Below are 144,179 nucleotides of genomic sequence, written 5' to 3'. Positions count from 1 at the left end.
AGAAGAACTTTCAGCATTATTCATAAAAGCTAAAAACTAGAAACAAATCCAATTTCCGTGAAATAAATAGTAAATTGTGATACCTCTGTCCAGTGTAACAAAAAACAGCAATGACAAAGAATAGAATGCTGCTACACATAACAACATGGATGAATCTTAGAGGCATATTGCAGTAAGACATAAGCCAGACACAAAAAATACACATTTTCTGACCCCATTTTTAAAATTTTAAATCAAACCAAATCATAGTGGAGGAGGAAAAGGATAGAAATGAGGAGTGGGGTGCCTGGGTGGCTCGGTTAGTTAAGGGTCCAACTTCAGCTCGGGTCATGATCTCATGGTCCGTGGGCTCAAGCCGCAGGTCAGGCTCTGTGCTGACAGCTCAGAGCCTGGAGCTTGCTTTGGATTCTGTGTCTCCCTCTCTCTCTGCCCCTCCCCCACTCACACTCTGTCTCTCTCCATGTCTCAAAAATGAATAAATATTTTAAAAATGAAAAAGAAAACGAGTATATGAGGGAAGTAGCGATTCTGTAGTGCGGGTAATTTTCTATTTCTTGATATGGAAAAGGGATAATGATTGATCTCTACAACCATATTTTGTACACTTTTCGATAGATGGATTATATCTTAAATTAAAGATTAAAAACCATGGTAGATAATATTTTTTTTTTGTGGAGAAGTTTGACAACCATAAAAACCATAGGGACAGTTTTGAGTCAAGTTCAAACATATGAAATATTTAGGTAAAATTCTGAGGAGAAATAGATTCCTCATTTATCGAGAAAAAAAAAACTGTGTCTAACTAATCTAAGCTATTTAAATTTCCAAAAACCACTGAAATTTTTCCACATCAAAAACTGGAAAAAATTTCTATCAAGATGACTAGGGGTTGGAGGAACATTTGTCCTGGATAGGAAATTAACTCAGAACAAGAGGAAAAAATAAAGGGGAGGAAAAAATAAAGGGGAGGAAAAATTGTACTCTTCAGATGAGTTAATATAAGAACCTGTGCAATTTGGAATTTTCATAAATAATCTTAATAGGGTAAACAATACATTCTTTATATTTGCTTTGGCTAAACTTTGTTTATTAACATTTGCCTTCATCTTCCCTAATTTTTCCCCAGAAATATTTCCATATTTCCCTTTTTATATATTTATTTATTTGATAATCTTTTTCATAACATTTACTAGGGATTATATAGGATCAGTGTGTACAGATAGTGTGTTGGGCACTAAAGTTTCATTGTAAACAAGCCAAAAGATGCCCTCTCTGATTTTGTATTCTACTAAAGGATACAGACAATAATCAAGCAAAGAAATAAGTGAGCAAGATAATTGCAGATTGTGAAAACTGCTGCGAAGGAAATTAAAATGGTATGGGGTACCATTATAATGAAAAGGGATAAAGTGTAATTTAATCTTGGTGGGGGGAGCAACCTCAGAAACAGTATTTAGGAAAGGCCCATTTGAGGAGGGGAAATTGCAGCTGAGACCTTAGGGATGAATGTAATCATGTATTTAATTCAGCAATGCATATCAAACACCTAATGTGTAACAGGCATCATTCTAGGTGCTGGAAAATCAACAATGAATGAGAAAAACAAAAAATGCAACTTCATGGCATTGACATTGAAGCCAACAAAAAGAAGACTCTCATGTTGCTGCAACAATGACTACAAAAAATCTGAATGGAAAATAACTCAATGGGCTCATTGAACTTTTAAAAGGAAAGAGTATCAATAACATGATGAACTATTGCAAGAATGGCCTGCAATGGATTTAAAGAAGTAGGCAGGGACCAGGGCATGTGTGATTCTGTACATCATGAAAAGAAGTCTGCTTGATATTCTTAGTTAAATTAGAAGGCATTGGTGGGTTTTAAGCAGAGGAATGGCATGATAAGATTTAATTTAAAATCATACTTGCTGGGGCACCTGGATGGTTCAGTCGGTTAAGTGTCCAACTCTTGATTTCATTGGTTATGATCTCAGGGTCCTGAGATCCAGCCCCATGTTGGGCTCTGCGCTGGGTGTGGGGTCTGCTTAAGATTCTCTCTCCCTCTCCCTCTTCCCATTCCCTGCTCACGTGCTCTCTCTCTCTCTCTCTTTCTCTCTCTCCCTCTCTGTCTCATAAAAACAAATAAATAAAAATAATAAAAAATAAAAATAAAAAATATTTAAATCATACTTGTTGTTTTGTGAGGAATGATATGAAGGGAGTAATAACAGACATAAAGAAACATATTAGTAAGCTATTTTCCAGGCAAGAAGGGATAGTAAACTGAACTAAGATAAAAAACAAACAAACAAACAAACAAACAAAAAAAACAGAGATGGAGATTAGATAGATTTGGAGAATAATGTGAGGATGAAATCAACAGAATTTACTGATAGATTGCGTACAGTGAGGAAAAGAAAGAAAGAAGTTACTCTTTTGCTTCCAGAAGAAACAACTAGATGGATTTTGAAGCCATTTGCTAAGGTGGCAAAGAAAGAGAGGAGTTTAAGGAAGATATTTAGGCTGGAAAATCATGAGTTTATGCTTTTTTAATACACATATGTGAGAAGTATATGAAGGATCTAACTGTGGTGTCAGATAAGTAGCTTGAAACAGAAGTCAAGAGCTCAGGGATAAATATAAATATTTGAGAGGTATCAGAATAAGTATTAAATTTATATCTATGAAAACTGAGGAGATAACCTAGGAAAAGTATGTTTTCCTAGAGGTAAAGAAGATCTGAGACTTAGAAGTAAGGAATGCTGAAAGTTAAAAATCTAATAGAGGAGGAGTAGGCAACAGAGGAAACAAAGATTTTGGCATTAAGTTTAAGAAAATCAGTAGGGTTAGGGCACCTGGGTGGCTTAGTCAGTTGAGTATCTGACTTTGGTTTCGACCCAGATCATGATCTCACGGTTCGTGGGTTCGAGCTCTGAACTGTGCTCTGTGCTGACAGTATGGAGCTTGCTTGGGATTCTCTCTCTCTCTCTCTCTCTCTCTCTCTCTCTCTGTTTCTCTCCCTCTCCCTCTCTCTGCCCCCCCACCTCAAACTAAATAAATAAACTTAAAAAAAAAAAAGAAAAAAGAAAATCAGTAGGTTCATGAAGCAGAAACCAAAGGAGAAAAATGACTAGGAAAAAAGAAAAAAAAAAAAAAGATGTATCTACTCTCTTGCATAATGCTAAGAAATTGAACAAGACATAGATAATGTTAATGTTGACCAGCTAAGATTTTCAGTGGAATGCTGGGCACAGTGGACACAGAAGTCTGATCACAGTGGGTTGAAGTGAATATGGGAGGGGAAGAAATGAAAGAGCACAATTATTGATTGGGAGTGAAAGGGAAGGAAAAGTTACAGGTGGTTTGAAGAGAGAAGAGACGGTATGGAAGTTTCATATTAAAAGTGGAAATATGATCCCATTAGAAGAAAACATCAGTATCAATGAGGAGTATTGAATGGAAGTTTGAGATTTTAGATCACAGAGTCATGTCATCTTTCTCTAGCAAAGTTTCCCAGCGAAAGTTCATTTATAAAGGCAAATGACAGCATTTTGCAAGGTAATTAAAGTGGGAAGGCAAGGGGAGAGAGAGTGAAGGATATCACAACAAAGTAATCATAATGATGAACACAGGAAGTAGGCTGAACACAAGAGAAAAAGGAACCATGGAGTGGAATGCTAAAGATATGTATGTAGAGGCCAGAGTCTTAATGTATTTGAAGAATTGTGGCAATAGAGATACTTGAATAAATGCACCAGAAAAAGAGATGGTGGTTATGGGAAAATGAGATATTTAAAACGAGGATTTCAGAAGTGGTATATTTTCTGGGGCTGAAAACACACACACACACACAGTAAAAATGACTGGCCAAGACAGATAAAAAGAAATTTGAAGATAGGAAGTCTAAAGAACCAAAAAGCCAAGATTTTGGAAGATTTATTTATGTGGAAATTGAAGTCACAGGAATCTATATTCTTGAATAAAAGAGCTTTAATAAGCAGGCAAATAGACAACAATAGCAAAAAATGGACAAGGTATATAATTCATGAGCCTCAGGAGCAGTAGAAGGAGAATAAAGAGCTAGTAGTGGAAACAGAAATAAAAGAGGACACCAGCCTAATCTCTTACACCTCATTTAGTATAAGAAAGAACAAACAACTTTATTTTGAGAGGGCTACATTAAAACTAACAGTATAAAGGGACATATAGTTTTTTTGATAAGGCAAGAATAAAAAGAAGGTTTCTAGAAGAAATGAAACGTACAGGGTAGTTTTCTGATAAAGAAACAAGGGCTCTAAAGGAAGATAGGATGGGAGTAGGAGGACCAAGTTAAGGGCTGGACAGAACATCATGGGGTTTTGAGTTTTTGTGAAAATGAATGCTCTTCTAATCAAATTTCTAGTTATGACTGAGCTAAACAGGGATATGACTATGATAGCATTGATCTATGTCTTGGAGAAAGAAGGGCAATCAGAACTACTCATCTGGAACAGAAACACTACCCTCGGTGGTATGGAAGCTTGTTAGGTAGAGGTCCCCCAAGGCATGAACAAATATGACCATGTACATTTGTGACCATGCACGGCTCCATGGCTCCAAGGCTGGGGTCAGTGTGATAGCATTCACAGGTTAGTAGCAACTTCCCAGGACTTTGAACCATGTAATGTCCCAGCAGCTTCCAAACATTGTTCACAACTTCTCTCAGGCCTCCCTTCAGCAAAATTTTTCTCACCCTTCCAGACCATAGTGTTTGAACTCCTATGACACTTATTGTCTGTTCTCTTTATTTAACCACATATCAACTAGCCCTAGGAATTGTCACATATATAGGCAACTTATTGTTTCAAGTATTTAATATGTTTGTAAAATGCAGATATCACATTTTATCCTTAGGATGTACATCTCTCGAACTGCAAATTAAGGTCTACAAGTAGCAACTATATTTTTCTGTAATTGCACTCAGTCTTTGTCCATTCCTCTTAAGGGAAGAAATTAAATATGATCAATTCCAAGTGTATTCAGACATTTATGGATTTCCTAAGACACATAAATAGTATTTATACTATTTATAAGGTATGTTAACTAATTCTAGAATATTGAGGTAAGGAATTATGTTTTAAAACTTGAAGGGATAAATTTAAAACAAATTAAACATCAACTCATACGCTTCATCTCAGAAGGATATTCAGGCCAGTCATCCATTCAAAAGATATTCAGTATCTGCTATTGATTCTGAACCCTGTGATAGATACATGTAGGAGACAAAGTTTGATAAGACACAGTTGCTTATATCAGAAATCTTTCAATATACTAATACAAAGTATTTCCTATATATGGATGTTTTTGTGTACATATATATATAACAATGATGGATCTATAAAATGATATTAGTATATAATTTCTAGAGGAAAAAGAGGGAGGAAGGAGAAGAGGGAGAAAGGAAGAAATTTGAAGTAAGTTTTCCACTTTTGAGGATGGAATCCAGAAAGAAAAACCACACGCTTCCAGATGACCATCACAAAACCACTGTCATTAGCTAATGGTCAGGCTCAGAATAAACTGATCAAATTAGGTAGATCTGGTACTGTTAGGTTCTAAAGGGAGATATTTTCAGTAGCAGTGAAGTTTATCTGTTTTCACATGGAATGTGGGTACAAGTGTGACTCAACTACTGAGAGGTTATCAGAACTTTTTCCTGAACAAACTACTACTTTCATGATGTTACAAATGAGCTATTAATTGAAAAAAGAATCCACCAACCAAAACATGTATGAAAGTGGTAGGTCCCATATATGATCCTTTAAAAATGATAAACTAAAAATTTAGGATTTGTCTAAATTATGATAGTTACATTTCAAATGATTATTGTTCATTTATTCATCCAACAAACACGACCACAATTCTATGCATTAAGCATCTAGAAGGTCTTAAAATATTTGTTTATACTGATATATATTTCCAAGTAGTTTATTCCAACTCAAAACCAAAAATATTTAAATGTTTCTTCTGCTCTTTAACGTGCAAAAATTATTCTCCTACCCAGGTATATAAGCAATAGTAGTTGATTTTAGAATAACAAATATGCAGGGGTAGAGAAAAAAATGAATTTAAGGGCTTTTCAAAATTTATTTTAAAAATACACGGCAAAGACATCACAAAATTACCACAATTTTAGTAGTATTAGAATATTCTATGAAAGACTCTGTTCCTTGGTTTAAATGATGTAATTTTTAGATTAAACATGTGTTTTAACAAACATAAAAAAAGAAAACTAATAGTCCATGGAAAAAAAAACCTAGAAGAGTTTTTTTTTGAAGAAACTAACAGCAACCATAACAAGTGAGTTACAAAGTATGCCTTATTCAATTAAAGTTCAGATAATCAAGTGTACACATACTGCAAATTTAAGATGTCCCTAGGCATTAGTAACTTGTGTAACTAAACCTTACATAGTTGATTTTTTAAGGAACTCTAGCATTACCACAGTTTGTAGTCAATGTGCCTTTGAATGGGTCTTCTCAATCCTTGCCCTTTTCTCTTTTAGGTCAGTGAGCCAAAATATTAGTCAAGTAACAGCCCCAAAAGTAAAGGGTAATGTTACTTGGTCTTTAAAGAAAATGATCAACACTGAAAGCAACATGTAGTTTGGTACTTACAACTTAAGATATGAATTCTCATTAATTAATTTTCTAAGAATTAATCATTACCTAATCTGTATCTACGTCCTATGTTAAAATGGATGTATATGTATATATACATATATAAATATATGTATATATACATTTATACGAATATATGTATATGTAATGACATATACACATACAGAAATCTTAACCAACAGAAACTTTAATGGCATTCTTAGAGCATCATGCTGTTACCCATTTATTTAGTGGTTCCCCCAATTTTTGATTAAATTTTCATTTTGGGGGCGCCTGGGTGGCTTGGTCGGTTAAGCGTCCGACTTCGGCCCAGGTCATGATCTCACGGTCTGTGAGTTCGAGCCCCGCATCGGGCTCTGTGCTGACAGCTCAGAGCCTGGAGCCTGTTTCAGATTCTGTGTCTCCCTCTCTCTCCGCTCCTCCCCTGTTCATGCTCTGTCTCTGTTTCAAAAATAAATAAACGTTAAAAAAAAAATTTAAAAAAAATAAATAAATTTTCATTTTGAACTGGAATTCAGACTTCTGATTGTCAAGAAATGAAGAATAAATATATTCATATTCACTAGTACAGAGAAATTTATATTAAAATGTGAAGTAAAGCTGACTATACCCATACTTAAACAGGGGGCAAAGGGTAGTAAAGCTTCCAAGTTGGGACAATATAAAGGATGTCTTGCAAGAATACAGTAAACAAATATGTCCTGTGGATAGGATGCTCATTTTCATTCACTCCATGCTCAAAACATCCCAATATTTGAAAGAAAAGAAAAATGTGAACTACCCTTGTGTATTTACATTTCCAAAGCAAAAATACAATTTTAATAAAATATGCAGATTTAATTTGATCAATAACATTACTATGTAACACAACAAACTGTGAAAGACCCTGTCAGTTACTGTCAGAGATGGTTTCTCTTTGTTCTTGCAATAATAATACTCATAAAACAGGGGTGCCTGGGTGGCTCAGTTAAGTGTCCAACTCTTGGTTTCTGCTCAGGTCCTGATCTCGCGGTTCATGAGTTTGAGTTCCACGTCAGGTTCTGTGCTGACAGCTCAGAGCCTGGAGTCTGCTTTGGATTCTGTCTCTTTCTTTCTCTGCCCCTCCCCCACCTGCGCGCGCGCGGGCGCGTGCGCGCTCGCTCTCTCTCTCTCTCTCTCTCACAAAATAAATAAACATAAAAAAAAATAATAATACCCATAAAATAAATTGTCTAAGCTGCAGCTGGTCTTCTCAGAAGTTAAATGCAAAGATGAAAGTATGCTCTCTTCTTCATTCTCATCTATTCTCCCAATTAATTCAGCAACTTTCCCAAGAAATAGTAATAATTATAAAAACTGTGTTAAGCTCTTAATCTGTGTTAGTTATGGTATTAGCTTTCTAGGGCTGCCATAATGAAATACCACAGACTAGGTGTTTTAAATCATAGACATGTATCTTCTCACCCTTCTGGAGACTGGAAGGAAGTCCAAGATAAAGGCATTGGCATGTTTGATTTTTTCTGAGGCCTCCCTGTTTGGTTTGAAGATGGTTATCTTCTCTCAGTGTCCTTATGCGGTCTTTCCTCTGTGTTGGAGCATGCTTGGTGTCTTGTCTATTGAGTCCAACTTTCCTCTTTTTATAAGGACTCCAATTAGATAGAATTAGGTCCCACCCTAATGGTCTCATTTTAAGTTAATCACCTCTCTAAAGGCTCTATTTCCAGATACAGTCGTTGAGAGGCAGTGGGGATTAGGGCTTCAAAATACAAATTTTGAGAGGAATACAATTCAGCCCATAACTGTTATTACCAGTGTTATTATCATGATTATGATACTAGTCTAAAAACACTATTTTACTTAGTCTCCATAGTACACTGAAGGGTTAAGTATTTTCATCTACATTTAACTAAAGGTTCTAAGACCTGAATTAAGGTTTCTTAAGGAAGAAGTGGAGAAACTAGAATGCCTTTCCTGATATTAAGTTTCTCATAGAAAGTAAGTACCAAGAAAAGTTTCAATGTGGACTTACCTTCCCTATCACCATTCTTTCCAGACTACTGCTAGAAAATTCCAACATGCAGCTGGAGAAAATCCTCCCTTTAGCCAGGCAGAGCACCCACACATAAATAAACAACCATAAATAGTCGGTCTAGCAAAATTCTTCAATCCTTAGTTTCAAATTCTTTCCCCTCTGCTCAGAAGAATTCAACATCAGTTCTGGGTAGTTGATGAACATTTGTTTTCCATCACAGGACTTCTTGCATCAGCATTTGGCTTTAATGTTTAGGAAAGAAAAGCCACCATGTTGGAAATGGTCAAAAGATTTCACTAAGTACATGAGACTGAAACAGTCATACTTGCTTGGAAGTGAAGTGGTAGTTTCCATGGCAGCAGCTTTGGGGAAGGAGAGCAGTAGCTACAGATTTTTTAAACTATGCTTAAAAAAAAACCCCAAAAAACAAAAAACAAAACCCATGAACCAGATATTCAAATATATAATAAGCGATTCCATCGAGCTCAACACATGTACTTTGGGACCCTACTCTGTGGTCACCGTATCGGGGAATGTCTTTATTTTACTTAGACTAAGCTCTCTTCAGGAGTTTCTGTACTTTCTCAAGTCCTTCGGGATCTCTCTACAGGCCTCTATATCACATTTTTCTATCAGACCACCCTTGCTTATCTTTGCATTTTTAAAATTTCATTCCTTTCCTTCTCCTCTAGGAATAAAAAAATAAATTTTCTTGCACATACTCAAGCAAAAATCTAATGGGTTATATTGTTTCTATTTAGAAGCATTTAGATATAACCCAAACCTACCAAACAAATATTTAAAAAGCTATGATTAAAATGGTATATTTCATCCTTTATAATAGTCATTTGTTTGTATTCCTTTGTCAGGGATAAAGACGTGTTGTAAAAATCTCTGATGAATTAAGCTGGCTAGAACTGTTTGCTTGTTTTGTCATATTATGTTTTTGCCAATTCAAAAACTGCTGAATGATTTTATTGTTCTCTTGTTCCTAAATACCATGTAATAGAATAAGATTTTGAATTAATCTCTCTTACTGGTGTATATAAATGATATCTATAGCATATTTCCTATATTTTTTTCAAAAGGGTGACGTTTGAGCAGGTAACACAATTTCCCTTTATTTTGAAAAAAAAATTTTAAAGTTTATTTATTTGAGAGAGACCGACCCAGCATGAGCAGTGGAGGGGTAGATAGGGAGAGAGAGAAAGAGAATCCCAAGCAGGCTCCACACTGTCAGCACAGAGCCTGATGCTCAAATCCACAAAACTGTGAGATCATGACCTGAGCTGAAACCGAGAGGCAGACATTTAACCAACTGAGCTACCCAGGAACCCCACGCAATTTTCCATTAAAACAACATAACAACAACCACAAACTACAGAAAAAAAAATCACTTTAAAATGAAAATCAATTCTACTATACAATAATAATTTAGGACATTTATGCCCTTTTTGCCCATTCCATTCTTCCACTACTTTATAAACTGTATCTTTTCATTTGGCTCTAAGGAAGGAGCAGGCTGTAGTCCTAGGTGATTTTCCAAATCTGCTTGGAATCATTAAATGAGTGGTCTCTGTGCCTTTTCATAATAGATATCCTGTGAACTAGTTTGTTTTCACACCTCCACCCAAGTTACAGCCCTAAGGTAATTCTCAGGCTCAGATGTGGCACAGTGCCTGACAATTGATTTATACAGCCTATTTGCCATTTGAAAAGGAAAAGTAGATGAGATTAGATCTGGCATAAAAATTATATGTAACTATATATAGGGGGTATGTTTTACAATGTTCACAAAATAAATTTTTTTCATACTAGAAAATACTTATAAATGAACCAGTTAATTTGTAACAGAACTTTATTAACAAGTCTGTGAAATGACAGATGTTCTTTTCCTATTTACATATTGAGTTCAATGCTAGCATTAAACTCAATAATATAGGCAAAGATGTAAACTTTGAGGTTATTTTTACTAAAAAAACCCATATGCTGACCTTTTTATTTTTTTCTGTTGGTCAGAACATAGAAAATCAGCAGTAAATTCTTAAAATATTACACAATCAATTGGTAACATGTCTTCATGATTTCTGCCAGTTGGCAGCAACATAAGAACTTTACTTACGATATTAACAGAAGTTTAGTAAACTTATTTTTTTAAAAAGGAGGTGGTTATATTTGAAGGAACAATTAACCTAAAAACTTTTACTAAGTAGAAGTCATTGGACTGATCCTTAGGATAAAATGTGGTCTAAAAAGGAAAATGTGCCTTCAAGAAGTTTACAAGATACTTTAGGGGAGAAGCCACATGAATGCAAAATGTACCAAAAACTAATCACTGAATCCTATTTTTTTGAGAAATGGGATATTTGATCAATGAACATTCTCTCATACTCTTTTATAATAAATCTTAAGACACTGTTTTTCTGAGAGGTTATCCTGCATGTGTAAAATCATCTTCACTCTTACATCATAGAGTAACATTATAGAGAAACATTAATTGTTTCTCCATAAGTCTTTAAAAGCACAGCATCATGGGCTTGCTAAGTTTTCAAGATCCTTAAAAAAGATTATTGGCTCAAAAAGATTAAAATAAAATTATAAACTGAAATTATTAACTGATAATAAAATGTATAAAAAATAGTACATTATATCAAACTATTGAACTTCATTGAAAATCAATTTATGTAATATAAATAATGTATAATGTAGGATGTAAAAGCATATTAATATATTTGATATAGAGTGATAGAGAGTCAGATCTCTCAGAGTTCCTAGCTGTAAGGCATTTAAGTGGTTATGCCCCAACCAAAATATCAAATGGCTTTGCTAAACATTTTGAGTACACAACAATCAAATAAGAAATTAATCTTTAATTGTGTACGGTATTTGCACAATTAAATAGCAGGGTTAAAATCATGTGAATAATGTCAGAAAAAAATAATGTCTCTATCAAAAAAATAATGGAAAGAATACAAAAACATTTTTAATATACAATTGTCCTATGATCTGGACCAGGCAGTAAAATTTCAATAGATGCAACACCTAAATTGTGTGTAGTATTTGCATAATTAAATAGCAGGGTTAAAATCATGTGAATAATGTCATAAAGCTGAAAAAAAGTCTCTATAAAAAATAATAGGAAGACTATAAAAACATTTTTTTTTTCAACGTTTTTTTTTTTATTTATTTTTGGGACAGAGAGAGACAGAGCATGAACGGGGGAGGGGCAGAGAGAGAGGGAGACACAGAATCGGAAACAGGCTCCAGGCTCCGAGCCATCAGCCCAGAGCCTGACGCGGGGCTCGAACTCACGGACCGCGAGATCGTGACCTGGCTGAAGTCGGACGCTTAACCGACTGCGCCACCCAGGCGCCCCTATAAAAACATTTTTAATATAGAATTGTCCTATGATCTGGACCAGGTAGTAAAATTTCAATAAATGCAACACCCAAATATTAGCAATAATATTCTAATTGTTCTATTTTCAGTTATTTCCTTCACTTCCAATCTCCCAGCAACTCTGTTGGTTGACCAGTTTTCTCTCTGAAATGACCCTGTCATTCCTACCTCCAAGTGTCAGTTCATACTTTCCTCACAAATCGAATCTTTGCCTTTCTCTCTCAGATCCAAAGCCACCCAGTTTCCAACCGTTGCAATGAGAGAAAACCTGCTCTGCTAATTAATGAAAAGTGGTATCTTGTTATTGTTATTTGAGACACATTGTGTTCTTTTCAAATACGAGAATTTCAACTGCCCTGTTCTTTTATTCAGTTTCTTCATATTCACAGAATGGGAAGCAAGTGGGGGAGAACTGTGACATCACCTCAGACATGATGGTCCAGTGAGCCTGTGCTCACTGATGATCCACAATTCTGAGTTCCCTACTGCCTGATCTCTCCTAAATCTTGAAAGGCTGCTCCAACGGTTACCTAAACTATGCGCTATACTCACGTGGGTTGCTGGTTCTGCTTCTTTGGTTTTGATCTCTGCTGCCCAGTCTCTCTGCATTAGCTCAGGGACTTTTTCCCTAGGTTGTCGATTGTTTCTCCAATCTGATCCTTCAACACTATTTGACAATCTGGTTCTTCTCGCCATAGCTCAGACCTTCACTCTTCATGCATGCCCGGTTTGGTGCCTCCCACATTACTCTAAATTGCTCATCTGCTTCCTTCTGCACCATTTTCCTTTGTTATTAAATTATTTCTTAACCCTCAGCTTCTGAACTCTGAAGGGAGTCCTATCTGACAAATCCTGTTCACCTGGCTAAAGTTCATCTGTATTATAAGGTCTATTATCATTTTTTAAAATAGTGGTTATCAGACATTTACAAGTTTACATTGGGAGAAAATAATAATAGGGTGATAGTATGCTCTTTTATAGTTATTAGCATAAAGGAGTATACATAACTGTATTGTTCCTATAAAGAGATCAAACTTTAAAGAAAGTGTTCTAAAATAAATCTTTCTACTAGAAAATAACCATAAACATTTTTCATGACTTAGGGATATACTTTATTGTATCACTATCTTCCAACTAAAAACAAGAGGAAAAAAAACATTCATTCATTCCTCTGAGACCTTCTAAGCGCTTTGTAGCTTGCAGTCAAGTATTAAATTTTTAAAAAGTAAATTGAGATACATAGGATAGTTGCTATTAATATTGCTACTTGTACTCCTTAATCAAATGTATCATTAAACACTCAAAAATTTTAATGGCATAGTGAGTGAATCTTTGGACTGATGGGTTAAAAAAAAAATAAGAACAAAGCGTTTGGATAGTTATTTTACTAAAAATGGTAGTGACCATAATTTTTTCCATATTTATGCAACAGATAGAAATAAGAAATAGAGGCTTCCAGTAATCCTCTGACTCAATTAAGGATTTACTGAAAGATACAGAGAAAACCCAAGATGTGATCACTAAACACAATAGTACCTCGTGATTGCTAACAATGCTTTCCCATTGTTATAGAATCCTCTTTAGCCAACATTTTCAATTGTGCTTGTCCTACAAGTCAATATAATAATTTAAAAACTGATGATTAAAATACAAAGTAAATCTGTTCAGCAATGGATACCATCAACAAAGTGAAAAGGCAACCTACTGGAATGGAAGAAAATATTTGCAAATCATGTGTCTGGTAAGGGGCAAATGTTCAAAATATAAAAAACTTACACAACTCAATAGCAAAAAAACCCCAAACAATCTGATTTAAAAATGGGCAGAAGATCTGAATAGACAGTTTTCTAAAGAAGGCATACAGATGGCCAATAGGTGCATGAAAAGATTCTCAATACCACTAACCACCAGGGAAATGCAAATCAAAACCACAATGAGATATTACCTCACATTATCAAAAAGACAAGAAATTACAAGTGTTGGTGAGGATGTGGAGAAAAGGGAACACTTGTGCACTATTTATGGAAATATAAGTTGGTGTAGCTACTATTATGGAAGTCCCTCAAAAAATTAAGACTAGAACTACCACATGATCCAGCAATTCCACCTCTGGGTATTTATCCAAAGAAAACAGAATTACTAACTCAAAAAAATAGATGCGCCTTCATTTTCACTGCAGCATTACTTAAAATAGTGAAGATATGAAACAACCTGTGTCCATTAGCAGATAAATGGATAAAGATAATGTGGTGTGTGCGTGTGTGTGTGCACACATGTGTGTGCATGTGCACACACGCGCACGTGATAGAATACTATTTAATCATTAAAAAGGATGAAATCTTGCCATTGCAACAACATGAATAGACCTCGAGGGCATTATGCTAAGTGAAGTAAGTCAGACAGTGAAAGACAAATACCATATGATCTCACTTATATGTGTTTTGTTTAAAATAAAAAAAAGTTTATAGATACAGAAAACAGATTAGTGGCTGCCAGAGGTAAAAAGTGAGGGAATGAAAAATGGGCGAAGGGAGTCAAAAGGTACAAACTTCCAGTTATAAAATAAATAAGTCATGGGAATGTAATGTACAGCATGGTGACTATAATTAATAACAATGAAAATTGCTAGGAGATTACATCTTAAAAATTCTCATCACAAGAATGAGAAAGAAACGTTTTGTAATGATGTAGGGTGACAGATGTTAACACTAAACTTACTGTGGTCATCATTGTGCAATGTATACAAACATCAAACCATTATGTTGTACACCTTAAATTCATATGCCAATTATACCTCATTTGAAGAAAAGGATAAAGTAAAGAAGACCAAATGAGGTATGTTGTTTTTGTTTGGTTATTTTATCTGTGGTAGTGCTATAAGCCAATGGATTCAGGCCTTGGTTGGTCAAGACTTCACATAAAAGGTCTGAGTTGAATATAGTTGATTTTGGAGTAAGTCCAAAGAAGGAAGAGGATCTATTCTGAGATGGCAGCCCAAGAGAACATTATGCCAGGAAAGAGTTTAAAAGCCAGGAAATGAATCAGGCTTATGAATGGAGGGAGTCAAACACATCACTAAGTCAGGAGGAGCAGGCAGATGGAAAACCAGAAAAATGTACCCAGCTTTGAAAAACACCCATTGCAGTGGAGATTGAGGTCAGACAGGCTGATATTTTACTAGTTTATTCATCTATCTCATTGTTCTTTTTATCCATAACATCCTGGGTCAGGGTAATTTCCATAAGGCAAGACATATCTACTTTCTTTATGTTGTGCTCCTTTAACAGAGAAACAATGTTTTCTACATACTGATCTGTTGTCTGGTATTAGCCTTTGTACTCCAAAAAAATGGGCTAAAAGGAAGAAAACATTTAATATAAACAGAGTCTTTTTTTCAAAGATGGGAATTTGGCATATATACTAGCGTTGATTTTCTGAAAATTATTCATTCACTTATTCAAATAATGTATTTTAACTCTAGATAGAGCAGGGTAGTGTTAAATGCTAGACAGTCTGCCTACTACTACCAAATGGCCACAAGTTTGACGTTTAGTAATGTGAATTTCAAAGAAAGCAGAAATTCTCTAGTTCTCCACTCATATTAATACTGTTCAAAGCAAGCTATTAGGTGTAAATCTGAGAAAACAAACAAAACAATCTATGCCTTGGAGAGCTAAGCAAAAGGAGTTTCTAATTTGTTTTGTTTTGTTAAACTCCATGGGCTTTATACCTTGTCAAAAGATTGCCCTCTTTGCATAACTTGATAGTTTTATAAATCTTATATTTATAATTGGACATTTGGGAAAGGCATCTCTAAGAGGTATTTGAGTATTCTTATCAATTATTTTAAAGATCACAAAATTAGTATCTAGTGATCTTTTAAGGTTTCTTTACAAATCAGTAGAGTCAAACCCTCACCTTAACTGAAACAATATTATTTTCCTATGCAATAAAAATTTTCCAGTTATAAAAAGTACATATACTATTTTATCTGTCATGTTTTACTTCAAACTATAAGCCTTAACACTTTATTGTGCTGAGAGAGTGCGGACAGAGGATGTCCAAGTTTTGTTCATAAAGTCTTAGAAAAGGGGGTCTGTAGGTAGAGAAACATTCATGAAACCCAAACCAAATTGCCCCCGATATTGGGAGGTTATTATGGCTTCTTTTTATTTAACATATAGTCACTGATAAAGTAAAATACCTGTAAAATGAACCTTAGAAAGTCAAAGATGTGCTTAATTCTCTTCTAACAAAATGGTGGGGAAATCTAGAAATTGAGTTTCTTTGTACATGCGTGAGGTGTGTTTAATTTCTACTTCTTTAGTTTTCCTTTAGAGTTTAAATTTGCTGCTTATTATAATGCTAAGTTATATAAAGTGCTTAGAATAAGTATACATATGTATTTTTTTTAAATCTTCACAATAACCCTATGAGCTAATTAATGATTACCCTTATTTTATGGATTAAGAAACAGAAACACCAAAAAATGCAAATAACTTGAGATGAAAGTTATTGCCTTGTGTTTTGATGTTGTCACTGATATTCAACTGTTCAAATATCACAAGTAAACTGTTTATTTCTTTTGTAAGTTTTATTTTATTTATTTGAGACAGAGACAGAGACAGTGTGAATGGGGGAGGGGCAGAGAGAGCCAGAAAGAGAATCCCAAGCAGGCTCTGCACCACCAGCTCAGAGCTGGACACAGAGCTCGAACTCACGAAATCATGACCTGAGCCAAAACCAAGAGTTGGATGCCTCACCCACTGAGCCACCCAGGTGCCCCACAAATAAACTATTTCTTGAAGGATAGTCATATAATATGAAATAACAGAAAGAGGAATATTTTTTCCTAATTATTGATTTTTGAAGTTAAAATATAATTGCCATTTTAATATACTGTACTTCCTTGAAGTTGAACAACCAGATACAACGTGCATATGAGTTTAGGATCAAACTAGGCATTTTCATTAGAAATGAACATATCCAAATATAAATCATTATTTGAAAATTTTTCAGCTAGCATAAATAGCGAAGATTTTTATATGAATAAAGTAGGTACAAGTGTCTTGCCTCTTTTCTCTTTAGAATTGATTTTTCTTTTTTCCAAATATAAATAATTTTTAAATATATTTGTTGACTTCACATCTGCATCTAATCCAAAAAAAAAGTATTGAATTGTTACCTGTAAGTATTAGTGTAATGGCAATTTCTTGTTGTTAAAGTGACCATCCTTAATAAGTATTATAAAATTACAGATGGTCTAGGCAAGTCTTTCATTTGTCAGTTTTGAAATAACACAGTCATACTCAGGATGCAGTAAGAACGCAAAACTCCAGCCAGGTGTAGGATATAAAGCATGATCATTTCCTGAGAGAGGGCTTAAAGCCCCTTCTTCCCAGGTGCTTCGGTATTTTTTTAACAGTCTTCTATTCACTTCTTCCACAGGGAACAGCAGAATTCCAAGCATCTCCCTTATAACTTTCAAAGTAGGTCTTCCCACTATTTGCAAAAAATACTGTGATTTTAAAAAGCTACTATCGGGGCGCCTGGGTGGCTCAGTTGATTAAGCGGCTGACTTTGGCTCAGGGCATGATCTCACAGTCCGTGAGTTCGAGCCCCGCGTCAGGCTCTGTGCTGACAGCTCAGAGCCTGGAGCCTGCTTCAGATTCTGTGTCTCCCTCTCTCTCTGACCCTCCCTCATTCATGCTCTGTCTCTCTCTGTCTCAAAAATAAATAAACATTAAAAAAAAATTTAAAAAAAAAGCTACTATCAAAAGTTTTAGACAGTTGACTCAGAAGCCATTGTGAATCACAGGGAATTATTTTGTGGCCAAATGCTGATTCTGATCATCTAACTAGGTTAATAGGCCATTGAAATTCTTTTCCCTTATTTTAAGCTAATCTTTATGCGGGGGGGGGGGGGGGGGGGGGGGGGGGGGGTGGAGGGCCGGTTAGGATACCAAATATCAACAGATCAGTTTTTCTGTGGCTTTTAAGAACTAGCTAATGAAAAGTAACAAGTCTGTGAACTACATTCTAGAGCTTGAAAAGGTGCCACAGCTTTGCTCATCTCTCTTCAGGCATGTTAGCAATAGTAGTGTGACACATGCCTTTTTTTCTGCCCCTGTGTCCTCCTAATTTATTTACACACTGGGCCAACTTATGACATAGATAAACAAGTAGCCTCTGCTTTTATTTTACCATGATAATGGTGAAAAATCCATAATTTTCCCTTGTTACCTCTATGTCCTTCTAAATTTCTTAGCAGAGACTTGCGTGTGCTTTTTCTATTTACGCAATTCCGTTATGAATAATCTGATCTTGTTTATTTCAATTATTCACCTCCCATTCTATAATCTCTCTATGAAGTTAAGATTCTCATGATCCTTTTGTTTTCAATGAAAAGATAAAACTATTGAACAAGAGAGGAAAAGGCAACAAAATGTAGTAGAAATCACACTGGACCTGAGAGTAAGGGCTTAAGTCTAAAACTCAACCCCATTCATTCAGACTTTATCCACAATAAGTGTTTTTAAATCTCCAGTTCTGTGCCAGATAATGAAATAATATGGTGCACAAAGTATTTATTATCCCCACTCTAATGACACAATCTGGTGAGGAAGGCAAGTTCTAATCAGATAATCACACAAATAAAAATGCAATTCGAAACTGTGATAAACGAATTAGGATGTAGGAGAACTTGACTGCACCAGAGAGGCTGAAGAATGCTACTTAGAAGATGCAATATATAATCTGAGATATGAAATAACAAGGTGGGGTCAGGGAACAGGGAAGACTGGTCCAGGCAGAGGAAAAGACATGGGAAAACCTTGAGAGCAGAGTAATTCAAATAAGGAATTCTAGGCCCCTAGATAAGAGGAAGAGAGGTTCCAGGTATCACAAAAAAGGCCAGATCTTGTAGGTCTAATGTTAATAATAACGTGAAGAAATTGAATTGATGTGATGAGATCTGCATTTTAAAAGAATTACTCTGCCCAAACTGTGGAGAATGGATTAGAAAGATAGAAGAGCATAATCAGGGAAGAAACCATTACAGGAATCCAGAATGTAGATCATGGCCATTTGGATCAGTAGGAGGAGAGAGAAATAAATGGATTCAGAATATACTTCACTTGAAAAGTAAAATCAATAGGATTGCATGATAGATTGGATGTAGTGGATGAGAGTGTCAGCAGGGCCTTGCAAAATTGAGGCTCACATATCACCATAGACGGAAATGGAACATGTTTTCAAGGAAGATCATGAACTTGGTCTTATAATTTTTTTTAATGTTTATTTACTTTTGAGAGAAAGAGAGTGACAGAGCATGAGCAGGTGGAGGGGTGGAGAGAGAGGGAGACACAGAACCCTAAGCAAGCTCCAGGCTCTGAGCTGTCAGCACAGAGCCCGATGTGGGACTTAGAACTCATGAACTGTGAGATCATAATCTGAGCAACATCGGGTGCTTAACTGAATGAGCTACCCAGGCGCCCCATGAACTTGGTTTTAGACTGCTATAGCTTTGAAACTGAGGTTTGTAACGGCTATCTATAAAATGAGAGACTGAGTATATCATCTTCAAGATTCACTTTCAGCTATGTATTTTGATTTTATTCTATCTCTTTTAAATCTTATCTATAGGAAAAACTGAGAAATTGAATGTCCTTTCTCCAGTAAGTTCCTTGATTATAATCAGAAAATTTTAGAACTGGGAAAGAAGCAACTTTACCCTAATGTTGACTAATTATATTTTCAAAGTATACTTTCAAGGAAATGATTTTGGGGGTTCAATCTGCCAACTATAGTTTATTATTTTGGAGTCTAAACTTAATACAGTATTAAATTCCCTATACAATTTTTTTTTTTTTGCCAGTTATTCTCATTTTTACAGGTCTCTTTTCCAAGGGGGACGGAGTGATAACAAATAACTGATAAAAACAGAATGCTGATGTAAAGTAGAAAAGTAGTACATGCACAAAAATGAAAGGTCAGCAAAATCAATTTTAAGGTCAAGTCTACAAATGTATTAAATAATGCTTACATTCCAGGAAGTATAAATCATGGTTAGTTCAAGGCAACATTACATTTGCAGTGATGATACACAATCCTTTCTGAAAACGGTAGTAATTCCAACCATCTACATGGACATGTTGGAAAAATTTGGCTGCTGTGGTAAGCAGGCTCTAAGATAGCCCTCAGTGATCCCCACTTCTTGGAATCCACACCTTTGAATGAAAGCTGATCTTTCTGGAATGTACTTGAGACGTAACTCCATATCCAACTAAAAGGCAAGAGCCCATCAGAAAAATCTTATTCACTTATACCATAGGTAGAGCAGATCATCCATTTTTTAGCTCTTCTGCATTTGAAAGATTCAACTGTCAGTAGGAAGAAATAGTGCAAACTCTAACTATGACCTAAAACTACCCCCAAATCATTATACATCTGAAATACACCTCCATGTTTTTGCATGAGAGTATCATTCATTCCCACATGAACTTTGAGAAATTTTGGAAGGATAAAATTAACACGTTAACATGACAATCACACTTTGAAGCTCTTGTTATATGCCAATTGTTTCATATAGTGTTCTTTATAAATTAGCCCACTCATGAAAAAAAACCTAGGGCACTTAGACAAGCACATTATTGAAGGTCATATCTAGCAATTGATAGATCAGAGCTTGTATACAAGTCTATCTATCAGATTCGGAACCATCTTTTTCCCCATGGTCCTATTCCCATCCCTCAAAGATCTGCTTGAAGAAGGCAGCACCCAACTTCCCAGGGAGTGTATATTCAGGCCCTTTCAGATGTCAGCTATCATAAATCCTTATTTCCTCACAGGGCCAGATTTCCTTGCATCTTTCATTATCGGCAATGAATTTTACTGTTTTAGAATTCTCCAAAAAGTGTTCATATTATCTTCTCAAAGGATGAGCCCCTTCAAAAGATGTCTTTCCAGTGGTACAGAATGGCTTTTCTTATATCTTCTGTCAATTTCTTCTCGCTCTCTTTGTCTGTCTCTCCTATTGCCAGATGTGTATTCCTTTCATATTATTGGAGAGCTCACATTCTGTTCTATTTTGGTTTCACACCCTCCATTAACTCTAGCAACTCTTCCATCTCTAACCCTGCAGAGTGTTGTGGAGAAGTGCTCCTTAAACCCTTTCCCTCTCTCAAGCATGCTGTATAATCTGTTTATGATGCTGGCATTCACCTTTGGCAGGAAGGAGGAATTCTCTCACCAGCCACCGAAACAGCCTTCCAGTTTCCATACCCCTAGTTAAGGTTAGCAATGGTAACATAAATCTTGCCTCTTAGGGCACAGCTCTTAACAACTTGCTTGGCTTGGCAATCGGAAACAGACACATACACTGTCTTCTATGTAAGCTGATTTGAGCAGGTTTTAAGTTTCCGTATGGGAATGAATGGGTAGGGATGGCAGAGTTAGTTTTCAATTTTGGCTCAAGTCTCCTCAGGAGGAAAGACTCTCTGGGGGGCCAGCTAAGCTGCACATTAATTCTTCAACCCACCCTTTCTGGAAGGGAAACAATCCTCTCAGGTGAGCAAGCCTACGAGTAAGGAAAGTGGCCTATGAGTCAGTGCACAACTCCATTCTGCTGCAATATTGCCAATTGAGAAAGAAGACTTAGCTAAAAGCTAAAACTCCATTACCCTCTATTCTAGTGTTTGCCATAATATGCTTCTGAAATATTTATCGAGTGGAGTTGTAAGAGTAAATTAACAAATATGAGTTAAATTATCTTAGTGTACCTGTGACAGATAACAGCAACTTTTTTTTTAAATTTTTTAGCCAGATATTTGATGGAATTTAGCAGCACCAGGAGCTTCCCAACCAATCTGTCATTTCCAAATGTGGGCATGGGGGTTTAATTGAGGCAATTTTAGAAGCTAAGAAGAAATATTGAATGTCCCAGATCTTTCATATTCACTGAAGATAATTAGACATAACAGAGGAAGGAACTTTGTTCCATGCAACATCAATTTCCATGCCCCCCTCTGCTCTTCAGCTAGTATTTATTAAGTACTTGGTATGGAACAGACACTGCGCTAAGCCCTGGGCTTAGAATAGTGAACAAAACCTGACCCAGTCCCTGTTGCAGTATGGGGGTTGGCATTAACCAGATACTCACAGTGTCTTTATAAACTGAAATAAATATTCTGGACAAAAGGAATATGGAGTAGATCGAGTGTAGGACTGGTGCATGATCCGATCTGTGATTTTTTTAAAACATAATTGCTGAATGTAGAAAATCAATTGGAAGAAAGCCAAGTAATTACTCATTAGTAAGATGCTCTGATGCTGTTCTGCAAGGGAACTGACTTTTCATATTAGTTAATAAAAATACACTTAGAAGAAATCTCATTTTATGTGCACTTGTCTAGAACTTTGAAAAAGAAATTTTACATCTATGTGGGAAACATGTAAGCTGGGCAACATTCAGGCTAAGCTACTCTATGTTCATGGTACTTTTAATGTTTTATTGTGTATTCCTTTCATGCATGTTTTAACTGGAGTAGGGTCTGAGTGGGTGGCAAGCAAGTACCCTTTGTTAAGACTTGCTCTACTCATTTTCTCTATAAAGCTTCAGAATATGGCTACCAGTGGGACCAGATTCAACTATTTGTTATTTCTGAATCCAAGTATTAGGTCAACATAGATCCTTAAAAGAAATCACAATGCAAAATATATTGTCATAATAGATTCCTCTACGTATTTCCAGAAAAGAACATTGACTTAGGAAATTCAGCTAACAAACATGATATGGAAATGTTAGATTAGAATAGTATAAGAAAACGGTAACTTTCTATTGAAAGTGACTTAAATAAATAGATTTCAAAATGTTTAATGAGACAATTCTCTCACCTTTATCTTTCCACCTTTATACAATATATATTTTTATATGTATTGTCTCTGAAAATTCTATTATTCTTCCATTATTCCTCTATAATCTTTTCCTATTTAACCTCAAATTATTTGAAATGCCATCTGTTTACCACTTCCTATACAGTCTAGACTTCAGAAAATCTCTAAGATCATACTTCCTTCCTTCCCTTGCATTTCAAACTCTTCTATTTCACAAGGTAGGAACTAGAAATACCCCCATTACAAATGTCATCAAAGTTTACCACAGAGGGAAAGTATGCTTAACTAAAATAAAAATTATTTTCTGCCTATCAATTTATGAATTTGAAAACCACTGATCACATTAGCCATACACATATAATTATTGGTTAATTTATGTTGAATTCAATACATGTAAGTTAGTTGGATAGCTCCACAAAGAGATGCTGTCTGATTAAATGTACATTTGCATGTAAATTTTTATAAAAATTAACATATCATCATAAAGTACAGATTCCTTAAAATCATACCAAATTTATGAATGTTACAAAACTTGTTTCGATGTGGTATTAAACTGAAAGAAACAGAATAAATACATTCAATTTTTTTCTGAAAGTTTTTAAGAAGCATATAGTTTATAAAACAGTTGGTGGGTCAGAATCCTCAATATGCTAATAGAAACATCTGCAGAAAATCTGGTTTTGTTTTACTTATCGTGGTAAGTAAACATAAGATAGCCACAAAGGGAAATGTATCTTATAAAATCTTATTTTTATGAGCCAGATCTTTGATATTAAAAGGAAATTATATCAATTACAGTAACACTTAAAGCACTGAAGTGCCTTTCTCATGGAATTATTTTAATATGGAAAGCTGGCAACACTTTTTAATAGAAAATGCTGTTTTAAAAGGCATTTAAAAAAATCTTATCAGCAAAATTAGTGCTCCCCATTTTGGACATGAAATATTGCAAGACATCTGCATTTGTTTTAATGTTGCCAAAAGATGGTGTTATGTCTTCACTTGTTATTTGACTTAAAATCAAATGCTTCCTAAGAGGTGGGGGTGGGAGGTTAAGCAGGAAAGAGAAGGAGAGGTTCTCCTCAAGACATCTATCATAATATAAGAGTATATTCTTTGTCAAATCTACTTATTTTCCAAAAATTAAATTCCTTCCAAATAACTCAGTATAAGAACTGACCTTACCAACAATATACTTATGGGGCTTATGGGATGCTATGTTTTAAATTTATTTAATTAAAATCTTCCGACCTTTAAGTATAAATAAGAAGGAAGGCACCTACTTTTAAAAATAATAGTGGCGCCTGGGTGGTTCAGTCAGTTAAACGTCCGACTTCAGCTCAGGTCATGATCTCACAGTTCGTGGGTTCAGGCACCATGTCGGGCTCTGTGCTGATAGCTCAGAGCCTGGAGCCTACTTCAGATCTATGTCTCCCTCTCTCTCTGCCCCTCCCCTACTCATGCTCTGTCTGTCTGTCTCTCTCTCAAAAATAAACATTAAAAAATTGTTTAATAATAATAATCAAGAGGGGCTTTTGGGTGCCTCAGTTGCTTAAGCGCTGGACTTGGGCTCAGATCATGATCTCACAGTTCGTGGGTTTGAGTGCGTGTGTGGGGCTCTGTGCTGACAGCTCGGAGCCTGGAGCCTGATTTGCATTCTGTGTCTCCCTCTCTCTTCCCCTCCCCTGCTCATGCTCTGTCTCTCTCTGTCTCTCAAAAATAAATAAATGTTTAAAAAAAATTTTTAAAGAAAATAATAAAAGTAATAATCAAGAGCATGATGTAATGAAAAAGGAAAGGCTGAAAGCAAAGGCAAGAACCATGTACTCTCCTTGACTCTTTAGTCACTGATTTGCTATGTGACCTTGAAAAGTCAAGGAACAACTTGAAGTGTCTCTTTACTTATCTGTGAAGTAAATACATTTAAATGGTTACCAGCTGTTTCCAGAATTGATAAGTTTGGGTGTGATCCTCCCATGTTACAGTAATACACCCCAGCTAGGCCTGCCTGAGCCTGTTATCAAAAAGAATAGGGTATATCAGGAAACATCAGGCCGGTGGCAGATACCACACAGGCTGCCCAGCTGGAGGGAGTCCAAGATGGCGACTAGAAAGATCCTGAACTCACCTCCTCCTGCAGCATACCAAATCTGTAACTACACATGGAACAAGTCCCTCAGAAAAAGACCTGAAAACTTGCTAAACATTTCCTTCTCAGCTACAAAAAAGAAAAGACGGGGAGAGGCTGAGATGTGATCTTGTCATAAATCCCAGCACCAGTACAGCAACACACAATCTGAAAGGAACTTACAAATCCAGAGCTTCTCTCTGAGGGGAGAAAGGTTGGCACCCCACATCAAGCACCCCAACTTTTATGATCTGCACCTGAGAGATGAGACCCCAAAATATCTGGCTTCAAAAACCAATAGGGCTGTCATCCACAGGACCCAAAGGGCTGTAGCAAACTGAGAAGCTGCCCTTAAAGAGCTCATGCACAAACTCACTTACCCTAGAGCCCCGAACAGAAGTAGCAGTTTGAAAAACACCCAGTCTAAATGTGAAGGATTCATTTGTTAATTTTAGTGTCCTCCAGACGGGCAGGGGCTTGTTAGGACACTCTCTGGGGAAAGCCACAGTCAGGTCTAATTTTCAAGCACTTTCTCTACCTTGTTAAAGTCAGCACCAGGCAACTTTTTTTTTTTATTCTCAGTGGGTTCTATCTTCACGCTCCCCCTCTGTGATGCTCCACAGTGCCAGTATCTCTGGGGCAGGGAGGGGGCTTTTATACACACAGCTGATGTGCTGGTTTTTACATGTGGTGTCCCAGTTTTTGCAGGTATAGCCCAGGGAGCACCCTTTGATCTCCTGGCTCTGGTGGCCAGGGGACTTGTACTCCTGGGTCCCATGGGACTCTAACAATCAGAAAGACAGTTCTTGGCAGACTACCACACTTAGGGCACTGCACAGATAGCAAACTAAAACACACCCCCAGTTTTTCTGATAAAGGGCCTATTTGGTTGTCTGGGAGCTTTGGCCTGAGGGACAGGCTTCTGGCTGAGCATGCTTATGGGAGACTACAGAGGTACGCAGGGAAGGAGGCCAGTGGATTCATTCTTTTTACTTTCTCTCTGCCTTTCTCCTTTTTACTGGTATCTTCCAGGAAGAAGCTTATACCCTTGTCTGATGCCCTGATTTTTTTTTTCCAATATATGAAATTTATTGTCAAATTGGTTTCCATACAACACCCAGTGCTCATCCCAAAATGTGCCCTCCTCAATACCCATCCCCCACCCTCCCCTCCCTCCCACCTCCCATCAACCCTCAGTTTGTTCTCAGTTTTTAACAGTCTCTTATGCTTTGGCTCTCTCCCACTCTAACCTCTTTTTTTTTTTTCCTTCCCCTCCCCCATGGGTTTCTGTTAAGTTTCTCAGGATCCACATAAGAGTGAAACCATATGGTATCTGTGATGCCCTGATTTTTGCAGTTCCTGCTGGGGGATACCTTTATATCACCTGGTTCTGGTAGCCAGAAGGGCTTCTGCTCATGGATCTCACAGGACTTTGTATATTTGCATACTTTAAAAGTTGTTGCCTGAGGGTCTGGTTTTTAATCAGCCTGATAAGGTGCTGAGATCTCCCCCTTTGGGACACTGATAGGTCTTATCACACCCTCACAACTGGGAACCATGAAAAATAAAATAGGCTGCTTAGACAATCACAAGGATTCAAAAGACTACAAAAGCTAGAGCAAGTCTGAATGATAAGGTTCATCTCTCCTACATGAGGCCATTCTTTCAAGATTGGAAGAGGTGGATGTTACATTTAATACATAGAAACACGGAGAGTCAAGCAAAATGAGAAAACAGAGGACAATGTTCCACATGAAAGAACAAAACAAAACCTCAAGAAAAAAATGAAACAGAGATAAGGAATTTACTTGATAAAAGTTCAGAGTGATAATCATAAAGATGCTCACCAAAACTGGGAGAAAAATGAACACAGTAAGAACTTCAACAAAGAGAGAGAAAACATAAAGTACCAAATACAAGTCACAAAGCTGAAGAATACAATAACTGAACTGAAAATGACACTAGAGTGGTTCCACAGCAGACTGAATGAAGGAGAGGAAAGGATTTTACCAGCAGGTGAGCATGCAGAGAATGAGGCTGGGTGCATTGGGAGATAGGCCCTTCTTCTAGTCACTGCAATTAGGAAGAGAGGGCAAAAGTGCAAGGGGGAGAAAATAAGACAAAAGAGGGACACAAAACAAGCACATTTTTGAGCACCTACTATAAAATGCAGACAGCCATAGTAGTTCAGGGTAAAATTATGAAAATTAAAGAATTTGACTCTTAGCAGAAAAACCATAGCAAAATTCCTGAAGTACCAAAGTGCTAAAAAAAAAATTGTTACTTTTATCGAGGTGGCTTCAGATCCAAACTGACTAGGTTCAGATTCCTATTCGAATATACTATTTGTGTAACTAATTAATGATTTTCCCTTTGTCTCAGTTTCCTTAATTATAAAATGAAGGTAAAGATACTACCACTCAGGACTGATGCAAGGACAAATATGTTAATACTTGCATAGCACAAAGAATAGTGCCTGGCCAATTAATGTTCTCTGGGGCAAAAAAAGGCTATATGGTAATTTGCATTCTCTCAGAGAAAGATATAACAAGGATGGTATTATGTTTATGATTCAAAGAAATCTAATAGAAAATAATTTTAAGGAAGATAGCACTGCACAGTATGCTGTTATTAATCTTGAAATGCCTTAATGAAAAATATCGATTGGTGTTTTATTTATTCCATAAATGTTTACTGTTTACTCACTATATGCAGATTTTGAAGAGATTTCTTTCAAAAAGCTCTTCTCATTATCTGACAAAGGTTAAGGTAAGAATAAACTTTCTACCAAGTACATTATATTCATTAATTTTATTCCCAGGAGATTTTTTTCCTCCAGTTTTGTATCTCCTTCCTAAAAAGACTTTCAACTTCCTGCTTTCTCCTCACTTTGGTCTCTGCAATCAGTCCTTGTTATTGTTTCCATTCTCATCTCAGGATGCTTCTCCTTTAGGAAAAGCCTCCATCAGTTCTGACCCTTTGTTGTCAGGCTTTGTATCATGGCCTGAGCACAGATAGAGCCAAATTAACCATGGCAGGGAGATTGCTGTTGTATAACAAACCATAACCAAAATGAGTAGCCTGATACAATAGCCACTTCATTTGTTCATTATTCTCTGAATAAGCTAGGAAATTCTGGTCTGGGCCAGCTTGATGGATCCCTATAGTCAGATGGTAACTCAGCTGAGGCTAATGGTTTAGGATGGCCTTATTCATAACTAACTGGGTCTAGCAGGCCTCATCTCTGGAAGAAGAGACAACCTATCTCTGCTTCATGTAATTTCTCCTCCTTCAGTAGGCTGTTCCTGGTTTCTACCCACAAATTCTGAAAAATGAAAAGAGAAAAAGCAAGTCCCCAGGTACAAGCACTTTTTAAGCCTCTGCTAAATCACATTTGCTTGTGTCCCATTGGCCAAAGCAAGTCACACAGTCAAGCACAGATTCAAGGAGAGAAAAAAAATAGATTCCTCCCCTTGATTAGAGGAGTTTTGCAAAAAGGCAGTATACAGCATGCAAAGATAGGAAGAATTTATGACTCGTTTTCAAAGGAAGCTTAAATAAATAAATAAATAAATAAATAAATAAATAAGGCAAGACATCACAAATATTGGGGAAAAATAAAAATTTTGATATTTGAAAATTCAAAAAAGCATTGAAGTGATTATAATGGAAAAATCAGTACTAGGGTATATTTCTTTACACTTATAATGATATAAGATCTTGATGTTTTAAATTACATATGGAGCAAATATGGACACCAATTTCTTTTCATTACTTAGTGTCTTAGTGCATTTGTGCTGCTAAAACAAAATACCATAGACTGGATGGTTGGGGTCTGATTGTTCCCACACCTGCATTTTAGACTCTCATAGATACACATCATTTTCATAGTATTCATCATAATTGTAACTAATCACCATTATCAATTCTCCCAGGAAACTGTAATCTCCATGAAGACATAGGCCACACCTGTCTTGTGTCCTGTTGTATGCATCTCCAATGACTGACCAATAATGGACCCTTGATAGGGGATAGTTGAATGAATGGCAAAGCAGGAGAGAGGAAAGAACAAAGAGGTAAGTACACAAACATATGTTTGAAATTGATGGAGAGGATGTGAGCTGAGTAAGGGAATAAATACTAGAGAGGCCTGCCTGCACAAGTTAACAAAGGAAATGATTATCCACTGAGAGAATGATAACAAGTAAAGATATATTCGGTAGGAATGACAATATAAGAAGGGTATGAGCAAAGATTTCCCATTTTGAGGGATTACAAGGCCCAAAGTGAAACTGAGACTAAGGGTGATGACAGTGGGGATAAATGGGACATTGGGCAAAGAGTTTGATAAATCAAAAATCCAGAAATAGTACAGTAGGCCTGGGCAAGAGGGGCACCTGCCCTGGGTTCCCACCCTGTGAAAGACTACTCTCTGGCCCTCATCCAGTCCTGCTCCTTCCGAAAAGGCAGGGAGCCCACCCAGAGTCCATATACCTCCTTTTAGATCCTATTTTGAATATCTGGGACCCAGAAATTCCATGTAAAGATTACTCTATATGTCTGTCCTCCTGAGGGTGGATCACACAGCTATAGTATACTCTCTGTATCAAGGGAAGAGCAAGACAGGACTGCTTTAATGGCAGTTTGCTCATGTGGTCTGGAGTATCTACTCACTTTTTATATATTTAAATACATTTAAATATATATTTATTTTTAAATATATTATATTTAAAAATTTAAAATATACTTAAATATGTTATATTATATTACATACCATTCTATTCTATATGATATTTAAATATCATATATTTAAATATATGGCATATAGACCTCCATTTTTAATCTTGACACCAGCTCTGCAATGTTAGGGGTAGGCCTAGCCAGGATGTTTACCTTCTATTATAAAGCTATGATTCTGAAATGATCTTTCACTTTAAGCTGGTTATGGACTTCTTAATATTCGTAGCTCTTATTTTTTTTTATTTAAAAAAAGTTTTTTTAATGTTTATTCATTTTTGAGACAGAGAGAGACAGAGCATGAATGGGGGAAGGTCAGAGAGAGAGGGAGACACAGAATCTGAAACAGGCTCCAGGCTCTGAGCTGTCAGCACAGAGCCCGACATGGGGCTCGAACTCACAGACTGGAGATCATGACCTGAGCCGAAGTCAGACACCCAACCGACTGAGCCACCCAGGCGCCCCTCATAGCTCTTATTTTTATGTGGAAAGTTAACCAGACTTTTCCACAACCATTGATTTAGGTTTAAAATTCCACATACTCTTTTCAATGGATGCTGAGTCATGCATTTGCTCTAGGGGTTTTCTGAAGTCAGAGAAATGAAGAAAATTAGGCAGAGATGAAGAACGTACAGATATATGGTAGTTGATGATTTCAAAACCCTTTCATGTATATTGTTTTAATTTGGTTCTTAGAACGACACTGTCAAAATAGATAGGGAAGATATTACTTTCTTTCTTGACAGTTGAGAACAGTTGGAACTCCAAGAGCTTGCATCATGATGAATAACAGAACTCAAATCTGAACCCAGTCTTCAAATATCATTTTATGTTTCAAGTAAGGAAGGAGGTAAGGTATTTACAAAATTTGAGTTTTTTTTTTTTCTTAGGAAAACAAGATATATAAGCCTACAGTGAATACTCACGATGAGAAGATGGTGTAACATTTTTTTGAAAAGAAATAAATTCCTCTAGTTGGCTTCTGTTTGAAATCTCTGACTTCAATTTGCCTGGTATCCAGCTGGCTTATGCCCTAGAAATCCTGCACTTTCTTTCATTAAGGGGAGAGAAAAGGAAAAAAAAGGGAAACAAAGGATATAATTTTAGGGATAGTTTTCATCTAACCCTTTATTTTTACTTGAGGTCATTGAGGCTCAGAAAAGTTAAGTGAGTTGCCTTAAATCTCAAAGAGATAAAAGGAAGAGCTGGACCATGAAGCCACATCTGATTCATATCTCTGAGGCTTCCCCTCACTCTGTGTCCTATGTAATAGACTTTACTCCATTCAATTAATTTTATTCTTTCTTCCTTAATTTCTTGTCACCTTCTATTCTTTTTAATATGTCTCTGCTCAGTTATTCAAACTTACTAGTTTGAAGCAATATATAAGAAATGCAAACAGGGGCACCTGGGTGGCTCATTTGGGCTCAGGCCATGATCTCACGGTTCGTGAGTTCCAGCCCCATGTCAGGCTCTGTGCTGACATCTCAGAGTCTGGAGCCTGCTTTGAATTCTGTGTGTACCTCTCTCTCTGCCCCTCCCCAGCTTGCAGACTCTCTCTCTCTCTCTCTCTCTCTCTCTCGTTCTTTCTCTCTCTCAAAAACAAATGAAAACATTAAAAACTTTTTCAAAAAAGAAATGCAAACATATATCTTATATTTTAACATATACATTTTGTATATATAGTTCTGGTGTACAAAATATTTTATGTTCTTATGTTCACTATGCATTACATTATATGCATATTTTAGTCCTATTATATTCATACTTATCATTTCTAGTGGTCATAGCATTGCAGCAAGTTGATGACTCATAATTTATTTAACCCACTTTCCTATTTTTAACATTGAGACTATTTCAGTATTTTCTATTTTTGTTAGTGCTCCTATGACCATTTTTATTAATACACCTTTTTTATTCTACTGAATTATTTTCTTAGGATAAGTGTCAAAAAATGGTATTACTGAGCTAATGTGTAGAGATATTTGTATAGTTTGTATGTGATACTGTGACATATATTGCTATATTGTTTTTTGGAAAAAGATATATTAAAACAATGCTCTCCACTGGATGTTGTATGGAAACCCATTTGTCAATAAATTTCATATACTGAAAAAAAAATAAAACAAAAATAAAACAATGATCTCAACAGAGCACGGTATCATTCCAATCTTACTAGTACTACATATTACATACCATTATTTTCACTAGTTCAATAGGTATAAAAATTATGATAATTTGCTTTAGTTTATATTCCTTTCCTTACAAATAAGATAAATATTTTATCTGATTAAGCTTGCAGGAGACTTCCAGAACAGGACCAAAGACGACTCAAGGCCTGCTTTCATTCATGCACTTGACTCTTAGGAGCTCCTGTCAGCACCTCCCTCCTCAGCCTCACGTAGGCAGGGTTAGAGTTCTCAGAGCATACCAATAATTTTATTAAAATGGCTCTTCACACATACTCTTCAGTCTCCACATACTCTGACCCTTTTAATACCTTTGTATGTGTAAGAATGTTAAGAGTTGTCAAACTGGTTTTCAATAATCTCCTTTGAAAATTGGCATCTTGTTCTGGCACACCTTTTTGGAAAATCACAGCTTTGAATCTTGGTGCCTCAGTTAAAACTTCTGATTTAATAGTCTGTAATAAGTATTTTATAATCATCTATCATTGAAATCGCTTTATCATTTAAAAACCAAAAATAGAATAGGTTCCCCACATGTATTTAATATAGTCATTTAAATTTTCTGTCAGGCTTTCTTTTTCTTTTTCTTTTTCTTTTTCTTTTTTTATTTAGCTCTCCAACTTCAACCAGTTATGCTTTTCTCTTGTTATGTGCTATAAAATACAGATTGATCTTCCTAGTGTGGTTATATAGTTATCCTATCACTCTGTCCATCATTCTAAATGCTTACTTACTTTATTTCAAAAAGTTTATTTTCACATATTGTTTTCCTATAGGATCGGATCAGTTTTTGGTTCCTCCTTTCTTTCACTAATCAGCATTAAGTTATTGCTATATAGTAATATGTTCTATCTATGGTTGGGTGGGACCTTTATGTCATTTGATAAGAGTTCATCATGCATATAAGAATAGTTCGCAAACTAGGAGCTTTCAAACCAACAGTGGAATGAGCCTCAGAGTTATATTGTTATAAGACAGTGTATTAAGTAACAGTGCAGAGGCTTTTTATTCTTTATAATGATTGTTATAGCATTAGACTTTTCCCAGTGATAGGGGATAGCTTAAAAGTGGTTACCTCATGTCAATTTTGGGGCGCAACTTGTTTCATCTATGTTACTCTTCTTTAAAATATTACTTTACGCTGAGTTTTGAATTATCATTGGACTGAGGTTTTGATGGGAATGACATTAAAATATAAATTAATTTAGGAATAATTATAATAGGAATAACAAATTAAAAAAGGCATTAATACTGCTTACAATGGGGCAGATGGGTGGCTCAGGTCATGATGTCACGTGTGTTTGAGCCCCATGTCGGGCTCTGTGCTGACAGCTCAGAGCCTGGAACCTGCTTTGGATTCTGTGTCTCCCTCTCTCTCTGCCTCTCCCCTGCTCATGCTTTCTATCTCTCTCAAAAATAAATAAACATTAAAAAATTTTTAAAAAATACTGCTTGCAATGGACCAAATGCTGTTCTATTATAAATTATAAAGCATATGTGCTTTCCAGTATTAACTCATTTAATTCTAACAACTACTGTGGTCAATTTAATTATTGGCCCCATTTCATCACCTAATCCTGCATCAACAACTTTTTGGTAGCCTCATCCTAGGAAGAATGCATTTCCCACCCTTTGACTCTGGGTGTAGTCATAAAATTTGCATTGGCCAGTGAATTATAAGCAGATAAATGGAGTGTTGATATGTGCTTGCTTGGTTGGGCTCTCTTGAGCTTCAGCTATGCCCTGAGAAGAACATATGTCCATCCCACTGATTCTAGGAAGAGATGAGAAACAGCTGGAGCAGAGCTGGCCCAGTGAATGCTCAAATCTGTAAGAGTACATTACTGTTGCTTTAAGCCATTGAGCGTTTGTTAAGTAGTGTTGTTTGGTGATAGAAAAGTAACATGCCACACTATGAAGTAGGTGTTATTATTATCCATATTTTACAGATGAGAAAAATGAGGCAAGGAGAGGCTCAGTAAGTTACTGGCTAGCAAGTGGACTAGCACTAATTATGCACCATAGTACATGCACCATAGTGCATGTTTTTGATCATCTTTATAATACTGAGTCCTTAGTTCAGAAAAAAAAAAAAGCTTATTCAAAATCATCTATTTAAATATTTTCAACTCCCAATATATAAATATATACTTTTCTTTATAAGGACTTTACACATCTCATCTAGTTTATTCTAACATTTATATGTTTTGATGATTGTCAGTTTCTTTGAACAGATTTTGAGCTAAAATCCTTTTTTCCTTACAAACCTACTCTGTTCATCAATACTTCAATACAATAGAGTTCTATCATTGTCACTGTTGGTAAATTCAGAGAAAGAAAAAAGCTTTAGTAAGTTATTTGCAGAGACCTTATTCCAATGCATTAGCACCTACTGTGTTCCTCAGTTCACTGTCCTTTTCACTCTTGAGTTTATTGGCCTTTCTTACTTCTTGGTGTGTTAGTTTTCTGGTCCTTGGCTATTTGATATTCTGTTCTCTTATGATATCTTTCTCTTGTTTTCCATCTCTTTGTACAACCATCTGATGTAACTTAAGCTTGTTTTATTCACATGTAAAATGGTAATAATAGCATCTATCTGCATAGGTTGTGAAGAGCGCTGGGATAGTATGTGAAAACCACATAGTTTAGTGCCGGAACCATCCCATTACGGAGTAATGTTCAATAAAAGTTGCCATTGTTGCAGTTTTATTCCTCTTGCTACATCTTGGTTACATTGTGGGCTCCATTTCATCTTCCCTATCCTTAAAACAGTTCTGTCCTAGTCCCCTTTCTCACCTCTTATCTCCTATCTTCCCTTGGGAAATTTTATCCACCCTATCTACCTGTGAATACAATTTTCTCTTCTGTGTTTTATACCCTGAGGTCCAGACCCATATATCTGCCTATCTACTGCACTCCTCTATTGGGATCTTTCACAGATCTCAAGTTCAATAACACCAGAGTAATTTTTTTTCCATCTATTCCTCAAACTTGCTAGTCCTTCCATGACTCCTACCATTATAAATGGTACTACCAGGGCATCTGGGTGGCTCAGTCGGTTAAACATCTGACTTTGGCTCAGGTCATGATCTCATGGTTCCTGAGTTCCAACCATTCTGGGCTCAAAGCACAGAGCTTTCTTCCAATCCTCTGTCTCCCTCTTTCTGCTCCTCCCCTACTCACATGAGCATGCTCGCACTCTCTCTGTCTCTCTCTCTCAAAAATAAATAAATGTTTTTAAAATTTTAAAATAAATAAAGAGGAGAGGGGAGAAGCCAAGATGGCGGAACAGCATGGAAGTCTTTTGTGTGTCTCGCGTCCATGAAATACGGCCAGACCAACACTAAACCATCCTACACCTAGAAAACTGATTGGAGGATTAACACAACAACCTGCACAACCTGAACCACAGAATTCAGCAGGTATGTGGCACGGAGAGGTGAACTTGGAGAGCTTCTTGCTTTTGCGAGCTGATAGGACAGAGACTGGGAGGGGGGGGCAGTGGGGAGACTACGGGAAAAGCACCCTTCCCCAAAAGCAGCTGGAGAGAAAGTGGAAAATTGGAAACAGCCAGAGGGACTAAACTAAAAAGGTAGAAAGGAGAAAGGAGAGAGTTTAAATCCCATTAAGACTGTAAACAAGGGGAGGCTTATGGAAACCAGTTTGACAATAAATTTCATATATTGAAAAAAACAAACAAAACAAACAAAACAAAACAAAACAAAACAAAAAAAAAGGGAGGCAAAGTCTGCTCTGCAGCTTGATACCTGGCAGTGCTGTGGTGGGAAGGGCCAATCTCCAGGACCAGAGTGGGGTCCAGGTTTTCGGGCCACATGGGGAAAAGCTGTTCCACTGCTGGCAGGATATTTGATAGAGACTGTTGAAGCCACCTGGTCCCAGCAGACCCCAGAAAACGGCCACATTTGCTGGTGCTGGAACAAGGTCGTTAAGGGTGAAGCCTGGTGCCAGATGTGTGTTGTGATTTTCCATAATCCCTGAAAAGCTGCTGGTATACTATCTCACGAACTTGTTCTGGGACGGGCTGGCACCTGGCCGCAGTCTTGGGGCACCAGCAGCAGCAGGGTCCAGCAAGTGTTTCTGGGTGCAGCCGACATTCAGCCATTGCTCATTTGGCCATTGCTTGGTGAGACCCTCCCACAGAGGGGTGGAATGGGTCAAGGCCACAGTCTTTCAGAAGTAAGGGGCTGGGGAAAACAGCCACATCTGAGACAAAACTCAGGAGAGAGGTACTGCCTGGGCCTGGTCACAGACAGTGAAAAAGTGGGGAGTGGACGAAAGCTGAAGACAGAGGACAGGTGTGCGATTGTTGATCCGGGAAAACAGAGTTCCGATACTAGAGACTGGGTAACTGGGTGGCGCCATTTTCACCATTCCCGCACATGCACATACGCATGGCACCTATGGGTGCCATAACACTCCACCCCAGTAGGCTAGCAGCGCCATCTAGTGTACAGCGGAGCCATTACACCAAGCCTGGCCCAACTGGGCCAACCTTGATCTTCAAGAACACAAGTCTCACTGCCCCGCTTAGTTTATGCACTATAAAGCACTACATAGTCTGACTTCTAGGGGAAAACAAAATAATTTCAGTACTACTTCAATCTGTCAGCAGGTCCATCTATTCAATTTTCTTTCTTTTCTTTTTTCTCTTTTACACTTTTCTTTTTCTTGAATACAGAAAGAGAAAAATTCATTTTTATTTTCAATTTTTATTAAAAACATTTTTCTTTAATTTTTATTACTATATTTTTTACTTTTGTGTAAATTTTTTTCAAATTCTATTTTACTTCCATCATTTTATTTTAGTCTACTACAGTGTATTTACTTTTTCAAATTTTGAAACAATTTCCTTTTTTAAATGTTTTCTTTTTTGTTTCTTTCCTTTTTCTTGAATACAGAAAAAGAAAATTTCATTTTTATTTTTAATTTTTATTACACATATTTTCCTTAATTTTTTCTACTGTATTCTTTACTTTTGTGTATATTTTTTTCAAATTCTATTTTACTCCCATCATCTCATTTTAATCTACTTCAGTGTATTCATTTTTTCAAATTCTCAAACGATTGCCTTCCCCCCCCCTTTTTTTTTCTCTAATCTGTCAAACCACTTTCAACACCAAGACCAAAACACACCTAGGATCTAGCATCATTTATTTGATTTTTGTGGGTGTGTTTTTAATTTTTTAATTTTAATACTTTTTTAATTTTAATTTTTCTACCTCATTAATTCCTTTTCTCCCTTTAAAATGACAAAACGACGGAATTCATCCCAAAAGAAAGAGCACGAAGAAACGATAGCCAGGTATTTAACCAACAGAGATACAAGCAAGATGTCTGAACCAGAATTTAGAATCACGATAATAAGAATACTAGCTGGAGTCGAAAATAGATTAGAATACCTTTCTGCAGAGATAAAAGAAGTAAAAAATAGCCAGAATGAAATTAAAAATGCTATAACTGAGCTGCAATCACGGATGGATGCAGCGGTGGCAAGGATGGATGAGGCAGAACAGAGAATCAGCGATATAGAGGACAAACTTATAGAGAATAACAAAGCAGAAAAAAAAGAGTGAGATTAAGGCAAAGGAGCATGATTTAAGAATTAGAGAAATCAGCAACTCTTTAAAAAGGAACAACATCAGAATCATAGGGATCCCAGAAGAGGAAGAGAGAGAAATAGGGGTAGAAGGGTTATGTGAGCAAATCATAGCAGAAAACTTTCCTAACCTGGGGAAAGACACAGACATCAAAATCCAGGAAGCACAGAGGACCCCCCCCCCATTAGAGTCAACAAAAACCAACCATCAACAAGGCATATCATAGTCAAATTCACAAAATACTCAGGCAAGGAGAGAGTCATGACTGCAGCAAGGGAAAAAAAGTCCCTAACCTACAAGGGAAGACAGATCAGATTTGCAGCAGACCTATCCACAGAAACTTGGCAGGCCAGAAAGGAGTGGCAGGATATATTCAGTGTGCTGAATCAGAAAAATATGCAGCCAAGAATTCTTTATCCAGCAAGGCTGTCATTCAAAATAGAAGGAGAGATAAAAAGTTTCCCAGACAAACAAAAATTAAAGGAGTTTGTGACCACTAAACCAGCCCTGCAAGAAATTTTAAGGGGGACTCTTTGAGGGGAGAAAAGATGAAAAAAATATATTTATGAATAAATAAATATCCAAATCAACAAAGATTAGAAAGGACCAGAGAACACTACCAGAAACTCTAACTCTATAAGCATCATAATGGCAATAAATTCATATCTTTCAGTACTCACTCTAAACATCAATGGACTCAATGCTCCAGTCGAAAGACATAGGGTAACAGAATGGATAAGAAACAAGATCCATTTATATGTTGTTTACAAGAGACCCACTTTAGACCTAGATACACCTTCAGATTGAAAATAAGGGGATGGAGAACCATCTATCATGCTAATGGTCAACAAAAGAAAGCTGGAGTAGCCATACATAGATCAGACAATCTAGACTTTAAAATAAAGACTGTATCAAGAGATGGATTAGGGCATTATATCATAATCAAGGGGTCTAGCCACCAGGAAGACCTAACAATTGTAAACATTTATGCACCAAATGCGAGAGCACCCAAATGTATAAATCAATTAATCACAAACGTAAAGAAAATCATCGATAGTAATACAATAATAGTAGGAGACTTCAACACCCCACTCACAGAAATGGACAGATCATCTAATCAAAAAATCAACAAGGAAACAATGGCTTTGAATGCACAGTGGACCAGATGGACTTAACAGATATATTCAAAATATTTCATACTAACGCAGAATACACATTCTTCTCCAGTGCACATGGAACGTTTTCTAGGATAGACCATATACTGGGACACAAATCAGCCCTAAGTAAGTACAAAAAGATCGAGATCACACCGTGCATATTTTCAGACCACAACTCTATGAAACTCGAAATCAACCACAAGAAAAAATTTGGAAAGGTAACAAATACTTGGAGACTGAAGAACATCCTACTAAAGAATGAATGGGCTACCCAAGAGGTTAACAAGGAAATTAAAAAGTTCATGGAAATCAATGAAAATGTTAACACCACAACCCCAAACCTCTGGGACACAGAAATGTGGTCATAAGAGGAAAATATATAGCAAACCAGGCCTTCCTAAAGAAGGAAGAAAGATCTCAGATACACAACCTAAACTTATGCCTTAGGGAGCTGGAAAAAGAACAGCAAAAAAACCCAAAACCAGCAGAAGACAGGAAATAATAAAGATTAGAGCAGAAATTAATGCTATCAAAACCAAAAAAACAGTAGAACAGATCAATGAAACTAGAAGCTGGTTTTTTAAAACAATTAACAAAATTGATCAACCACTAGCCAGTTTGATCAAAAAGAAAATGGAAAGGACCCAGATAAATAAAATCAAGAATGAAAGAGGAGAGATCACAACCAATATGGCAGAAATCAAAGCAATAAGAAGAGAATATTTTGAGTAATTATATGCCAATAAAATGGACAATCTGGAAGAAATGAAAAAATTCCTAAAAATATATATACTACCAAAACTGAAACAGGAAGAAATATAAAATTTGAACAGACCCATAACCAGTAAGCAAAATCGAATTAGTAATCAAAAATCTGCCAAAAAACAAGAGTCCAGGTCCAGATGGCTTTCCAGGGGAATTCTACCAAACATTTAAGGAAGAGTTAACACCTATTCTCTTGAAGCTGTTCCAAAAAATAGACATGGAAGGAAAACTTCCAAATTCTTTCTATGAAACCAGCATTACCTTGATTCCAAAACCAGACAGAGACCTCACTAAAAAGGAGAACTATAGATCAATTTCCCTGATGAACATGGATGCAAAAATCCTCAACAAGATATTAGCCAACCGGATCCAACAATACATTAAAAATCATTCACCACGACCGAGTGGGATTTATACCTGGGATGTAGGGCTGGTTCAATATCTGCAAAACAATTAACGTGATTCAGCACATCAATAAAAAAAAGGACATATGATCCTCTCAATAGATGCAGAGAAAGCATTTGACAAAATATAGCATCCTTTCTTGATAAAAACCCTCAATAAAGTAGGGATAGAAGGAGCATAGAGATCATAAAAGCCATATATGAACAACCCAACTCTAATGTCATCCTCAATGGGGAAAAACTGAGAGCTTTCCCCCTAAGGTCAAGAACAAGACAGGGATGTCCACTCTTGCCATTGTTATTCAACAGTATTGGAAGTCTTAGCCTCTGCAATAAGACAACACAAAGAAATAAAAGGCATCCAAATCGGCCAGGAGGAGGTCAAACTTTCACTCTTCGCAGATGACATGATATTCTATATGGAAAACCCAAAAGATTCCACCAAAAAAACTGCTAGAATTGATTCATGAAGTCAGCAAAGTTGCAGGATATAAAATCAACGCACAGGGATCAGTTGCATTCCTGTACACCAACAATGAAGCGACAGAAAGAAATCAAGGAATCAATCCCATTTACAGTTGCACAAAAAAACCATAAAATACCTAGGAATAAATCTAACCAAAGAGGTGAAATATCTATACACTGAAAACTATAGAAAGCTTATGAAAGAAATTGAAGAAGACACACAAAAAAGTGGAAAAAGATTCCACACTCCTGGATAGGAAGAACAAAGATTGTTAAAATGTTGATACTACCCAAAGAAATATACATATTCAATGTAATCCCTATCAAAATAACACCAGCATTCTTCACAGAGCTAGAACAAATAATCCTAAAATTTGTATGGAATCAGAAAAGACCCTGAATAGCCAAAGCAATCCTGAAAAAGAAAACCAAAGCAAGAGGCATCACAATCCCAGACTTCAAGCTACACTACAAAGCTGTAATCATCAAGACAGTATGGTACTGGCACAAGAACAGACACTCAGATCAATGGAACAGAATAGACGACCCAGAAATGGACCCACAAACGTATGGACAACTAATCTTTGACAAAGCAGGCAAGAATATCCAATGGAATAAAGACAGTCTCTTCAGCAAGTGATGCTGGGAAAACTGGACAGCGACATGCAGAAGAATGAACCTGGACCACTTTCTTACACCATACATAAAAATAAACTCAAAATGGATGAAAGATCTCAATGTAAGACAGGAAGCCATCAAAATTCTTGAGGAGAAAGCAGGCAAAAACCTCTTTGATCCTGCCTGCAGCAACTTCTTACTCAACACATCTCCAGAGACAAGGAAAACAAAAGCAAAAATGAACTCCTGGGACCTCATCAAAATAAAAACTTTTGCAGAGTGAAGGAAACAATCAGCAAAACTAAAACGCAACCGACAGAATGGGAGAAGATTTTTGCAAAAGACATATCAGATAAAGGGTTAGTATCCAAAATCTATACAGAACTTATCAAACTCAACACCAAAAAAACCAAATAATCCAGTGAAGAAATAGGCAAAAGACATGAATAGACCCTGATCCAAAGAAGACATCCACATGGCCAACCGACACATGAAAAAATGCTCAACATCACTCATCGTCAGGGAAATACAAATCAAAACCACCATGAGATACCACCTTACACCTGTCAGAATGGCTAACATTAACTCAGGCAACAACAGATGTTGGCAAGGATGTGGAGAAAGAGGCTCTCTTTTACATTGTTGGTGGGAATGCAAGCTGGTGCAGCCAGTCTGGAAAACATTATGGAGGTTCCTCAAAAAACTAAAAATAGAACTACCCTACAGCCCAGCAATTGCACAACGAGGCATTTATCCACAGCATATAGGTGTGCTGTTTCGAAGGGACACATGTATCCCCATGTTTATAGCAGCACTATCAACAATAGCCAAAGTATGGAAAGAGCCCAAATGTCCATCGATGGATGAATGGATAAAGAAGATGTGATATATATATATATATATATATATATACACACACACACACACACACACACACACACACACACACACACACAATGGAGTATTACTCAGCAATCAAAAAGAATGAAATCTTGCCATTTGCAACTAGGTGGATGGAACTGGAAGATATTATTCTAAGTGAAATTAGTCAGTCAGAGAAAGACAAAAATCATATGACTTCACCTATATGAGGACTTTAAGACACAAAACAAATAAACATAAGGGAAGGGAAACAAAAATAATATAAAAACAGGGAGGGGGACGAAACAGAAGAGACTCATAAATATGGAGAACAAACTGAGGGTTACTGGAGGGGTTGTGGGAGGGGGGATGGGCTAAATGGGTAAGGGGCACTAAGGAATCTACTCCTGAAATCATTGTTGCACTATATGCTAACTAATTTGGATGTAAATTTAAAAAAATAAAAAATTAAATTAAATAAATTAAATAAATACATAAATAGTACTATCATTTAATTATTTATAATAAGTTTATATACCATATAAATTTATATACCATTCATAAATTAAGTTTATATGCCATTTACATATTTGTATTACTTATAAATAAATAAGTAAATAAGTACTACCATTCAGGCAATTTCCTCAAACCAGAAATTGGGCATAATCATTTATTCCCCTTTTTATTCTCCAATCACTAACTTCTCTTGGTTTCACCACTGAATATCATATAAAGTGATATAATTTTTGTTCTTCTGATTTATGTGGTTCTTATAGTCTTTAATTCATATGACTTTTATAAATTCATACAATCCACAATTGGGAATGTGCTATTTTCTGGATGCCAGATCAGGCACTTACTTTTACTTAGTAACCTTGACTCTAGATTTCACAGCTATCTAGACTCCTTGAGACCAGACACCAGCACATTTCGATCTCAGGAGGTCAGCACCTTAGACCTTTGGCCCATGCAACTGGGAGAATACTACAAATCCTGATGAAAGATATCACTATGGAAGAGCTGGCTTTAGAACTTAGTTTTTCCTTCCAGTCTTTCCCTTCAGTACATGTGAACTCAGCAGTGCCTGCCCACGCTATTGCCCCTGTCATTCACCCACTTAAGCTTTAATGCCTTTCCCTTTTTTCTTGGTCCTGGTGGCTTGGCTATACCCCAACTTTAATTCTTCCTGCCCTCTTACAGAAACTGACTGTTCCCTCAGATGTTCAGACTCTACATTTATCCACCCATTTTTCAGCTGTGTTCCCCTTATTACATTTGATAGATGGCACCAAACTCACCCATTAAGCAACCCTATTAAAATTTTTTGATGCTGTAGCTTCTAAGTCAGTGTTTTTCAAAACTCTATCCACACCAGAATCAGCTGGAGAGCTTTTCTTAACATAAATATTCCCAAACTCTGGATATTTTGATTTGTATCTTGGGTGGAGCTGGGAATTTCCTTATTTAAAAAATCCCTAAAGGAGTCTAATAACCAGCCAGGTTTAGAAATTGATATTCTAAATAGAAAATTGCTACGTAAATAATACAGAATTTGACTTACAATTTAAGCAGTAAGAACAGATTTTAAAATTGTTGAAATTACCAGGTTTCTCACTGTAAAAATTTTGTTTAAATGTCTACTTTCACACGTTTGAAAAAAAAAAAGATCTCTTCTTTGGCAGTTCAGATCTTCTGAGTTTCTAAAGTCAAAAACCTTGTCACTCTTGGGTAGCAATGTTTATACATGGTTGAAACTTCAGTGTCACTCACATGACTCAAATTATTACAGCTTATTTCAACAGAGACTTTCCAAGAAAGGACAGTAAGTGATCCTTACTTAACAATTACTTAATCAGTAATTGTGCTCTCTCTCTAATCAGAGAGCTCTTGTTTCTTGTGACAATGACTCAAAGTAGCTTTAGTTCCGTAGTCTTTTTATTTCTTAAGTTTATTTCTTTTGACAGAGAGAGACAGAGAGAGAGAGAGAATGCAAAGGAGGGGCAGAGAGAGAGGACGTATCCCAATCAGGCTTCCCGACATTAGCACAGAGCTCAATGTGGCTCCATGTCACTAACCCTCTGAGTCAAGATTAAGAGAGGTGGGACACTTAACCAATGGAGCCACCCAGAAGCCCCAGTTCCATAGTCTAATGCAGATGAATAAGGAGTTTATTATATAGAATGCATATCAAAATGACTATATTAGAACAAATGTTTCCTTTAGAGGGTGCAAAAGTTTAAACTTCATGATTATTCCTTCATTTTTAAGTACTTAACGTATGTATAAACCCAATCAAGCAGGAACTGAGTTTTAAATCTTTTTAATAGTCTATAAATCCTTGGGGTGACTATATTCACAACTTTTTAAACCTACAATTAAAAATTTAGCTGTGGAGCACCTGGGTGGCTCAGTCAGTTGAGCTTCACCCTTGGGTTTGGCTCATGTCATGATTCCAGGGTTGTGGGATCAAGCCCTGCATCAGCTCTGTGCTGAGCATGGAGCCTGCTTAAGATTCTTTCTCTGTCTCCCTCTGCCCCTCTCCTCCACTCATGTTCTCTCTCTCACTCTCACAAAAGTAAGTAAGTAAATAAATAAATAAAATTAGCTGTATCTTATAAGCATCTATATACATGTTTACCTATCCAAGAAAGGGGAGTAGGGTAGCAGGCATGTTCTTTTGCTAAGCAAAAACAATAACAACAGCAATAACTTGACTAGGTGTATGCAGTAGAAAGTTAGGGCATTTCTCTCCATGCATATTGGGGGCTGTGAGAAATGTCTTTATGGTTTCAAAGAAATATTGTGCAATACCCATTTTAGTGCCTGTCTGTGATTTTCTTAGCTTCTCTATTTACTGATAGGCTCCTCATATCCACTCCTTCATTCTACCCTCCACCCATTGGCATCCACTACTCTTGGTCTGTCTCCTAAGGAGCCCCAGGCTACACTGTGGTGCCTTACTCTGATCTCTCGCTCTGTTGGTGACCTTCCTGCCAATGTGTTCTATTATTTCTTTTCTTTTTCCATTATTCAATCAAAGAAGGTCCTGTATTGGGTCCCTGATTCCTTTTTCCCTTGTTTTTCTCTTAGTTGATTAAATACTTCTTTCTAAATTTTTAATGAATGTCATTCTCCCATCAAATGATGTAGTCATAGCATAGTTGTTTAACCTAAGGAATATATTGCTGTGGAAATTTCACACTGTGGCAGTTGTGTGATTCTAGTCTTTGCTCCCTCAGATCTCTCTCTGAAAATATTCTGGGATATCTTTTCCTATATTTTCATCATGTCTTGTTCTAACCAAGAAAACTTTAATATACTCAGTGCTCTCACGGTAAAATTTAACTCTTCAAATTTTTATTGACTGAACCAATTTCTTTGTAGCCTTTATGTCTGTTAATCCATCCCAGAAAGGACTTTAATATGATCTACTAAAGTATTTTTTCATGTTATGTCCTGCTCAAAGGACCTCATCACTTTTAATGCCCCCAAATCAAGTTCTAACCCTTCATACTTTTTCAAAGCTTTCCAATATATGGGGTGATCTGAACTTCCTAATATTACTTCCCATACTCTCCCAGTCCAAACATATCTCAGCCAGTTGGTTTTCTCTTTCCTTTTACCTGAAATGCCTTTCCCTTAACTTCTTCTCTTCTCTTCCAAATTTTAATTTTGTTGGTCCTTTCAGGCATAGCTTTATTCCTACCTCCTGAGTAAGCCTCACCTGAATAATCAGTCCATGCTAATTTCATCTCTAAGCACTTCTATTTCTCTCTCTCTCTCTTTCTCTCTCCCTTTACTAAATCAAATGGTACCTTTAATTTTTATAATGCCATTCCATAACTATAGGACTGTGTAACGTGACTATATCTGGGCCGAAATAAATTTATGATGTGGTTCCATTAGTGAAGCTGATGCCTGAACACCAAAAATCCTGGCTCTAAAGTCAGAAAAAAACAGTTCAGTTATAGAGGGTCTTTAACCTGGGATTTCATGAGGACGCTAAAACTACTGCTTGGAGTGTATGAAACCCAATCCTATAATGAGAAATGTGAAGTTTCTGTGCTTATAATACCAGTATATGTACAATAATGTATAGTGCATTCAATAGCCTCTGATTTCATTCTGAAGGTATTCCTTATGGATGTGGGAATAACCATTACCCATTTCCCACTTTGGCTAGGGCACCCAACCAATGGATTTTCCCTCTGAGTCACATCTCATTTGGTCTGCTGTAGCATGACTATTCTTGTTTCTTGGCTCTTACTACTAATTGCAAATAGTTCTTAGTCTCCCCTAATATAGTACTGTTTATTCCAAAATGGCATTTTTAGGGCCAGAATTCTGCCCTTCTATCTTGAATGTGGAGAGCATGCATGCCTTGTGTAAAGATTAGAATTCTCCAACTCTGGCAGCTGTGTTCTCTCTGTGCTGTGTGGCTGGAAAAGACCTTAATGCCTACTTGTGGGAAGATTATCTTTTGAAAAACATGGATTTTGAAGTCAGACAGATCTGCAAGTCTAAATTTCCTGTAAAAGGGGGATAGACAGCTTTTCCTCAGCTGCTGCTAACGTGCTCCATTCTTCTAAGGAAGCTACGGCCAGAACAGGATGAGGCCCTCACTTCACCCTGTGACTAGCACAGCGCCTGGCAGCACCCACTCAGCACCCACCTGCACCATGGCCTCAGTCTGGGAGCTTGCCTGCTTCTACTCAGCCCTCATCCTGCACAATGATGAGGTGACGGGTCACGGAGGATAAGATCAACGCCCTCATTAAAGCAGCAGTTGTAAATGTTGAACCTTTCTGGCTGGGCTTGTTTGCAAAGGCTTTGGCCAATGTCAACATCAGGAGTCTCACCTGCAGTGTATGGGCTGGTGGACCTGGCCCAGCAGCTGGCGCTCCACCAGCAGGAGGCTCAGGCTGAGGAGAAGAAAGTGGAAGCAAAGAAAGAAGAATCCAAGGAATCTGATGATGACATGGGCTTTTTGACTAAACTTCTTCTGTAATCTGTTCAATAAAAAGCTGAACTCTTAAAACCAAAGCGGGTGTGGATAACAAAATAACAGCTCCCTCAGTTTACAGGTCACATCACTGTACCACCCCACCCACTAACACACCCAGTCTAAGTCAGATTTCTTTGTTTTAAAATTTCTTCTAATTTTGTTCCTTTTCTTCAGAATATTTCAGAATAAACTCCAAACCTTTGGAGTTTGGGGATGATCTGTTAATCTCTTTCCATCAATGTAAACTCCACAAGAACAGACACTGTGCCTGATTTAGCTGACCATTACTTTCCCAGCTTCTAGCATTGGCCCAGCTCTTCAGATATTTGTTCCGTGGAAGAATACCTCATAAAATTGGTGGATAAGGAGAAGAGATAAAGCATATAAAGCATTATATAAATACTATACAGCATATGTGTGTATATTTATGTATACACATATATATATATATAATCATTATATACAGCACGTGGTAGGTATTCCATGACTGTTAACATCATCATCATATTATTATTTACTCTTTCTTTTGCTTGAAACCTGAACTGAAAAGGACCCTCTTTTGGGGCATCTGGATGGCTCAGTTTGTTAAGTTTCCAACTTCGGCTCAGGTCATGATCTCACAGCTCATGAGTTTAATCCCCACATCGGGTTCTGTGCTGACAACTCAGAGCCTGGAGCCTGCTTCAGATTCTATGTCTCCCTCTCTCTCTGCCGCTCCCCTGCTCACATTCTCTCTCTCAAAAATAAGTAGACATTAAAAAAAAAAGGACCCTGTTTCTTGCATAGTAACATGGATACTTCTTGTTCTATGTCACTGACCCCTCCAACTAAAAGTGGCTAACCCATCTGAAATGTCTGCTGGCGTTCAAGCATCTCGTTAGACCCACGAAGCTGGAAGCCTTACCTTAGTGCTTTCCAATGTCCCAATATTCCGTTCACTCATTACATATTTGGAGATTTAACTTACCGAATTGCCGAGATCATATTTCTCACAGGTTTCTAACACTGCTCATCTCTCCACAGACTAATCAGAATGGTCTCAGGAAAGAAAATAGACTAGCAGAAGGCTACACGTTAGTAAAATTAACTATACGGAGCACACTGCAAGTTTCAAAGGTGCTAAGTTTCCATTTACAAATGTTTTGCCTAGAAACTAAATAGGAACTTTAGCAATAGGAAAGAATTAAAAATAAATTGGCTAAGTGAAACCTAGATTTATGCTCAGGCATTTGGGAGAATCTGACTTTTCATGTGTCAGCCCATAGTAGGTATTCAAGAAAGAACCGTTGAATAAATTTGGAGAAAGAAAAACATGTCTCAGTGGCTCTTGGCATCTGTTGCCTTCTCTCTGAATACATACCCTAAATCCTTTTCCTGACTGAGCAGAGCTTTAAAACCCCATAATTCTAGTACAAGCATGCATATCTTCCCCGTCAGCACAAGCTTTTACAATACTTTCACTCCACATAGTTTTTAAAAAGTGATGAAGTTCCCTGAATTATTAGATGGGAAACTGTGGTCTCTTTACTGCAGGAGTACAGACTGGGCTCTCCGTTCTTGAGGGTGAAATGTGTAACTCCTCTTCCGCCCCACATTCTTGGCTGGAGACGCCCTGTGGGTAAGTTTGGGAAGAGGTAAGAATAAGGGGGCAATTTCAATATCTTCACCTGGGGAGAAGCTAATGAGGAAGTCAGGCTGGAAAGGCCAGCAACAGGGAAAGGAAATTCAATTTAAAAACTTGTAGTAGAGGCTGCTGGAAAAAAAAAAAAAAAAAAAAGAGGCGGGGATAAAAGGAGTAGGAAAAATGGGGAGGAGGGGGGCCAGAAGGGAGTAGTAAAGGAAAACTAGAAGAGTAGAAGAAAGGGTATGCTACGCAGTTTGTTGTTTCTCCTGCTCTCCCTCTCTCACTCCCTCCTGAAGCTAGAAAAAGTTTGCAAGCGCAGCCTTCGGGATGGGGGAGAGAGCTCTTCATTTACAGACCAACAACAAGAAGCGCCCGCTTCCCCCCTCCGGATCCGCGCCGCCGCGGATTTTCCCCTCTCCGGATGATGGAGGGCAGCCGGCGAAACCCAGAGAAGCGTTAGCCCTGGCGGATCCCGGATCCTGGATCCCGCAGGGATCGAGGAGGAGCGCGCAGCTTTCTCTCTCTCCCGCAAAGCCTCCCCTCCCTCCTCCTCCCGGAAAGGAAAAAGGAGAGCCCGAACCTCTAAACCAACCTTACCCCACCCCCTCTTCCTGGAGGAGCTAAAGCAGAAAGTACCGTTCTGTGATTCACTGGACAAAAAAGAGGGAGGAGGCAGCCACGAAATCCCAGTGCCAAAACTAAGTAAGTTAGCTGACACAACGCACCCATCTTGCAGCGCCTCGGCCGGGTGCACCCACTCCGCGGAGACCAAGTGGGCTCGAAGTGGAGTGGCCACCGGGGCAGGAACCCCGCTTCGCTCCCTCCGCGCTCCAGAGGCCCGGAGGACTTGGTGCCCGAAGTTCCTGCAGAAAAAGGGTGGTGAGCCGTGGAAAGAGATCAGGAAACTGGACTTTTATTCCCCCTTACTTCGCCGCCTAGTGTCGGGGAGACTGGCAAACGCCTTGGAGAGGACCGGGAGAAAAAGAGAGCCCTGGAAAAGTGGAGAAAGTGGTCAGGAAGTCGGTCCACTTCAGGCAGCCGTTTATCTGTCAGGGTAAGAGCGCGGCGCGGCTGCTCAACCCTCCCCCTTCCCCCCCCCTCCCCCCAGTGCCTTCCAGGTGAGGGGACCGCAGGACCGCCGATCCCCCGACCTGCGTGCGCGCGCGGCTGCCAGAACCTCGCTCCTCAACGTCAAGGGCGCTCTGGCCACAAAAGGTCCCTACCCAAGGTGATTCCTTGCTAGACTTTTTGTCCCGAGAACTTTCGGGTGGAAGCCTTCACTTTTTTTGTGTGTGGAAGCTACTCAGGGGAGCGAGGAGGAGGAGAGAGTCAAATCCGACGGAAAAGAGCAACTCCTTGTTTGTCCGACGTCCCATCACTTGTGGAAGGTTGAAGTTGTTGGATGTGGTGACAGCCGAGAGGAGCGCAGGACTTGTTTCCAGGTGGGGACCGTCCACCGCCTGTGCGATCTACCCCTCTCCCGCGTGCATGTGTGCGTCGGCGGCCGCACCGGGTGCGTGGTTCTGCGAGTGGAGTCTCAGCCGGGACCCAAGTGAATGGCCCCCAGGGGGTGTGCGGGGCCCCCGCCTCCGCCAACTCCGCCGGCCTGGGTTTGGCCCGGAAAGATGCTAGCCATGGGGGCGCTGGCAGCCTTCTGGGTCCTCAGCCTCCTCACCTATGGTTACCTGTCCTGGGGCCAGGGCTTGGAGGAGGAGGAGGAAGGGGCCTTGAGAGCTCAGTCTGGAGAGAGGCCAGAGCCCAGCACATCTGCCACCTCCCAACCCCATCTCATTTTCATCCTAGCGGATGATCAGGGATTTAGAGATGTGGGTTACCACGGCTCGGAGATAAAGACTCCCACTCTTGACAAGCTTGCTGCCGAAGGAGTTAAACTGGAGAACTACTATGTCCAGCCTATTTGCACACCGTCCAGGAGTCAGTTTATTACTGGAAAGTAAGTGTTACTGCTTCATGTATTTATGCCTTGCAGAAATCTTAAGCATTTAACTAAGACCCCGCTCCTAATTTAAAGAGTAACAGAAAATATGGGGAACGAGAGAATGAATGAATGAAATGTGGTATTGATTTATGTTAGTATTAAAATGGATTCCCTGTTAGTGATCTTGAACAGCTTGTCACTAGTCTAGGCTCATTACTCTGCTTACTCTCAGAGCCTGCTGTGAAGTGCCCTCCAGGTTTTTAAACAAGATCAGGACATTTTGAAGTCTCACCTACCAACCAGATGTCTCCAGAAGGGGTCTCCTTTTCCAAATCCATTTTGACTTTTGAGCATGCTCAGATTTGTTTCACGTATCACAACAGAATTCCCAGTCACCATCACTGATAAGAAAGACAGACTAAAACGTTTCTGCAACTCTTGATTTGTTCTTAAATCTAGAATTGAATAATCAAAGCCACAGGTCCTCATGGCCAGAAAAGAGGTCAAGGAAATAGATGGAAGGCGATATAAAATCAGTGTACAAATGACTCTTTTTGGGTCTTTGGTAATTTTGTCTTACTGGATCACTAAAGACGGTCATGTGCAATTACCAAGGCCATTCTCAAAATGCAGGGAAATTCAATGATAAATGTTCAACAGGAGTCAAATTTCATCTGAAGTTTTCTGCTGCTCTCACAGGTCTGGGAATTTTCTGGCTAACTCTAAGAAAAATCAAGTTATTTGGATGCTTAAGTAAAGCGTTTTTAATATTGTCGCTTTGCTAAACAGGTAAACCTTCTACTTAAGGTGTTCACTCATTTCCATATTTTCATTCTATCCTACTAGAATATAGGTTATTGCTATTGATTTGGATGGCCAAAGTCAGTGTGTGGAACAGAGATAGACTAGGAGGTCTGGAGGTCAAGCTACCCCTGGACAAAGATAGTGGGGAATCCTTAGTGGTTCAGTATGTGTGTCCTGTGATTTTAGTCTCAGGGAACCCTGCTTCAGTGAAGTTGTTGTTGGAATTGAATCCTATAAAAGTAGCCAGTATCCGTTGGAAACATAAAGACTGTTTTGTAAGAATCTCTGTCTTGCAGAGACTTTTGCTTACAGCATGATTTCCACTGCTTAGCAAACTGTCAGAACTTAGCATCATTGCCAAAAAAAGAAAAGAAAAAATCCTATCCTTTCCTTTCTTGAGAGAGAGAGATTAAAAAAAAAAAAAAAAGAGTCTCACTGTACTTCAGAGTAATTTTAAAGGTTAATTGTAGCGTCAGAAAGTCAAGGGCATTTGATATTTATAAAGTAGCAGATTTTGGCTGGAAAATAAGTCCATCTGGCGGCCTGCAGGTCAAGTTCTTCATGTCTAATCCCAACCACTCTTATATTTGGTTTATGAATTAAATGTTTCTTAAAATCTCACTGAACTTCTTCAATTAATTTATAGAATTTAGATTTACTCAGATAGCCAATGGTAGTTGAAAATATGTAAATGAATTATATGAATTTATCTTTGACAATAGAGCATATGCTTTAAGGCTTTTCACCAAATAACAACATTTAGTTCCTAAACATTATCTTGTACTGATAAAATATCTAGGTTTTATCTTTTAATCTTTATGTTTACCCAATAACATGAAACAGAAATGAAACTGGAAATAATTCCTAGCTTTTTTTTCTCTTTTTTAAATTGAACATGTTACACAATGTTGCATTTGATTCAGGCGTACAACATAGTGATTCCATGACTCTATATTATGCTGCGCTCACTGCTGTGTGGCTAATTGTGTGGCTAATTTATCTCTTTTGTCAAAGGGTGACTCTCTTGTTCTTTCAATGCAATCAAACATCTTATGAAAAGATTTTGTCTCCTATTAAGATTTTCTATTCAGTGCAACAAATTGTGTAAGTGCTTTATAGACAAAAAGTTTAAATAGCTACTGTAACTCTATTTACATTTTTATTTGAATTAAACAGTTGAAGACATTTTCATTTACAGTTCTCTTTTTAGACTGGAACTTTCCTGTAAATGAATGAGATGTAAGAAAGAAAGTAGTTCTAGAAGCCCAGCTATGGGCCTAATGTGAATAGTGCAGTGCCCAGGGAATATGGTCATTTGTCCTCTTCAGGAGCACATGGCTATACTCTCTGGATCTTCTAAAGTACAACAAAACAAAACAAAACAAAAACAAAAAGCAATAAAAATCTAAATGGACTGAATTATTTTAAGAAGAAATGGGTTATGTAAAATATAAGAGGATTCAAATATCTTTGCATTTGTAAAGAAAGTTAAAATGACTGAAACTGAGACTACTTTTAATATTATTAACAAACCTACTCGCATCAAAATGTGAAAATCTATTCCCTTATACTACACAAATCTGTAACAAATTCCAGATTCCTTTAATCATTTATATTATACTCTTCTGGCAATGTTGAATATCATTCAGACTGTCAGTGAGCACTAGCTGTGTGCGGATCCCTGTATTGAAGATCTGTGGAACAAGTAGGAAGTGGACCTCAATCTTTGGATAGTGGTCTTCAAATTTAAATCAACAAAAATAATCACTCAAAATGCTAGATAAAATGGAGCTTTCCAGGCACAACCAGCAATTCTACTTCAGTATGTAGGGGGTTGAGCCCAGAAATCAATAGTGATTTAACAAAAACCTCAGGTTATTGTGATGTTAACACTATTAATACAAATTAAGTGTTCCAGGAGAATGGATTTTTATCTTGTTTAACCTTTATAACACTATGAGATAGTTGCTGTTATTATCTTCTTTTTATATAGTTATGGCAAAAGATTTCAAGAGAGATAGTAACGCAGGGGTTCTGTACATGGGGCTTTGAGAAACAGCCTTGTATGTGTTCAAAGTTGGCCTCATGATACAAAGGTTGGTTGAGAAAGTAGCTGCCTACATTTGATTTATTTCAAAGTAGTTTTCCCACCTTTTGTTTTGTTTTTCACAGTTTTACACATAGACATGGATAAATGACATCATTTCTTCTTAGAATATAGTGACGTCTTCAGAAAAGGAAAAGTTTTGCAAAATTTAGACATGCATTTTATGTAGACTTTAAAGTAGGAAAAATTGGCCATCTGAACCGAATTTATGTCTTTAGCAATAATTTTGTTTTTTTTATTATTTTGTTATTCATTTTTCTACTTGAAATACCAAGATGAGCATTTTTATAAATGCAAAGGTAACTCAAATATGTATTTGTAATAGGATATTGATAAATTTATTTCATTTTAAAACAAGCCCTCCCTCTTGCGGAGGGTAATCACTCTCCTGACTTCTAACACCTCAGGTTAACTGTTGCCTATGTTTAACTGTATCTTAATGGAATTATAGACAATGTACTCTTTCATGTCTGGCTTCTTTCTCTTTACATTATGACTGTAAAACCTTTCTGTGTTGTTGCCTGTAGACATAATTCATTCATCTTCATTACTGAACAGTGTTCTTTTGTATAAATATTCTACAATTTATTCATCCAGTTTACTGTTGACAGACATTAGGGTGGTTTCGTGTTGAGCCGTTATGAATAGTGTTTTCATAAACATATCTGTAGGTGTTTGCTGGTGAACATATGTATACATTTCTCTTGAATATCTATGCAGTTGTAGGATTGCTGGGTTATGGGAATGTGTGTATTCGTTTTCTATCAATACTGCCCAACAGTTTCCCAAAGTGATTCCACCAGTTTATACTCTTAGCAATACATACTCTCAACAATATATGGAGAGTTCTATTTGCTTCACATCTTTGTCAACATTTGATACTGTCTTTTTTTGTTTTAGTTATTCTGATTGTTATGCACTGGTATAACAGTATGGATTAAATTTGCATTTCTCTGTTGGCTAATGAAGTTGAGCATCTTTTTGTATTTTTATGGACTACTTGAATATTCCCTTTTAAGAAGTGTCTATTTAGTCTTTTCCTATTTTCTCATTAGGTGATTGCTTTTCTTTGTAGTAGTTATTAATATATTTGTTTCTTTGTCAGATATTTGGTTTTTGTTTTGTTTTGTTTTGTTTTCCAATGCAAACACATAAGGGTTTATTTGCAAGTTCGAGCTTGGGCCCAAGTATACCCGACACAACAGAGCAGGGACTTGGATGACTTTGTCAGATATTTGTACTGCAGATGTCTTCTTCCACTCTGTGGCTTGCTTTTTCACTCTTAATAGTGTCTTTTGACAAGCAGAAGGTTTTAATTTTATTGTAGTCTAATTAGTAATCTTTTTCTTTTTATGTCCTATTTAAGGTATCTTTGACTAAATCAAGATCATGACAATGCTCTTTTTTTCCTAAAAGTTTTATTGTCCTATTTTTATATTTAGATCTATAATTATTTGAAATTAAATTTCTGTTATGGTATACGTCAAGATTCAAGATTATTTTTTTCCATGTGTATCTCCATTTGGCCCACACTATTTGTTGAAAATCACTTTTATATAAATCAGATAAATGTAGACATTGGGTCTTATTTCTGGACTCTATTCTGTTCCATTAGTCTCTTTGTCTATCCTTTGCCAATACTACATTCTTAACTACTGTAACTTTATAATATTGATATCTGGAATTAAGTTCTCCTACTTGTTCTCCTTCAAAATTGCCTTAGTCCTTCTTTACCAGTTCATTCATTGTAATATGAAAGAAGGGAAAATATGGGTGTATAGATGCAAATAGCATGGAAGATTTGGTTTTGGAATATGAAGTAGTTCTTTTCTGAATTATTCTACTTTCTAAATGAAATAACAATTGAGGTCGTTAGCTAAGAATAAAGATCTGGAGGTTTAAAGACAGAAATAGAAAATATTCTTCCAGGAGAATGAGAAAGTGAATTAAGTAGAGAAATGCTGTACAAATATGGGGCACTCAGCTGAGCCCACTTGAGATTTGAGGTCATAACTTTAAACAGAAACTAGTTATCGTCTGTTTTTCTCGTGCCATGGCCAGGTGCTGGTGTGCAGAAGAATCGCCATTGAAGAGGTAGATTTAACTAGATTTGGAGCTTTGCTAAATGAATAGAGTGGGATCATGGACTCTAAACTTGGCAAGGAAAAGGCGAAGACTAGGAGGGAATTATGTTCTCTAGAAAAGTGCCAGGGTCGATGAATTGGCTATCTGGCTGGGGTCAAGTGAGACACTCTTATAAAGTTGAAAAGCAAGATAGATAATGGTAGTTGGAGAAGTGTATGCTTGGGATCAAAGTTGTGTGAGTAGCACAGTTTGGGGAAATGACAGGGGGATGGATACTAAGGTGAGATTGAAGAAAAAATGTTTGGAAATGAGGAAGGCAAGGTGTTAGAAGGGCAAGGTATTGGATGGATCACTTCAGTGGATATTGAAACCATTAACAACAATGAGAGAAGTAATATTCAACAGGACAGTGAACCAAGTGCTGGAATCATTTATGACTGAGAGGTAAGGGGCAGGGCCTGGAACTGGGTAAAGAAGTCAGACAGGGAAGATAGTGAGTCTATAATCTGTTGCCTTGGTTTTCAAAGGAGTTGAGCTTTTAAAAGGAGACAAGAGCCAAAATTGCCTGGAAGTGTCAGTGAGGAGCTAAGAGGACACCAGCCCCTGTTTCAGGCTCTGTGATAATTGGGGTATGGGTAAAAGAACAGCTCCAAGTTGAGAGGATGTCAGGGATACCCAGCAATCAACTAAAGCAAGAAGGTGGAGAGAATGTCCAGGAAAGAGGGGAGGTCATATTGAATTTTGCTAATGGCATACTTTCAGTAACAGAAGGCTTCTTGGCTAGGGTTAGAGAGGAGAGGAGAGGGATTGATTGAATCAGAGTAGAGGATGTACAGAGATACATGGAGATTCAAACCCAAGTGAAGAATGATACATTGAGAAGACTGGAGTTATAGTGAAAACACAGATGGTGCTGAAAAGCACGTTGGGTTTTTTTCCCCAGAAGATCTCCTAGGAAATTAGTGTTCAGTTTTAATTATAGCCTCATCCTGGAGAGTGACTGAGCGGGGGACTCCTGGCCCTTCATTGCCAACTACTGCAGCCATAATCAGGCACATAGTCAGGAGCCCTGGGGGCCTCATTTGGTCCAGGAAGATAGGATCCATGTAGACCTCCTCTGTAGACTGCAATGGGCAGTGGAAGCAGGGGAGCATGTCTGTTGGGAGTTTATAGCGTATTGTTTGTAGATATGAAATTATCAATTAATGGGGCTCCTGGGTGGCTCAGTCGGTTGAGTGTCCGACTTGATTTTGGCTCAGGTCATAATCTCTCATGGTGCGTGGGTTCAAGCCCTATGTCAGGCTTACAGTACAGAGCAGGCTTAGGATTCTCTCTCTTCCTCTCTCTCTGCCCCTCCCCTGCTCGCATGCATGCTCTCTCTCAAAATAAATAAATTAAAAAAAATTTTTTTAACGTTTATTTATTTTTGAGACAGAGAGAGACAGAGCATGAACGGGGGAGGGTCAGAGAGAGGGAGACACAGAATCTGAAACAGGCTCCAGGCTCTGAGCTGTCAGCACAGAGCCTGATGCGGGGCTGGAACTCACAGACCACGAGATCATGACCTGAGCCGAAATTGGCCGCTTAACCGACTGAGCCACCCAGGCGCCCCAAAATAAATAAATTTAAAAAAATCAATTATCAATTAACAATTGTTCTGGTGTTGAAAACCTTGAAAAAGTAATTGAACTCTTCCAGCCACTCTCATAGGAGAAATATTCAAGGAAGCTAAGGGGAGTAGGGTTCAATTATTCCATTTCATAGGCATGCGGGTACACATTTTCCCTCTACTTGTATTGTAAACATAACATCAAGAGTCATGCATGCTTTCTCTCCCATCTACTTCTTTTATCCAAAGCCTAGTTTTAAGTAGGGTTCTACACAGAGTACACAATAAATATCAGTTACTAAGAGTTCACTTATTACATGCATAAATATTTAGTTAATGCATAAACATTTAGAGAAATGTTTATGGTTAAAAGTTTAGAAGAAACAATTTTTTTCCAAGGCTCACTTGGGCTTTGGCAAATGAATGTAACAACAAATGGAGAGGGTGGCTTTAAAACCTCACATATCCATTTCAAAAAGAACAGCTCAATAGAGGAGACAATTCAACAAATAGCTCCCTCTTCCTATTTGATCATATGGGTTTTTCTGACAATAGAATCATGGTCTAGTAAGCTATTGGCACACTCTTGTAATCCAAGTCCCTAATTTTAAATGAGGCTTTTTAAAAAGAGTCCCTTTGAAATGAATCTCTATTCAGGTGATCCTGGTGAGTTTCCTGAATGGCTGCTCTGAAAGGTGGAAATTTATCCAGGTGTAGAGAATTGAGAACATTTTGTTTCATCCAAATGACCTCTTTGAGGGAGATCAAAAGTGGGAGAAGCAAAACACATAGAGCCCCTGCTTCTAACGTGAGCTCAGTATGAAAGCCTCTTTTATTTCAAAGCTTGATTTCATTCATATTTTTCCTATAGCAATATTCCAGAATTAATTTCACTCTGATCTTTTTCCGTATTTCACCTTGATATAATTATTGTGTGTTGCAGTGTCGTCCTATCATTGTAGATAGTAAATATTCCCAGTAGTGTTACTTTATTGAGACATGTTTTCCCGTGTGCTCCATTGCAAAAAAAGACTTTTTACCTCATTTACTTCCTCTCTCTTCTAATTCACCCAGCATATTTGCTTTACTCAAACATGACTCTCGTTACATCACCAGCCTCAGCAAACACGCTTCCTGCCTCACCACTGACTACCAAAGAATAAGAAGAGAAATTAAGTCTTACTGACAACCTTATCATGCTAGTCATTTTTCAAACATCCTGTCATTTGATCTTCAGGGCTACCCTGAAGGTAAAATATTTTTATTGAAAAATATTTATGAAATATTTAACAAATGTCTTCCTTTCATGGATGATATATGAAAGTTTTAGAGAAATTACCTAAATTGATCATGATCACACAGCCACTAAGTGGTAGGCCCTGTATGTGAACCTATACTTGTGTGGTTTCAACAAGACCCTTGCTGTTTTCATCACATCATTTTGCACTATATGAAAATTGTAAGCACCTTAGTCAAGTCTTTAAAAAAGTGTTTAGCCTTATTTTCCTCTCTCAACCTTCACACTCAACCCCAGCAAAGAGAATGATTCAGTTTCTTGAGCACGTTACATAGTTCACTTTCTTCTTTCTTTTGCACATACTGTTTTCACTTCTTGGAATTCATACCCTATCTCTCTTTGCCCAAATGTCAGCCACTCAGAGTCACCTAAAATACCACCTTTCCTGTGCAGTTTTCCATGATTCCTTAGCCAGAAATAATTTATTCCAGTGATTACCTTTCATAATTCTTTCTATTACTGTCTCATTATGCATGATTTCCCCCTTGTTCAGAGCTGTCACTGAACCTCGTACCTCCCTTGCCAGTCAGTCCCCAGAACAGATCCTGATTTATAATCTCTGTAAATCTCACAGTGCTTTGTACTAATAGACAATAAGCATATGTGTGAAAAATGAATGAATTAATACATGAATTAATGAATAAATGATTATTTCCTTCTGACAGGCAATGTGATAGAGAAGAAATAACATAGAATTTATAGTGAGGAAATATGAATTACAGTGCTGATTCAATGAACAAGTTCCTGACTGTGACCTTTAATAAGTAGTTTAATCTTTCTGAGACTCCATGGTTACATCTGTAATATAGGAATAATGATATTATTTATATTACTAATCTCAAAGGTTATTCCATTGATCAAATGAGGTAACATGTGAAAACATTTTGAAAACTTTTAAGTTTATATAGTTTTTAAGTAAAAAGTCTTTTAAATTTGGAGCTACCTCTCCATAATTTTTAATTATGTACAAACTTTAAAAGAACAATTTGGCCTTTTTAAAAGTTTTCTGCAGAAGAGTCATATCTCTTTTCCAATTTCTATCTAGCAGTGCAGAGTTAAAATTAAATACCATATGCTTTAAACTTTATACGTTTTATCCACCAACATTTTCACATAATATTATTAGTTATGAGATGTTCGGGAAGGTGACTAGGGGTATATTTTTTTTAAAGCTTCTGCACTTGGAGATTTTGTGTGTTGTTATCATCATGCTTGGCAGAATCTGATGGAATACTGCTAAGCTCATGACAACTGAAAGCAGATGCATATTTAAACAATAAGTTAAGACTACAACATTAAATGAGAAGTAATGGACATAGAGAAATGGAAAGATTACTTCAAATTCCTTCAGTCAACAATAACTTTTTTATTGAATATCATCAACATATCTCATTCAGTTTTGAATGCCAGTTCACCCTTGGGACTACCACTCAGTAGGTATGCAATGGTTTTGAATTAAGACATTGCTCTTGGCTTCGCGGGAATTGGAATTTTATATGCTCTATGGCCACTATTTCAGTCACCTCCGAAATGATTATATTGCCTGCAGCATCTGACTCTAACACTAGGACGTGAGTGAAATTTCAACACAGTTGAAATCATACCACTCCCCTGCTTACAGTCCTTTAGAAGCTGCCATTATCTGTAGACTAAAGCCCAATTCCTAAGAATTCTATATAAGGACTTTTAAAATATGGCATCTGATATAGTTCTGGTGCAATCTGCCAACACATTACCATTTATACCTTCTTTGGGTTATCACTGCCAAGGTACTTACACTTACCCACAAGGGCTATGCCCCAAATCCTCCTTTTTCCATCTAAGCATGGAATATTCTTCACTCTCCTCTGGGAAAATGCTACTGCATCTTTCCAGACCCTCTGCTACCTTCATCTCCTCTCCAATCCTTCTCCGATCATTTCTTTACCCCACACCAGGCAGAATCAAGTGCATTCTTCTGTTTCTGCAACCTTTCCTCTCTATTTTTATAATAAATTCCAATTATTTTATTTACCTGTTTCCTTCAAATTCCAAAATGTACAACAGCACACTAAACTGTACACTTCTTACCACATAGTCTATTTTTTAAAAATACATACCCTAGTGATTAAAAGCAAGGATCCTGTAAGACATCAGCCATGTAACTTAAGCTATATGTGCCTCAGTTTTCTCATGGGAAAATGGCCATCATAATTATAATACCTACTCAAAGGGTTTATTGTGAGGCTTAAGTGGGATTGTGTAGGTAGAACACATAGAATAGAGTCTGACACATAGAAACCCATGTATATGTGTTCTATATATTTATATATATAAACCTTGATTATCTCGGTTATCACCTTCATGCTGGACAACTTTAAGCTATCCAACAGATAATTAATGTTGATAATCAGACTTTCAATAAATATTTATTCAATAATTGTACTGAATCAAGTGAAAAGCTCTTAATGAGAAATATCAAAAAATATGGTAAGTGTCTATGAGTCACATACTTGAGTTTATTCTGAATTTTAGGAGCTTCCATATTTTTCATTGATTAGTACAATGACTTAAAATTTTAAAGGAATTTGTTTTGTTTTTAAAGTTTATTTCTTTATTTTGAGAGAGAGAGAGTGAGAGAGCAAGAGAGTGCACACACACGTATGAGCAGGGGAGGGGCAGAGAGAGAGGGAGAGAGAGAAAATCCCAAGCAGGCTCCATTCTGTCAGTGCAGAGCCCCATGCAGGGCTTGAACCCACAAACCATGAGATCATGACCTGAGACAAAGTTGGTCGCTTAACCTACTAAACCACCCAGGTGCCCTAAAGGAATATTTTGATTTAAAAATTGTCAACATCTGGAGGCGCCTGGGTGGCTCAGTCAGTTAAGCATCTGACTCTCGATTTCGGCCTAGGTCATGATCTCACGGTTCATGGGATCAAGCCCCATGTTGAGCTCTGTGCAGCCCAGAGTCTGCTCGGGAATCTTTCCCTCTGTCTCTGCTCCTCCCTCCCTCCCTCTCTCTCTCTCCTCTCTCTCTCTCAAAATAAAGAAATAAACATTTAAAAAAATTGTCAACATCCATATCACCATTGCTGATCAACTGAGATTTGATACTACATTTAATAGAATTAGGTAGACATAAATATTCAGATTGTTAACAACCTTTAACAATTGTTCAAGTATAACTTTAAACTTTATTATATTCAGAGAATGCAGCCATGTTAAGTGGAAGTTATTTGAGAAGCAGTTTGCTATGTGGAAAGAACAGTAGGCATAGGTTGAAGACCTGGGTCTAAATACTAGTTCCCACTTACAGTAAAACTTTAGATAGGTTACTGCATGCCTCCGAGTTTCCTCATCAAATGAGCATAATAAGAGCTAACAGACCATTAATTTCTGGTTTGGTTATCATATTAAATGAGACCTTGTTGGTGAAAGAGCATAAAGTATTGCCTGACATATAATAGATGCTTCATGCATTCTAGTTTTAGGTTTAGCTGAATTCTATAGGGCATTTATTTTGAACAGAAAAGGAAAAATCTTTCCAAATTCTCAACCACTCTTTTAAATTTTTTCCAAAGTGGGGATGTGTAGAGCCTTACCACAAATTATATGACAATACTCAGGAACCCTTTGGGTTTACCTTATGTAGGCTTTATAAACCTTTTCTTGGGTATGTGATACGGCAGCAACACAGTGATAGAATTCTTAGAATGCAGATGGATATCACACATAATGTTTTTTCAGCTCCTTCATTTTATGACAATGAATGAGACTCTTTTCTCCACTGACCAAATGGAATCAATAATAGTGCATCTCTATCATAACACCAACACCGATCTACCAACCACCTGGGCCTAGTAGGGAGACAAGCCAGAAAATAATCACTAGGTCATTGCCCCCTTGCTGAGGAGATATACTGATGCGCTTTCTCAATACTTGATTGGTGTCAGGCTTGATTGGAGAGGGTAAGGTAATCAGACCTGGGTAAGAAGGAGGCTGAGGAAACTGACTGGACGCTATGGGAGTACTGGATTGTTCCATGCACAGTGTTCAAAAAGGCTTTGTGAGCATGATTTGGCAGCAGTCAGTGTCCAGTAAGGTCCAGCGAACAGGTAGGCATAGCAGCAGGAACATGAGTGGCGACCAACACTTGATTAAATTTATCACCACAAATTGAAAATAGGCACTCAAAAATGCACAGCGATCTTCTTAACTCCCTCTAGTATGTGTTCCAGTCTTTAGGACTACCATTTCAAAATTTCCCATCTCCTCAAATTGCCAATATCCTCTCATCAGCTCATTACCTTACTTCAAAATTCCATTGAGACAACAGAAGCAATAATGAATACTCTAAACCATAATATTAATGTATACTATAAATTATCTATAATTTTAATTTATTACAAATTTATAAAAAGACTTGCCATAATCTTGGATCAGAAGACCTCAAGAATTTTTAAATTGTTTTATCATACTTTAAAAAATTATCTTTGGGGTTGAATGTTATAAGATTAAAGACTGTGTTATATTTTTTGAACATACCAGGTTCTTGCACAGAATAAGTATGTATCATAAAAGTATATGAGCTGAGTATATCAGGCTCATCAAATTAAAGTTTTTTTTTTTTGGTTTAGATAATTTTTAACACATTTTAAATATAAGCTCAGATACTTGAAATCAGTTTTGGTTTTTACTTTCTTTTTATTTGTTTGTTTTTTTGGCTTTCATTCTAGTTTGGTTGCATTTGCAATGCTCTGAAGTCTAATTTAATCATAAATTTTTCTAAGAGATTAGTTGAAGATAAAATCTTGGGAGTAGAGAAGTAACATTTACTTGGCATTTAACAAGTGTTAAGTGTATATGTGTGTGTGTGTGTGTGTGTGTGTGTGTGTGTGTTTATTTACTTTGAGAGAGAGAGAGAGAGAGAGCAGAGGAGGGGCAGAGGGAAAAGGAGAGAGAGAATCTCAAGCAGGTTCTACTCAGCACAAAGCCTGAAATAGGACTCAGTCCCATGAATTTGAAATCATGACCTGAGCCAAGATCCAGAGTCTAACACTTAACCAATGGAGCCACCCAGGAGCCCCAGGAAATATATATTATTCTCTAATATATATTCTCTAATCTGTCTATGTATGTATCTCTCTTTGTCCCAATATGTATATAGGCCTCATCACTCAGGGGTAAATATTATTAATCACATTTTATATATGAAGAAATCAAGCTCACAGAAATGAAATATCTTGGCCAAGACCCCATACATAGTAGGTGATGAGACTAGAATTCCAACCTTAACACTATGAGTGCTCCACCACATTGCTCAGATAGTTGACAGGGTAGGTTTAGTATAGCTGCACAGCTTATCTTTAGAGTAGAAATCAGTAAATATCTTATTGAAGTAAAGCCGTAACAGACTAAAATAGACATAGCAATTCTAAAAGGCAGAAATTCATTTTCAAATTGGCTTACTCACACAATTTCAGGAAAATTGAAGGAAGTTCTTATTATCCATTTGTGTCATATCTAAATTAAGGATGACACTATTAGTTTACCTTTCAAAATTTGTACTACTTAAATTATTAGTCAAACTACATTTTCTCATATTGAGGTGAAACGAAGAAGTTAAATGGCCCATGAGGTATTTAAAATATAATCCCAGCTCTATTTTTTTAAGCGTACTTATTTATTTTGAGGGGTGGATGTGAGGGGCAGAGAGAAGACAGAATCCCAAGCAAGCTCCACATTGTCAGCACAGAGCCCGACATGGGGCTCGAACCCACAAACGGTGAGATAATGACCTGAGCCGAAATCAAGAGTCTGATGCTTAACCATCTGATTCCAGCTCTATTTTTGTTACTGTGTTTTGAAGTAATAGTTGTTTAGTCCCTATAAAATGTTTTGTTTAATTTGACTTTGGAAAGTTTTAAGGATTTTTTTCATATGTATTGTTGACTCTAACCTCTTAAATATTAACAATTAGATACTTAGAACTGTAAGATGTATGTAATAGTGTGGTGCATAAGAATCACCGGGAGAACTTGTTAAAACATTCGTTTCTCTGGGCGTCACCCAGAAATTTTGTTTCAGAAGGTCCTGGGTCGGGCCTGAGATTCCTCATTTCCAATAAACTGCCTGGTGATGGTGAAGTTGCTAGTCTGGAGACCACAATGAGTGCTGAGTGACACTGCGATACAGTTTTGGTCTCCTAAGGCTCCATGACATTTTATTGCCATCTTTTTTTTTTTTAAATGTTTATTTATTTTTGAGAGACAGAGCACAAGCAGGGGAGGGGCAAAGAGAGAGGTAGACACAGGCTCCAGGCTTCGAGCTGTTAGCACAGAGGCTGAAGTGGGCCTGGAACCCACGAACCATGAGATCATGACCTGAGCCGAAGTTGGACACGTAACCGACTGGGCCACTCAGGCGCCCCTGTTTATCGCCATCTTTACTTCTTTCTTTTTTGCCACTATTTAGCACCCACTATATGCACAAGCCTGTTTAAATACCATCTGACTAGCAAGCACAGTTAATTCTTGAGGCTTTCTTTACATCCTCTACAGTTGAAGGCTTGTTTCAGGTCACACAGATCTGGCTCTTGGAAGAGACAGCTTCTCTATTAATGCACTTCTGCTCTCCCACAAAGTGAATGATAAAAAGATTCCAATTTTGGGCAAAGCAACTGGCACAAGAGCAAAAGCAATTGAATTTCTGAGAACTGAATCATGAAATTAAAAGTGCTAGGAAATAAAGATATTTTAGCACATTGTTCTCTTTTAGAACCTTTCTACCACAATGCCGACTTAGAGAAAATGGACATTTATTTTGAGGTCTTATTTAAATCAGTAAATTAAGAATTTTATCTAATTTGCCTCAGTTTCAGGATGAGTTCAGGTATATCCTAATTCTTAAAAGTGTTGTAGCTAGTCTGAATTAGCTGAAGAATTCACTGTCATCATTTACCTTTAAATGAAATCGGACCATTTGGTTCAATAGTCTCACATTTGCTAAAATAATTCAGTGATTTGGTTTTAACAATAGAACTTCTCAGATCTCTTTTCTGATGTGGCTCTGAATGATCACAGATGCCAAAATAACAAAACAAAATAAATAAATGATTTAAACTTAAGGTTTTTTCTTTTAAGACAAATGTTAAGCCTCACCACAAATCTATGAGGAAAGGGAATGTTAATATTTCTTAGTCTTACAAAGGAGTCTCCCAAGATTAAATGTAAACCCTTAGAAGTTCTGTAGAGGAGAAAACTATACTTTGACTACTTCATCACACTCACGTGTAAGCTTTCATGAAGTTTCCATTACCAGTTAATGGTTCCTGAGGTAATCACCCTTAACTTAATTGAGCTTCTTGTTTTTATTTCCCTGAGATTCATTCATCATTCATTCATTCATTCAACATTGGGCACCTACTCTTTGCCAGCTACTGTTCTAGGCACTGGGAAACATATCATTCAACACACCCTACAAAAATCCCTGTTCTTGTGACATATATATTTTAGTGCAAGGAGAAACAAGTAAGTAAAATATATAGTATACCAGAGGATGATATGCTCTGTGAAGGAAAATGTAGCAAGAAAGGGGATGGGAGTTAAGAGGACAATATTATGGAGGTCACAGAAGGCTTCATTAAGAAATGAAGTGAAGGAGAGAGTCTTGTATATTGATGCTCTGGGCAGACAGAACAGTAAATGCGTAAGCCCTGTGGTAGGAACACCTTTGTTCAGGTTCCATTAAGAACTCATCTACCTAGATCAATCAGAGGGAGAACAGGGAAGAGTAGGAAGAAGTGGGGTCAAGGTCATTAAAGGAGCCAGAGTCTGTAGTGCAGTGAAGATCAGGACAGGAAAAAGACTTCCACTCTGAGCAAAATGGGAGCTACTGAAAGGCTTAGAGAAGAGGGGTAACCTAACCTAGCTTAGTTTTAACTGAATTGCTTTGGTGCTTTTGTTGAGGATAGATTGTAGAGGTAAGTTTGCAGCAGGAATACCTGATAAAGAGATCATCTGTTAGCCTGTAGAGATTGTGGGCTGTGGAGATGGGTGATGGAAAGTAGTGGATTCTGAGTATGTTCACATAAAATTCTTTTATGGACTACAGATGGGTTAGGAAGAAAAAGAGGAGTCAAGGACAACTTCAAGGTCATTCATTCTGCTATCAGCAGGGAAAAAAAGTGTGTTCCCTCAAGAAGGTAGAGTTACTACCCATTACAAATTACAGGAATGCCTTTGGCAATTACATTTTACACTTCAAAGCCCACCAATAAATTAGAGCCTTTGTTTCTCCCTTCTTTTCTGCCTCTCTGAGTTTTTGTAGTTTGAGGGAGTGCTATGACATATATATTTTTTCATTGAGTAGTACAGTGGAGGGAAAAGAACATAGTAGGTGGGGTTAAAAGACCTGTATTTGACCAAACCAGACAGAGACCCAGCAAAAAAAGGGAACTATAGGCCAATATCCCTGATGAATATGGATGCAGAAATTCTCAACAAGATACTAGCAAATCAAATTCAACAGCGTATAAAAATAATTATTCACCATGATCAAGTGGGATTCATTCCTGGGATGCAGGGCTGGTTCAATATTCGCAAATCAATCAATGTGATACATCACATTAATAAAAGAAAAGTTAAGAACCATATGATCCTGTCAATCGATGCAGAAAAAGCATTTGACAAAATTCAGCATCCTTTCTTAATAAAAACCCTCGAGAAAGTCGGGATAGAAGGAACATACTTAAACACCATAAAAGCCATTTACGAAAAGTCCACAGCTAATACCATCCTCAATGGGGAAAAACTGAGAGCTTTCTCCCTGAGATCAGGAATACGACAGGGATGTCCACTCTCACCGCTGTTATTTAACATAGTGTTGGAAGTGCTAGCATCAGTAGTCAGACAACCAAAGGAACTTAAAGGCATCAAAATTGGCAAAGATCAAGTCACACTTTCACCTTTTGCAGATGACATGATATTATACATGGAAAACCCGATAGACTCCACCAAAAGTCTGCTAGAACTGATACATGAATTCAGCAAAGTCGCAGGATACAAAATCAATGTACAGAAATCAGTGGCATTCTTATACACTAACAATGAAGCAACAGAAAGACAAATAAAGAAACTGATCCCATTCACAATTGCACCAAGAAGCATAAAATACCTAGGAATAAACCTGACCAAAGATGTAAAAGATCTGTATGCTGAAAACTATAGAAAGCTTATGAAGGAAATTGAAGAAGATATAAAGAAATGGAAAAACCGTCCTTGCTCATGGATTGGAAGAATAAATATTGTCAAAATGTCAATACTACCCAAAGCAATCTACACATTCAATGCAACCCCAATCAAAATTGCACCAGCATTCTTCTCCAAGCTAGAACAAGCAATCCTAAAGTTTGTATGGAACCACAAAAGACCCCAAATAGCCAAAGTAATATTGAAGAAGAAGACCAAAGTGGGAGGCATCACAATCCCTGGCTTTAGCCTCTACTACAAAGCTGTAATCATCAAGACGACATGATATTGGCACAAAAACAGACACATAGACCAATGGAATAGAATAGAGACTCCAGAATTGGACCCACAAAAGTATGGCCAACTAATCTTTGACAAAGCAGAAAAGAATATCCAATGGAATAAAGACAGTCTCTTCAGCAAGTGGTGCTGGGAAAACTGGACAGCGACATGCAGAAGAATGAAATTAGACCACTTTCTCACACCATTCACAAAGATAAAGTCAAAATGGATGAAGGACCTGAATGTGAGACAGGAAACCATCAAAACCCTAGAGGAGAAAGCAGGAAAAAAATCTCTCTGACCTCAGCCGCAGCAATTTCTTACTTGATGCATGTCCAAAGACAAAGGAATTAGAAGCAAAAATGAACTATTGGGACCTCATGAAGATGAAAAGCTTCTGCACTGCAAAGGGAACAATCAACAAAACTAAAAGGCAACCAACGGAATGGGAAAAGATGTTTGCAAATGACATATCAGATAAAGGGCTAGTATCCAAAATCTATAAAGAGCTCAGCAAACTCCACACCCGAAAAACAAATAATCCAGTGAAGAAATGGGCAGAAAACATGAATAGACACTTCTCTAAAGAAGACATCCAGATGGCCAACAGGCACATGAAAAGATGCTCAACATCACTCATCATCAGGGAAATACAAATCAAAACCACACTGAGATATCACCTCATACCAGTCAGGGTGGCTAAAATGAACAAATCAGGAGACTGTAGATGCTGGAGGGGATGTGGAGAAATGGGAACCCTCTTGCACTGTTGGTGGGAATGAAAATTGGTGCAGCTGCTCTGGAAAAGTGTGGAGGTTCCTCAAAAAATTAAAAATAGACCTACCCTATGACCCAGCAATAGCACTGCTGGGAATTTACCTAAGGGATACAGGAGTGCTGATGCATAGGGGCATTTGTACCCCAATGTTTATAGCAGCACTCTCAACAATAGCCAAATTATGGAAGAGCCTAAATGTCTATCAACTGATGAATGGATAAAGAAGATGTGATTTATATATACAATGGAATACTACTTGGCAATGAGAAAGAATGAAATCTGGCCATTTGTAGTAACGTGGATGGAACTGGAAAGTGTTACGCTAAGTGAAATAAGTCAGGCAGAGAAAGACAGATACCATATGTTTTCACTCATATGTGGATTCTGAGAAACTCAACAGAAGACCGGGGGGGGGAGGGGGAGGGGGGAAAAAAGTTACAGAGAGGGAAGGAAGCGAACCATAAGAGACTCTTAAAAACTGAGATGGGGGGTGGGTGGGGGAGGGGAAAGTGGGTGATGGGCATTGAGGAGGGGACCTGTTGGGATGAGCACTAAGTGTTGTATGGAAACCAATTTGACAATAAATTTCATAAAAAAATAAAAAATAAAAAAGTCTGTATTTGAGTTCTGGCTCAGCCACTCACTAATATTTCAAAGGAAAGACAAAGAATGTGAATGTGAATGTGGAGAAGGCAGCTGTGTCAGAACAAGAACAGGGGCTTGTTTGGTCCCCAAGTCACCCAGAATAGCATTAACTAGGCGAATTCACCAATCCCATCACTTCACCTCCTCAGACATGTGGACACAAACACTACACATTATTAGAATTGCTCAGATGGTTGCTGAAAAAAGGAAACAGACAAGAACAACCAATGTATAAACTCAACATTCCTCTCGATTGCTATTACACTGAAAATGCTGCTACTTGAGACAGATTAAATACCAAGTGTACACACACACACACACACACACACACACACACGCATGCACACACGCACACCTCCCTTTCTCTTGGATTCATGTCAAGGCTAAAGAGTCTGAGTGGTAGTTGGTGGTTGGTTCTGCACCTGTATTTATAGAGTTATAATGTTTAAGGACCTACTTCTGTTAAGAACTTTTTTTTTTTAAATTCGAGCTGTGCCCATTTTGTTCCTTAGTTTAAAAATGGCTAAAAATAGAACATCTGCTTTTATTTTTAGAAAACGCTTATATAAACAAACTTTTCCACATTGGCAATCTCTTCTTTTTGTTCTCCGAATTAGTAAAATTGTTCTGTAGACAATTTATGAACCACCTTGGGTAAGTTGTGTCACTGATGCTGGTTTCTGTGTTGTTTTCTGGGATGTGTACACTGTGCCGATCCCGAAACAAGCTTTAATGAGATGAATATTTGTTTCAGGGCATTTATTCACCTCACCTACCCACCTCATATTGTGATCACAAGGTCCACCTTCCATCTCATATAACAGTGAGCCCAAACTTTCCCTTTCTTGGATTTTTAAGCACAAGAACTGTAAAAAAATTGTATGCCGATGCAAAAGAAATTTTCAAAATTATTTTTTGAAGAACACTGAATCTCAAGAATCTTTTACCATCTCAAATTTCTTCTCAAAATCCCTTAATTTTAAATCTTTGTGGGAAACTTTAGTGAAGCCATGTTGTCCTGTCCTCTAAGGGTTACCTCACTTCTCAAGTGCTGAGGTCTTTCTGGGCCCCTGGAGTGGGGCTAGGGTATCATGCCTCTGGCTGTCTATGCAGGAGCCATACAGTCCTTGCTTTGTCCCAGGGCTTCTGTTTGACCTCGAGGAGCTGGCCAGTCCACAGGTTTCTCTGCCACATGTAAATTGATTTATTTCCGTGTTGGGCCTGAAACTTATTCTGTGACTTACAAACCCTTTTTCTGTTGTGGAACTTTTTACTGAAGTCTTGATGGAAAATATATATGAAACAGATGAGAAAGTAGAGAGTCTGATGGAGGTTCCTAGCCTCAAACTCTTCCTTGTAAGGCAGGTTCAGGGCCTCTTTGCCCAATCTTCAGGGTTCCTGGGTCATGGTTTGAAACACTTAGGCATATTTTATTTACTCTGTGAGTGATTTTCTAACAGGTCAGGGAAGATACATTACAGATACATTACTGACTTAATGCTACAAATAAATAGTTTGTTGACAATGCAGTCAATCTCAAGAATAGAGAATATAGGGAGCACCTGGGTGGCTTAGTTGGTTAAGCATTCAGCTTTGGCTCAGGTCATGGTCTCACGGTTTACTAGTTTGAGCCCCACATCAGGCTCTGTGCTTGCAATGGGGAGCCTGCTTGGGGTTCTCTCTCTGCCCCTCCACCACTTGCTTTCTCTCTATCTCTCTCTCAAAATAAATAAACTTAAAAAAAAGGATAGAGAATATAGGCATCAAGTTACAAAATGTAAAAATAATGACATAGCAGCAGCAACAAAAAGCTGCCAATCTCTTAAATACATCTTTTATAAGTAAATGCTTTGATTACAACATATTTTCCTTTACAAATCATGATGTTTGTCATGATTCTTTTAAAGAATTGATCATAGTTTTTAAAGATGAGGCAGTTACTAATAATCTTAAGGTATTGTAATGCTACAATGCAGAGGCATGAAAGATGTTGATATTCAAATACAGGTACATGGATGCACGTGGAAAATAATGAAAAAACAATATCTGTACAGTGGAGAAGACATCCTAGGTAATATCAGACTTTCAGGTTTTTTTTTTCTTGTCATCAAATACCATTTCAATAGCCCAAGAGAGCAAAAGAGAGTACAAGGAGACTATTATTCTATAACTAAGTCATAGGTAAGCCTGTTGCACAACAGTTATTGAGAACTAACACTTAAAATGTGTCCTCCTTCTATGCATAGTCTATAAAATGCCGACTCTGACTCCACTACCTTGTTATCATCTCTCTTTCTGTAGCAGGGAAATCAGTAGGAAACTTTCTAGGTAAGAAATGAGAAGCTGGAAAGACATAATAATAACAATAAGATTGGAAAAAAATAACAAAATTTCAAGAGATAATCAGCAATAGAATGGACATTACTGAATTCCCAAATGAACATAGCTTGAAATGAAATGAGGAAAAACTGGAAGACTTTCAGGAAAGTTCTCTTTGGGTGGCAGGTAGATTACCTAACATTAACCAAAGTAGACATTAATCAAAATACAAGGTTGTGAATATTCTGACTTTAAACTGCGCTACTTGTCTTTGTATTTGCATTCTGTTTTTCAGAAACCAAATGACTTTTGATTATATGCAACCATATAAAGACATTCTGGTGACACAGTTAATCCCACATCATTGTCATCCCACTGTAGTTGCCAAATGGTCTAAAAAATGATGATTAAAATAAACACATGGTAAATAAATATAAACCGAAACATAGGAAGTGTTTGTAAATTTTTTTTAAAATTCCACACATGATCATTATAAACCCTGTAAAAATAAAAAATGATAGCAAACTGAGGTTCTTCTAGTAAATGTTGAAATTCAGAAAAGATAAGATGTGAAAATAATAAAGTGCTGTTTCTCTATTACCCTGGTCTCCCGTAAAAGCTAAAATTCTGTCCCTTTTGAGACTGTGAAGTTGTTCACAGGTTCACATATGTGCCTAATATTTTAATAGCTAGCTGTCTCAGAAAGCTTTATTACTCTGACTCATGTTTTGCCAGAATGATTCAATATTAGAGAATCAATTCACTAGATCAGGATTAGTCTGTGCATTTGAAACATGAAACAGAAGACTTTTTTTTAAAAGGAAATGTCATGCATATTTAGAAGTAGAGCTGTTAACAGAACACTGGACTGAGGGTGAACAGAAATTATTTCCCCTCTCAGTGTGCTGTTGACTTAAGAAGTTTATGTCCTGTGTGAGCCACTCACAAAGCTGTCTACAGCAATGTGAAGCTGATCACTTAGTTTAACATTTGCCTGAAAAGAAATGTTCTTTTTAGACAGTTTTAGTTATTATTAAAAAATTTTATAGTGCTTTTAAGTTGCTATTTTAAGAAGGAAGACATTTTATCACCCCCCCCCCCCCACCAAAAAACAAACAAACCAACAACAACTAAAACCACAAATGGCTTTGATTCTGACAGGGTTACCAAAAGGGCCAGTGGAGTAGAAGTAGAAATGGAGAGACTGGTGGAAACTGTGAGAGGAGTTTGACTTTGAAACAAAGGCAAGAGGGAAGTGTTCTGGTGATTTAAAAAGCAGCAGGGTCAAAGAGAGGGTATTTTCAAGACATGTGCTTGAAGATGTTGGTGAAGGTATAGCAGAAAATAAAGGGGAATTAGCAGAAAATAGCGGAAAATAAAGGGAAAGTAAATCTTTAAACAAATGCAAGCGGTAAATTTTTATCACAATTACCCTCTTCTCTTAGCCTCTTTGCAATCTTATTTGTCCTAGAAGATCCAGACCAATGTCTGTCTTTCTCCAAATCCTCCTTGCCTTAAGCTCTGTTATGCATACATTATATATAGAGAGAGAGCCTTAAGCTCTGTTATGCATACATTATATATAGAGAGAGAGCCTTAAGCTCTGTTATGTATACATACATACATATATATATATATGTGTGTGTGTGTGTGTATAATATATATATATATAATATATATATATATATATATATATAATATATATATATATTATAGCCAACAATAAAATATTCAGGTTAACATCCATAGAGAAAAAATATATGCAATCTATGAGGTAGGGTCTGATATCTGTCAAAGTGAACAGTTTATAGAGGTTCTATAATTATCACAGGTTTCTGGTTTGGGGAATATATGAAAAGAAAAATAATAAATGGATTTCTTAATTTCTCTACACACAGGGAAACCTTAGACTGCATACTATCTTTAGTCATAGCATTGATAACACTGTGCTACTGGTTATGTGCATAATTTTTTAACGCTAATTTTGCCTCTATAACTCTCTCCCTGGATTTTCATAGAGTAATGCTTTATGTACAGGGACATTCAATAAGGTAGCTGATTTTTCATCTCTTTTTTCACCAAACCACCTCACTCTTCACGTTGCCTCAGGAGAACTGTTGTTCAGTTTCTTTTCCATGGTATTTTGGAAGGAAAGAGTAAGAGGAAATAGAGGCTCCAGGCAGTGGCAACAGCTGGAAGGCATCTCTAATTAGATTCCAGGTGGACTTGGGCCCCATTTATAACTTTCCATATGCTGGCTTACCGTTCCTTTTAAAAAGGTTCCCAAAACAACATGCATATTTAAAAAGATTTGCTGCACTTGTGTATGTCACTCAATATGAAGTGTTTTCCTTGATCATCTTAGCATGGAACATAGAATGGTAATCACTGAATGCTAACTTAGAAGATACTATCCAGAAAGTATGTCTTAGGAAGTCTGTGTGTTGACTGATTTTGTTATTTATTCATGAAAGTTTTAAGACTTCCATTGCATCCTAAAATTAAAAGATACAAGCCTTATAGATGAAATTCTGACTTCTAAGTTTTTTTTTCACATGTGATTGGGAGTCCTTCTTGTAAGTTACTGTTATTTATTTATTTATTTATTTATGTAAGAAACACAAGAGATGGAAACCACTGTGTTTAATATACAAATAAATCAGTGGCCGTGAACTATGGAAACATATGTTGTGCATTTGTGTTTATAGTTGTGTGCTCAACAGTAGAGAGAAGGTTTGGAGTTGTTGGGTTTTGTTTTTTCAGTGTTCTATCCTGGAAAGATTAATTTAAAATTTTCCTTCTCAATGAAATTAATAGTCACATTTGTTGCAGAAGAACTTTAAAGACCCATTGCTATTCTCAAATAAATGACTAGTCCACTTAATTTTAGATTTTATTTTTCCAATAAAATGTATTGCTTATTTTATTTATACTTACTGGTACTATAGCACTCATTGCCGTATTCTCCATTGCACTCTGAGCTCGTCAGAGGCATAGGCTTTGTCTTATAAGTTGAAATTCAGCCTGTACCTAGCATTACATGGCCTATAGTAAACAGTCAATAAATATTAAGTGAATGTGTGTTCCTACTGATTTCTAACATATTTGTAATATTTCTTAGTATTTTCACTTTTAATATCTTACAGCCCCTTCTCTTTATTTTTTCTTTTAAATGACTGATAATTAACTCTTTGTATTCTAAGGGAACAATATATTAATCACATCCTGTAAGAAGGGGAGGCTCCTTTATTATTTTTTTTAAGTTTTTTTAAATGTTTATTTATTTTGAGAGAGAGAGAGTGAGTGAGCACAAGCAGGGGAGGGGCATTGAGAGAGAAGGAGAGAGGGAATCCCAAGCAGGCTCCGTGCACTGTTAGCACAGAGCTGAATGTGGGACTCAATCTCATGAACCATGAGGTCATGACCTAAGCCGAAATCCAGAGTCAGACACTTAATTGACTGAGCCACCCAGCCACCCCAGAGCCTCCTTTATTATTATGAATTATTTGAATATTAATTTTTTATTCTAAATCTATGTTTTCATAAAGAAGGCTTTGCCTTACTTTCTTTCAAAATCCGTACAAGCTCTATCCCCAGTATTATTCTCATATTTTTAGACAAAGAAATTAAATACTGTATTATTTTTTTTAGCTTGGGCATATAGCTGGATGAATATTCAACTTCCCCAGTGCTGGTTTGAAAAATTATATTTCAATACATGTCTATTTTATTAACTTGCCCCATCTACTATTCATCTAGTCTTGGTAAACATATGGAATTTAATGAATACTTGGTAATAGTTTATATCTTGGTTCTAGCTCCTTAAAGTACAGCTTATGTCAAGTCAGTTAGAAATATAAAGACAAAGAATAGAAAGGGAAAAAGAAATTATTATCAGAATGTAAACCAAACAACTACCATTTGAGTACAATCATCAAAGAAGCATAAATACATGCTGTATATTTTTTAGATATTTTATATTCAGTCAGGTTTGACTATTAATATATCCTGTTGAAAACAGTTGCCTTATACCTCTACCATAATTTTCAAATCAAATCTTTTACATTTATAAAATTGTTTTGTCCTTCCTGATTGAACCTATTAATTTTATATATTATAAACTATGTAAATAGAAATTAAATATCATAAATTATTTGCTATATTTCCTTAATATATTAATTTTCCAATTAAAATTAGGATATAATAAGCAGAGGTTGAATCATCTCCTTTGTCTTCTCATAAGTAATATGTATTATTATCCTAGAATAATTAGAAAATAAGTTTTATTTCCTTCTGTGGTACATTTGGATACAGTCCATTTGCTTATGTTAGTCTGGAGTTACATCATAGCTGAACAATCCCCAAAAGGGAAAATTTTTCATTCAAAAAAAAAAAAAATCTAGGGAAAAAAATTCCAAAACCTCCTTTGATTTAAAAAAGTCATGGTTACTTTCAACCACATGGGTAGGAAAGTTTTCCTTTATAACCGATTTTAAATTCCAGTTAGGCTTCTTCTGTTCTTCCCTATATTCAGTGGAATTGGAATACTTACAAGCTGTCATTTTCATAACTTATAAATGCCTTAATTCATTCCTTGGCCTTGATTTCCTTGAGCTTTTGTTTTTGTGGAGTGTTTTTCTGTTTCATCATGATTGGGTTACACATGGAATAAGAGCTTGATGTGAAGTAAATTTTAGCAAACTAGTTTTCATAAATTATATAATGTATAACGATAAATTTGTATTATAGTTTATGTATAATAACTGCATTTTTATGACACACACACACACACACAAAAGATTTGTGGCACTAGCTCATCTCCTGACTTAAACATTGTAGATTAAAATAGATAAAACAGAATAATCCAACCAGCATTGCATATAACTTACATGAAATATTTTCACATAGAGGAAAAATTTATCAGTGAAGATAAAAAGCTTACATGTATATCTACTACATTAAGTTCTTGATATTTGGGCTTTTTTAACCTATAAAATGGTAATCTTGTACCTAACGCTTACATTGATAAAGTGATGATACAATGCCAAGAAGTGGTAGATACTATGAAGAAAAATAAAGCAACTTCAGGAAAAAGAGAATGAGAGGAATTGCCCTATTTCTATAGGGCACTCTGGAAAGGTGTCTGTGAAGAGGACACATTTGCAACCTGAATGAAAGGAAGCAATTGGTGTAGGTGGAGGAAACAACAGTAGCAAAGGTCCTGGGATTGGAGCCGGCTTGGCATGTTTGAGAAGTGGGCAGTAAGCTGGTGTGGAGTCAATGAGCAGAGCATGGTGGGAAATGAGAACAGAGATGGAGTCTGTCTTGCAGCTCATGGTAGAGACTCTGAAACTTAACCTATGAGTGAGGAGATGCCGCTGAAAGGTTTTGAGCAGAAGTGTGACATGATCTAATTTAGGTTCCAAAATGATTTTTTGTAGCTCTCAGTACTTCAGTCAGGCTGTCTGAGGCAGAGGGCCACAGCCTCCCAGAGTAAAGGATAGTGTGTCTCCCAGGATAGAGTAGAATTTGCTTTCTCTACTTGCATTTTGGGCTAGGTCAAGGGGAGCTGGTCCACAGAAGTGAATTTTGCCCCTCAAACCCTACTGTAAAATGTAGACTCATACACCTGCACAAATGCAGTCTGACTCCCCATGTTTCCAAGGCAGTCTTCCCCACTGCTGCCTGGAGCCTAACCCAAGTATTTAAGGGCAGGGAACACCACCATGGGTCATTGCAGGCTCCAGGAGCCTCCATAGATTATGCATCTAACACTGGCCAGCTGGTGAGTATGGGGCCCTGCCCCTGATCCCGGTGCATTAGTGGAAGAATTTGGTAAAGTTAGGGCAACATCATAAAAAGGCAGCTCTTAGGTCATTTACAGACCTTTCATGAAGGCAGCTGTGCACTACCATCAGGGGGTTGATAAGGACTGAAGAGTACATTTATTTTGGCCTCTGGACAAGATCGAAATCTATAAAGAGACTTGTTAATTGCACTCTTTGTTTCTGTTAAAATTATTGAATTATTGGCGTACCTGGGTGGCTCAGTACATTAAGTGTGAGACTCTTGATTTCAGCTCAGGTCACGATCTCATGGTTTGTGAGTTCGAGCTCCATGTGGGTCTCTGCACCGACAGCATGGAGCCTCCTTGAGACTCTCTCTCTCTCTCTCTCTCTCTCTCTCTCTCTCTGCCCCTCCCCTGTTCTCTCTCCCTCTCACTCTCAAATAAACTTAAGAAAATATTTTTAAAAATTATTGAATTGTCATTTGCAAATGATTAAAAAATAGCATTCTTATTTTAGCTACTCAGTACTTTATAAACCTAGTCTCTATTTCAACCAAATATTTTCACATTTAGCCCCAAACTAGAGTGAATATACTTGCTTTAAAGTTTGAGACAACTGTCTTCAACTTTTCTTGAATATTTTACTACAGGAACATTTCAGGCTTTTTAAATTTTTTTTTTTTTTTAAGTGTGAGTTCAAACATGCTTAACATGAAAACATGTTAACTGCTATGGCAATTATATCATATAATTAAACACATGGCATCTATTTTTCCCTCATCTAAATGAATATATAACCTTTATCTTTAGTCTAGAAACACTGATAATTGGAACAGCACCTTAATTAATGGTGATCAAAGTTAGTGTGCCTTGAAACTTTACGTTAACACATTTTGTTTTAAGTCAGTGCTCTGTGTCCTGAGGCATTACATTTTTCATGATTTGTTGGCCCACTTGTGTAGAGCATGTGTCCGTACCCATGAGGATCCCTCAGTGAGGTTGTAGCCTTTTTCTATGGCTACTGTCTACCCAAACTGCAAAATTCAATACATAGAAAAAATATTTTGTCACCAGTGGAACCAAGTAGAACTGTTTAATAAATTTCAGTAATACTTAAAAAATTTCAGTTTAAAAACACTGATTCCAGGGCCTCCTGGGTGGCTCAGCTGGTTAAGCATCTGACTTCAGCTCAGGTCATGATCTCGCGGTGAGTGAGTTCCAGCCCCAAGTGGGGCTCTGTGCTGACAGCCCAGAGCCTGGAACCTGCTTCGGATTCTGAGTCTCCCTCTCTCTCTGCCCCTCCCCCAACTCCTGCTTGCTCAATCTCTCTCTCTCTCTCAAAAATAAATAAACATTAAAAAAATCTTAAAAACACTGTTTCCATAGTATGAATGGCTCAGAAATATTATCTTCATGAATTATTAGACCATAGCACCTATAGTTGGAACATACTAAAAGACAGCAATTTCTAAAAGTACCATTAGAAAGTATAATCACATTATTGTTTCCGCAATGGAGAATTTGTTAAAATGTTTCAAAGAGAGGCAGCATACCATAGTAGAGCTCACACTAGATTTGGAATTAAAAAACTCATTTTAGAATCAAAAATTATAGCTAAAAATACTGTCTTTTGCTATGGAATCGTAATGACTTCCTTAAGCCTTCCTCCTTAAGCCTCAGTTTCCTTATCTATAAATGAGGATGACAATGCTTATCAAGGTTAAACAAAGCAATGTGTAGACAAGAAAGCACTATACAGATGTTAGTCATTATTATTTTCATAGTATTTAATCAAGCTGTACCCATATGAATTTGGTGCTTGAAAATACCAAACAGACTGCATCCTTGTGCTTTCTGTTATAATAAAAACTAAGACACAACCCCTGCAGAATGGCATGGAACCTGGGCTTCCAAGTAATTTAATTTAGTAATTCTGTTGATAGTCTTTTCTGGAATTTCCTGTTTAATTATGTAATCATTTAGATTACCACGAGTCCATGTAGATTTAGGACCTAAAAGAAGTTGATGAATTGGTTGAGTTAATATGTTGATAGTAAGCAGTCTGAGTACTTATTTTGATAGGCTCTAATGAGAATGTGGGGAAGGGAGAGATAAGTATCCTGCATCTGCCACACTGCTCAGACTTTCTCAAGCAAGATGTATCCAGCGTCACTGGATCTGGCAAAACTTTGAGAAGCGGTTTACTATGTTTCCGACGAGTGTCTCTGGATTTTGGTTCTACCCTTCCATTATCTCCTTCCTGTGTTAAAAGTACCTTGATCTCCCTTTCCTCAGATTTCTCCAATAATTAAGTTCATCCATCTGGCATAGACTCAGAAACAGATGCTGTGTGCTCACATATGCTAAAGAAAACAGTCATGAAATTGAGAAGAGGAATAAAAAAGAACACAGCTCTGTTTGTCGGGGTAAAGAATGGGACCAAAATAACACAAGACAGATAAATGCACAGACAATAGCAAAGGGGAAGCATTACTGCATTACAACAAATTGGAAATCATTCCTAAGAGGTTCCAGACATCTGGCTCCTGGGTTTTGGGGGTTGAATACCCATAGACCTCTTGGAAACAGTGCAAATTTAAAAGGCATGGCTCTATTTTCAGCAAGTGGGCCTTTGGTGGCTCACTGCCCAGTGTGATCTGGCTTCATCTGTCTTGCTGCTATGAGATAAATTCCCACCTATTGGCAATACCCATACATCAAAAAATGCCTGTAATAACTGCAGAAATCTTTGTCCCAGGAACAGTTTGTGCAAAGAGCGTTAAAGGAGATAGATGTGGACTTCTAAAGTACAATCTATGTTTAACTCTAAATGAAATGAAGGGAGATATTTTAGTTTTGGAAGCAGTGCTTCCTAGGTATTTTGTTTGAGGCAGAATTTGAAATAAATGTTTCCTTTATTTTCTTTTACAAGTATTTAAAACATGTATCTTCGTAAACAATGAAAACATAAACAACATATGCCTAAAATTTTGTTCTATGTCATACTCCTTGCAGATTATATTTTTTTAAAGATCAGAGAAAGCTACTATGGAAACGTTATATGTTAATTTTAATGAAAATTCTGTGTTAATTGCCAAGAATATTTTATATATACACTGGGAAGGAGGGAGGCAAAGAGGAGGGGCACCGTAGCTAGTAGATTTCCCTAGAGTCACTATGTATTGGATATATTTGCATATCTAATGGGATGTCAGTGACTCCAGGAAACCAGAGGGCATCCCTTCAGAGGCCTAAAATAGATTTTGGTGGTAATATATTATTTTAATTACTTCTTGTCTGAGAAAGCTATCAGAAACCCAGAAGAATAAAGCTATAAAGAACCATACTCAGGCCTATACCACATTCTAGAATGCTTCTAATATATTTAGAAATGTTGCCTTTTTGAATCTCACATTTCTTGAAACAATTTTATTCAGACTTATGTCATACATCTTTGATATCAGTGACCTTATTTGCTTCTGCTAACTTTCTGATCCTTTTTTTTCCCCAGAGCACTTTATCTGACTGATTTAACATTCAGCACTTTTAAAATTCTTTTCTTGTGCTAGCACTGATCATTTTTTTTTATTTTACAGATACCAAAATTGAAAATCTTTTTTTTTCTTACTCTTTAGAATATTTTCTCCCTTAATTAATTAGTTAGCATTTTCACTAGGCTGATCTGGTGCCACATATGTATGGCCAGTATTGGGGGCAAAAAGGTGCAGTTCTTGTTTGAAATTCAAATTATTGCTAAGGATTTTCACTGCATGACATTGGTCTTAAATCCATCATAACTGAACAAAAAAAAGCCATATGTTATGTTTACAAAGTATATATTTGTCTCAAGACTTAAAGAAAAATTTTTTTAATGTTTAATTTTGAGAGAGAGAGAGAGAGAGCACGGTCAGGGGAGGGAGAGAGTTGTCTCAAGACTTTAACGAAAATAGAGGGGTTCTTAGGTGGCTCCGTAAGCATCCAACTCTTGATTTTGGCTCAAGTCATGATCTCAGAGTCACAAGATTGAGTCCCGCGTTGGTTCCGTGCTGAGCATGGAGCCTGCTTAAGATTCTCTCCCTGTCTCTCTGCCCCCACTACCATTCACGCTCGATTGTGTGTGTTCTTTCTCTTTCAAAAAAATAAAACAAATAAAATAAAAAAATTAAAGGAGATGGAATGTATTTCGTTTGCATCCTTTTTAAAAAGCAGAATGAACTTCAAACTGAAGGACTGATGAAATATGATTATTAGGAAATAGTAGCTTAAGAAGTAAATGAGATGTGTCTGCTCTCCACAAATTCTAAGAGAGATGGCCAAGACTTTAAAGCCAGTTGTCACAAGCTTTTTCCACACCATCTTCCCAGAGTTCTAATTTACTGAATCAGGATACCCTATAATCTTTGAGCATAGGAAGAACAACCCTGAACAGACCTCACTCTAGATACCAGGTCTGTCACTTCAGTTTCTTAATCCTTAGTTTCCTTTTTATAAAGCAGGGACGCTGTTATTTTCCAAAGGTTGTTCCAAGAATGAGAGATATATTGTTGGCTTATTGCTAGATATATAGTACTCAATAAATTGTAGCTATTATTGCTAAATCTGTGCTACTTCTTTTTCTTTTCTATTGTCTTTCTCTCTTTTTTTTTTTTTTTTTTTTTGAGAGAGAGAATGCACATGCGTGTGCAGGACTCAGGGAGGGACAAAGAGAGAGGGAGAGAATCCCAAGCAGGCTCTGCACTGTCAGCACAGAGCCCAACACAGCGGACTTGATCTCTGAACTGTGAGATCATGACCTGAGCCGAAATCAAGAGTTGGATGTTCAACCAACTGAGCCACCCAGGCACCCCTGAATCCATGCTATTTTGATCTTAGCTTTCAAGATAGACGTCTACAATGATACCAAGACTCCCAGTGTCAAAGCTATTTTCTGACACTGATATCAAACCTCCTAAAAATGTCATTGCTGTGACCTCCAGCTGATTGCTGACTGGCCGATCCCTCTTGATGGTGTCCCAGTTCTATCCCAGTTCTTATGTGAACCGTTATCTAAACTGGAATTTTTGGATAAGCCTAAGAGATTTGCCTCTCCTGCAGAGGGCTGGCCTTCTCTAGCCTATAGGTCTCTTGGTCCTTCTAACCAGCTGTCACTCACTTTAGTAACTATTTCTTAGCCCTTTATTGCCCTCTAGTGATTGCTTTCCACACTATCTCATTTGGTGGTTTATCCTTGTGCTGAAGCATTTGTTTCCCTGGGTTAAAAGACTGTAAGAACAGACAGCTGAATTGAGAAGCACAGTGGGTTAAATTACATTCCATATTTTAAACATTAACATGTGTGTGCAAAAACTGAAAAGCAGCCATAGAAGACTCCTGAAAAGAGAAGGTGTCACAATATTGAAGATGTGTAGGATCTCAGTGTCAACAACAACAACAACAAAAGACCAGTTAGTTGATTATAGTGCCCTGATAAAAAAAATTCTACTTGACTAGGAAATGATTGTTATTCAGTAAGTTAGTAAAGGAATCAGTGATCATTAGAATCTACCTTAGATTCATTGAGAAGAAATCATGCCCCCAAAATATCATTTACTTTTCTTTTAGCATGCCAATATCAGGGGAAGTTATGGATATACTCTCTCAGTTTCAGCAAAGCTCATAGAAAATGCAATCCTTTTTAATAAACAAAAAATTAGATTGAGTGGTAAGTAAAAAGTTGAATGAGCCATTCAAAGTGAACTGAGTACTAAATCAAAAGTTAGCCTGAGGGCAGGTCTCCAGTAACATTTTATAAGGCTTTGATCTGAGTTAGTGCTGTCCCCTCAAAATCTTTAACATGTGAGTCACATGAAGACATCTATTGCCAAAATTGACAGAGGAGGAATAGCTAACGTGTTGGATGACAAAATCAAGTATCTTCTGGGTCTCTAAATGGCAGGAAGAATGAGAGAAAACATCAAGAAATGGAAAATTCTCTGTGCCGATTCACAAATTAAACCGTTCTGCTACAAGATGCAGGAAACCTGGCTTAAGAAAAGTATAAGTGAAAGAAAAAAGAAAAGAACAACAAAAAACTGGTAACATAGGGCTTTAGCTGCCGGCAGGCTCACCCTGTGCCAACAGTGTGATGACTGCCAAATAAGCTAACGTGAGTCCTAATAAAGTGTAGAGTTCAGATCAAGGAAAGGAATAGTCCCATTGAATTTTGCACTCTTCATACCGCATCTGGCGTAGGATGTTCAGTTTAAAGTGCCAGATTTTAAGAGGGACACTGACAAACTGAAGCATGTGCCAAGGAGATCTGGCAACTGCGGGGCGTGAGGATTGGCTGAAATAGCTGAGATGACTCAGAAACATGGTAGCTGTCTTCACGTATTAGGAGAACTGTAATGTAGAGGAGATGCTGCGTTTATTAAGATTCCAGACAAGTAGAGGCTGGATCAATCCAAATAAGAACCTTCTATTAGCAAACTCTTCAGAAACAAAATGAGCTGTCTGGTGAGAAATTGAACTCCCTGCACTGGAAGTGTTCTAGAAAAAGCCGTAGGACTAAGAAACAAGTATGCCTCTTTATAGCTTTACTGTTTGGGGTGTCTAATGCCTTTCTTGTAAATCTTTAACTTTTATGATTCTGTTTCCTTTCTCTCTTTTTACATTTCTGTCTTCAAATACAGAAACCTTCATTTGTTTTCTTCTGCTCTCCCATCCCTCCTCCCAAACTTGTACAAAGTTGGACAAGGCAGCGTCATAAACAGAATTACAGGATATCATGGCCAAAGCAGTATGCCAGTGTTTCAACTGTATGCAGATTTCTTTAAGAGTAAGATGCTGGGGCGCCTGGGTGGCTCAGTCGGTTAAGCGTCCGACTTTGGCTCAGGTCATGATCTCACGGTCCGTGAGTTTGAGCCCCACGTCAGGCTCTGTGCTGACAGCTCAGAGCCTGAAGCCTGCTTCAGATTCTGTGTCTCCCTCTCTCTCTGACCCTCCCCCATTCATGCTCTGTCTCTCTCTGTCTCAAAAATAAAAATAGACATAGAAAAAAAAAAAAAAAAGAGTAGGATGCTGTCTCAGAACAGACTCCAGAGAAAATAACTCCCATTCCTATCCCCAGTTACGGTGTAATCAGAAAAGCATAGTCTCTTAATAGGTAAAGCTTTATATTTGGCGACTACGAAAATCACACACTTTATCATAAGCCTAAGGAGCTTATGTGCAATGTTTCGATATTCATATTACAGAACCAAGCAGAATTTATATAACTTCAGAATTTGCAGCCCTTTTGAAGCAAAATCAGTTCTCGCTCTCTTTCCTTCTCTCCGTTCCTCCCTCTTTTTCTCTCTTTCTTTCAGGATTTATCTCACAGTTGTCTCATGATGTGTCTCAGCAGAACGATCAAGTGTCCCATTCCTGTTTCTCTTGAGTTGTTTCCTTATTGCCAAACCACACTGCCGGGTCCAGGGTTCAACTGGCTGCTGTCTGTCTCCCACCTCTGCTGTACTAGGAATTGCTTCCCTTGCACCAGCTGGCAGTAAGGCAACCATGAGGGTACAGTGGGAAGCAGCTTTGGGGGAGCATAAAAAGAATGGGAGGGGGTGTAGAACAGAAATGTCCTTCTTCCTTTGTGATGGATTTCCTTCACGGCAGCTCTAGACAGCTGAAATCTCTTCCAAGGGAGGGAAATGGAGAAGCTGCTCCTTCAGAAGCAGGTTTCTCCATTCAGATGGCCCAATATTGCTACTCATATGTAATGACTTTTCAGTACATTTTACTAGAACTTATTTTTATGGCCTGAGAAACCATGTAGTTTGCATCGTATAGCATGTGTTACTCTGGGTCCTTAGAGTCTTGGCATTTACAGTGTCTGACTCCATTCCCAGATTAAAAGTTGGGAAAACCTAGGGAAAAAAAATCTCCACACCTCTTGTTTCTTTCCTCCAAAGAGTCTTTAACATCAAGTGGAAGAGAGGCTGTGAACCTTCATAACAAGAATCTACTTCTGCTGTGCAGGGTTGCCTGATGGTGTCAGGAGCTAATACGATATATATGGAGCAGAGTGTAGATTGCAAAAGTGTCTTATTAGTGATGAGACCATCAGCTTCATCTCTTCATGCCTCCATTTCTCCCTATTTAAAATGACACTGATATATGTATCCCATGGGGTAATTATGAGGAGAGAACAAGAAGAAGGAGGTAAAACCCCTTAGCACAAGGACTGGCATGGGGTAGATCCTCAATAACACTCAGATTTTTCCATTCCTGTCTATTTTTCAGTTGGACAGTGAATGGACCATCAGTAAATGCCTGTGCAGTAAAGGTGGGGGCTGTTGAATACCAGTATTGTTCAGTGTGTGCAGATCTTGAGTTTCGTTCAGAAATGGCAGATTCTAGGGGCACCTGGGTGGCTCAGTCGATTAAGCGTCTGACTTTGGCTCAGGTCATGGTCTTGCGGTTTGTGGGTTCAAGCCCTGCATTGGGCTCTCTGCCGACAGTGCAGAGCCTTGAGCCTGCTTCAGATTCTGTGTCTCCTCTCTCTCTCTCTCTCTGCTCCTCCCCAACTCACGTTCTGCCTCTCTCTCTCTCTCTCTCTCTCTCTCTCTCTCTCTCTCAAAAATAAATAAACATTAAATTTTTTTTTAAAAAAAGAAGAAAGAAATGACAGATTCTAGTGTGTGCTTCCTTAACTTCCATCCATGCACTTCCTTTTCTTCCTTTGATGAAAGTCAAGCAGAAAGGGAAATGATGGTCTCTGGTATCACTACGTCTTCAATTCTAGACAGAAAAAAACGTGCTATTGGTGAGGTAGCACATTTCTTAAAGATGGACTTTAAGAAACTCTTTGAGCATGTGTTGCAATGAAGAGATAGAGAAAATTCCAAGAGCAAGGGTGCCTGGCTTGCTCAGCCAGAAGAGCATGTAAAACTCTTGATCTTGGGTTGTGAGTTTGAGCCCTGTGTTGGGTACAGAGATTATTTAAAAATGAAAGTTTTAGGGGCGCCTGGGTGGCGCAGTCGGTTAAGCGTCCGACTTCAGCCAGGTCACGATCTCGCGGTCCGTGAGTTCGAGCCCCGCGTCAGGCTCTGGGCTGATGGCTCAGAGCCTGGAGCCTGTTTCGGATTCTGTGTCTCCCTCTCTCTCTGACCCTCCCCCGTTCATGCTCTGTCTCTCCATCTCAAAAAAAAAAAAAAAAAAAAAAAAAAAAAAAAAAAAAAGAAAGTTTTAAAAGAAAGAGAGAAAGAAAAAGAAAGAAAGAAAGAAAGAAAGAAAGAAAGAAAGAAAGAAAAGGAAATTCTAAGAGCAAAGCCAAATACCATCTAAGAAGCCTAGGAGAGGATGTGGAATGGCTAAATCCAGCTCATCTGTGACAAAGAATTGTAGTGTAGCTTCTGTGGTGATAGAACTGTTGTGTTTTCCGGTATGTGCTTTAATTTTTGTGTGTGCCTTAGAATGTGGTTCTAATATATGATTGCCTAGACATGCCTAGATGGAAAAAATCCGTAAAGCACAATGAAAAACAAGGCTCTAAGGAGAACATTAACAACATGCTTGGAAAAAATGCTAGAATGCAGCATGCTTGCAACTGTTATCAGAGAATACTAAAGTATAAGTGTTTGGTTTTAAAATAAATAAAACTGCCTACATGGTATAAAATATGACATTTCATATAGCTTTAGGGTTCGAGGGAATGCCCAAATCTTTGTTAACTATAAGGGGGTTTCTGAAGAAAAGAGTAATAATTTTTAAAGTCTTTCCTGGTTTAAATTTCTTGGTGATTGTAAACGATTTGTGTTTACCGATCTGTAGTTATGAAAGAATATAAATTTCGACAAGTAATTCCTTACCCGGGCTCATATAGATAAGACAGTAGAGTGAAGCCATAAATGACTCACAAGCTTATTATTTCTGTAGGAAAGGAAAAGTTCTCCTCCACCCTCTTTGGATCTATGACTCCACCTCAGAAGTAAGCTGACATAAGACAGATTAACAAGAGAAAAGCATTCAAATTCTATTGACGTTTTACACGTACATGGAAGCTTTCCTTCACAAGACCCAAGGAAGTAACCAGAGCAAAAAGCTTTTAATACTTTTTACACAAAGAAATAATAAATTTGTGAAGAATGGTGCACAAGTAACAAGGTTTCTTTACACAGCTTTCTTAGCCCTAAATTCCTTGTCTCTGGTGATTAGGATGCCATTCTTCCTCCTGGTACAGGGAGAGAAACTTTCACATGGAAGGTTTATCTCCTGTTTTTTAGGAAGGGGTGCTTCATGCTTCTGCTGTTTTCTCAAACTCCTTCAGCTTAAGATATTCAATATATTATATTTTAATATATTTTCATCAGATACAAAGTTTAAAGACTTACTTTCCAAGTACTTTACTTAAAGAAAATACTCTATATCCAGATATATTTGGTCATATGTTTTACCATATTACACTTCTCTAAAGAAAGTACAAAGTATCTCAAGCTAAATGATCGAATGCAAAAAGTAAAATTTATTAAGTAACTTGTAAAACACAGTTTGTATAATTTCTTTATTTAACTGGCAAGGCACTTTATTCTCTACTGGGTAAAGTAAAACCTATTTTTCACCTGTAAATCATAGTGAAAGTACCTAAACATCAAAATTTGAAAATTTTGGATATATGTCAAAATATCTTATTGACAAAAATAAAAATCAAATGCTTTCCACATAGTTTATGGAGAAGTGATAGTCATCAGTTTCTTTTAGTGTATAATCATCAAATGTTAGATACCACTCATTTTGCTGATGTTTCATCTCATATATGAAAATTTTATTATATTAACTTTTATTATTTTTAATGTTTATTTTTGAGAGAGAGAGAGAGAGATAGAGCACATGTGGGGAAGGGGCAGAGAGAGAGAGGGAGACACAGAATCCGAAGCAGGCTCCAGGCTCCAAGCTGTCAGCACAGAGCCCAATGTGGGGCTTGAACTCACAAACCGTGAGATCATGACCTGAGCTGAAATCAGATGCTTAACCAACTGAGCCACCTATATTATATTAAATTTTAAATTGCATAAGTAACTTTTAACTGTTATTACAATATTAATAAATTTTCTATAATTAAAAAAATCATAACTATGTTTTGGAAAAGAAAATAAGAACCTAGAAACCATTGTACAGGAAAACAAAACAGCTATAATTTAAATCATTAAAATAATTTTCATGCTACGTTTTTTCCTCATGGGCTACCCTCTGAGCTCAATTGTAATAATGTATATGAAAATAAATGATATAATTTACATAAAATATAAAATATTATAAATGCATTATTATTGCTATTATTAAGGTCAAGGCAAAATACAAATGTATGCACTTGAAGAATTTGGCATATTAAATATATAAATCATGTTTACTGGCCTGTGTATGTGCATGGGTGAGTGTCTATATTATGTGTACATATAATGCAGCCTTTCTGGATTTCCTTTTTACTCTAAAATGTTTGGTGGAGACCATGTGCAAAATTTGGGGTGTGGATCCACTGTGAAATATAACATATTTAAATTATCTCTAATATCTCAACATTCTTTTCTTTCAGGTACTTTTTTTATGCTCCTAAAAGTGCCACTTGATGTGCAAAGGAGTCTTCTCTGTGTGGAATTTCCATGTGTGTCTGCCTCATTGTATTTATGCGTAATGATTTGCAAGTCATTAAAAGATGGTGGATACATTTAAGATTTGTTTTCACTTTAATTTTGGAGTACAGTCCCCATTGTTCCTAGTTAAGAAAGTACTATAAAGAAGACAGATAAGAAATTGGTGAAAAGGACATCTAGAAAGGTGAAGGAGTAAATTCTGGCTCGCTTTTTATTTATTTCCTTTTATCCAACCTGGGGAACACAGAAGTGACCTACACTTCCTTTACTTTAAGTTATTCATCACAATAACCACCAGGCACATTATATTTAGACCAAGGGGGAAAAGTGATAATTGGGGGGGGGGGGGCGTGGAATTTAAAGAGTGGAAGGAAAGTACTTTGTGTGAAATTGTTTTCTCAGATCACTTTGCTTGCAACCCAGAAACAGATTGACATTTTTAAGTCCCCAGTATCCTCTCCCAACAATCAAGATTATTGGTTCAGGGGCACCTGGGTGGCTCAGTAGGTTAAAAGTCCAACTTCGGTTCAGGTCATGATCTTGTGGTTGGTGAGTTCAAGCCCTGTGTAGGGCTCTATGCTGACAGCTTCAAGCCTGGAACCTGTTTGAGATTCTGTGTCTCCCTCGCTCTCTGCCCCTTCCCCACTCGCACTGTCTCTCTCTCTCTCTCTCAAAAAATAAATAAACATATTTTTTTTTAATTATTGGTTCAAATCAGAAAAGGATATGTGTGGAAATTTCTAGGTAGAATTATTTTTATTTTCATTAGGAAGAGAGTAAGAAGAAATCAAAGAATGGGCAAAATACAGCTACTTCTTTTTTTTTTTTTTTTTTTTTAATTTTTTTTTCAACGTTTTTAATTTATTTTTGGGACAGAGAGAGACAGAGCATGAACGGGGGAGGGGCAGAGAGAGAGGGAGACACAGAATCGGAAACAGGCTCCAGGCTCCGAGCCATCAGCCCAGAGCCTGATGCGGGGCTCGAACTCACGGACCGCGAGATCGTGACCTGGCTGAAGTCGGACGCTTAACCGACCGCGCCACCCAGGCGCCCCAATACAGCTACTTCTAAACAATAGTTGTTTTACCTATTTATATAAATGTCATGCATAAAGGTAAACTGCATTAAGAATTTTAATATTGAAATGGACAAATGGGATTTATGATGCCAAAACTTGTTTTCTCATAGTTGTTCATGATGCCTGTTTTGAATGAATGAATGACAAAAAAATTCTCCTAGAATATGAATATCTTAGGAATAATTACATATATTTCAAACACAATTATGATATTACCCATATCTCTACGAGTCAATTATAATTCTAACTATTCAAAGTTTACCAATTTCTGTTATCTGCTCTTTAATTGTCAGAAATGGACATTTGAAGAGAGACCATCAAAGAACTAATCACAGCAAATCACTTTCTATTCGGATTTTAAAAATGCCCCTTTGATTTTTAATGCACTGTTGTTATTCTTGTTCACATGTAATTTCAAAATATAAAAATACTTCTGTCATTCAAATATAAAATAAACATGTCAAAGATTTATTAAATTCATTAAGGAGAGACCCATTAAGATGTCAATATTAATTTAAATGAGAATTTGAAGAATGATATATATGCAGTCATGAATGCTGAAGTGAATTTGTTAGTAAATGCAAGACTAGTTAATTTTCATGGTGTAATGAAATACAGTGTTAGGGGTCATCTTTTCTATAGGGCAGAGATCAGTTATTTCTCTACCAGACAAAATTCATTTGCATTGCTGCAAATGAGAATCATTTGTATTACCCTCAGTTTTCTAACACTTAACTTCTAACCCCTACAGAGTTGTAAAGTAGCCAAGTCAATAATAAGACTCACATTCCTATAGAATTGACAATTCCCAGGGGATCTGGTAGAAGACTTTACCCCCATCATGGGCCTGAAAAGGACGTTCAGAAATCTCCTTCACCCTTTTCCAGGTCTTGAGAAATATTTCGTTCACAATGTATATAATTTTATTGGACATACTGATCTTGATGACTTTTTTTTTTAGGTAATAGATCCCTTTTTGTAACTAGACAACTTTTAAACCATGAGGCCATTTTATGAGACCTCATCTAGCTGATGAGTCTCAAACTTTTATGACTCTCAAACTCAAGCTCAGACAGAGCTGTTGATTTCTTTCTGTCTTCTTCTACGTTTGCCCTTGTTCACACAATTATGAAATTCCAAATCCTAGAAATCATCTTGGCTTCTGCTTATCCATCTGTCCCTTCCCAAATACATAGAGCCACACAGATATATACATATACAAACACACACATATACACATCTCTTGTCTAGCCCCGTCAGATCTATGAGCAAATCATTTCCTATATATCACTTCTCTGAGTCTCCTGGTTCTAAGCCACAAACATCACTTGCCTGGACTAGGACAGCAGCATTTATATTGTTTTGTCTTTGGTCACCAAAATTACATTCTCTGTAAGTCAGCAGAAAGATTTTGAAAAACTTAAATTGGATCATATTACTTTTCTGCTTAAAGCTTTCCAATGGCTTTACCATTTCAGTTAGAGTAAACTAAACTTTTCGTGACATGGCCTACGAGACCCAACACAGTCTGACCTCTACCTCCATGGCCTCCTTACCTACCATCTTTGCTATTCCACTGTGCTCCAGCCACACTATCTTTCTCTCTGTTCATGGACACATCTCTCCGATTCCCAGCTCAGGGCCCTTACATTTACCATTCCTTCTGCTTGAATGACTTTTACCCATATCTTCACTGGGCTTCATCTTGTCATTCAGGTGTCTAAAACCTACAGCCTCAAAGAATACTTCCTTTGCCCCCCACCTAATGTACTTTTCCTTTTTTTTTAATGTTTATTTATTTTTTAGAGAGAAAGAGAGAGAGAGCAGGAGAGGAGCAGACACAGAATCCAAAGCAGGCTCCAGGCTCCTACCTATCAGCACAGAGCCCAACATAGGACTCCAACTCAAACTGCGAGATCATGACCTGAGCCAAAGTCAGACATTTAACTGATTAAACCACCCGGGCACCCCTCTAATGTACCTTTCTTTAGTCACTCCACCATTTGCTTCTTTTAATTTTTTCCATAGCAGATTACTACTTGAATTTTCTTATTTGCAGCTGGTTTGTTTATTATTCAACTCCCCTGTGGAGAGAGTAGAGCTAGGGTTCATGTATACTCTAGTGCCTGTCCCAAAGTGGTGTTCAATTAATATTTGTTAAAGCATAGGTAAACCCCAGTAAAATATGTTTGTGGTATTTATGGAGGAATTTCTGCTCTGTTTAGGAATCTAAACTGTTACATGCAATGTGAGAGAACATGATGGAATGGTGCTCAGGACAATAATAGATCTGATACAATAGAGCATAAGGGCAGAAGAGACTCCTGCATAGGGCTTTGGTAGGTACTTGGATGTGAGCTAAGGTATGAAGCACGGATTCAGGATCATGGGAGCCCCAGGATAGCAATAAGAGCAGGGAAAGTTGAAATTGGAGTCTATGCCAGATGCTGACTCCTCTCTGTCAAGTTTTAAAAAGTATCTGAGCAACTCTAGACCCATAGTGATAAATGTTGGTCAAAAGAAGTCAGTGGCCTCCCGATAAACCCTGTTGGGGTTTCAAGACATGTGTGAGGATCCACCAAAGATATTCAAAGCCTACATTTATGGATGAATATTTTGTGATTCTTAGTAGAAAGATGCCTTGTACTCCTAGTTATTGTTCTTTAGTATCTAGGTAAACTTCTGACTCATTAGGCAAGATATTTTCCTCACATGTATTTATTAGCTGCACCAGTTAATTATTCTAGGCTATGATTGAACATACGGCTTGGGTGCTATTTAAGTAAACATGTGGTACATTTTTTTCATATTCTTGTGACTTTTCCATTTTAAGAAAAAGTTCCAAAATTCTAGCAGATTGTGCATTGTGTATATGCCAAATTAAAATGAAGATCTGCAAATATCACTTATATCCACTGCTTGCCAAAATCTAAGAACATTCCCTAGTCATTGTTGATTGTGCTTACTTTGTGGCTCAGAGTCAAGAGGAAAGCCTTATGGCAGAGGCGGCATTTGAAATGGACCTTTAAATATGGAAGTGGTTCCAAAACAAAAATTTATATCAAGTAAAGTCTCAGGAGTAATATTGCTTGGGTATACTTGGAACAGTGAAGAAGTGGATACTAGTTACTTGGGTCTGTGAAAACTTACAGCCATAATTTCAAGGGCCTCATTCTGAGATATCTATACTTTATGTACTTTTCAGATAACTGATTTTTTAGCAGCAAGTTTATATCACTGGGATTTGTTTATAAAATATTGAATTGAAAGCTGTCTGATAAATTAATTTGAGCAGAAAGGCCTAGGAAGCAAAAAGAAAAGGTGGACATGTGAATTCATTGGCTATTACCATGGTTTGACTAGGTCTTCAAGTAATCCCATGATCTGATCTTTCTTTGCATTTCTTGCTTACTACTCATCGCTTCCATTCCAACAAAATTGGACAGTTCTTGTGCTCTTCAAATTCAACACATTTACCTACCTACTAAGGCTCCTTGTAACTGGTATCCATTTTTCCTCCTTCTGTTTAGTCATATTTCAGGGAGGTTATGTCCTTGACACTTTCTCCAATCTGCTGCCACCACCATCCCTGTAATTCCACTTTTGGGAACCATGATCTATCATCACACATTCCTTATCTCTCTAAACCTCTAACTTCTAATGTACAATAATAATAGCATCACTTCCGAATTGTGCTAAAGTAATTAATGAAAAGATTTTGAGCATTCTTGTTTTTGAATTGATGCAGTTTCAACTTGACAATATTAATTTAGCCTTTTGTCTTCCTATACAGCCATTTATATACATGAATTATTGCTGCATCTAGACTCTAATTTAATTGAAAGTGGAAATGGAATATTATTTTCGTTTTCACCACAGAGTTATGATGCTTTACACATTAGATATTTATGTTTTTAATTTGAATTAAGTTACATTTTATAATGGTTAGCAACATATCTATCTTGAATTATGATTATGTGAGGGCTTCTGGGAAACATACCAATATCAGATACTTTAGTTTGTTGCAAGTCATTTGAGGGCATATAGGCCATGCCTTCTCATCTTTGCACTGTCCTGTTACATTCCTAGTAGATTTTCTTCCTACCATATGGTTTCTTCCATATGGTAGGAACCAAGTAAACATTCACTGAATCAAAACATGAACACAAAGGAAGTGACTCCAATATTCTTTCAAATTTCTGAGATGCCAAAAAGCAAGCCACTTTGGCTTGCTTATTCATGTAACTGAGAAGTGTTTGTTTTATTTTACAACTTTAAGAGTCCCTAGAAACTCTTAACTAGTGTATCTTATTTTCAGAATAGGGGGTGTGTTCACATGTTGCTGTGTACATCACATTTACATCTAGAAAGAAGTCATTCATTCTTTATAGAAATATTTATGAGCTGCTAAAGTGTTCGTGGCTCTGTGACGAGCACAGGATTCAGATACGGAACTGAGTGGAAAGAGCTATATAGTTATTTTCTGTTGATAAACCCTCAGGGACTACTCACCTGGAAGGCTATTTTTGTCCCTGTAACCTGTAGGTTTACTTCAGGAAGGCATTGTAGAAGCTAGAAGAGAATAAGGAAGTCAGTTGTGTAAGGAATCCCTAAGAATCTTATTCTAAGAATAATCTGCTTTAAGTTATTTTTTCTTAATTTTTTTAAACGTTTATTAATTTTTGAGAGAGAGCGTGCAGGGGAGGGGCAGTGTGAGAGGGAGACACAGGATCCAAAGCAGGCTCCAGGCTCTGAGCTGTCAGCACAGAGCTCAAGGTGGGGCTCGAACTCATGAACTGCAAGATCATGACCTGAGCCAAAGATGGACGGTTAACTGACTGAGCCAACCCAGGCGCCCCAAGAGTAATCTGCTTTACACATGTATCCCAAGATTTAAGAAACATGCATGCCATCTGTCAAAATATTTACATTTAACATTAAAAAATTATCTTATTCAAGTTTATAATCCATTTTAAATTTATTCTTCAGTGCAACTCTTAGAGTAAATTTTAGGCCAAGTTTTAAAGTGGGTGAGCAGTGCCTGGGTGGCTCAGTCGGTTGGGTGTCTAACTCTTGATTTCAGCTCAGGTCATGATCTCATGGTTCATGAAACTGAGCCCCATGTCAGGCTCTGCACTGACAGCACAGATCCTTTTTGGGATTCTTTCTCTCCCTTTCTCTCTCTGCCCCTTCCCTACTTGTGTGCATGTGCTCTCTCTTTCTCTCTCTCTCTCTCTCAAAATAAATACACTTAAGAAAAAAATAAAGTAGGTGAAATCTATCTTTGGTAACTCCACCTCCTTTTTAAAAAAATGTTTTTTCATTTTTGAGGGAGAGAGAGAGAGAGAGTAGGGGAGAAGTGTTTTTTATTTTGCTTTATTATTATTATTATTATTATTATTATTATTATTATCATTATAGACAGGGCATGAGCAGGGGAAAAGGGCAGAGGGAAAGAGAAAGAGAATTTTAATCTGGCTAATGCTGAGTGTCCCACGACCCTAGGATCATGACCTGAGACAAAATCAAGAGGCAGATACTCAACCAATGGAGCTACCCAGGTGCCCCTATTTTGCTTCATTATTATTCTGCTATTATGAGCTACAAAATAAAAATGGTTTGGTATTTGAGCTAATAAAATATCCTCACCTCTATGCTTAATAACCATGCCTTTCTAATTTTATTTATTTATTTATTTAAATGTTTATTTATTTTTGAGAGAGAGAGAGAGAGAGAGAGAGAGCGAGCACCAGTGGGGGAGGGGCAGAGAGGGAGACAGAATCTGAAGCAGGTTCCAGGCTCTGAACTGTCATCATAGAGCCTGACGCAGGGCTCAAACTCAGACTGTGAGATCATGACCCTAGTCAAAGTCAGACAATTAACCTACTGAGCCACCCAGATGCCCTCTAATTATTGTTAGATTAATGAAAATTTACAGTGAGTTTGATTCTGATTCTAAAAGAATCCATGCTAGCTTAAAAAATTTTTTTTTAATACAAGTGTGATGACCACTGGGTGTTGTATGTAAGTGGTGAATCACTTACTCCTGAAACTAATGTTATGCTATTTGCTAACTGGAATTTAAATAAAAACTTAAAACTCAATAAATTAAATAAATAAATAAATTTTGAAGAATGACTTTTGTGGTTAGAAAGTTTCAATGTAGTATAAAAAGAAGAAACTAACATATTTTTAAAGTTTATTTATTTTGAGAGAGAGTGAGCGAGAGCAGGGGAGGGGCAGAGAGACAGGGAGAGATAGAATCCTAAGCAGGCTGCATGCTGTCAGCACAGAACCTGACGTAGGGCTCAAACTCACAAACCGTGAGATCATGACCTGAGCCGAAGTCAAGAGTTGGACTTTCAACTGACTGAGCCACCCAGGCATCCCAAAACCAAAATATTTTTTAAAAATTATACCACTGTTTCTAATTCTAGCTATTAAAAATTTGTCTTTATCTAGTAACATTCTCTAAGTAATTCTTTGTTTTTAATGCAAAAAGTGTTATTCTGTGTTTATGGATTATAGTGGGGATGATAATATTATTGTCTTTATTTTGTGAACAGGGGTTAAAAACAGTATACTTTTTTATATTCTTTGCCTAATATTTAGTATATAAATCCTATATAGCATCTGCCTAATAATAAACTGTCAATATTAAACAAGTATCAGTTGTTAGCGATGAGGCCATCGCACATTTTTTTGTCCCAACAAATGCCCTCCTCAATGCCCATCACCCATTTTCCCCTCTCCCCCGCCCCACCCCCATCAACCCTCAGTTTATACTCTGTATTTAAGAGTCTCTTATGGTTTGCCTCCCTCTCTGTTTGAAACTATTTTTTCTCCTTCCCTTCCCCCATGGTCTTCTGTTTAAGATTCTCAGTTTCCACATATGAGTGAAAACATATCATATCTGTCTTTCTCTCACTGACTTACTTCACTTAGCATAATACCTTCCAGTTTCATCCACATAGTTGCAAATGGCAGGATTTCATTCTTTCTCATTGCCAAGTAGTATTCCATTGTATATATAAACCACATCTTTATCCATTCATCAGTTGATAGACATTTAGGCTCTTTCCATAATTTAGCTATTGTTGAAAGTGCTGCTATAAACATTGGGGTACATGTGCCCCTATGAATCAGCACTCCTGTATCCTTTGGATAAATTCCTAGTAGTCCTATTGCTGGGTCCTGAGGAGTTCTATTTTTAATTTTTGAGAAACCTCCACACTGTTTTCCAGAGCAGCTGCACCAGTTAACTTTCCTCATTTGTAATGGTTAACTTTATTCCCTTCTCCACTCCCCCATGACTTTACATTAAAATACTCATAATATGTACTATTTCAGTGATAGTATGCATCAGGCACTGTGCAGTGCACCAACTGTAATAAAGAAGCCAGAAAAGGCCTTCCCCTGCTTGGAACTTTACATACTAGTTCTAGTAAACAGGGAGTAGAGGACAAGTAAGAAACCAGTGTTTAAGATAATGTCAGATTATTCTAAACAGGTTGATTTAGTAGAGATTTAACATGCAACCTTTACTCACACACATTCATACAATTTATTTATTTATTATGTTGGCATTATGTGCACAGGAAATTACAAATTAAGGTGTCTGTGTGTGGCACATGAAAAGATGTTCAACGTCGCTCCTTATCAGGGAAATACAAATCAAAACCACACTCAGATACCACCTCACGCCAGTCAGAGTGGCCAAAATGAAGAAATCAGGAGACTATAGATGCTGGAGAGGATGTGGAGAAACAGGAACCCTCTTGCATTGTTGGTGGGAATGCAAACTGGTGCAGCCGCTCTGGAAAGCAGTGTGGAGGTTCCTCAGAAAACTAAAAATAGACCTACCCTATGACCCAGCAATAGCACTGCTAGGAATTTATCCAAGGGATACAGGAGTACTGATGCATAGGGGCACTTGTACCCCAATGTTTATAGCAGCACTCTCAACAATAGCCAAATTATGGAAAGAGCCTAAATGTCCATCAATTGATGAATGGATAAAGAAATTGTGGTTTATATACACAATGGAATACTACGTGGCAATGAGAAAAAATGAAATATGGCCTTTTGTAGCAACGTGGATGGAACTGGAGAGTGTGATGCTAAGTGAAATAAGCCATACAGAGAAAGACAGATACCATATGGTTTCACTCTTATGTGGATCCTGAGAAACGTAACAGAAACCCATGGGGGAGGGGAAGGAAAAAAAAAAAAAAAAAAAGAGGTTAGAGTGGGAGAGAGCCAAAGCATAAGAGACTGTTAAAAACTGAGAACAAACTGAGGGTTGATGGGGGGTGGGAGGGAGGGCAGGGTGGGTGATGGGTATTGAGGAGGGCACCTTTTGGGATGAGCACTGGGTGTTGTATGGAAACCAATTTGACAGTAAATTTCATATATTAAAAAAAAAAAAAAAAAGGTGTCTGTGTGTGAAGTGTGTAAAGCAGCAACCTAATGGAACCTAATGGAAGTTGTAGGTGTGTTTTCAAATGTTCTTCAAATTTGTTTTACTGGCTAAACCAGAACCCCCTTTGGAATGCATCTGGTCTACTTCTGTCTACTTCTACCATATAAATATCCTCTTTTTAAAGGTAGCAGATACATTCGTTCTCTTTCTTTTGAATGTCAATCTGATTCATCAACGTAAAAGCACACAAAATTCATTCATGTATTAATTCCTTCATTAATTCAATACTTTTTAATTTTTTAATGTTTATTTTTGAGAGAGAGAGAGAGAGAGAGAGAGAGAGAGAGAGAGAGAGAAGGGGATGGGCAGAGAGAGAGGAAGACATAGAATCTGAAGCAGGCTCCAGGCTCTGAGCTGTCAGGGCCTGAACCCAGGAACCACGAGATCATGATCTGAGCTGAAGTCGGATGCCTAACCGACTAAGCCACCCAGGCACCCCTCATTTAATAATCTTTAAAGTGACACCTTTATTTCAATGTGCTGTACAAAATGGAAAACCAGGATGGTAAGACTCAGATTCTATGCTCCAATAAATCATAAGCTGTGACATATGAACCCTTCCCTCATCTTTCTTCCCACCCTTCCAGAATTAGTTTCCTCCTCTTCAGAACATCTAAAGAATTTCTGTCTTGTATATGTTGCTATAGATGTCTTATCCTCCTTACTTAGCTATTTCTTATATATCTTGGCATCCTTCAGGACATCAAAAGTTGTTCCCTACACTTAGAAGTTGCTCAGTATGTTTATTACACAAATGAGGGAAATGTCATATGAAGTCAGAGTGCTTGCTCATATGATCACAATATTTTTTACAGGTTAGAACATCATGTTTTGCACTTATTTTGCATTAAAATTTATGGTTGAGGATATAATGGACAACACCTTCTCTAAAGATTTGGTGTTATTTGACATTTAATCCCCTCAGTTAGTATCCTTAGTTAATTACTTAAGTTTTGAAAGAATGTTTAAAATGCATTTTAAGTTTTAAGAGAGACTTTCAAAAAGGCAAACACTATTAATTACTATATTAGGGGAAATTTGAGAATCATGGTATACACTTAGGATAAATGGGAAAGCAGAGGAATAGTTCAACAAGCTGTCAAAATAAGGACATAGGGAATTCCTAAATCAGCTTTCAAGAAAACTGGTTTTGTTTGCTGTTACTTTCTTAGACCAGATCATTTTCCAGTACAGCAAAATATAAACCCCAATTTTATAATCCACAATTTCATATTATTATTTTGAACCATATTAATACTTCTCTCAAGGAGGGAGAGAAATTTAACTTGGGCCTTATTAAGCATAAGGCACATTTTAGACATTAAAGTGGAGTTGTCAGGTAAACAATTAGATACAAGAAACTGAGTTTTGGAATAGAGATTATATCTGAAGATATACATGAAAGCCATGAGACTTATGGAATCCAAAGATAAACCCAAGCACTCTAGAGTTAAGAGGTCAGTGAATGAGGTAGAGTCAAAAGGATACTAAAAATAAGCAGCCAGTGAGTTAAGAGGAAAAGTAAGAGAGTGTGTTCTGGAAGCCAAGTGAAGGAAGTGTGTAAAGAAGAGGCAAATGATCAACTTTGTAAAAAGCTACTAATGGATTCAGTGAGAGGAAGACTGAACGTTGATCATTGGATTTAACAACATGGAGGTCAATGGTGATCTTGTAGTAGAATGGTAGATAGAAAAACCTATTAGAATATGTTCAAAAGAGGATGGGAGAAAACTGGTGGTGGACAACAAGTATTGACAAGTATTTCAATGAGTTTTGGTGTAAAAGTGAAGAGAAAAACAGGGAAGTACCTGAAAAGGGACATAGGGTCAAGAGAAGGTGTTTGTAAAATGGAATAAATAAGAGCAACAACATATGTAAGCTGATGAGAATGGTTCAGCAGAAAGGCAAAATTTGCTGATGTTGAATATAGAAAGATGCTCTTGAGTAGGCAAGAGAGGATGAGATCCAGTGTGCAAGAGGAGGGATTGGAATTAGCCATGAACATAGTAAGGAATACAGAGTGTTATGAACACAAAAGCAAGGAGGTTGTAGGTTGGATTGGGTAACTTGTGGAAATTAGAATAGAATCTGAGTGATTCTGTTTCCTTTGTGAGATCGGTAATTCCTTTACCAGAAAGAGGGAGCATGAGGGAAGAGCTGTTAGAGATCTGAGGAGAAGAGTGTGGTATGAAATATATATCTAGAAAACTGAGAGGCAATGAATGAGGAAAATAAAGTAGGACTAGGGGCCAGCATCAGGGCCCATTTGAGATTAGTAATCATGACTTCAAAGTAAGACCAGTACACATCATTTCAGGTTTTTCTCTGGAAATGGGTTAGGCAGCGAGTTGGATTTAAGCAGAATTAGAGTTTCACTGAAAGAGTATGATAAAGTTAGAAAGAAGGAAAGAGAGTGGTACACATGTGTAAGGAGGTAATTATAATTATGGTGTGTGGAATTTAAACTAGGCAATTAGGTATAGAGGTAGTGGGAAGTATAATAAGTAGATTCTTAGTCTCAAAGAGGACAAATATTTTATTAATTAGGATATTAGAAGGAATAAGCAGGAAAAAAGTTGGCATCAGTGATTAGAGAATGAAGTGCTTAAAATTGGGGTTTCCATAAATGGTAGTGAGAAGATCTTCTAGGGTATGATCACTGGAGTTGGTAGCTAGGAAAAAAAAAGATCATGGGAGGAGAGGAAGTCAAGTAACCAAGAGTCCAAGGCATTGGAAAAATCATTTGTGTGGATATTGAAACAGAACTGAAGAATGCTTTATGGTAAACTAAGAGCCAAATTCTTCAAGAACTGAAAGGGAAGAATATATGGAGAGGGGATGCTAGAAAAATGAGATGCAGTAGATTCTATAGTCTGATAACATGGGGTTCAGAGTTGGGGTTACAGGGAGGAGAAAGAGAATTGTTTAGAATTGGTAATGAAATGCAAGTGGGTTATTTGCCCCACTTCCAGGCCCAGGGTGTGAAAGGTGTCAAAGAGAGAAGAGCCACCACTTGAGAGGGTTATAGGAGATGGAGTGTGTTCACAAGAGAGCCTGGTTTGAGTGGAAAGAAACCAAAAGATAAAGGTCACATTCAAGAGGAGATTGAAGATCAAGGGGACTATGCTAATGACTGGCTGAGAGCTCCAGAGGGGTCAGTGTCCTGGGGAGGAGTCAGGGATGGGAACAGAAAGATGAATATATAGGGCCTGATGGAAATTAGAGACTGAGACATGAGAGACGCAGGTTTCACCTGGGGTTGTGACCAAATAGGATTAGGGCTGAGCAGGAGAGTGATGGGGACCTGTCAGTGTTGTGGTAGAGAGTCTTGCCTCTGGCCTGCAGAACTGAGAATATACTGTTGGGAAATAAGCATGTTTAACAAATGATGTTTGAGGTTCATGAGTAGAAAGGTAGAGTGTGAATAAGAATAGAGTCTAACTTGTTGCTAGAAAATTCTGCTTTAGATCATTTACAAATTGATGATATTCTGTAGAAATTTAGCCTAAGCTGATTCTTAGCTTATAAAGGAAAAGGCTCTTTAGGGAATGTCTTTTATGAGTTTTGTCAGATCTAGGCTGATACTGTGGTTCCAAGAATTCACATATGTTTTGACATTGACTTCTTGGGAAAATCTGGAGTTTCACATAATATGATTTATTTTCCCTGTATTCTCCTTCCGTTCCCCGGAGTCTAAGCTTCACCAATAATATTTAGCTTTATTGTGGTTATGACAGGGACTTAATTCTCTGGGCTAGCCAATTTTCTGGTCCACGCAGCAGATTTAATTATTTTAAAAATGTGTTTATACTATGGGGAACTTGGCTGGCTCAGTCAGTGGAACATGAGGCCCTTGATCTCGGTTGTAGATTCAAGTCCCACATTAGGTGTGGAGATTGCTTAAAAAAAACAAAAGCTTAAAACAATACTTTTACACTCTTAAATCCCTGCTTAAGAATAAAAATCAGATAATTGCCAACTAAGTAATTGCAAATTGCTTCCATCTCTGAACTATTTACCTTTTCTTTCATTTCTTGCATCTTTTTTTTCTGACTTTCACTTGATCTTAGCCAAAAGGCTGAGAAGCGATCCTTTTCTGACTTTCTAGCAAATTCTCTTCATTGCCATTTTTGAGGCTGTGACGTTCAGTTCCTGTCTTTGTTTCTTGGTTTCTTATTAATCTCATGACTCTTTCCTGATTAAGATTAATAATCTCATTGCCCCCATGTTTACATTTCAGTCTGTTTTGATTCAGATATTAAATTGCGTTTTAATTTCTCCTAGATAAAGATACTTCCTGCTTTTCAATTTGATTCTAATTTTTATTTATTTTTTTCTTCTAATTACTACTTTTTTACTTGAAAATCCTTTGAGCCTCTTGACATAAGTTCTTGGTTGCATGCAAAACTTCCTCAAAGGAAAAACATTCCCCATTCCAAAATAATCTAAATATTATTTTTAATCATGACTAAGTAAAAATACTTTCTTGGAGACATTTACTTTAAACAAAATTCAGTAGCATAATAAAATCAGGGATGGGGCAGGAGAGAACACATCTAATCTTTCTTGAGGGTAGTTTTCGTTTCTTCTAAGCAGGTGGGAACAATGGCTACTCCTTTCATAGCTCAACTGGCCTTCTCCTCTACCTTTTTGCTTTGGTTATCTCATTAATTCTTTTCTCCTCTTCTTTTTACTTAATCTTGGATCATGGTAGGTCCAAAAGGAGTGTAAAGTTGTTAATGAAGAGGAAAAATTCATACTTATCTTTTTTTCTTGCTCAAAATGTTGAATTTGGGCCAAAGCAGAGGAGGCTGAGCCATTAGTCTTATTTTTATGCATATTTATTTATACTTCTATTGGCTACAGTTAGCAGACTTAGAAACATGTGTGGACCATATTGAAAAATCAAATTAAAAAGCAGTGCTTAATTATTGATACTTAATTGGATGATATTTAACTTCTAAGTTTCCAGGATTCAGAGAGTGGTATTTAAGTTTTCAGCCACTGCACTGAAAATGAACCTTTTTCTTAGCATATTAGATCATTATTAGATTCTTAATAGCCAGGATCACAAGATAAATACATATACCGAGTTGAGCATTTATTCTCTTAAAATACAAATCGTCATGTGTTGTAGAATGGTCTTGTGTTGGCATGACTGCTGCATTCGTTCTCTGCTTGAATGGAAGCCAAATTATAAGCAAAAACTGGTTTGTGAACCTAGAACTGGTGGACATGCTTAGGATTCTAATGTTTTACGGTTTCTAAATTGTTTTTATAACAGTTGCCCCAATTTATGCACATTTATTTAATCATGTATTATATATACAAATATTTAATATGCCTTATAAGAAATAACACCCCCCTAACAGAAATTTTATAAGAATGATAAAATACTTGTAAATAGTGTTTTTAATCTGATTATCTTTCTTCCTTGCATCTTCCCTGAGGTGGATACATCCAATTTGGAAACCACTAACCAAGTACTTGTATCTTTGCTGTAAAGATAAACTTGTCTCAGGAACGGACAGATTGAAGAGTCCAATAAACAAGGCACTCAAATGACAGCAGTCTCAGAGACACAAAAATAAAGACTGCCCCTCTGACTTAATTTTTTTGGATAAATTGCAAATCATTGGCCCTCATTCTGAGTTAAACACATTCATTCCTTTTTATATAGGTGCTAAGACCATTGGTAAAATTAACAGTGGATGTCACCACCAAATGACTTACATATACCAAAATTCTTGCCTAACATGTTAATTTTGTTTAATTCTCACAGGGCTCATCTTATTTTTTTTCCCTTCTGAGTTTGTGAAGTTGCTGCTCTCACACACCCCTTCACAGAAACCCACACTTTGCAGTGAAGCTAGTCCTCATTCTGTGAAACTTCCTCTGATTGCCTCGACATCGTTAAAAAAAAAAAAAGATGTATATGACGGTGGCTTCTAGAGCTCCCATTTTCTATTTCAGTATGTCTCTCCCTCATATATGGGCTCCATTGCCTCATTTCGCAGCACCCTTTCTGGTGCAACTCATTGCCTCGTCCTGAATTTTTAAGGTCAGCCCCACGGCTTCATGTCTATCTCTTCCAGATTCCATTTTTCAGAACTTTGTGGTTCCACATTTCTTAGTAAATGTACTATCTCCTTGCTGTAACCTGAAAGCTAAAATATCTTGAAAACTATAGAGTTCTTCTGGAAAAGTCATAGCAACAGACATCCCAGTGAGCTAGTTTTACCTAAGCTTTTACCACACAAGACCCTTACCCACACTTTCAACCCTCGCTCTTGCCTACCATACTGAACTATGTAAGAGTCCACCACTGTGCTTGTTCACATCATTTAGCCTCTGTCTGAAAGATTCTTTACCACCCTTCTTCACCTTTCCTTTCTACATTCTGGTCTCTGCTTAAATATTTTCCAGGGAACATTTCCTTGAACTTTCTTGAACTGCAACATTCGAGTCCCCATATCACATTGTCATCACCCCTATGTGAGCACTTAACACACTGAATTGAAATCACCAGGACATTTATCTTTTATTTTTTGGCTATAAACTCCTTTAGATAAAGCACTGTGTCTTCTTTACTTTTGTTTGAGTAGCACATTGTTGGAGAAGGGAGGGAGGGAGAAATAAGGAGGGAAGGAAGAAGTTATAGAGCTAAAGAAGACTAAAGAGCCATGGGTCTTTTCTTCTACTTTTAGACATACAAAAGTAAATATTTGCTGGAAAGCCTTCGTAATGTGAAGGAAGAGACATAGATTTGAAGTTTTATACTTATGACATAAAATAAAACAAATTATCTTTTTTCCAAGCTATTCATCTCAATGTTCCTGCCTAATTTATTTCTTATGGTTCTTTTTTAGAATTTTGTACCACTTTGATATGCAAATTTTAGACATATGTATTGCTCTGGGAATATATTTCATATTTTATTGATTATAATATCCCATTAATAGTGGAGAACCCAATATATTATATAAAACCACATAAAATATGTAAGTCAGTTATAAAATGCTTCACAATTTGGGAATTGTTAAGTTATGAAAAATGTGCATTTTAGGATTTAGGATTATAGTAATAATACTAACAATAAAATCTAAAAATTATTGAATGCTTACAAGATGCCAAGTACTTTACATACATTATAATACTTAATTATCAAAATAACCCTAGAGGTAAATTCTACTTTTATTATCTTCTTACATATAAGGAAACAAAATGCACAGAGAGGGGTGTGTGGAGGGGTGTATTATGAGCGTGGAGAGAATGAGAGAGATTTATTCTAAAGGACTGCAGAGGCTGGCAAGTCCAAAATCTGCAAGATAAGTCATTAGGCTAGAAACCTAGGGAATAGTTGATGCTACAGTTCAAGTCCAAAGGCAGAATACTGGGAAAATTCTCTTTTCTTCAGAGAAGGTCAAATTTAAATGATAATCTCACCTAAAAAATATTTTCACAGAAGTATCTAGAATAATGTTTGGACAAATATCTGGGTACCATGGCCTACCCGAGTTGACATATAAAATTAATTATCCCATAGTTCACTGAGCACTTTTGTATGAAGTACAACAAACCACATTGTTCCATGGAGTACACTGGAAAGGAATTTGACTAGTACTAAAGCAGATTGCTTTTCTAAAATCAAACAAAATTGACATGTTCAATAAATCACCAGATAGAGCGCTCTAAGTTAATGTTATATTATTTCATGGTATTCTAAAACTCTTTGATGCTAATTATTCTAAATGCTACTTTTTGTTTCTATAATGTATGAATAAAAGTAAGAAGATTGCTTTAAATGTTACCATTTTCTCCATAGTGAAAATACAACAGTGATTGATAGGAGTTGAAGCCACCATAACTTCCATCAAATAATTAGAGAACATATCTAGTATATTTATATATTAGGGGAAAAAAGCTTAGCATTAGAGCTGATAGGATAATATTACACATACCTTAATTAAACATTGAACAATAACTAATCATAAAAGAGCTGGAATACTTGTTAATAATCCTGTTTACATTTCAAATATGAAAATTAAATGTTAAATTACATTTCTTCATTGCTTACAAACTCTTAGTAATTGAAACCATTTAAAACTCAATAACAATATTTGATTTGGTCTGGTTTTTAACTTCGCACCACGGATTTCAGCTCAGTACTTTCCTAACATAACATCTTTGACTAAGGCATGATGTTTTACTTAAGCAGAGAAGTAGGGACAGATATTCCTGCATTTTTTAAGTGATCTTTCCTGTCGTAGACATTACTTTCCTCACAAACTTTATGTTGATATTGTTCTCTTTCCCACTTAAATGGAAAAGATGAATCACGAGAAAAAAAAAATCTGCCCTGTTCATGTTGTACGAACATGATTGTTGTTACTTGGTTTATTCTTAGGACTATATGAGAATTCATTGATATTTGCCTATTTGTTCAGACTCATTGTCCACCTGAAGTTTCACCAAGGTACCCCATTCCTGGTGTTGTCCACAACTCTGTCTGCATGCGGCCGTCTGAAAGATGAAATTTTATGTTGCATCTGGGTTAGAGACTACTAAGTGCACCCTTCATTTTAGTAGTTTGCAAAATAGAAAGTGACTATAGTTTTCTGACTAAGAAGAGAAGCGATGCCATTTGGAAAGTTTAATTAACACAAGACTGGTGAGATCATTCCTAGAATTAGGGGTTAATAATCACTGAGATGGTGGCTTCATTTATATCCTGGATATAAACAAACCTATTTAACCAGCCTTATGGTTAACCCAGCTCTTGGTTAAAAGTTACATTCCTGGTAGATTAAACGTATTTTACAGTTTCAGGTGAATAATTCTGAGAGCCTCTTGCCCCTCCTCAACAAACAGTACACAGACAGAATTGTCATTCAAGATAAGAAGAAAAAGAGTATGTATAAACTAAAAGAATCTTACCTAAATCTGTTGCACACACCTCCCACCCTCCAGTCTCCTAACAGCCTGGCTCTTTCTGTTCTTCCTTATGTTGGTAGAATGAGTAATACTCTGCAGTTTATGGAAGTTGCTGAGCATGTGTGTCAACAAGATTCTTTTCTCTCAAGACTTGTCATCAAATACCATGGTTTCCTATAGTTTCTTTTCATTTTAACCAGAGCTGACTCAAAGTTTAAAGCTTATAATTTTTCTTTCTACACTCTAGTTTCCCACTGGTTTCACAGCTATGGTCATTTAAAATGTGTATCTGTATATCTATTTCAGAGAATTGTTAGCACCATTCTGCTCTTTCTTTGTTTGATGAATCTCATTCAACTCCATACAGTGCTGACACAGTCCAGCCATCTCATTTCATTCCCATTCACTCCAGTGTGTCATGATTGGTGCCATTGCTTTTAATCTAATACCTTCAAGACCTTGTCAGTAGCCCAGATTAAATTGTTGAAGAATATAAATGTGACATTTGTCATTATCTTGGACCTCCAGGTTATTTAAAAATTCTAAAACTTCATTTTCATTCTAAAATGTGGTAATGCACATTAAATACTTACCAGATTGACTTTCCCAGAGTAGACAGTCAAAACAGGTCAATTGTCATTAAGTCATGACCCTTCGTGGACTTTTATTTAAGTATGGGCCACTCTTCAGTCAGCCTCTGAAGAGACATATTGCCTCTGGATTCTTTACAATTTTTCTCTTTAAAAAAAGTTTCATTTTAGGAGAATTCAGTCAGTCTTTCAGCTTTCCTTTTTTTTTTTTAATGTTTATATATTTTTGAGAGACAGAATGTGAGTGGGTGAGGGACAGAGAGAGAGGGAGACACAGAATCTAAAGCAGGCTTCAGGCTCAGCTGTAAGCACAGAGCCCAACACAGGGCTCGAACTCATGAGCTGTGAGGTCATGACCTGAGCTGAAGTCAGACGCTTAACCAACTGAGCCACCCAGGCGCCCTCATCTTTCAGCTTTTAATTGCCAATAAAAGTTACTGATTCCTGGAATGCCAGAACTGAAAGGACTGGAGGCTCCCAAATTCCAGACTTTTTATTTTACATAAGAAGGTTTACAGTTCTTCCTGATACTGATTTGTGTGTTTCTTTGAGTGTATTACCCGTGGTGATTTGGACCTGTTTCTGCAAATATACGAATGGATCACAGTGTACAGATATGTTTTGAAGTGATCCTGGGTAATTTTTATGTTTGCTGCTCAGTGCTATGAATGTGTGCTTTAGGCCTGTTCATTTGTACCTAATAGCTACTGAACACTTTTCTAGAGAATATTTTATGATATTTGAACACTCACACAAACATAAATATTCCAAGGAAGCCTTTTGATCCACACTGAAACTAGCCTGCTACAAGAACTAGAGAATAATTACAACCTTTGGCCCAATGGTAGCATTAAATTTTCTAACTCTTAGAAACTAGCTGTTGGCTTTATACAAAGGAATATCAAGCTGCTTTCTCTTTTATTAAAACTCAAAGCAGGGTAGAGCACTGTGTTCAATACACAAAAGGAAGTGCTTCCTTTTTATAGAAATAGTGTGTTTCTTGTTCCTAGTAGAAATCACTAATAAATCTTGACCATACTCACTTTACAGAGCATGATTCCTGTTAGGTATGAAACTATTTCAATACCCAGATTATCTCTATGGGAGGGATCTACAGGACCATCTTGCTCCTGGTACTTAATAATGATAACTAACCTTTCATAATATTTCATTCTTTAAAGAGGAAGTTTAGGGGCACCTGGGTGAATCAGTCAGTTAAGGATCCAATATCAGCTCAGGTCATGATCTTGCAGTTCTTGGGTTTGAGCCCCACATTGGGCTCTGTGCTGACAGCTCAGACCCTGGAACCTGCTTTAGATTCTTCCCTCTCTCTCTATGCCCCCCCCCCAAATAAATAAGCATTAAAAAAATAAAAAATAAAGAGGAATTTATACACATTATCTAACTTTCACAACAACCAGAAGAGAAAAGCAAGTGTACGAGTCTGACCATTGTAGATTGGTAGAGATTTAGTTAACTACAATCCACAGCTCACTTCTGTAGTCAGGACTAAAGAAAGCCATTCCCATTCTTTCTTTGCATTTCTCAGCATCTGCCCATATTCCAGATTCCTCTTTTTGTCACTTTGAACCATGAATCTCTGCCTTTCTCCTGTCTCCACAAGATCCTCAATGCTTTTCTGAGGCATGACTAACTTTTCTGACAATTCAGGGACATGCTGCATAGCAAACGGTCTCTGCCATTTCTCTGGCTCTCCGTCTCACAAACCATCCCTTCCCAAAGTCCACATACCTCAAACATGCCCCCCACCTCATACAGATTAGGAAAGTTAGGTTCAGGAGGGGTAAGTGATAGATCCAAATCATGGAGAATGACCTGAAGAATGACAGATCCAGGGCTCCACTAGTTATTTTAACAATGTCAACAATAACCATTTGTTTGGTACATTATAATTTATATAGATATTTCATTTGCATTAACACATTTTAATCTGTTTAATAACCCTGTGTGGGAAGTATTATTCCATTTTGCAGAGCAGATGTAGATACATACAGAATTGATTTATCAAAGGCACTGCCAATTTGTTATCACTCGACTTTACACTTTCCTTTGCAATTTCACTTATATAAAATTGATTTCAACTCCTAACATACATCTTACTGAAGTCCAGTAGTGTTCCAAGGACTTCTGTTAATTACTAGTAGCTCAAAGTCTCATGGTCACCTCTTTCTACAGCCTTTGGTCTCAGCTGAATCTCATGTTCTAGACTAGATGATAGGTTTCTCAGCTTCAGTGCAACCTACATATAAAAAATAGTCCTTTTTATGTATTTATTTTTAACTTTTTCTAAAAACCAAAGCCAACTACTCTAGAAGCTGAAGGAAGCAACCTGGAAAATTTTCACCACTAATGTGCATTTTGCCGGAGTTGGCTTACTAAAAAATATTTATTTCATCTTGCTACAGAGTTAATAATGGATTCAGTATTGGAAATTTTATACTTAATCTCATGTTATTTTTTATTATAAAATACTGCTTCATAAAAATATTTGTTATTTAGCTTTGGTAATGATTTATGTGTCCTTTCAGAAAATTTCAACCATAGAATAAAGAATTTTATGACATCAGTGTTTTGTCAAATTTTTGTCCTCAGGACCTGCTTGCATTCTTAAAAATCATTAAGAATGTCGAAGAACTTTTATTTATAGGAGTTAAAAGTGTTGTTTTTTACCATAATAGAAATTAAAGCTGAGAATTAAAAAAATTTTTTCTTATTAATTCATTTAAAAATAATAACAAACCAATTACATGTTAACATAAATAAGATCTTTTTATGAGTACAGTAGTACCCCCTATCCACAGGGGATATGACCCAAGACCTCCCGGTGGATACCTGAAACTGCAGAAAGTCCCAAACCCTATATATGCTATGTTTTTCCCACATATACATGCCTATGATAAGCTTAAAACTTAGGCACTCTAAGGGGTGCCTGGGTGGCTCGGTTGATTAAACACCTGATTTCAGATCAGGATGTGATCTTGCAGTTCTTGAGTTCGAACCCCAGGCTCTGAGCTGAAGCTCAGAGCCTGGAACCTACTTCAGATTCTATGTCTCCCTCTCTCTCTCCGCCCTTCCCTCACTAGTTCTCTCTCTCTCTCTCTCTCTTTCAAAACTAAATAAACAATAAAAAGTTAGGCACTCTAAGAGATTAACAGCAACTAATCATAAAACAATTATAACAATATACTTTAAAAATGTTATGTGAATATGGTCTCTTTCCCTCAGAATATCTTATTGTACTACATTTACTCTTCTTGTGATAATGTGAGATGCTAAAATGCCTGTATGACAACATGAAGTGAGGCGAATGATGCAGGCATTCCAATGTAGTGTCAGGCTGCTATTGACCTGACAATACATCAAGAAGATCATCTGCTTGGACCATGGTTGATTAGGATTAAACGAAATACATGAAACCACAGAAAGCAAAAGTGCAGATAAGGAAGGACTACTGTAGAACTATATTCTCCTAAAAAATAATAATGAGAAGATTAGCACTATTTTTTACGTTCGCTAATCTGTTTAATGGCTAGCTTAATAGAAGATAACTAGGTTGTCATTGGTATACATTATTACTATTGAAGTACATGAAGAAAATTAGCTTCATGGAGGCATATAGTTGGAAAAAGGAGACGTATTTGAATAGTGTTTTCAGGTAAATGTGGGTATTCTTCTTTGATACTACACCAAAATTTGACAAATGGTAGTTTCTTAGGGAGTCTTACTTACCATTAGGTGAAGTCAGACAACCAATTAGTTGGAAAAATGTATTAAATCTGCCAAAATTCTAATAACGTCATTGCACTCTAATTTTTCCTATTGTGCTTCTGTTTGTTAGCCACTGTTCTAAGCACTTTAGATCCATTAACTCATTTAATTGTCTTGATAACTCATGAGGAAGGTGCTATTATTAACCTCATATTATGCAAATAATGAAACTGAGGCTTAGAGAACCTCTGAAATGAATATTCCATGTTACTGCTCAGCTCTATTGTTTCACAGGATAGTAAATTCAAAATGAAATAAGTCTAATGACAAGGATAAATAATAGAATTTAAAAGTTACTGGTAAGCATATGACATATTGAACACTAATAATACATTGGTTAATTACAAAGGGAGATAAGAGCCCCCCTTTAGTAGGCCAAAATCACTTATTAATCTCTTAGTATTAGTATGCCTCCAATTATATTGCCTATTGCAATAGAACGATCTATTTTTGGTAACTTGTTTCTAATACAGTATTTTTCTGAATATGATATCGAAGAACTACATTAACACAGCTTATGAATATAATTTTTACTAATCATTGCACTCTTGTGTGCACTTTCCCTTATATTGCTAATAAAAATACCTTAAATTAATTTTAGGAATCTGTGTTTGGGATCCTAGTAAAAGAAAGCTAGACATAGCTTTTCAGGATTTACATAACTCTCTAGGATTGCAAAATCTCAGGAACATAGGGATAACAGTTCGGGATGTTATAACACAAATTTCTAGAGGAGTTGTCAGGCAAAGCATAGCAGGAAGACATAATTCCTCTTGATGGCACAGGAAAGGAGTGGTGAACAAGAGCAGAAGCAGTACCATAAAGAACAATTTTTAGTGCAGCCAATCTTAAGGGTACTTTCTGGAAGCTTTCCAGAATAGAGTCAGCTGAGAAAACTATGCTTAATAATGGGTATGCTTTCTCAAGGTCATACATGCACCATTTGCATAGTATTTTAGAATGAGTTATGATATGAGTTATGGTATGAATAAAAAATAAGAAAAAAATTGAATAGTGTATCCAGCTGAGATTTATCTATCAAATCTTCCCTCTGATAGATAAAATAAACATTAATATTAAAGCACTCAAGAGAATTTAGGGGAATAAGTTTATCTCTACTCCTGAAATATATCAAGATGCATATATTAAAATAATACTGGAAGTTATGACTCAGACAACTAGTAGATCAGTTGGTTTTTGTTTATAAGACATTACAACTCAGCATACCATAAATATTCTTATAGACTCAACACCTGTTCTTTTCACAAACTGACTCCATTCAGAATATTCATTGCATAAAAATAAGGCTAAGTAATTAGCAATAACTTGGGTCTCCTTATAGAGCAATGTGAATTATTATTTTTTGCATTCCTCATAGACATTTAGAGGAATTGACGTATTTTGTAAATAAAAGGAGTCGGGGGTAAGCAACTCCATGGGCAAAACTTCAGTCTGACAATTGCATATTCCAATCTGACTGCCAGGAAGAAAGAGAATGGGCAAGATACTAGTTCATTAGTTCCAAGCAATGGAATCACATGTTTGTTTTGGTTTGGTTTTGGTTACATCACTTGTATACAGTAGGGCAGTGGAGGAAGAGGACATGGTGTTGAAGAGACGATACAAAGGAAGGGCACAAGAAGAGACAAGATGTCATAATAATTGGTATAAGTAGCATTTGTATAAAATTTCACAGTTTACAGTATGTTTTAAGTATTTCATTTAATCCTAACCAAAAAGGGGAGAGGGGAATCCTGTGGAGTTGATGCATTGCTATTATTAATACCTTTTTTACAAATGAAGACTGTGGTTGGCTCAAAGTTACACAGCCAGTAAGGAGGAGGATTTCAAATCCAGCCATTGTGATTCCTAAAACTGTAGGCTTTTCTCAGTACCACCACATAGGCTGGATTGTTTCCACAGTACATCCCAGAAAACATCCTAATATGTCAAGTCATTGGGCAGAATGTCCAAAGATAAACTATGCCATCTACTGATCCCTCCACCAACCTGATTTCTAACAAATATAAAGTACACATTCTCCCACTTACTACCCAGGAGATGGGTATGAGACCTTGGGCTGTAGACCCAACCCTGACTACCAGGGCAAAACTTTTGGAGAAAATAAAGAGGATTATTGCCAGATCACATGTGACTTAAATATTGGGAACTTTCCAGTTAGTGCCTTTTTTTAGTCTGTAAGCAGTGAGCTCTCTCCTGAGGAAAATAATGTGCCTGTATAATGATTACTTTTTACTTGTAATTTTTGGCTAACTTTCCTGGAAAAAAAAAAAAAAAGAGGGCTGACTAGCCTATGTAGCAAGAGAGATGATAGTTAACTCTGATAAAGGTGTTCTGATTATAAGCCAGAGTGGGGAGAATCTCCTTCCCTCGGATATATTTCAAGGCAATAGGTTTTAGCTATTAGAGATCTTCAGAGTATATTTATTTTTCCTTTTTTTTCTAGTTTCAAAAATTATTTTTATTATCACTGTGAAACATTTCAAACACACTAAAACTTCTTAAGAATAATATGACAAATATTCTGAGCATTTTTCTACATAAAGGAGAAAGTTGAATGAAAATAATTGCAATATTATATAAAATTAAGACAGTAACAGGGGTGACTGGGTGTCTCAGTTGGTTAAGCATCCAACTCTTGGACCTTTGGTGTTGCCTCAGGTCATGATCCCACGGTTCATGGAATTGAGCTCTGCATTGGGCTCTGTGCTGACAGCAAGGGGACAGTTTGGGATTCTTTCTCACCTTCTCCTTCCACCCCTCCCCTGCTCGCCTTTGCGAGCGTGTCTATGCACACTCTCCTTCTCTCAAAATAAATAAAACAAACTTTAAAATTAAGACAGCTATTATAACCATCCTGTTATACATGTGGTAGATGAAAGAGTATCTATAATAATTATCAGCGCAAGGGGTACATTTTAATTTGCTAATTTTCTTACTCTCATTTAAAGCTATGTATAAAGTTCAATCTTCTACAACATAAAATATCAATTCCACGTCCTTATCTGCACTAATTGCTTATTAATACTGCCATTTTAATAATAAATCCTAAGCTACTCAATATAGTTTAATATCTGTATTCAGGACAGAATCAATAGTAATCAGTGTTAGAATTTAGAGAGAAACCAATAAAAGGGCAAAGTCACAGACAGAAGTCCATGAATTCAGCTTTTAGAGAAAAAATTATCTAATACATGACAGTTGGTTCTCTGTTCTAAGTCTAATGGTGCCTTCATGAAAATGCATGGCTCCAACCTTGAGAATTTGGCCATATCAATTGATGGAGCTTTTATTCAATAATTGCGTTTTTCTTTAGTAAAACTGCTTTGTAGCATAGAATTATAAACATCCTTTAAAAACAATGGTAATCAACTGAAAGTGTTAGTAAACCTACTGGCTTTGAAGAATTATGTTCAGAGCCTTTGCTGTAGATTTCCTGGTGTAATCTGAGACCAGCCCCATCCACGGAAAACAGGGAAAGACCTAAGAAAAAATCATCCACTCCAAATTTGTAGGTGGCTTTTTTGTGTGTGTGTGGTGGCATTTTTAACAGTAGCAAAAGGAACTTACCTAAAGACTTATCTTGGATGGCAACAAGATGAATGGATCCCCACACCAGCTCTCCAAATCTTAAAAGCTTATAAAGAGGTCCTAACTGGGTTCGGTCACCTATATATACCCTATATACTGCACAGGTGTTTTCAACATCACAGGACCATTTCAAGGCTATGTCCTTGGAGCAGCGTCTGGGAGCAGGAAAGGCAAATGGAACCCACATTCCCGGGACAGAGGAGGGGGTGAGGAGCCCCCCAGTGCCCAGTCCAGCTCATGAGTCCATTGACGAATGTCTTTTTGATCACATTCCCCAACAATTATATTATATAACAATGATCTATTCCCTGCTAAGCCATCTTTACTTTCAGTTTATTTTCACCTGGCTTGCAACTAAGACACTGATGAGTTCCACATGAGTTTGACATGAAATACTTTCACCTATGTGGGGATAATTTCAGGTTCAAAGATAATCAGTTATTTGAAAGATAATTCCTAACCATGGCTAAAAGGAAGTAATTCTGTTTAAGAATGCAAGAAGGTACCACTTTTTTGTTGAGCTAATTCCTAGAAAAGCCACGTGGTGAACATAAATGTCAAGCTCTTCATAATTTTTCTCTCTTCAAAGTTAGAACTACAAAGAAAATGTTGGACTTAAATATGGCAGTCCTATTTCTAGAAGAATAATAATGATAGACTAATGCATACAGAGGAAAATGAGAGATCATATTTTCAAAATAATTGAAAGGATTAAATTTTTTTCTAAGGATTCGATATCTTTGAGAATTCTAATATCAAAGGATATTAGTTAAGGGTATTTTCCTTAACGCATCCTGTCTCTAGGGCAAAGTTGGTAACATGAAATGTGGTTCAACATTTAAGAAATCCCTGGTCCACACCTGTGCATGCATTTTCTGTTTGAAATAGAGATTAAAACTTGCACTTAAAAAAAAATGACTTAATAATACTCTGTGGTAGTAAAGAGAATAGCAAAAAGAAATAGAAAATTTTATTTTCACACTATAGTTACACTGTGCTTTGTGAAATATATGTGACCTTAAAATAGTCTCTACAAATTAAATAATTGTAGGGGCACCTGGGTAGCTCAATCCGTTAAGCATCTGACTTCAGCTCAGGTCATGATCTCACCGTCTGTGAGTTTGAGCCCCATGTCGGGCTCTGTGCTGACAGCTCGGAGCCTGGAGCTTTCTTATTCAGTGTCTCCCACTCTCTCTGCCCCTTCCCCACTCACACTCTGTCTCTCTCACTCTCAAAAATTAATAAATGTTAACTTTTTAAAAATTAAATAACTGTAAATAAACCTCTGGAGTTGCCTCTTAACTTTTATTCTGTAAATAATTTTACCGAAAAGGAACATACTAATTATATAAGTGAATATTCATTTAGACAGATGTTTGGTAATCTTTTACTTATGTATTAATTTTTTTAAGGGAGTAGAAAGTATGGTCTTCAAAAGGAATAATTCCAAAAAGAAAGACAACATGGAAAAAAAGAATCAGGGAGAAGACCCTCTAGTTGGGAACTAAATTGACCTTTTGGTGGAAACTACCAAGAATTCACACACACTATAGAAGAGTCTATAACTGAAGGAAACAAAAGTTTATTCACCTGATATGCAGCAAGCCAATAAAAACTAGTATCCACCTTTTGCAGTAAAGAAAGACAGGCAGTTCTTTGGTGTGGTGCCCCCAGGAGATTAGAGAGCTAATACTCTAAAGTCCCAAACTCCCTGATTGTTTGCAAGTGAGGGGTTTTAAAGACAAAATTTGGGGAAGGGGTTTCCTAAAAGGTGGACACCATTGATTGAAGGCCCGCTCTAGCAGGTGCTCTGGTGCCGCTTTTTCTGATTCCCTGGAGGTCTTCTCCATCCCAAGAGACTTGAAACCTGAAAAATATCTTTATTCTTTTAATTAGGTACAGTCGGTGATTCTATCTCTAGGGTAGTGCTGATTCATACCTATAAGCTAGTAGAGTCACATTCCTACAGGTTCGTTGGTCAGTCCAGTGGCACCTGGGGCGATATGACCTCAAGCGTTCATTCTTTCATCTGCGCTGACGAGATGGACACCAATTTCAAGATTACAAGGGAAATTTCCAGAAAGAAATCACTAAACATGTGTTTTGCAGCCATGTTTCTAATGAGACCAGGACAACTGTATTCAGCGTAGCAAAATCTTTGATGTTGTAAATGTTAACATATTGTGGATGAGCAAGGCAATTGCAGGAATGAACAACAGGCTCTCATGACAAGGAAAGACCATTCAGAACCAGGAATTTTAAGTTACCTGACAAGTTATTTATTGATTTATTTACTTTTGCCTAAAGGGAGCATTTTCTCTAGCTTTTAAGGGATACTTACATAATTTATTTAGTTCATTCCATCTGCTTTCTTCTGGTCTAAATGTGGTCTCCTGAGTAGATGTCCCTAATAGAAGAACCCTCTTTGATGAGATGAACATTTTCTTTGTTTGAATTTAGATTTCTTTTTTTTATTTTAAATTAAACATTAGTGCCATATGTAATTAGTCTGAGTAGAGTAAGCTAAGTTTTTGACACCCATTCACCTAAGTTTCATTTACAGTATTTTATATAATATATAGAAATTATAAATGGTATTTACATAATATATATAAATTCTATATAAATTTATATATCAGGAAATGCAAGCTTCCTCTTCTCTTACAATTATTATTATCTCCCTGGAAATAATGATGTCTAACTCTTTGGTGTACATCTTTACATTTTTTTCTTTCTCTTTCTCTTTCTATAAATACACACTCATTCTCATTCATTTATTCATTCAACGAATATTTATTGATGTCATATTATGAGCCAGGTATTGTTTTAGGAGATAACAGCAGTGAACAGTTCCTGCCTTTGGGGAATTTATACATGTTTTTGTTATAAAAATGTAATAATACAGTAGGTACTCTGGCAGTGCCAGATGTTCTTTTACTCAATAATACATCATAAGCATTTCTCCACATCAGCACTTGGAGCCTCACCCTATTCTTTTTTTTTTTCTTTTTCCATTCATGTATCATGAAATAGTTTATACTCAGCATCTACACATTTTGTCAACCTAAAAAAAAAAGCAGTTATTTTATCAACAAAATGGGTTTCTTCAGGAATGGTAGAGAATTATAATTCAGGACCTGCAAGCTACAGCAAAGCCATAGGCAAGTCCAACAGACTAAGGAGAAGAAGACTATTTTATGGAGAAGGAGGAAGTTGGGAGGGGGTTGTTTTTAACTAAGGTCCATTGGAGAAAAAACAAGAGTTCAAAGTGATGATGGTTTTTCATTGGCTGAGTTGCAGGGGTCCTCAATTTCTTAAAGCAGATGCAGTATACATCTTTTCCTGTTGGGACCTGTAAACTGATCATTCTTACCTGTTAAGATTCTTTTGATGGGGTCTATAATTGACAATTCTTCCTGTAATTGATGTTGAATGGTATAGCTCCCGCTTCTAGCCTTCCAGCTCTACCTTAGTGGAAAATTAATATTTTCACAGTGTTCACTTTCCATTCAGGACTCAACCAACTAAAATCTGGATTTCTACTAAAATATAGTTTAATAGGTTGTTAAAGAGAAAGAATTTCCTCTGCCCTTCAAGATCCTTCTATTCTAGACTTAAGAATCAAATTGACAGAAGACAGATTAACAGGAGAAAATCAAATTTAGTTTCATGCTTACCGGGATCCACACGGACAAGAACTTCCAAAGAGAGTCAGGCAATGTGAGGTTTATTTGAGCTAAGAAGAGGGGTAAGCCTTTGGGGATACAAAGGGAAGGATGTTTATTAGTAGGAAGGAGAAGGGAGATGTTTGGAAAACAAAGGTTGCCCTATTATGCCATTAAGTTTCTTAGGTAAAAAGGAACCTGTGTTAATAGCTCTCTTCCTGGTACATCCAGGGAGTTGTGGGGGAGGTGGCAGTCTGCCCTTGGCCCCTACAAGATCATACAGGCTTATTCCCAAGTTTCGTTGGTGCTTTTCAATTCTCACTTTTCTTGGCTTCTCTGCAGTATGTGATGCAGTCAACTCTAAAACTGCCCTTGACTACTCTAGTGCACACAGCAGCTGTTTCATCTCAAACTCTTTCCCTGTGCTGCTTGTTTTTCTTCGGAATAGTGGCATTTCCTGGGCTCTATCTTTGGCCCTCAGTCCCCATTTTGTCTTTATTTATTTCTTTTAGGTTTATTTATTTATTTTGTGAGAGAGAACACACATGGTTGTGAGTGAGGGAGGGACAGAGAGAGAGAGAGAGAGAGAGAGTCCCAAGCAGACTCCATGGCATGCTGTCAACTCAGAACCTGACATTGGTCTTGAATCCATAAACCGTGAAATCATGACCTGATACAAAACCAAGAGTAGAATGCTTAACTGACTGGGTCACCTTGGTGTCCTGTCCCATCTTGTATTAAAAAAAAAAATTAATATTTGTTTATTTTTGAAAGAGGAGAGAGAGAGAGAGAGCGCGCACACCTGAGCATGGAAGGGGCAGAGAGAGAGTGAGACATAGAATCTGAAGCAGACTGCAGACTCTGAGCTGTCAGCACAGAGCCTGATGCAGGGCTCAAACTCATGAACCGTGAGATCATGACCTGATCCAAAGTCAGATGCTTAACCGACTGAACCACCCAGGTGCCCCAATCTCATCTTGTCTTTAAATGGTGTCATGTGCTCCCATGAATTACCACCACCTATATGTTAATGAGTCTCAAATCTTGGAATAATTTCGTCCTATACACCTCCGACTGGATATCTTATAGGTGCTTCCAACTAAACACAGAACAGAACTCACCATCTTCCCATTCATTCCTGTTCTTAGATTTCTTAACTTCATGCAGGAAAACTCCTTTCACCCCACTGCCCAGCCCAGACACTTGGGACTCACTCTTACCATCCCCTCTCCCACATTCTCCATAGCCTGTAGCCTTCTCAGATGTGCCTCCTTAGAATCTTCTTTGCATCCCTACTGTCACCCGTCTCCATTTCAGTTGTCAGCATTTATCTCTTACACTAGGGCAAACCTACCTAACTTTGTCATGTTTCACTCCAATCTACCCTTCACACTACAACCAGAGTGAGTTTTCTAATGCAGACTTTTATTATATATTACTCTTTTCAAAAGTATTTCTTTGGTTTTCTGTGAGCCTCACATTAAGTACAAAAATCTTTGTACAGCTATGTGCTGTAACACAGCTCTCTGTAACTTGCACCTACTTACCTCTGTAGTCTCATCTTCCACCAAGGTGTGTCTGAATCTCTGTTCTCATATTCTAAACTGTTGATCCACAGAGGGCCAAATTCTCTCCCTTTGCGCATTTGAACATTCTGCTCCTCTTACTGAAAAACTCTTTGCCTCCATGTCAGCTCTTCACCTAGATGGCTGTTCTTCCCTCAAGAATCACCTCAGATTTGATTCATGTTCCCTTGTGACTCTGTGTTTTGTCCATATTGTTCCAAGTGTTTCAAATATCTGCCTTTCCCTCACATTCACCTAGATACACCATCAATGCCCTCAGATCAAACATGACCACCTCTGAGAGCATTTCCTGAGCCTAATATGAGTACTCAGAGAATGCTCTGGTTGTCTTTGTTGTAGTATTTATCCCTGTCACAATAGTCCTCTAATTGTTGTCTGTCTCAGACACTAGACTTGTTACCTAAAGATCTATCATAGCCTCTAACTCAGGAAACAAAGGGGAAGCCCTGGCAAGCTGCCACAGCCAACTGCTCCATCCTGAGGAATCCCAACAAATCAAAAGCAGAGCTCCTGGCTATGTTTGCCAACACTGTTGCCCAACAAACTCAGATAAACTCGTCACAAGAGAAGCCAGTAAATTCAAGGAAGGAGTTTTAGAAAAGAGAAGGAGGTAAATTTATTTTGGGTGAAGGCAGCTAGGGGAGGTGGCAGGTTCAAGCCTTAACAACCAACATGGGGCACCTGGGTGGCTCAGTCAGTTAAGTGTCCGACATCAGCTCAGGTCACGATCTTGTGGTTCATGGGTTCGAGCCCCACATTGGGCTCTGTGCTGACAGCTGACAGCCTGGAGCCTGCTTCGGATTCTGTGTCTCCCTCTCTCTCTCTGCCCCTCCCCTGCTCTGTCTCTCAAAAATGAATAAAAAAACCATTAAAATTTTTTTTTACAAAAACAACCAACCTCTCCACTGAACAACCAGCCTCTCTACTGGCAATATGGACACCTGAAGTTTTATGAGGAGAGGATGGGGGTGGGGGCACGTGCAAAAGAGCAGGCAGAGAGTCATCATGGATGGAACTGGATATGTGTTTCGTCCATGAACCTGGGTGGGGAAGGGGATGTGTGGTCTTTTAGGCATTCCATTGCTATCAGAGCTTTTCTGGCCTGACATTTGGAATTTTCCATTCATTGCAAAACACCTACATCAATGCCTCAAGAAAGTGTGATAAGAAATAAGCACAATGGGTTTTAGTTAGAGCATGAGTTAGCAGTCTTGTCTATTTCTGCTTTTAACTGTTGGGGTCTATAGTTGAGCAAGAAGGCTCACTGAGTTCTTTGAGGGCAGGAATCATTGCTCTCAATCATTGAATGTTGAATAAGTAATTCATTCTAAACTATGTCTAGTTGTTCATCTCATGAATGAATATCCAATGAAATTCATTCATTCATGAGATGAAAAACTTATTATGATACCTCTCTCCCACGTACAACCTTTGTCAGAAGACATAATTAACTAAAAGATGAAATTAAGTCCTATAAATAGAACAACAGTTTTGGAGGTAAAAGAGTCTTTTGGAAGGAAGTGGTAAAGGAATACCTTGCAGAATATGGAAAATTAGTTATATTTTTCTAACTTATAAATATCTAAGTGACATTTGATTCATAAACTATAGTCTCTTATACTTGGTTCCTTTCCTTCAAAATATCAATTTTTCCTACACTATCAGCTAACTTCATATTCTGTAACAATCCTACACTTCAGAGTCTGCGTGGAACTGTGATGATTCATATTTTACCCTTATGAGTGTTTTACATTTATAAGGGTACATTAACTACCTAATTGGATTAAAACAATAATATTACATTAGACTTCCCTAGACAAAAGAGAATTCAAAACCACTGCCACTACCAGAACCCAGTGATATAAATGAATATTTAAAAAGATTACAGAAGTCTTTACACGTTCTAACGCCAAGCTGAAAAGCCCACTTAGCTTTTGTCTTTTAAGCTGGCAGGAAAGTGAGAATGATGGCTATTGATTTCAACAGATTTGACATCAACTCTAGGTTTACTATTGTTCATATGGAATTTTCTTCACATGGTAGCCAGATGGTAATAAAAAAATAGACTGAATTTCAAAATTAGTTTTTCTTAGTTATGATCATTGCATTCAGAAAATGCTATGTGAAAAACCTATTTTTTAAGCTAACTTTATATTAATCAAAGAAAGATGTTATATATATATGATGCATTGTGGAAACTTCTTTATCAAATACTTGTATGTAACATTATAAACTTATTTTTGTGAATCTGCTCTGAGATTGCATGGGGTTCTTTGAGGAAACATTGACCTATCATCCTTGATCCATAAATTCTTAAAGTTAGAAGGAACCTTAAAGGTAACTAGTACTCCTTTTCCAATTCAGATAGATCTTTTACACAATCCCTGACAGACGATCATCTAGTCTATTTTGTTTTTCATTTCTTTTTTTTTCCTAGTTGGGTTTTTTGTTTGTTTGTTGTTGTTATTTTTGCCATCTGCCTTTTTGTAATGTTATTCATTAGTCCTAATTGTATACTTTGGAACAAAACAGAGATCAACTGGTCCATCCGCCATCTACCAAAATAGCAGCCACATATCTGAAAGTCCTTGTTTTTTTTTTTTTCCTTTTCCTTTCCCTCCCTTCACTGATATAGTTTTATCAGTTCTAAATTCAAATTATACATTGGATTTATCCACTTACTTCCATTTTTATTGCCACTAGGTGGTAGTCCAAGCCACCATCATCTTTGACCTAGACTATTGTAACAGCGTCCTAATTAATCCCTGTTTCAGTTCTCATCTTTTACCAATCTACCTTCTGTACCAGTGGTCTCCAAATTGGAATACGTACTTCTAGGGCAACACAGGGTGATTCATTAGGATACAAGAACAAATACCAGAAAGTCTATTTATTTTTATCTACTTCTTTTTTTAAAATTTCTATTGTGTGTGCTTTATAATGTTCATAAGTTGGTATAGCAGTGGATGTGTGTGATTTATAAATTAAAAAATGTACATATATTTGGGGACAACATGCTTAAATATTGAATACTCTATTCCAGATGTGTTCTGATTAACAGAGTAGGAATATTACTTCTTAGAATTTGCACACTGCCCTTATATAATGTAAGACCTTATTAGCATTTTAGCTCTTTACATATTTGCTTTTTTATCAAATTCATAGTCTGATATATACAACTTCCCAGATCTATAATGATCATGTAAATGATTGTTTTTTAACATGTAGTGCTTTCCACTTATCCCAATTAGATTTCCTTACAGTTTTTTTTTTTTTTAATTTTGAAACACTCTCATAGAAAAAGTCAAGTACTGCACATGTACAACAAAAAATAACATTTTCTCCTGAACCATTTCTTTGACTTACATTATATTGGCACTTTTCTAATATTTTCAGCTATTCTTTTGTAGAATATCCCTCAGTTTGGGTTTGCCTGTTGTTTACTCGGGACTAGATTCACCTTATGCATCTTAGGCTGGCACACCACAGAAACAATGCTGTTCTCCTCTCATTGCATCCTGTCTGCAGGCACAAGATGTTGATTTGTCCCAATTACTGAGATGTTAACTTTAATCGCTTGATTTATATGGTGTTTATCAGGTGCTTTCACTGTACAGTTACTCTTTGATTACGTGGTTTGTAATTATTATGTAGACTATGTCATCCCATTCCATAGCAACCTTTTATTATTTACTTATTTCTTTTTATTAGTATGGACTCAGGGTTTCCTATTTGATTCATTGGTATAATTCTTTACTATCACTATTTATTTTGATGCTCACATTATCCCAGATTTGGCCAACAAGAGCCCCTTCATTCAGGATTCTGCATCTTTTTGATATATTCCCCTCACTCTTTGAGCCCTTCCTTAACTTTTGATCTGTATATCATCGTTTTTGTTTCAACATTTCAGGTCATTTAGATTACTTTGAATCTTGATTATGCCACTTATAATATTGACTATTCCACCTAGATAATAAGCAATTCTTCTGTTTCTTATTCAAGTCATAGCAATAATGGATGATAATGGATATGGATATATCATGGATTATAATAATCAATGGATAATAATGACCAATGCATTGAAGCCAAGGAAAGAGCCTTGTTGTACTGCTCGAGACTACTTTCCAGATCAGCAGTCTTCGACCAATTAATCAGTTACATTAATTAATATACTATTTTGTAGTGTATTTTGAAGAATTATCTGACTGATAATCAAGCTAGTTGCTGCTGCCAACTTAAAGTCACTATTTTGCCAAAGATTCTTCCCTAGATTCCAACCATCTCCTTCCTGAAAGAAAATAATTTATTACCATTCAGTGGTGTTCTCCATGACTGAAAGCACTGTCTCAAGCCCCACCTGACCCCAAGGTTCAAGGAGCTCATGCCTTGAACTCACCCCCGTCACTGGTACGATCTTTACCTAGAGCTCACTTAGGGATGTCAAAGCTTTGGGGATGGGAAGGTAGTGGACAAAACAAAACAAAAGCTTAGTCCCTGGCACACATTTTACACTCAACATATTGCTTAACTGAACTAATAAATACTGAAGATTAATGCAAATGAATTAACCCAAACTTTAAATAGGTCTAGCTGTTCAATAATCTGTTTGTGTACCATGGAAAAGTCTCTAAAGCCAAAAAATCTGGATTCCAGAGTAGAACCTCAAGATTTACAGCTGTAAAGCCTGGCAAACCACTCAATTTTACTAAATTACTCTGAGTTTCAGTGTTTTTGTCTTCGTTGTTATTAGATGAAAGTAATAAATGGATTACCCCTGCCTAGTCCACAGAGTTGTAGAAGCCAGAGAAATAATATAAATGAAAATTTTCTGTATGCCTTGATTGGTGTGAATGTGTAACATTATTATTATTATTATTCTGGTGAATATACAATGTTACCATACAGTTTTTTTTTTCATTATTTTATAAGAAAAGAATCATGAGCAGATTTTTGAAATGCCCATCATTTTCCTAAGCTCTTTATCTAATACTGATCTTTTTTTAAAAAAGACAATGAAGCTAACTTAGCAAGACTTTTCTTTTTGGCTCCACCTAATTTGTTTTTGTTTTGTTTTGTTTTTGTTTTTTTTTTACATGCTCACGAGGCATCCCCTTAAAAAATTATTCTCAATTTTTTTCTGGGATCACGATAAGCCTCACTATTTGGTTTACAAAAATCCTCCCCATCTTTCATTAGAAAGTTAGAACTGATTTGCTTCTCAAGACTGATGCCATCTTTCCTCTGCTCCTTGATTTTTCAAGAAGTACTGATATTAACTCTGTAAGAGAATAGAAAGATCATCAGCTTAAGCTCTGTCATTCAGGAATTCATTTCACAGCTTGGAGGAGCAGGTTGGAGGAATTGGGCTCATCTCTACATCTCTATTCTCTTGTCTCTAAAATTAACATAAGGGGCACCTGGGTGGCTCAGTCTGTCAAGCATCTGGCTCTTCATTTCAGCTCCGGTTGTGGTCTCATAGTTCCTGGGATCAAGCCCCATGTCGAGCTCTGTGCTGACAGTGCGAAGCCTACTTGGGATTCTCTCTCTCTCTTTCTCTCTCTCTCTGTCTCTCTCTCTGTCTCTCTCTCTGTCTCTCTCTCTTTCTCTCTCTCTTTCTCCCTCTCTTTCTCCCTGTCTCTCTACCCCTCCTATTCTCTCTCTCTCTCTCACTCAAAATAAATAAACTTTTAAAAAATGTTTAAAGTTAACATAAAAGTCCTACTTCTTACTGTTGCAATGAGGACTAAATGCAATAATACATGTGAAAGAAAGCCTATACATTATAAAACTTTACACAAATGTGTAACATAGTAACTCAGAACTCTGATGTAATAATAGCAAAACCAATCATTTGCTGACATATTCTCCTTACCAGACTCTATGCTGTCTTCAATGCCACAGCAACACAATATGTATTATTATCTCTATTTTACAGAGGAGGTAACTGAGGATCAGAGTGGTTAAGTACTGCCCAAAGCTACACAGCTAATAAGCAGTGGAGCAAACTCAAACCCAACACTGTCTGACCCCCAAACTGTACCCCTAACCCATGCCCCAGATTCTACCTGAAACTCCACCAATTTGGCCTCAGTCTCAAGTTCATTTAATAAGAGTCTGTCCTGAAAATATCTCTTCTGTTATGAGCCGCTGCCTAATCTTTTTGTTGTTGGTTCTGGATTTTCCCATATGAAAACTGTTCTAGGCTGTGGGGAAGACAGAAACCACACAGTTAATAATTCTGACCTCTCTCACTTATCTGCTAACACTATACCCTCTCCTGAAAGAAGCACACCTCTTCTTTCCTACTATTTTTTGTGTAAACATTTTCTGTACTTCCTGCTTTTCAAAAGGCTCAATTACTTTTGCTTTTAGTACTAGCTGAGAAAATGCCCAGTTTGATTAGAAAGATTGAATTGGTTAGCCATTCAATGAATTGAATAGATGCTCTGGCCAAGTACATTTTCTGCATAGAATTATTTAGTTAATAATTCATCAAAATGCTTGCCCATACAGATTTTTCAGTTTTTAAATTTACTCAATGCTTATGATGATAGGTGTTACCAATTTGTCATGTCCTTGTCACAAAATCAATAGTTTCACAAGCAAATGTTTTGGATCTTGAACTAGATCATCAAAAATTATCAAGGAGGGGCACCTGGGTTGCTTAGTCCGTTAAGCGTCTGACTCTTGGTTTTGGCTCATGATCCATCTCACGGTTTGTTTCATGAATTCAAGCCCAACCCAGAACTGGGTTCTGAGCTGACAGTACAGAGCTTGCTTGGGATTCTCATTCTCTCCCTCTCTAAAAGGCCCTCCCCTGCTTGCACGCACTCACACACTCACTCTCTCTCTCAAAATATACAAACTTAAAATCACCAGAAAAATATACATAAAATAGTATTTTAAAAAGTTACCAAGGATAGTAACAATACCGTCTGACTTTGGTGCTAAATAATGCTTTTGAAATGCTTATTTCTTTGAGAATTGATTACATTTTAAATTCTTACAATTGTGATAATTGTGAAACTTTGACAGCTAAATGATCAGCAGAGCAGACAGGGCCCATGTGAATGTTGCCTTGCCTTAGTGACCAAATATCCCTATAGACCCTACAAAACCAAAAGCATGTGACTACAATTGATACTTCAAAACAACTCACAGTTACATTAACCTTTCATTTGTAGATTTAAATAAATTGAAGTACTCACCCAAGGTATGTATGACATGTTGGCCTTTCTGGTTAAATCCATTGTAAAAAACTTTTACTTTTGATCTCAATATTACTCTTTGTAACTTGATTCCAAGAATATTTTCACATTTACTTTAAAACCTTCTACAACCTTCATTTTCTCAGAATTTCTATATTTTCTATTTTAAAAGTCCTTTTGAACTTATATAATAATTATGGAATCAATCACTTTTAAATGTCATTAACTGATAGGCACATCTTGACCCGAGTGAAAATTCATACACTATGTGATAATAATCATTCTCTGAAAAAAAAAAAAAAAAATCCTTGGCAAAATATCTTTGGGAAAAAGAACAATGCCAGAAACTAATGTTCATTTAATTTTAATGTATAGAAAGGGTTACCTTGTTTTCCTAGACTACATTGTAAGTGAATGTAACTTTTTTAAAAAGGGAGACACTGTGGAAAATACATGAAAGAACTCATTTCCTGCTGTTTGGGGGAAAATGTAATCCTTCCTTAGCATTAGCTAAAATACTTACCCTAAGATGGTTTTTCAGCAATAATGTATTGTGAGCCAGAAAAAATTCTTTCTCTTTACAGAGATCTAGCAGGCTGGGGACTAATTATAAAATATTTTTGTGACAATCAAACAGGAGACTTTTGTATAACTTTTGCATGTATTTTTAGTACTTCAGAATTAGCTTGAATTAGAGATCTCAGGAAATGATTTGGGAGCTAATGTGAGTTCTCTAGACTAATAATAATAATAATACTCTATGTACATTCATATCCTTTCCCTTATCACATTAGTTTTCAACATTACATCATTAGTTAAGAGATTAAAGTTTATTCAGATTAATCCTGTTAGAAGAATTTTAAAAACACTTTGAGGTAAGTGGTGAAATCTCAGTTTCAAAAGTACTGATTTAGAGTCAAATGTATTTCAAATGTTATATATGAAACTAACTAGGATAAGACTTTTGAATCAGCAGTAGAAATACTGAATTGGTCATATTTTATTTGGAGTGAAGTTTCTCTTCATAAGAGCATTGTTTAGTTTAAGAATCTTTATAATATCTCTTTTATCCTGCACTGACAAAATTTTTTACTCTTATCAAGGTATCAGATACACACCGGACTTCAACATTCTATCATAAGACCTACCCAACCCAACTGCTTACCTCTGGACAATGCAACCCTACCTCAGAAGCTGAAGGAGGTTGGATATTCGACACATATGGTTGGAAAATGGCACTTGGGTTTTTACAGAAAAGAATGTATGCCCACCAAGAGAGGATTTGATACCTTTTTTGGTTCCCTCTTGGGAAGCGGTGATTACTATACACACTACAAATGTGACAGTCCTGGGATGTGTGGCTATGACTTATATGAAAATGACAATGCTGCCTGGGACTATGACAATGGCCTATACTCCACACAGATGTACACTCAAAGAGTTCAGCAAATCTTAGCTTCCCATGATCCCAGAAAGCCTATATTTTTATATATTGCCTACCAAGCTGTTCACTCACCACTGCAAGCTCCTGGCAGGTATTTTGAACATTACAGATCCATTATCAACATAAATAGGCGGAGGTACGCTGCCATGCTTTCCTGCTTAGATGAAGCAATCAACAATGTGACCCTGGCTCTGAAGACATACGGTTTCTATAACAACAGCATTATCATCTACTCTTCAGATAATGGCGGCCAACCCACAGCAGGAGGAAGTAACTGGCCTCTCAGAGGTAGCAAAGGAACATACTGGGAAGGGGGCATTCGAGCTGTTGGCTTTGTGCATAGTCCACTTCTGAAAAACAAGGGAACAGTGTGTAAGGAGCTTGTGCACATCACTGACTGGTACCCCACTCTTATTTCACTGGCTGAAGGACAGATTGATGAGGACACTCAACTGGATGGCTATGATGTCTGGGAAACCATAAGTGAAGGCCTTCGTTCACCCCGGGTGGATATTTTGCACAACATCGACCCCATTTATACCAAGGCAAAAAATGGCTCCTGGGCAGCAGGCTATGGGATCTGGAACACTGCAATCCAGTCAGCCATCAGGGTGCAGCACTGGAAACTGCTTACAGGAAACCCTGGCTACAGTGACTGGGTTCCCCCTCAGTCTTTCAGCAACCTGGGGCCAAACCGGTGGCACAATGAACGAATTACATTGTCAACCGGCAAAAGCATATGGCTTTTCAACATCACGGCTGACCCATACGAGAGGGTGGACCTATCTACTAGGTATCCTGGAATCGTGAAACAGCTCCTACGGAGGCTCTCACAGTTCAATAAAACCGCAGTGCCTGTCAGGTACCCTCCCAAAGACCCTAGGAGTAATCCTCGGCTCAACGGAGGAGTCTGGGGACCATGGTATAAAGAGGAAAACAAGAAAAAGAAGCCGAGCAAAAATAAGGCTGAGAAAAAGCAGAAGAAAAGTAAGAAAAAGAAGAAACAGCCAAAAGCAGGTTCATTTCCAAATTGCCATTCAGGCGTTTGCCATTATCTTAGATAAGTACAAATTTTTTTCCTGTCTGGTTAAACTCAAGTCGGTCTTAGTCTTTCAGCTGTTTTCTAGAGAGACCAGCAAATTTGGCTCAATAATTTTACTGCCAGAAGTAGCAGCCGTGTTTTCATGTTGTGCCACTCCAGAGACTGCTGCCACCTGGTCGTCATGTGGAAGACGGTTCTGTTTTGTGCCAAAGGTGCTACCCTTGCAAGCCACACTTAGAGGAGAATGGAGATGCTGATTTCTTTTGCTCCTTTACAAAAATGGTCCTTAATCAGTGCAACTGTTGTGCTTTCGTCAACTGACCAGATACTATGCTTTAAAACTGCGATCAACGGACATGCTAATTTGATGGAAGTTACAGGGTAGCATGATTAAAACCTACCTTTGATAAAGTACAGTCAAAGGTTGCATCACCTGAAAGGCCTTGAAAGATACGTTTTCTTCGTGAATTATTGTATCTCTGTCTTATGATACTTGGTTTTTGAAGTTAATTCCATTTCACGTATCATTTCCTTTCCTGTGAAAATAAGCTGTTGCTCCCATGTAAACAGCTTGCACCTCATTCTGTCATGCATGAGGGAATGGCATATAAGAATGTTTGAGCACACTGCCAAAACGTGAATGTAACTATTTTCTAAACACTTTAATAGAATGATGTTTCAACGTAAAGTATGTAATTTATTTTTACAGAAAAAAATATTAATTATTTTGTTTTCACAAAAAAGTTATACAAATAACTTTTAATTATTTTATTTTTATTTTCTAAATACTGTTAGAAGAATTTTATTTCATATCTTCAATATTACCAAGCACTGTAGTAGTATAAATTACTGTAATACTGGGTGAATTTGTAAAAGATAAAAAGAAAACTATTCAGCAAAAATGATAATCATCATTGTTCAGCCATTATTTGAATGTAAAAAGATGAATATATTCCTTACAAATTACTTGGAATTCAGTGTTGTACAGGGTTGAAAGACAACTTTATTGTCTCTATCATAATAAACACCTTATTTATGTGTCTTTATTATTAAAATGACTTATTTTATGGCACTAGAAACTTTATTGTGGCTTTTCTGATCTAATTTCTAGATGAAATTATATTCTTCATCTTAACAACAAACATCTTTAAAATAGGCGATTGCAGGTATGATTTGCTAACTACCATAGTAAATAATATGGATTTTTTCAAATAGGAGATGTTTCCACTTGGCTATTTCATAGACAAAAATGTCCTTTTGTTAATAAATAACATTTATAATGATTCTACTCTTATATAAAGTGGACACACTGGGGAGACAGAGAGAAATGAAGATATGGATCCTACCTGGAATAATTAAAAATCTGGTTTGGAACTCACATGTGTGAATACCATGAGGAGGATTAAAGGAGCATGATCTTGGGACACCTGGGTGGCTCAGTTGGTGGTTAAGCCTTCGACTCGCCTCAGGTCGTGATCTCACAGCTTGTGAGTTCTAGCCTGTACCGAGCCCTGTACTGAGCCCCATACTGGGCTCTGTGCTGAGCATGGAGCCTGCTGAGATTCACTGTCTCTCCCTCTCTCTCTGCCTCTCCCCTGCTCCTGCTCTCCCTCTCTCTCTCTCTCAAAAATAAGTAAATAAACTTAAAGAAAAAAAAAAAAGGAGAGCATGGTTTGTAATAAAATTTATCATGGGTCATCAATGGGCATAGATTAATGTGGCTCCTCTGTCTGCCCTAGAGTTTTCTTTAAAGTGACTTCCCCTAATACAAGGGCCTCTAAGCCTCATAGTCAACACTTCAAAAATCAAGAAAGAAGTTACAACTGTGATTACAAAATGTATGCGGTGGTATGGCAGCATACCATTAAATACATTGGTATCAGAATTCAAGGGACTGCCTTTCACAATTTATGGAAATCAATAAAAGAACATTTAGACTGTTACTGAAATTACTAACCAAAATGATAAAAAATAATTTTAGTATTTTACTTCTAGAGTATATGTTTTATGTAGGATAAAGAACTATTTCCTGAGCTTGTGTTTTATAGACTATATATTTAAATGAGTCTTAGAAGTCAAAGGCATATTGTCAGTGTTTTCCTTTCTTAGTGGTACATCAAATAATGATGTGATTTACAACAGTTGATGTCTTATAACTCAAAAAATAGAGTTATCATTAGAAAATAGTTTTGAGGGTAAGTTCAGGAAATGCTGAGTTAAACAAAGTTAAAAAGGTCTCTTTAATGCTGCCTTTCTTAAGAGTTCTTAAAATCCTGATTTGCCTCATAAATCTCTAACAGATGGAAGTTTTTATACATGATTTTCTAATTTATTTCACCATAAAACTCTTGTCAATAGCACATTGCACAGCACTAGGCAAAGTGTGGAACAGACTTTGAAAATTAAGAGTGTAAACATAGAATCTTCTAGAAAAAGGAGGCAATTAAGATTATGAAAATTAACTCACATGAAGCCACTAAGGATTACATAATATGATGTGATTTTAAGTTCTCTATTAATGACCATAACTTTCTCAATGAAAATAAATTAGCCCATAGTCTTCTATCTAGAAATGGCTTCACAAATATTGCTATTGTTCACTGCACCTGGTGCTTAGGTAGACTGATTTAAGAGAAGTCTGTCTTGCCCTTAAGGAGCTAAAGTCTAATAGTCATCTATAAATAATGAACAAAAATCTTTCCAAAATGCTGTCAGCAAATCACTAGGTATTTCAAGATGCCCAAGAAAGAAAATACTGTACACTTGACTTTCATGTCCTAATCATTCAAACTCTGTTAATACTGGGTATTTAGTCTCAGGTCTCAATCTCCTAAACTGCGATTCTCAGGTTGAATTTCTAGGGCCATCTGTGGCTCTTCCAAGCGTAAACTGCAACTCTTTAAAGCCTCTGATCCTGGGGCCCCTGGGTGGCTCAGTCTGTTAAGCATCCAACTTAGGCTCCGGTCATGATCTCATGGTTTGTGAGTTTGAGCCCCTCCTCAGGCTCTGTGCTGACAGCTCAGAGCCTGGAGCCCGCTTCAGATTCTGTGTCTCCCCGTCTCTCTACCCCTTCCCCATTCATGCTCTGTCTCTCTCTCAAAATAAATAAACATTAAAAACAAATTAAAAAACCTCTGATCCTTTCATTAGGAGAACAAAAGAAAAGTCCTGTTTCCCACTAGCTTTGTCAGAAAATACTTTGTGGCTATGGCTATGTGCCTTGGATGAGAAAGGATATAAACATTTTATTGGAATAAAAAAGCAACAAAGCAACAAATAACAAAGCAACAAAACCTTGTGGTACCTTTCCAGTGAAAACTTCCACCCCACATCTGTCCAGTCTACTAAAGGAGATGTTTCATGTATATTTACATACTCTTACCTCACTTTTCAAAAAATTGAGCGACTGTTACAGTTTCTTGAAAATCTTTTTGAAGATCTTCAGAAATAGAGAAAACAGCATGCCATTGACCACTGAGTAAGTATACAGTTAATGTATTTTGGCATTTGATATTCCAAGGTACGTGAGTTTGGCATCAGGATTAGCTTCTTAAGCATTTAATTCATAAGGTGCTTGAGCAAATTGTGAATTTGTCAATAGCTATCAGAATATGTGTTGTTGGCAGAAGTAGGTTGGCTTTGCAAAAGAAGCAAACAAAATTCTTATGTCATAAGCTAATAACTTCATTGTTCCCTCTTAGGGAAAATCACTTATCCAAATGTATACGTTCATGCAACAAATATTTATCATATCCTACTACCTGTCAGGTAAAATTCTACTATCTGTCAGGTAAAAATTCTTACCTTTGTGCAGGTTATACTCTTGCCAAGTTAGGCAGACAATAAATAATGAACAAAACTTATACACAAATTATATACAAAATCCCCTCCCTCCACCCCCCACCCCTCCTTAGCCTCAGTTTTGCTTTCCATGGTTTCATTTACTCACGGTCCACTGCAGCCCAGAAGCAGATGATACTTCTTCTTCCGTATCATCAGGTCAATGGTTTGCCATCCCAATGCTCAGGTCATTCACCTCACTTCATTTCATCACTTTGGGATTTTTTCATCTCACGTCATCACAAGAAGGCTGAGTAAAATACAGTAAGATATTTGAGAGAGAGACCCTTATTCACACAACTTTTATTACAGTATACTGTTATAATTGTTCTATTTTGTTTTTACAGATTGCTGTTAATCTCTGTGTTTCATTTATAAATTATGTTTTATCATAGGTATGTATGTATAGCAAAAAACATAGAATATAGGGTTAGACATTATCTGTGGTTTCAGGCATCGACCTGGGGTCTTGGGATTGCTGTATTATATAAAGTAATGTGAAGGAAAAAAAGGAGATCAAGATAAGGGGAGGGTTCATTCAATGCTGAGTTTATCCACCCATTCTTTCAAGATTTGCCAAGTGCCACATGTAATGATACCTGCGAGGGTATGATGACAAGCATCATCAGACAGAGTCCCTGCCTTCAGGTCATGTACATCTCCTCGGAGACACAGCCATAAATCAACTAACCAAACATCCTCATCTCCCCCACTCTTCTTCCTAATCTCTTTCTGTAGCACTTATCACTCTTTAACATATTTCATATTTTACTTACATATTTTCTTTATTCTCTGTTTCTTCCCACTAGAGTATAAGCTTCTTAAGAAAAGTGGTTTATGTCTGCTCTATTTACATCTGTACCACCAGTATATAAAACAATGTCCACCTCATAGTCAGCATTCAATATATATCTTTTGAATGAATAAATAAAATAATCACATATATCCATATGTTCAGCTACATTTGCTTAGGTTTCCGTTTTGCATTTCTTTATAGAGAGCTTTCACTGCTGAAAATAGAACTAATCCTCCCTAATACCTTTTCTCATAATAATAGTAGTGATGTGAAATACAGACAGTTTCAGCACTATAAAAAAAGTAACTCTAATAACGTACAGTTATAAAAACAGAGTATTACAGCAAAAACAAGCAAAAGTCACACAAAATTGAGAGCAAATTTTATCTACATAATCTTTATTACCTAACAGGGCAGAACACTATTATTCTAACACACTTTGAATATTATAGAATACATTAGTTGAAATGAGAGTTTTCAGAAAGGAGAGGTGGGAGCTTAAATCGTGAATAATTTTTTGTAGCAAATCATGAAAGAAAAAACATAAATAGCAAACAAGCCTGTGTCTTCATAGCATTATGAAGCCACATGGACTATAGCTCATATCCTTGGGTATTCCATTACAAAGCTCTCCAATTTGGCAGAGCAGGATTTTTTTTTTTTTTTTTTTTTTTGAGAAAGGGTGCAAGTGAGCGAGGGGCAGAGAGAGAGAAGAATGGGACTCACCTGAAGCGGGGCTCATGTTCACCTAAAGCAGGGCTCATGTTCACCACATGGAGGACTAGTGCTAACTGGATGAGGGGCTCAAGTTTACCGGATGTGGGACTTGAACTCACGAACCCTGTGATTGTGACCTAAGCTGAATTCAGCTGCTTAACTGACTGCACCACCAGGCTCCCAGGAATTCTTCTTTAAAGATATATTTTTCTTAAGCTAGATTGTAGCATCCCTATGAAGTCTATTGATTTATTGGCTAGATATGGCATTATTAAACACAGGATGCCAAAATGTCCTTGGGAGTTAGGCAGACAAATATTACCTAACCTTCCATTTCATGTCTCTGACTTGAGATTTCCTTTCTCTCAAGTTTGCTGCAATCCTATAATGTTCTTGGTCAATTGGCTTATGCAATGTTGTGTAAAATTAATCCCCCAAACTGAAAAAGAATGAGAAAATAACATAGGCTTAATAGAAATGTCTACATATTCACTCTTTGCAGGAATTCTTTAGCTGATAATTTTAAGTGGTGAGCATCTTCTTAATCAAATAAAAGTAAAATCCATCTTTCAGAATAAAAATCCACAACTAGTTTTCAATATGACATATTAATCTCTCGAGAAACAATACTTTAAAGAATTAATGTTCTTCAGCCTTGAGAGTTGTGAATGACTGGCAGATACTTTCGACTGAACTTCTGAATCCTAAAAACTATGAGAATTTTTTTTTATATAATTAAGGTTAACAAAAACAAAACCTTAATTTTATATAGCATGTGAAACTGTAATTTCTCATGTCTTCACCACCAGACCTTCCAGAGGATCCTTTTCAGCAAGAATGGTAACATAATTCATCAGTCATGAAGACTCATTCTAATACATGTCCCACTAACATTTCTTTATTTGTAGCTTTTCATGATTTGAGTATCAATCCACTGTAGCCCCTGGGAGGTGGGAAATTACAAGCGTATAACATCCACGTTAATTTCTACTCTGCAGTCAGACTTAATTCAGCAACAAAATTTCGGGTTTCAGAGTATGTTACCCCAAAATATGCTGCATTGGCATACTGATTATTTTGAGTGAGTTAAAGTCACATTAAAAGCAGCAGATGCAAGAAGGGCCCTCCGGCCTTCCATTTTCTTCTAGAAAGCAGGAGATAAAACTCACATGTGAAAAGTGCCCTCCCTGTACCAGAAGGAAGGAAAACATTTTCGTCACCAGAGAAGGGGAGTGGAGGCTGGGAGAATTCTGTACAAACTTGTTAAACTGATCATCTTTCTAGTCACTTTTCCACAATTAACTGCCCTAGCCCAAACCCCTGTGTTTTGTCACGTTCTCACGATTTCTTACCCTTTGTCCAACCTAGCACATAGCATTCAGCTCCAGCTACTGCTTTGGGTCTTCATTTTCCCGTGAAGGTGCCCAAGTACATGTACAAATAAAATATACATTCTTTTATTAAATTTGTTTTTCTTTTCTTCAGGTTTTGCTCAAAGCCCTAAGAGTTAACTTAGCATTTCAAAAACTACAGTGACAGCTGCCAAGATAAGCTATTATTTCCCAGCTGGAAGAAGTGGCTGCATTGACAGTTAGACTAGGTAAGTGGATAAGTGGAGAGGTTTTGCCCTTATTTCTTTCTTTGACTCAATGCCTGCGTACTTCTGAGCATCTGGGCTGTGGTTGGGCTGTTTCTTTCTGTCCTCTTACGTACAACCATGGCTCCCCATTTTACATTTTTAGCACCTTTATTATCCATCCCTGACTCCCACTTCCTGCCACAGAACTAGGCACATAGACACCTGTGTCCAACAGATGATTAACATCTTAATTCTTCCCCTCCTAAAAGTCCCCAGCTTAAAGAGATGAGTGTGTAGCTACCCCCATCCCCTGGAGACAGGAAGTCCTGAGCCTACCCTTAAACCTTTAGGCAGCAGAGATCATAGCAGAAGGGGAGTGAGGGATGTGGAGGAAGCAAAGTGTTTGCATAGGAATAAGTGAGATGCATCTCCCTTCAGATCTGAGCACCTTAGCAGCCGCTGTGCCCCAAACCTTGCTTCAGTTTTGGTAACTAATTAATGCTTTCTCCTCCCACTGAGGGAGAGAGCAATAAACAAAATAATTTCTACTGTTTTTGGCCTACTCAGGGACCAACTTTGGGAATATTCCTCTTCTTTCTCATCTAACCTGGAGGAGAAAGCAGCAGAAACGTCTAACATTGTCAACCCACCCACAGCCCAATTTTAAGGATTCCTGGGCCCTTTCTTCCCTTGCCTGTAAGAGAGAAAAAAAGCCCACGGCACTATTTGGGCTGCTAGTTCCAATCTTACCTCCCAGTCCTCAGCCAACAAGGTCTTCCAATCCTTTCAACCTGTCAGCTACAGTTTCTTTTGATATCTCTCAAATCCCATGAGTCAGCCTATGAGGGTCTCCTGTGTCTCTTCCAGAAAACTATGTTTCAAACGGGATCTCATCCTTGTCAGCAAAATTGATACATTGTTACTGTCTATATTTGTTCATCACTGTCCTGAAAGAAACCATGAATTTGCTGGAGCAGAGATCAGAGTCATTGTTATTATTTACCACAATGGCACCACCAATTTCTCAGAGGTGACCTAGTAATAGCCACATGGTTGGGACCCCATGTCCAGGAGTTGTATCTCAGGAAACCTGAGATTAAGAATCAGGGTTTTATGTAGAAATAGGATTATCTCCCCTTCACTCCTCCCCTCTGGAGAAAAGAGAGAAACCCTTGCTGCACAGTCTTTACAGTCCTTTGGAATGTAAATGAATTCTCTCCAAAAGGGAGAGGGTAGTCAGCACCACAGAAGGTGAAGCATTTGGCTCTGGAAGAGGTAAGTTTAATACCCTTTGAATGAGAACAGATGGTTCAAGGTCTATCTAATTCTCTTTAACTTCCAAGGCTTGTCCTTTAACCCAGGTGCCAGTAACGTTTTCTCAGAAAGCTCTAACCGTGCAGAACCATGAAAATATCCACTTCTTGACAAGGGTCAGTGGTTTCCTGTGTCTGAATGTTGGAGCAGGATTGACCACAACTAGGTAGAAGGGAATCTTCTGGGGTGAGGGAAGGATTTTAAACTGAATTGTGGGGTCTTGGGTCAAAATGGGGAGCAGGGCTGCTGTTGCAGCATCAAGCTGGTGGCTGGAGGGTATATGAAAATAGTGTTACAGTGCTGCAGGGTTCAATAAACTGGGGTTGTGTTACCATATGTGAGCATGATGATGTGAAAGAGGCCATAAGGCTTCCTGAGAACCTGTATAACAACGGGTGTTTCACATTAAGAGAACAGTGGACCCGAATGCAAGGCAGCAAGCAGATTTTACCTAAAGAGCAGTGGACAGGGGCACCTGGGTGGCTCAGTCAGTTGAGCATCTGACTTTGGCTCAGGTCCTGATCTCATGGTTCCTGGATTCAGGCCCCATGACAGGCTCTGTGCTGACAGCTCAGAGCCTGGAACCTGCTTCGGATTCTGTTTCTCTCTCTGCCCCTCCCCCACTCGTGCTCTGTCTCTGTCTCTCTAAAATGAATAAACGTTAAAAGTAATAATAATAAGGGGAGCCTGGGTGGCTCAGTCATTTAAGTGTCTGACTTCAGCTCAGGTCATGATCTGGCGGTTCATGGGTTCAGGCTCTGTGCTGACAGCTCAGAGCCTAGAGCCTGCTTTGGATTCTGTGTCTCCCTCTCTCCCTGCCTGTCCCCCACTCGCACTCTCTCTCTCTCTCAAAAATAAAAGAACATTAAAATTTTTTTAAAGTAATAATAATAAAGGAAAGAACAGTGGACAAAATATGAACAGGGTAAATTCTATCTTGAACCCTATCTGAAAGAAGTCACTTGGCAAAGAAAAGAGAGAGAAGAATGGGCAAAGGAATAATCATGGAGCTGAAATCTGTGGTTGCAGCTCTCCTCAAATATTTTTAAGAAGTTGGGTAGACCTGAAATGTACAATTTAGAAATATTTGAGCTGCAAATGTACTACTTTAAATAAATGTCTCTTGTAATTTTTAAAAATTAAACTGAAAAATTTTAATAAAGATGTTGAATTGTGGGGACGATTTCACAACTCATTATGTACTAAAACTCAGTGGGGCCCCTGGGTGCCTCAGTCGGTTAAGTGTCCGACTTCAGTTCAGGTCATGATCTCACGGTTTGTGGGTTCAAACCCCGCATAGGGCTCTGTGCTGACAGCACAGAGCCTGGAGCCTGCTTCGGATTCTGTGTCTCCCTTTCTCTCTCTCTCTCTGTGCCTCTCCTGCTCACTCTCCCTCCCTCTCTCTCTCTCAAATAAATAAACATTAAAAAAAAATTTTTTTTAAATCACTGAACTGTATACTTGAGATGGGGAAACTAAAGGGACCCCATGAAAGACTTTTTTTGCCGCATCTCTTCCTCCTAGGACCTGCATCCCCGCCTTACACATGCTTTAATGTGTCTCCTTATAAAGGCCAAGGAATTCATGATTTCTTTGGAGTCTTCCAGCACAATAGATAGCATCTCAGGAGTGACTGGACCAGGCCATTTTTCCAAGACCACTCACTACAGACACCTTGACACGAAGACCCCTGGTGTGATAGGAAAAGATAGGATAAAATAGGCAGAGTGGGAGAGGATAGGTCTGGAAGTCCCTGGGTGGGGAAAAAGACATATTTTGGAACAATGCTGGGAGTGTCTGACCGCAGCAAACCCCCTCAGGGTAAGGTTCCTCTTAAGAATGTAACCTACCCCACCTTTCCCCACCCCCTCAGTTTTCCCTCAGGAATTTGACAAAAGACCCCTCAGATGATGGAAATGAGCCAATCAGGAATGGACAACCCAGCACCTAGAGTTATCCAGTCAATAAAGATAGAACCTGGGAAGGAACAAGGGGGAAGGAAGAGGGGGTGTATGTGGCTGCCAGAACTTTATAAAACAAGGACCTTGGCTATTGTTGGTGGGCGTTTACTTTTGAATGTCCTCTCTCTGTAAAGAGACCTTTCCTACTATTCCTCCTTTCTAATTTATACTCTAATAAACTTTTGCCTGCTGCTCTTTTTATTTTATGGCCATGTCTTCAATCTTCAAAGTGGCAAGACCAGGAATCCCGGGTATTGAGATAAAAATCCTGCAACACTGGCTCCAGGGCATAAGTGACATGGAGAACACCTTGTTTTGACCAGTTCCTGGGAGGACACATACACCAGACCGCCATCCTCATTAAAAACCCCAGACAACAAGCAAAGACAGATTCTGTCCTTTCCAAGTGTCCCGGATGCTCTATCTGCTCTCCCTATATCTTCAATAAACTCTGCTTTCACTTCCTCTCAGCTCCACTTTTGATTTCTATCCTGTGAGAAGCCAAGGACCCCCTTGGCTGGTCCTGTGGGACCCCCTCTGGGTCCTCGGAGCTGGCCTGCCTACATCACACTTACCGTGGACAAATTGTGGGTATGTGAATTATTCCTCGATAAAGCTATTAAATGCAAGACATACATCAGGAGGATTATTTATAACAAATATAACTTAACAAAAGATCAGTATCCAGAATAGATAATGAGCTCAATAAGAAAAAAGAAAAGGTCCCTCACAAAAGATGACACACTCAAATAGCCAATAAAGATTTAAAAGTGTGCTCAAAATCGTTAGGCATTAGGGAAATACAAAATCATAATTCTATACCATTACACACCCACAAAAAAGGCTAAAATGAAAAAGCAAAACCAAATGTTGGTGAATATCTAGAACAATGAGGTGAGAGTGTTCATGGGAGTATACATTTATGCAACTGTGTTAGAAAAAGCTTTGATCATATCAATGAAAGTTGAACACATATATATCCTTATGACCCAGAAATCTCACTCCTGGGTATATACCCAAGAGAAATGTTTATATATGGTCATCAAAAGTCATACAAAGGGATATAACGTTATTCATAGTAGGTCAACACTAAACACCCTAAATATCCATCAACAATAGAATGAATAAATTATGGTATACCCACAAAAAGAGAACACTTCCCTTCTTCTACTCTTACCAATGCTTCTGACACCAGATATGTGGGATTTTCCACACCAAGCAATTGGCGAACACCAACTGGGTATCCTCCAATTTAACTCAGGTCTGACACAAACTGCCTGGAGTTAGCACAGATTCCACAGGCTGAGGGCTCTCTCCCACAGGACTGCCCTTCCCCCACTTCTGACTCTAATCAGATCCAGGCCTCCTGTACTACTGACTGGTGGCAAACAATGGGGGATCCCCATGACTCCCTCTTAGAGTTTTGATACTTTACTGGAATAGCTTACAGAACTCGGGAAAACAATTTTCTTACTAGATTACTGGCTTACTATAAAAGAAAGCAATTCAAAAACAGCCACACAGAAAAGATACTCGTAGGGCAAAGTGTGGGGAAGGGCATGAAGCTTGCATGCTTTCTCTGGGTAAACCATACCTCCAGCACCTTCACGTGTTCAGCATCCCAGAAGCTCTCTGAGTCCCGTAGGTTAGGTGTTTTTTATTTTTATTTTTTATTTTTTAATGTAGGCTTTATTACATAAACATGATGGATTAAATCATTGGCCATTAGTGATTAAGTAAACTTCCAACCCATCACCTCTCCCTAGAGGTAGGGAGGTGGGGCTGAAAGTTCCACTAATAATATGGTTGGGTCCCCCAACCCCCAACCAGCCCTAATCCTTAGGCGCTTTCCAAAAATCACCCCATTAACATAAATTCAGGTGTGGTTGAGAGGGACCTATTATGAACCACAAGCAATGCTCCTTTCACCTTTTGGCTCTGGAGCTATTTCAGAAGCCAGGGACAAGAACTAGATATTACAACACAAGATGTTCTTATGGCTTTTATCACTTTGGAAAAAATAAGGGTTTGAGGAGCTCCGTTCATAAGCTTGAAGGAAGACCAAGATATATTTTTCTGATTAAATCAATGTCGCATCCATATTATGAAATGCTATTTCATCAAGGGGGGCGTGTTGGTTGATTACTGGAAGGGGCATAAGTAGAGTTTCCGGGGTTCCATTAATATTTTTTAACTTGATGCTGCTTATGGGAGTATGTTCACTTTCTACAGATTTATTAAGCTACTCTTTTATGGTTTGTGTACTTTTATGTATGTTATACTTCTCACCAATCCCACCACTACCAAAGTCCACTATATTATGTAGAGTCTACTACATATATCTGCTCTCTCTCTTTCTTTCTCTCTAATAGGTATATATAATAGGCTTGTCTACTGTACTCACCCTACCTATGACACAGCAATTCTACTCCCAGATGTTTACTCAAATCCAGGGATGAAACTTGTCTTGCACACTGTGGTATACATGTAACACTGAATGCAGAACAACAACAACAAAAAAAGGCCTAATATACTCACTGAATATTTTGATCACTTTTTTTTTTTACCGTGTTAACCAGCATGCAGAGATTAAGTGGGACCTAAATAAAGATCACACCTGTTACATTATAGATGACTGCCACCAGGTGTCGTGCTAACAGGTTTCTTTCAACTGATTGAAGCGGTAACTAATTTTATTATTTTTAATTATTCAAATCCAAATCCTTTAAAATTAAGTCATAAAACTAGGGCAATGTGAAGAATCATATTGAGTGACAAGTGCAATTATATCCATATATGTACTTCATTCTCAACTGATTCATGTTTAATAATCACAGATCAAATTCAATTCTAATCAAAATTACTAATAAATAGAAATTTGAAATAAAGAGCCATGCATACGGCTCTCTGATTAAATGATACTCTACTGAGAAGATATTAATTCCCCTTGAATCCCCTTCTATTGTTCTCATGTTTTCAGTGACTGTTGCATTTCCCAGCCCTGCTCCACTCCACCCCACCCCCACTTCCTCTGCCTGTTTGTCTATCCCCCACTCCTCTTTGGCTCTTTTCTCTTTCTCACATTTACCTTTCCTTCTCCACCTTTCAGGAAATATAACCTGTTTAAAACTGAAGAAACTTGGGGCACCTGGGTGGCTCAATCGTTTGAACGTCCTCCTTCAACTCAGGTCCTGATCCCAGTGTCGTGACTTCTAGCCCACATCAGGGTCCTCTGTCAGCACAGAGCTCCCTTCAGATCCTCTGTCCCCTTCTCTCTCTGTTCCTCTAGCACTTGCACACACACACACACACACACACACTCTCTCTCTCTCTCTCTCTCTCTCTCTCTCAAAAAATGAATAAACAATAACAACAAAAAAACTAAAGAAACTTACTTGTTGGGGTTCAACATCAACTCCTGTTAGTTCTGTGCACCTATCTTTCAAAGTCTTTGAGCAAGTTTTCATATGAGGATCAATTGTTCCAAATAGCCACCTATGTTCCATCCT

At 37.3% G+C, this 144,179-nt stretch overlaps 1 protein-coding gene and 1 pseudogene across 1 annotated transcript; both read left to right on the top strand.

Moving 5' to 3' along the window:
• The first annotated feature begins 46,467 nt into the window (after window positions 1–46,467).
• Window positions 46,468–47,099, top strand: LOC125923046 (60S acidic ribosomal protein P1-like; annotated as a pseudogene).
• A 2,327-nt stretch (window positions 47,100–49,426) lies between these two features.
• ARSJ (arylsulfatase family member J) lies at window positions 49,427–131,536 on the top strand. Its single transcript, XM_049631066.1, has 2 exons — window positions 49,427–50,486; window positions 129,081–131,536. Exons 1-2 carry the CDS (start codon window positions 50,089–50,091, stop codon window positions 130,483–130,485), a joined length of 1,803 nt encoding a protein of 600 aa, XP_049487023.1. The 5' UTR covers window positions 49,427–50,088; the 3' UTR covers window positions 130,486–131,536.
• Window positions 131,537–144,179: the final 12,643 nt, after the last annotated feature.

This window comes from Panthera uncia, chromosome B1, assembly GCF_023721935.1.
Source record: "Panthera uncia isolate 11264 chromosome B1, Puncia_PCG_1.0, whole genome shotgun sequence".
NCBI classification, from domain to species: domain Eukaryota; kingdom Metazoa; phylum Chordata; class Mammalia; order Carnivora; family Felidae; genus Panthera; species Panthera uncia.
This window is presented reverse-complemented; position numbering and strand designations above follow the sequence as displayed.

Bases quoted from the DNA above. Each gene is read 5' to 3' on its own strand.
- ARSJ (XM_049631066.1), top strand. From the start codon at position 50,089: ATGGCCCCCAGGGGGTGTGCGGGGCCCCCGCCTCCGCCAACTCCGCCG. The intron at 50,487-129,080 runs GTAAGTGTTACT...ACTCTTATCAAG, and splicing joins AGTCAGTTTATTACTGGAAA to GTATCAGATACACACCGGAC.